At 41.1% G+C, this 124,741-nt stretch overlaps 2 protein-coding genes and 2 pseudogenes across 5 annotated transcripts; 2 read left to right on the top strand and 2 right to left on the bottom strand.

Moving 5' to 3' along the window:
* The first annotated feature begins 7,948 nt into the window (after positions 1-7,948).
* Positions 7,949-25,469, top strand: PLEKHB1 (pleckstrin homology domain containing B1). Of its 3 annotated transcripts, XM_065881787.1 has the most exons (9): positions 12,068-12,085; positions 14,470-14,545; positions 15,930-16,082; positions 16,695-16,797; positions 17,901-17,940; positions 20,575-20,679; positions 24,633-24,729; positions 24,968-24,970; positions 25,333-25,469. In XM_065881787.1, the coding sequence occupies exons 1-9, from the start codon at positions 12,068-12,070 to the stop codon at positions 25,467-25,469; spliced, it is 732 nt and encodes a 243-aa protein (XP_065737859.1). The 3 variants fall into 3 exon arrangements, with proteins under 3 accessions (XP_065737861.1, XP_065737859.1, XP_065737860.1); XM_065881789.1 differs by lacking the exons at positions 12,068-12,085; positions 20,575-20,679 and adding an exon at positions 7,949-7,960; XM_065881788.1 differs by lacking the exon at positions 20,575-20,679.
* Positions 25,470-46,870: 21,401 nt separating this feature from the next.
* On the bottom strand, positions 46,871-118,743 carry RAB6A (RAB6A, member RAS oncogene family). Of its 2 annotated transcripts, XM_065881420.1 has the most exons (8): positions 118,257-118,743; positions 82,869-82,927; positions 73,091-73,144; positions 71,583-71,688; positions 69,483-69,594; positions 66,591-66,683; positions 49,931-49,997; positions 46,871-48,922 (listed from the first exon to the last, which is right to left on the bottom strand). In XM_065881420.1, exons 1-8 carry the CDS (start codon positions 118,324-118,326, stop codon positions 48,920-48,922), a joined length of 564 nt encoding a protein of 187 aa, XP_065737492.1. In that variant the 5' UTR covers positions 118,327-118,743; the 3' UTR covers positions 46,871-48,919. The 2 variants fall into 2 exon arrangements, with proteins under 2 accessions (XP_065737492.1, XP_065737494.1); XM_065881422.1 differs by lacking the exons at positions 66,591-66,683; positions 69,483-69,594; positions 71,583-71,688 and having other exon boundaries at positions 48,858-48,922; positions 118,257-118,326.
* Positions 84,707-85,653, top strand: LOC136127607 (developmental pluripotency-associated protein 2 pseudogene; annotated as a pseudogene).
* On the bottom strand, positions 90,982-91,967 carry LOC136126774 (zeta-crystallin pseudogene; annotated as a pseudogene).
* Positions 118,744-124,741: the final 5,998 nt, after the last annotated feature.

Here is a 124,741-nt window from a genome sequence, read left to right as displayed (position 1 = left end):
CCTCTCCCGTTGTGGAGCACAGGCTCCAGACCTGCAGGCTCAGCAGCCATGGCTCACGGGCCCAGCCGCTCCGCGGCATGTGGGATCTTCCCAGACCGGGGCACGAACCCGTGTTCCCTGCATCAGCAGGCGGACTCTCAACCACTGTGCCACCAGGGAAGCCCTCAGGTTTTTTTTTAAGTAAAAAAAAAAAAAAAAAAAGTTCAGGGCCATGGCTTACAACAACATTTTGTGTGCCTGAGAGTGGGAGGGCAGATTTCTGGGCTGGTGCAAAATGAGGATGGAGGCGGCTGGGAGGAGTGGAGTGCAGAGAAGGATAAAACCAGTGCAAAATGGATAAGGCAGTGGTTGGATTTGGGTGGTAGAATATTAGGAGATTTTCTTCTTATCCTTCTCTGGATTTCCCAAATTTTCTGCAATGATTATATACGACTTTTGTAATGAGAGACGAGAACAAAAAACATAATGGCCAACACAGGCAGTCACTTCCCAACAGGCTTTCTCTCTTTCTCCCCATTGATAGGATGAATCATGACTTGTCCAAACCAGCCTCTGTCCCCTGCAGTTGGTTTAGTGGAGTCTGTGTGCCCCTCTTCTGACCAGTGAGATGAAAGGGGAGGTCTCCTGGTGGGAGGTTGGAAGCAGAATTTTAAGAAAGATTTCACTTCCTGTTAAAAAAGAAGAGTAAAGAGAGAGAGACAAGGGCAGGATGGGGTGGGGGGATTTTGTACGTTGTTGTGTAATGCTGTGATATTTGCATCTGCAGCAGCCGGCTTACAACTCTGAAGGAAGATGTTGCCAGGGAGGGTGGCTGAGGGGAGAGACAGCAAGGTCCTGAGTGACGGATTGAGCCACTGAGTCAAACCAGGGGCTGTGTAGCTGACTTCCTGTGAAACAAGATTATAAAACTTCTATGGCTTTAGTCACTTTCTGTTGGGAAGAATTAATTACAGCCAAAAACATCCTAATTGATACGAAATATCTTTTTAAGTCTATAAAGAGATATATCTGGATGGCCTTAAATGGAGGCTCATTTCACCCCCCAGACAGTCAGCTCAGCACGTCTCTATGAGCCCAGTGGTGTCAGCTGCTGGGTTCTAGGAGCTCCCCCTTTCTAACAAGTTTACTTCCTCGACATGGGAGCTTCCAATGTGACATAGACACATAGCTGTTCTCTTCCCCATATCCACTCTATTTAAGTTACTTTTTAAAAATCATTCATGGGGTTCCCTGGTGGTCCAGTGGTTAGGACTCTGTACTTTCACTGCTGAGGCTGTGGATTCAACCCCTGGTCGGGGAACTAAGATCCCACAAGCTGCGGGGTGTGGCCAAAAAAAAAAAAAAAAAAAAAGTCAAAAAACAAGTAAAAATCATTCGTGTCAGCAAAATATGTTCCTTCTCCATTTCAGCATTGCTGGAACAGTCCCTTTCTACTGGGCCACAGTGCAGTGGGTAATGAGAATTCCAAGGATTGCCTGTGCCTGACTTCTCTGCTTGTTAGCTTCCCCTATTTTACCCTCTTTTATAACTGCCCTGCTGAGTAGGGCTAGTGGTGTGTGTCCCATAACTTCTTTGCATGACAGGCAAAGAGGAAACTGTAAGATAGGGACAGTAAAGTAGCTATAAACTAGAATTGACCACTGTCAACATCAACTGATTGCAACTAGCTCTGTCCTCTCAACCAGACCCGCTCCTCAAGCTGCAGGGTAAAGCCCCAGCTGTGAGAGGCAGGAGACAAGGCCTCCAGCAGCACTATCTATTCATAGAGACCCCCCCAGTGGATCCACTTTCCATGGCCCTTCATCTACCAGGTCTCATCTCAAGAAATCACCAGTTCCTTTCACCTCCCAAGTGTGAGCTTTTAGGGACTTCCCTGGTGGTCCAGTAGTTAAGACGCTGCACTCCCAAAGCAGGGGGCCCAGGTTCGATCCTAGATCCCACATGCTGCAACAAAGAGCCCACATGTGGCAATGAAGATCCTGTGAGCCACAACTAAGACCTGGCACAACCAAATAAATAAATATTTAAAAAAGAATTAAAAAAAAGTGAGCTTTTAAAAACATAAATCACATGATGTTATTTCTTTTTTTTTATTATTAGAGAAGTGGTTTTGTTTTTTTTTTTTTAACCCCACATTTGTTTATTTATTTATTTTTGGCTGTGTTGGGTCTTCGTTTCTGTGCGAGGGCTTTCTCTAGTTGTGGCAAGCGGGGGCCACTCTTCATCGCCGGTGCACAGGCCTCACTACCGCGGCCTCTCTTGTTGCGGAGCACAGGCTCCAGATGCGCAGGCTCAGTGGTTGTGGCTCATGGGCCTAGTTGCTCCGCAGCATGTGGGATCTTCCCAGACCAGGGCTCAAACCCATGTCCCCTGCATTAGCAGGCAGATTCTCAACCACTGCGCCACCAGGGAAGCCCTCGTGATGTCATTTCTTTGTCGAAAACCCTCCACTGCTTTCCATCGCACTCTGTGTGTTCACCCCTATCTTCCTCTCTGTGCCTGCTCACACTGGTGGGTCCTAGCCTGTGAAGTCCAGGGCTTCCGTGGCCATGCCCCCTGGGTTTTACTGAAGCTTCCCACACCTCTCCCACAGGACCTGAGTCAGGGAGAAGCTCCAGAGAAGTGGGACTTCAGGGCTTCAGCCATTTGAGCCCACGCAGGGTCCTCCCAAATACCATGTTCTGAGAATGTCAAAGCCAGTCTCTAGTCAAAGCTGGCTGCTCTTTCAGGAGGAACCTTCAGCTGCCCTTCCCTACTCCCCATCTTAACCCATCTTCTCCCCATGAAGGACAATCACCACTGCTGGTGGCAATCATCTACTAGCCCCTGGAGTACCTTTACAGGTGCTACTCAAGTGGGGGACTGTCAACTAGAAGGGTTGCTCTAAAATGCAATCCCTGATGCTCCAGTGGTTAGGACTCGGCACTTTCACTGGTGGGGCCCAGTTTCAATCCCTGGTCAGGGCACTAAGATCCTGCAAGCTGTATGGTGCATCCAAAACATAATAATAATAATAATAAATAAAATGCCAGTCCAGAATGGAGGCCAGTTTATCTAATTCTTCACCTTGGCTAAAGCACTGTAAAGTCCTATACTGATCTGGGTGCCCGGCTTGGATGCAGAAACCAAGTATGGCCCCAAGGGGGCAGTAGCACACCTTCCCAACTGCAGGGGTTTGGCTACAACCAGGAACACCTCAAGATGCTTTTACCCCGCTGCAGCAGAAGAGCCAGATGGAGATTTGTGGGTGCCCTGGTGAAGGCAAATAACTTGATGTGCCTTTAAAATGACTTTCTTTAAATATGTGTTTAAATGCATTTAGTGGGGAGGAAAATAAACTACTTTTCTGTTAATAAATACAATATATGTAAATAAAAATAACTATAAATACATATATGTAAACATAAATATAAATATAAATATATTCCTTGTGGTCAGCAGCTAGGAGGGGGCTTGAAGGAGGCTGGTGTTGTTTCTTGATCTGGGTGCTAGTTACACAGGCATGTTTACTTTGTGATACTTCATCAAGCTGCACCATTATGATTTGTGTACTTTTCTGTAGGTATGTTATGTTTCAAGAAAAGTTAATAGGGCTTCCCTGGTGGCGCAGGGGTTGAGAGTCCGCCTGCCAATGCAGGGGACACGGGTTCATGCCCCAGTCTGGGAAGATCCCACATGCCGCGGAGCGGCTGGGCCCGTGAGCCATGGCCGCTGAGCCTGCGCGTCCGGAGCCTGTCCTCCGCAACGGGAAAGGCCACAACAGTGAGAGGCCCAAGTACCGAGAAAAGAAAAAAAAAGAATAAATTTAATCAGAGAAATAAGAAAATGCAGAAAGAAAGGAAAGCAGTCAAGCAGGACAAAATAATAATAGTTTAGCCATTAAACAAAGTCAAGGACATTTAGTTCTTCCTCAAGGGCTACAGATAATATTCTGAGCCATGTCCTTCGAGCTGTTTTGCAGATACTGAAACCCCCACCAGGTGGAAGATATCTGTATGCTGCCCACAAGCTCATAGACTCCCAGGCAGGTTAGAACCAGAAGATTGATGATGTTGACTCCCAATTACCTCACCACCAACCAATCAGAAGAATGCCCATGAGCTGCTCACACACTGCTCCTTGAACACTATAAGACTCCTCACTACCCCCTCCAGGGTGGGACACACAATTTTGAGGGTACTAGTCCACTGTGGCCCCCTTTGCCTGGCAAAGCAATAAAGCTATTCTTTTCTACTTCACCCAAAACTCTGTCTCCTTGTTTCTATTCGACACCAGTGAACAGACGTCAAGTTTAGGCAATATCTCCTCTGCTTTTATGCTTCATACTTTCTTTTGTCAATTCCTAAAAAAAAAGATGAAGTAAATTTGTTAGTATTCTAACTGGAATTAATTGAATGTATATAGTAATTTTGGAGAATTAACACTTCTATGAATTTATATCTTTCCATTCAAGAATGCAGCATAGGGCTTCCCTGGTGGTGCAGTAGTTGAGAGTCCACCTGCCGATGCAGGGGACACAGGTTTGTGCCCCGGTCCAGGAAGATCCCACATGCCGTGGAGCGGCTGGGCCCGTGAGCCATGGCCGCTGAGCCTGCGCGTCTGGAGCCTGTGCTCCGCAACAGGAGAGGCCACAACAGTGAGAGGCCCGCGTACCGCAAAAAAAAAAAAAAAAAAAAAAAAAAAATGCAGCATGTCTTTTCACTCATTCAAGTCTAGTTTTATACCTTTTAATAAGATTTGGTGGTTTCTCTTTATAGGTTCTATACTTCTCTTGTTAAGTGTTTTCTGAAGTATTCCATAGTTTTGGTTGCTACAAATGTAATTTTCCCTCCAATTTTCATTGTAAGTATTCATTCTAAGAGCTAAAAAAACAGATTGACACTTTTGCTTCGAAGTGCGATAGAGCAGCTTTTGGCAGTGAGTGCTTCTGCTGAGAACAACTACAAAAGCCAGATAAAATAGTTCTCCCTACCCACCGCTCTGCCCCCAGAAATATGTTCAGCATTGGCGAGCTGCGGAGCCAACCAGGCCTGGGGACGCCAGGTTCCAGAGGAGGGAATCGAAGGAGAGAGGAGCTAACAGTCTACAGTTGCTTTTTATACCTCGATATGAAGTTTTCTCAAAAAAAAAAAAAACACATTTGCACTTTTTGTTTATTTTATATACAGTCACCTTGCCCAATTCTTTTATTAATTCTAGCAGTTTTTACTAGAGTCTCTTAATGTTTACCAGGCATATACTGTTAACAATAAAGAGTTTTATCTCTTTTTTTCTTAAGTTCAAAACTGCTATTTTGTTTTCTTATCTCAATGCTCTTGCTAAACCTGGGTGGAATAACAGAATACTTGATTAATGGAAGGAGTTGCTAATGCCTTGGATGATGGAATTTTACTAAACTCTTTTGAACCCATTACTTGCCAGGCTCTATGTCTACTCTTGTGTTACTCCTCACAACTTCATGTGAAGCAGGCATTGTTGTCCCAATGTACACATGATAAAACACTCAGTCTCCTAGGGGGATGGCAGGGTGGGAGTGGCCCAGGAATGAGGAGCCCAGGGCAGGGCTCCCACTGCCTCTTTCTCTCCACCATCCTACACTGGATTGGAAAGGAGTTTTAAGCTCTCCTAAGGGAACCATCTCCTGAGGCAACAGAGCTAGTGTTACGTGTGAATCTGCAGGGATGGCAAATGATGGCTTTGTCCCTCCTTCATCTGTTCACTCATTCATTCATTCTCTCCAAGAATATTCATGGAGCACTGAGCACCTATTCTGTGCCAAGCTCTGCCTTGGGCACAGGGGACACAGAGACAGTGAGGCCAAGTAACCACAGGACGGGCCTTGCCCACAGCTGGGCAGCATTTTCTGGGCAGACGGAATAAGACGAGGCCTCCAGGGCCACAGAAGGAGAGGTTTAAGTAGAGAAAAGAAGGAGCCCTGGACAAGGTTGAGGGTATCAGGGTATCTGACACAGGGCTGTTGTATTCTTCCTGTCCCGCCTTGACCCTCTCATTCACAGTCTGCCCAGTTGCCAGATGCAGGCTTGGTTCTGGGCGGAAACTTGCTCAGTGTTCTCCACTCCCAGAGGGAGAGGGGGCTCTGTGTAGCCTAGATATTGTGGAGGGGCTTTGTCCTGACATGGAGCTGCACTGTTGGCAAACTTGGGAGCCGCTGCAGAGTTCTATGCGGGAGTACCTGACAATGTGAGACCACGTCTCACTCTCCTGGGCATCAATGGGAGTTGGTTCCATGTGCCATGACAGTATACGTGTTAACAGTTCTCTTGGTTTTAGGCAGAATTTTTTTGTACAAAGAGTCAAGGAACACACTATTAACAATTCAGCAATAGCTGTAATAAAATAAAAGGCCTTGTCAGTTTCACACTGCAATGAAAGAAGTGCCTGACACCCTGGAAATGCCTAACCACATGATTTAGTCCATCTTATGCTTAATAGCAAACCAGCTAGGAAAAGAAAAACTTCAATATTCATATCAAGATAAGCCAATCTCTTATAACATGAGAAAGATCCTGTCTCTGGAAGCAGAAACCAAATCCATCAAAAATACAAGTGGAAAAAGCAAAAGCAAACTTGATGCTATGTGGGCAACAAAAGAAAGACTCAGGGCCTTCATACAGAATTCCAGGGCATGTGTGAAGAGTCAGGTCAAGTCTCTGGAGGAATGTTGGCTAAAGATGAAAGACCTGACAGCTCCCCTTGGAGAAGAGAACACAGATAATGACTTGGACTTGGGAAGTGGAGACAATATTTATGACCAGACCAGAGGAGCCAGGAGGAAACTGACTGATGTTGAAAAGTCGAGTGTGCATTTAAACATCCAAGATGGAGGGAGAAATCAATTCTACATCAACGTTGCTAAAGAAGGAAACAAAAACCGACATGACTAATCATCTTAAAAGTATTCAGGCTGAGCAAATCTTGACTTTTGAAAAAGTGCATGTCAAAGTCTTCAGGGAAGAGGAAACGAAGTGACTGAACATTGTCAAGAGAAAGAAATGGAGTCTCTTGAGAAATTATCTGTCCAGGAAGATCATTACTTGGAACAAGAGGAGGAAAGTTCTGAAGCAAATGACAAGATGAGCATGCAAATGAAGAGCTGAAGACCTTCAGAGAGCAAATCAAAGACCTTTACGAAAAGCTGGAAAGCATCATTTGTTCTCAAAACCAAATTATGTCCCTTGAACCAAAAGGTCCTGATCACTGGACAAGAGCACAGGAGGCTGAAAGAAACCTCTTCATCTCAAGACAAAACATTGCAGATATGAGACAAACAACAATGGAAACACTGAGCTTCTAGAAGTGGTTCCTCATGCATGAGGAGATGATCCAGATGGAGAATTTTCCAGGGAGCATTTGCAAGCCCTCATCTCTGGGCATGGGGTGCTGTTTCTTCTGAGATAGGAGGGTCTCAACACCCTTCCCCTCAGACCCCCTCCTTGGCTGCCAGGCTTTCTTCCTCCATTCCCAAATCTGGTGTTTCCAATACATTCAAACAGGGAGTTCCTGACAAGAAGACATCTTCCTCCCTGTATTAGTCAAGGATCTCTAGAGAAACAGAACCAGTAGGCTATACATACACATATAAAGAGATTTATCTCAAGGAATTGGCTTATGAAGTTGTGAGGGCTGGCAAGCCTGAAACCTGTAGTGCGGGCCAGCAGACTGGAAACTCTCAGTCAGGGGCTGAGACTATAGTCCACAGACTATGTAGTTTTCTTCCTCAGGGAAATCTCCATTTTGCTCTTAAGGCCCTTTGACTAATTGGGTGATCATCAAGGCTAATCTCCTTTACTTAAAGTCAACTGATTGTAGAGATTAACCACATCTACAAAATACCTTCACAGTAACGCCTAGATTAGCATTTTGATTGAATAATGGGTATTATAGCCTAGACATAAAACAAATAAAGCTAACTGGCTCCCACGCCACAAGCCTGGATGAAGCCCTCAGGGATGGCTTTCCACTAAGAGATTGCTGTCCTTCTCATCTTCCCTCATGGGCGGGGTTTTTCTCTGGACTTTCCTGTCCATGAAATGGAAGTACGTTACCTTCCAGGTTCTTTGAGCCTGAAAGTAACCCTTCTTTCTACTCAAACCTCTGAAACACTGCAAGACCATTTCATTTTTTTTCTTCAAAGTTATTTGAAAATTATCTACATTTTTTAAGTTAAAAAAATTTTTACAACAATAAAGAACAATCCAACTGAAAAATGGAGAAGAAACATTTCTCCAAAGAAAATATACAAATGTATAATAAACACATGAAAAGATGCTCAACATCACTGATCACTAGGGAAATGCAAATGAATACCACAAGACAATACTTTTCACCTGCTAGGATGGCTGTAATCAAAAAGAGAGACAATAACAGGGGTTGATGAGGATGAGAAAAACTGGAATGCTCATGGATTGCTGGTGGGATTGTAAAATGGTGCAGCCACTTTGGAAAATAATTTGACAGTTCCTCAAAATGTGAAACAGTTACCATATCATGCAGCAATATCATACCCAAAAGGAATAAAAACATATGTCCACCCAAATACTTGTACACAAATATTCATAGCAGTATTGTTGACAACAGCTAAAAGGTAGAAACCGAAAATGTCTATTAACTAATGAATGGATAAATAAAACATGGTATAGAATGTTATTCATCAATAAAAAGAAATGAAGTACAGTCAACCCTCCATACCAGCAGGTTCTGCACCTGTGAATTCACAACTACAGATCAAAAATATATTTTAAAAAATTCCAGGACTTCCCTGGTGGTGCAGTGGTTGAGAGTCCGTCTGCCAATGCAGCGGATACGGGTTCGTGCCCCAGTCTGGGAAGATCTCACATGCTGCGGAGCGGCTAGGCCCGTGAGCCATGGCCGCTGAGCCTGCGCATCCGGAGCCTGTGCTCTGCAACGGGAGAGGCCACAACAGTGAGAGGTCCGGGTACCGCAAAAAAAAAAAAAATTCCAGTAAGTGCCAAAAAGCAAAATTCGAATTTGCCTAGGGAAGGCAAATTTACGTAGTTGTAAAAACACATTGTATTTGCAACTATTTACACAGTATTTATATTGTTTTAGGTATTATAAGTAATCTAGAGATATTTTAAAGTATAGGATGTGTGGGGCTTCCTTGGTGGCACAGTGGTTAAGAATCTGCCTGCCAATGCAGGGGACACGGGTTCAAGCCCTGGTCTGGGAAGACCTCACATGCCACAGAGCAACTAAGCCCGTGCGCCACAACTACTGAGCCTGCGCTCTAGAGCCCGTGAGCCACAACTAGCGAGCCCCCGTGCTGCAACTAATGAAGCCCACGCGTCTAGAGCCCGTGCTCTGCAACAAGAGAAGTCACCACAATGAGAAGCTCGCTCACCTCAACGAAGAGTAGCCCCCGCACCGCAGGTAGAGAAAGCCGGTGCGGAGCAACAAAGACCCAACACAGCCAAAAAAATAATAATAAAATAAAATAAATTTTAAAAAATAAAATAAAGTATAGGATGTGGATGTGTGTAGGTTATATGCAAATATTATGCCATTTTATATATGGGACTTGAGCACCTGAGGATTTTGGTGTGTGTGTTTTGGGGAGTCCTGGAACCAATTCCCCGCAGATACAGAGGGTCAGCTGTACTGATACCTGCTACAACATGGATGAAACTAGAAAACATTAAGTGAAAGAAGCAAATCATGAAAGGTTACATATGTAATGTTCAGAATAGGCAAATTCATACAAAGTAGTGGTCGGCAGGGGCTGGGGAAAAAGGGGATTGAGAGTGACTGCTAGAGGATATAGAGTTTTGTTTTGTTGTGTTTTTTTGCTGGGCTGCATGGCATGTGAGATCTTATTTCCCCAACCAGGGATCGAACCCGCACCCCCTGCAGTGGAAGCGCAGAGTCTTAACCACTGCACTGCCAGGGAAGTCCCAGGATACAGAGTTTTGTTGGGCTGCGCCCCACAGGCCTACAAGGCCTGTGCTTGCCCAGCTTCAAGACTGAAGAAAGAGCCCGAAGTCATCAACAGAGACATCGATGGTTTAATGGATGGGGGGGGCTTACACGTCTGAAGCAAGGTCCTGGAGTGACACCCCACTATGCGCAGCAGATGGCCGGCAGGATATGGTGGCAGTCTTCGCTCCAGAGGTAAGGGAAGATTACCAGTTATAGGGGAATTGTTGTCAGGTGGGCTCATTAGTTACCAGGGAAACCAGTATCACTGCCCCTTTGTTAAGAACAATTACCAGCTGGGGCCTGGGGCAAGTATGTAGGAAGGTCAGTCATTTGCGTAGGGTTTAGGTGAAGCAGGCACCGGTCCCGCAGGGGATTCACAGAGAGTAAGAGAACAGCCATCTTGAGTGGCCTGGCCATACAAGTTTCTTTTTGGGGTGATGAAAATGATCTGAAACTAGATAGCGGTGATGGTTGCACAACTTTGTGAATATATCAGAACAGTGAATTGTATACTTTAAAAGAGTGAATTTCATAGTATGTAAATTATATCTCACTAAAATTATTTTTAAACTTTTACATAAGAGGTTTTGCTCCAGTTGCATTTTGATATAAATTTCAGAATTTTTTGATAAATGGAGATAATATAAGTTATTCTCATTATATTATACTCTCTAGAAAATGTAAGTAGTAAATTTTAATTTGATAAGCCAGCCCACTATTCTCTAAACAATATATTAGCCATGAGCTGTTCATCCACCAGAGACATTTGAAATAGCAAAATATTTTTCTCTCTGCTAATGGCTCTATGTACCACAGTTACAACAGAAATGTAAAAGTTAACTTGTTGGCTTGTTGGTCTCAATACACTGTAGTTAATTAAACAGCCTCTCAAAGCCAGTACTGCTGAAGCTGTTTCCTGCTATGCTCTCAGCACTTCTCACTTGTCAATCCACACTCTTCCCACCCATCTGCACAGCTGTGAAGATTAAAAACAATCTCAGTAGTAATCATCATAGCTTCAGGGGTCTATGAAGCCCCAGGAATTATATGCAAAATGTGATGTGTGTGTATTTATTCCTGGGCAGCGTCTACAACATTTATCAGCTTCTCAAAGAGGGTCATTGACCAACATTTTAGAGATTTATGTCAGGTCATGCTGCGTTTAGATTCTGTAGTGGCATCTGTGGTTTTAGTTTGCCAAGCATCCTTTCCCCTTTCCCTTTTTCTCGTCATAGCGCCCCCATCGTTGGTTGGGGAGTGGGGAGACCTTTCCCTGAATTCCACACTGATGCTGGAAAATCTTCTCTTTCCATCTGTTACTAAATCCAGAGAATGTCATCTGGGAGCTGTCTGCACTGTTCCCCTGACCCATCCCTCTTTGAAGGAGCCACCAAGGGGAGCAGGGAGAGCAGGGAAGAGGGGCAGCACCCAGATTCCCTGAGGCCAGCTCCACCCTACCCTCCCTCCTTTCCATCTTTCTGCAGTAGCAGCGGCAACTGTAGTCTGGAGAAGGTAGGGGTGGGACATTCCAGACAGACACAAGGATGGAAAACAGCGTGGTTTAGGATAACTGATTCCTGGGGCTGCATGGAGGGGATGAGCTCAGAGGCAGATAGGATCAGCCCTGGCGGATCCCCCAGCAAGGCACGCACTGCATGGAGGTCCGAGGCACCGGGTTAGCTTGAGGTCAGGATTACAGAAAACCAGGAGCAAGACAGGGAAGCTGAAAGAGCCAAGCTGTGCATCCAGGACTGAGGTGATGGCAGGTCAAGCCCGGCTGGAGGAGGATTGAGCCCCGCCCCCAACCGAGGGAGGAGGGCTGGCTTCGCCCCCCCACCGGGAATCTGAGCGATGCTAGTCCAAGACCACCTCCGAATCACAGATGACTTGTTATCCAGTGAACTGAAGGTCAAATAGGGGATCAGTAGGTGGGCCTGGAACTGGAAAGAAAGGACGACTTTCTCTAGGATCTATGTGCCCCCTCTCTTTGACACCCCCTTCCGGTTTCCACTTGGTAGCACCTTCCTGATCCCCTTATCTCCAAGGCGCTTAGGGAAATGTATCCCTGCAGGAGCCTTCTGAGACATGCTGCTCTGGCCGCCCTGGAACCATGAGCCCTGCAGCTCCGGTAAGAAAGAGATCCCTGGGACAGGAGAAAGGGCCCAGGGCAGGGTGGGTTCCGTTCTCAAGGGATCTTTCAGGCCCTGACAAGCTCTATCCTTTGAATGACATCCTGGGTCTGCTCCTAGGTGGGGGTTTGTAGGGCTGAGCTATTCAAGGAAATGATCTTGGAGGAACAGACTGTGGTGGTAGATAGAGAAACAGTCTTCTTTCTCTAGTTGGGCCCCTTTCAATCCATTTTTGACTGTCCTAGAAATACCTTTCCAACCCATAAATTGAACCGCCTAACTCCTCACCTTGAAACCCGCAAGCCCAAGCTCCAGTCACTATGTCATAATGCCCAAGCTCCTGAGCCTGTCATCCAAGACTTTCATGTTATATCCTTGCAACCCCTGCAGCTTCATCACCTGCTGATCCCCATGCACTCCCCACCCCCACCCCTGCACTCTACTTTCCAAACACGCTGAAATACTGGACACTCATATTCATCCTTCAAGACCTCTTTCAGCCTCCACTGGGAAGCCTTCCTGAACCCCTTGGTCAAAGTCAGAGTCTTCTTTCCCATTGTCAAACCATACTCTGTGCTTTAATTGTGTGTTTATGTTGTCTCCTCCACCAGATGGGAAGCTGGGAAAAGAAGAGGAAGGGCCTTGTCGGATGCTTTTTTATGCCCTCCACTAACGCCCGGTGCCAGGCACAAACTAAGTATCAAGAAAACATGGCAAAGCTAGGAGCCTGGTTTCTCCTTGTAATTTACATTTTTCTAGAAAATTAGAGATCAAGATTCTTGGGAAAAAAGTATTTCATGATAAATGAATGAACAAAATAATGACTTAATAGCAAAATAAAATCGCAGGTGCGGCCTCTCACCTGTGCTCCGGTTGGGCACAGGGCTACCACCCACGAGAGGCTGTATATTGATTACCCATATCTAGGCCTGCAGACTACAAGTCCCAGAAGGCCTCCTGTCGCACATCTCTACACGCCCCGCCCCCTCCCCGGTGGCGGGGCGGGACCAGAGGGCGGGGCCCCGAGGCAGCTAGACCCCGGGCGCAGCCTGGGGAGTGAACAGCCCCGGGCGCTCTGGGGCGCACAAAGCGCAGGCGCAGCGGGTTGGGAGGCCGCAGCACCAAGTAGCGGCCGTTTTGGCAGCAGCGTCGCAACAGGTGTAGACAGGTGGGTGCATCAAGGGGGGGTTGGAGAGGGAGTTTGCACCTGGCCGTCTTATCTGACCTGTGTCTGAGCGTGAAGATGGGAGGGAGCAGTAAGAGAAGCAGGGACAAGCCCGGGCCTTCCAGCCCAGGTGTTCCAGCCAGCCCTTGCTGCGCAGCAACAGGTGTGAGCTAGTGGGGGGAGGGGCGAAGGCACTAGCTTAAAAGTAAGCCGCGCTCAAGAACAGAGGGCACCTGGATTCCAATCCAAGCTCCGTCATACACATGGACAAGTCACATGCTATAGCTTAGTTTGTCCATCTGTAAAATAGGAGGAAAGATCCTACCCATCTAGTAAAGTACTCAATAGAGTTGCAGTGGGGCCCAAACTTTGCTGTACACTGAATCACCTGGGTATCTTTGAAGACTATCAGTGCTTACCTCCTGCCCCCAGATATTCTGATTTAATTATTACTGGGTATGACCTGTGTATTGGGAGTTTTAAAAGCTCCTACTAGAATAATGGTTAGAAGCCAGGACTGTTGGGTGTGAATCCTGGCTCCACTGCTTAATAACCAAGCAAATCTGCGCAAGTGCCTGGACCTCTCCAGGCCCCAGTTTCCTGGGAATAACAAGGATTATTGTGGGGCTTCAACGAGATACTAGATGAAAGCACTTGAGAAGTATACCTGGCACATACTGCTCGATCAATCATAGTTGCTGTTGAACTATTATTTTATGCACTTTGTAAATGGCTCTGGTGGGGTTCAAATGTGAGGGAAGCTTCTCTCATCATGAAAGTCCCTCATTCATTGCCATGATTCTAATATTCTCTGCTGCCAGCGTTTGAAAATTCCAGGGTTTCTAACATTTTAAGAGTTCGTCACTTCAGTCTCTACCTGCCCGATGGACATGCTTTTACAGATCTGGAAGTGGAGGCCAGGGAGAAGGGACTTGGTCAAGGTTATGGGGCTGAGATTCTGACCAGGCTTCTGACCCCCAGCCCCACCCCAACGCAGTGGGTGGCTGCCCTGCTGACCCTACAAGCACAGTGCTCCGATTATGTGCCTGGAGCAGAGAATGGGAAGGAGACAGACAGGCTTGCCCTCTTCGTTTACTCACACTCCTTTACATGTTTCCTTGGTGGCTCCCCCAGGGACGACAGGGGTGGGGGCTTTTCTCTGAGGAGCTGCTGTGGAGCAGCCGATGAGGCCCGTGCGTCTTTTGGCTCCTCTGACAGGTTCCGACTGACTCTGCCCTGGAAAGTCCTTTTGAGGAAATGGCCCTGGTGAGGGGCGGCTGGCTGTGGAGACAGAGTGAGTGACCCTGGGCCAAGCCCTCATCTGTCCTGCACCTTGTCCAGGGGCAGGGATGAGGAAAGTGGCCTGTTGGACCTGCACAGTGAACCCTTCTCCCAAGAAATCATGCCCTTTTTATCCTCCCCTCCTTTGTCCATACTCTTGTCTCTGCCCGGAATGTCCTTCACATTCCTGACTGCTTGGTAAACTACTTATTCTTCAAAACCCAGCTCAGATGTCCCCTTCTGTGAGGAGCCTTCTCTGCCTTTTCTCTCCTCACCACCCCAGCCCCTGCTGTAGCACCAAGCTGGGTTAGTGGCCCCCTTCTTCGTTCCCAGTGCCTCATACATAACCCTGTTATAGCCCTGATAAATATATAACCATCTTTACCTGTGGGCCTCACCACTCCCCCAACTCATACTGGCTCCAGACTGTGAGCACCTCAACTGCAGGGACTGGGTTTAATTCTCTGTGTGTCCATAGCACGCATACCCAGGGCTGGCCACAGAACAAGGCGCAGAACAAAATGAAAAATGCCTCTGTGCTTTGGAATTTGTAAAGCTCTAGGAAGATCTCTTATGTCTTTACCCTTTTCTGTAAAGTTTTCCAGTCACAAAATGTCTAAAGCTAGGGCTCAGACCCACCTCTGACCAGAGTCATGATCTGAATCAGAGCTGTCCCGGGCTTAGGAGCTCCCCACACCCTATGACCCGTACTCACTTCGTTCAGTTCAGCAAACACTGAGTCCAGGTCCTGCTGGGTGCCGGGACAGGTGAGGTGAGCTATGGCCAATCCCTCTGCTCCCCATTTGGTGGAAGAGGCAGACACTACACAAATGACTGTCACCTGGGGCTTGGCCTTTTTTTTCAAGTATGCTCATAATTATAAGCAATCATTGTACCCCCCTCAGCAGAATGGATGCAATGGAAACTAAGGGTTTCCTTAAGGCAAGCACTTGACGACTAGTTGTTTTGTTAATTCTTGCATAAATCATATTCTGCATTCATACAAAAACAACTTAACGCTTTTTCTCTGACGAACTGTAGGTACAGAAACAAATGTTCAATTGGACATGAATTTAAATTTGTGGAGTTGCTCCATGTCTTGTGACACTTAAAAAAAAAAAAAAGATTTCCAGCTTCCCCCAAGGAAAGAATCTGATCATTCATTTACCCTTCAGCACATTTATGGAGCCCTGACTATGTGTTAGTCCCAGTGGGAGGCAATGGGTGAGCAAGACAGAGAGAGGCCCTGCCATCATTTCAGGGAGTAGACGGGCAAGGACGGGGTGGTTATAACACTGGGGGCCGGGGGTAAGGGGACTCTGGGAACCCACCCAGGGCTCCTGCCCCCCAGTAGGCTCTGTGATCAGCCTGCCTGGCGGGTCTGGAATATCGCACAGGCTCCATCCTCCGCCGCTGGAAGCGGAATTGGTTTGCCCTGTGGCTGGATGGAACCCTGGGCTACTACCAAGATGAGACTGCGCAGGATGAGGAGGACCGCGTGCTCATCCGCTTCAACGTCCGAGACATAAAGATAGGCCAAGAGTGCCACGGTAAGCAGAGCCCCTTTCTCTCTGGCACTGTGACTATGGCCACGGCCCCCACACTGTGTCCGTCTGAGAACACCTGCTCTTCTCAGGTGGAAGGCTCTTTGCGGCTTTCAGAGGCCTTCCATAGACATTGCTTCTGGGCCTCTATCACCTCCAATTCATGTGGGTGTGAATTAAGAAATCAGTTCCTTATTGAGTTCCTACTCTGTGCTGGACCTGGGCCCTATGCTGGGTTCACAGAGGTGAGTCAGACACAGTTCTTGCCCTCTCCCGTGCTAGGAATGGAAAAAGATGAAATGAAATAAGGAGGCTCAGAGAAATTAAGTGACTGGCCCAAAGTCACACAGCAAATCTCCTTGATCAAGGCTCAGGCCATAATTATACAGGGAAACTGGGAGATAGATATACCTAACTAGAGAAGCAGGCAATGTGGAAAGGTGGAAGGGTCTAAAGAGTTGAGCAGAATCCCAAGGAAAGTGTGTGAGATCAGATGATGTTGGCAGTGGCCAATAAAAAGGACTCAGAGAAGTCAATTCCTATTCTTGTTTCTGGTTTACTGGGGAAACCTGCGGCCTGTGCCCTGTGGAAACCCCGTATATGTGTGTCTGCCTTTAGATGTGCAGCCCCCAGAGGGCAGGAGCCGAGATGGCCTGCTGATCGTGAACCTACGAGAGGGCGGCCGCCTGCACCTGTGTGCAGAGACCCGGGATGATGCCATGTGAGTGGTTCCCAGGAGAGGATGGGGTGGGATCTTGGGGAATATGACCAGACGCCTCCTCCTCATTGGGTCTCTAGTTCCCTAAAGGTAGGAAAAGGGGACAAAGACCAGTGAGCATGGTAGTCTCAGTGGAGGCTGGGCAGAGTGGATTGGAATGGCTCATGGTGATTGGCATGGTATCCAGGAAACTGATATGGTTAGGGATGAATTCAGGACTGTTGGGGGAGGGGTGTGCATACCTACCTCAGGGGTGTGGTTCCTGGTCACTCAGAGTTGGGCATCCAGCAGCCTCTGAGGTGAGCCCTCGCTTGGGGGTGATACAAAGGAACAGACAGCCCCATGGCATCCTCAGAGGCCCTCCTTCTCACTCCCTTCCTAGAAGATGGCCTGGGGCAGGGGGTACTCTGATCTGAGGGATAGACCCTAACCTGCCTAACAGAGGCAGCCCGCGGGCCCCCCATGTGAGATGCAGATCCACACTGAGAGAGACTGGGCGTGTCTTCCTCACTCACATTCTTGCCCTTCCCACTCTCTGGCGGAGGGTCAGTTGGCCTTTGTGCTACAGGAGAGTGAAAGAGATGGGATGTGTGGGAGTAGGGGAGGCTGAGCTCGGGGTAGACAAAGCACAGAGCCGCCTTGTCCACCCCAGCCAGGTGCCATGGCAACCAACAAAGGCTCAATTGTCCGGTGTCCACTGGGTGTTCCCGGGGCTCTGGGGTCAGCGCATTGGGGAACTGAGTTTGTAGGTTTGGGATGTGGAGGTGGGCTGCAGCCAGAGAACCAGCCTAGGCATGTCAGAATCTGAACTCCTAAGGGACCACCCAAGCCCAGCTGTCTTTTGTCCAGATGGGGAAACCGGAATTTCTAGAGGGAAAGAGACTATGGACTAAGAATGCATTAGGAGGCTGCAGCTCAACTGAGGGCTTGTCTGTGTGACTGGAGCAGCAGAGGGGGTCACCTTTGTCTACCCAAGGGAGTCAAGAGGATCTCCCCCTTCACAAGAGACTAGGGCTAGAGGCTGGGTTGGGGAGGAAAGTCTAAAATGTGGGGCCCAATCTCCTTTCTCCTGAACTCCCTCATGGTCCGGTGGGTTTGCATTGCAGAGCATGGAAGACGGCACTGCTGGAGGCGAACTCCACCCCGGTGAGCCCCCTTCCCTCCCTGTCTCCTCCCCACCCCTACCTGCCATGGAATCATGGGTGACTCAGATTCGGTCTCTGCCAGCCAGCAGTTCTCAATTTCCATATATGTGAGTGACTGAGTCCCGAGTGGAAAAGGACAGAAGACATCCAACTGGTGCTTGGAGGAGGGAGAGACAGGCCTCCAAGAAGGCTTGTTGAAGGGGGTGGCATGTGAGCAGGGGGAAAGGAACTATCTTTTATCCAGCAAGTATTATGTGTCAGGTGTGATATAGTTACAATACCAGCTACTCCCCTCAACCGTCCTGTGAGGTTGGGATTATTGTTCTCTCTCTGCAGATGATAAGATTGAGTTTTATTCATCCACACAACGAATATTTACTGAGTTCCTACTATGTGCCAGGCACCGTGCCAAGGACCAGTGATCAGAGGGTAGCTAAGGAGATGTGGGCCCTGCCTTCCTGGACTCAGCCTAATGGGGAGCTAGACGTGAAGTCACAAATTACAGAGTTAGTGATTCCATTGCAGTGCATTCAATGTGCATCCACCTTGATGGCCTGATCCAGGTGGGAGTCCAGACAAGGCTTAAGATGAGACCTGAAGGATAACAAAAATCAACTGGGTGAAAGGGCTGGGGTGGGGTGAAGGGAAGAGCTTTCCAGGCAGAGGGAACTGCAGGTGCAAAGGCCCTGAGAGGGGTTATGATGCTGGCAGGTTGAAGAACAGAAGGAAGGCTGGGGTGGCTGGATCTCAGGGAGAGAGAGAGCCGTGGGGGAAGGAGGGTTAGCAAAGCCAGGCATTAAAAGCTCTGTTAAGGATAGTGGTTTCAGCTAAGAATACTGGGAAGTCACTGAAAGTTTTTAAGCAGAGGAACGGCATGAGCAGATCAGACCAGACTTGTAGTTTTAAAAAAAGATAGTCTGGCTGGTAGGTAGGGAATGGATTGTAGAGGGTAAGAGTGGTTGCCCAGAGACCTGTTAGAAGGCTGGGACAGTGTGCAGGTGACCACCTGTGGGTCTCGACTAAGGCCTTGCTGGTAGAGACAAGCTGATGAGGATAAGACACACTTAAGAGGTAGAATCAACAGAACTTAGTGATTGATGGAGGTATGGTTTTGAGGAGCTGCCCAAAGGCGTGGTTTTGAGGAGCTCGGGTGGCCAAGCTTGGCTTCAACCCCCATCTGCCTGACCCCAGATTCTGTGCCTGCTCCTTCTACCTGTGGCACAGTGGAGCTCCTTCTCATCTAGAAAAAAAAAGTCCGCTGGGAAGTAGCAGGGAAGATTGGGATGCATTTAGAAACGCCCTCAGGCATTCACCTGCTGAGGGCCAGGCATTGTGCTTGACCACCCGGCATTGGTTGTATCATTTAATCTTCAGTAAGAAGGGCTAGGGGTTGGTATTTTTAGTCCCATTTTATAGCTGGGGAGCTGAGGTTCAGAGGGGAATTGACTCGTCCAAAGTCTCATCGTCTTAAGTCAGTGGAAGAGCCTGCACTGGAACCTAGGTCAGTGAGACTTTGAGGGAAGGGCACTAACTGCAGTAGGAGCTACATGAGCAGAGGTGGGGAAGTGGTACGTGCAAGTGTGTATATGCACACATGTGTGTCTAAAGGCCAGGAGTCTGGCCTGGCTGGAGGGTAAGTTGTGGAGGGAAAGAAATAGGAGACATGACCTCTGAGGAGCCATGTCACAAACGGCCTTGAAGTCCAGGTGAAGGAACTGAACTTTATTCTGAGGGTTGTGGGGAGCAATAAAGGGCATTAAGCAGGGGGGCTGTGGTCAGGCTTTGGAGCAGACTCAGGCTTCTGGGTGGAGGCTGGGGCAGTGGTCAGCAGGGTGGAGGGACCTGGCTTTGAGCTCCAAACCCACTTATGCAGGGCAGACCACTCCCACCCTAGAGGGGCAGGAAGAAGGAGGTGAGGGCTGACCGTTCTGTACTCTGTGACTCTATGAAGCTGCCTTGTGTCTTCTCTGCCTATCCACCTTCCTGCTGCTCTGCTTCCTAAATCTCTCTACTCCACTCCACCTCCCCCTGCTCTACACACACACACGCACACACGTGCACACACACGCGCGCATCCCTCTGGTCCCTAGGCTTGCTCGAACTGGGTGTGTTTGTACCTCTGTGTCTTTGTACTAGTGTCTGCCCATCTCTTAGTGTTCATGCCTGTGTCTGTCTGTCCTGTGCCTAATAGGAGTGACCTGTGCTTTGTCCCTCCACATCCTGCAGGTTTATACCCCACTCTGGGTGGAGGCTCCAGGAGGAGCCCCTGACACAGGGACGGGGGCACAGTCAGGGGCAAGGCTGTGGGGCCAGTGCTGGGTGCAGGTGGGTGGGCAGGCAGATCAGAGCTGTACTGTCCTCCCTGGAGACTGGGAGCCTCAGCAGCCTGAAACAGGTGGGCTAATTCTGGAGAGACACTACTGATCCGTCTTCTCTGTGTAACTTCAGCAAAATCACCACCCCTTCTGAGCTTCCCACCATTACCATGGGCTGGGGAAGAAGAGGATACCCCCTTCCCTTGCCCAGCTGGCAGAGGGCTCTGCTAGGGCCTGTGAAGAGCTCCGAGTCTCTCCAGATGTAGAGGGCCTCTGACACCCGCCTCCCTCCCCTTCTTGGGTTTCTGTGGCTTAAGCAGGCCCCAGCTGGAGCCACCGTCCCTCCCAGGAGCCGCCGGGTTTGCCCCAAGGTCAGGTGTGTGACCCGCTCGTGGAGCCCCTGTAATGTTGAGAGGCGGATCTGGGTAAGTGCTGGCTCAGCCCTCCCGGCCTCCATTCTGGCACCAGGATGTGCCTCCAGTAGTGGGCCCAGTCACATCCCTTCCCTGCTCACAAACATTCCATGGCTCCCCATCATTCATAGGACACCAAGCACAGCCCTGCTTTCAAGGCCTTCGGAATCTGGCCTGGGCCAGACTTGCCCACCTCATCCCCCTCATCCCCTGTGCTCCAACTGCTCTGCTCAACCCCCTGCTCCCAGCTATGCCCGACCTTTTCTGTCTCTCCAGCCTTTGCGTGTGCTGCTCTGTCTGCGGTAAAGACCCTTAATTTCCTAACAAAATGATGCTTATCCTCTAAGATGCACCTCAAAGGCTGCCACCTCCTCAGGGAGGACTTCCCAGACCTCCACGCATCGTTGCTCCCTCCCACAACCCACTGCGTTAGTGCTTAGTCCTGTCTTCATTCTGCCTGATTTCTAGTTCCTTTATTTTTGTCTCTATTCTCCCAGGAGACCTGGAACTTCCTTCAAGGCAAGGATCAGGTTAGGTCAGCTCTGCCCCTGTGGAACCTGGCACAGTGCTGGGTATACAGCTGGTGCACAATGAGTGCTCAGCGATGGGGACAGTCTATTTTTTTTTTTTTTTTTTTTTTTTGCGGTACGCGGGCCTCTCACTGTTGTGGCCTCTCCCACTGCGGAGCACAGGCTCCCGACGCGCAGGCTTAGCGGCCATGGCTCACGGGCCCAGCCGCTCCGCGGCATGTGGGATCTTCCCGGACCGGGGCACGAACCCGTGTCCCCTGCATCGGCAGGCGGACTCTCAACCACTGCGCCACCAGGGAAGCCCGGGGACAGTCTATTTTGACCCTCCTGTTCCTGGTGCATGAGGGTGGGGTACAAGTAGGTCTCAAGCAGTAGTCACTGAATGGGCAAATGAGTGAATGAATAAAGAGAGGAAGGAAGGAGTAAAAAAACCTCTGTTATGGCCTCACTACTGCGTATTATAATTTAGTCCGTGTCTGTCTCCCTGCCACACACCCCCCTCCCCAGTGTTTCTGGAAAGCAGGATTTGGGGATGAATCCCCTCTCTGTCTCCAGCACTCAGCCTGACCTGGGGTGGGCACAGTAGGGGGCTTGGGTTAGAGTACCTGTGGTCAGCTGTGAACTCCTTTTCTAGCACAGTGGTGCTCAATGTGGCTGTGCATTAGAATCGCTTATGGACTTAAGAACAATTCAGATGTTCAGATCCTACTTCTGGATGCTCTAATTTTGTAGTTCTGGGTGGGGCCTTGGAAATCTATGGTTTAAAAAATTTCTCCTGACGATTCTGATGTGCAGAACCACTGAGCCCAGAAGTGCTAGGACCACCTAGATGCATAGACATGGTTCTGCTGGATTCTCACTGTGCCCTGGGAGTGGGCAGTGTAGGAAAGACTGTCCTCATTTACAGATGAGAAAACTAAAGCTCTGAGAGGTTACATAACATGACCGGGGTCACTTAATTCATCAGTGGCAGGGCTGGGATTCCCAGCCCAGCATTCTGAGGCATCCCCCATACCCAAACTAGGATAAAAGTTTGTTTAAAGTGGGGATGCCTAAAAATTGAATTTAAAAGCTATAAACTTGAGCTTTTCTGAGGTGAGGGGTCCATTTGCATATGACCTCCTGATTGACTGTCCCTGTCCCCACCCACAAAAGGGGCTTGGCCTGGAGAGGGAGAGGATCTAGATCAAATCCTTAGAGTCTGTGAGGTCTCTGGGGAATCCCCTGCCCCATTGCCAGGTGACCCACATGAGCTTGCCTCTGGGCCTCTTAGGCCTGGAGGGTAGAAACAGGTGCCCCACAGAGACATGAGATGGTGCTTTCTACTTTCTCCAGGGCCTGGACAGGCCCACTGGCTTACAGTGCAGGGCAGATGTAGGCTCTGGACCTCAACTTCCCTACCCGTAAAACTGGGGCTCTTGAGTGCTTAGATCTCTCTAGCCCCTTCTAGGCTTAGAGCTCAGATCTTGGCCACCCCTACCAGAAAGCCCTATTGGATCACCCTTGGGGAAGGAGCACAGTAAGGGAAGTCACTTGAGACTGAGCATTGTTTGTCTGAGCCTCTTGCATTGCTCTGGGTCTGGTCATTGTACCTAACTTGAAACTGGACTTAGAGTTGGGTGACCTTAGTTCCAGTCTGACCCTGTATTTGACTCACTTGAGATAAATTCAATACATTAGGCACCTACCATGTTCCAGTCAGGCCTGATTAGACCCAGTCCCTGCCCTTGTTGGGGGCAGGAGGTGTTTTCTTCCAGTCTGATGGAGGAGACACCTCACAGGGATACAACAATGACACCATAGAGTGGTTGGTGCTGTGATGATGGAAGTCTAAGGGCCATGGGTGCCCAGATGGGACCCTAACAGAACCTGAGGTTCAGGGAGAGTGATATGTGAGTTGAGTCTAAAAGACAGGTTAGGTAGTTGAATTTAAAAAGATGAGAAAGGAATCCCTTTCAAAGGGAAATGGCATGGATACTTGAAATCACAGGTGTGGTTGGAGGACTCCCCTTTACAGCCAGACTTCTTAAAAGAGATGTCATGACATGCTGATTCCATCCCTCCTCTCTCAACCATTCTTCAGTCCTCCATAGTCTGGCTTCTTCCTCCAACCACTCCTCTGAAAAGTGTTTTCAAGGTCGCCCACAATTTCCAATAAACCAATGGCTTATTCTCTTGGCACTGGGCAAGAGGATGGACAGAAGAGCATATTCAGAAGATAAAATCATGAGATCTGGTGGCTAATATGATGTGGAAGATGTGTGTGAAGACAGCAGTGCCAACCTGATGTCTTGGTTTGAGTGCATGGTGGTGGTGTTTAGAGGAAAGCATTCACAGAAGAGCAGGTTTGGGGGGATCGAAGGATGATGAAATTACTTTGAGATGGTTTAAGTTTGGACACCTGGACTTTTAAGGGACCACCTGGACCATTTAGGTGTTAAGCTCAGTTAGAGATATAAGGTGCAAGGGGGCTAAGAAGTCTGTTCCAAGTCTGTTCCCCATGGATAAAATGAGGGTCTTGGATTAAGAGCTTCCATTTAATTCAGCATATATTTATTAGTCCTTGCTATTCCCTAGGCCCTGCTGGCAACACAAATGAATCAAAGCCCTTGCCAATAGGCAGCTCACATTCAGGGTGCAGGCAGGAAAGGCCAGGAGGAAGGCTAGGAACAAGAGGCACAAGCATAGTCCACAGAGAACTCAGGAAGAAAGGATTCTTTCTGAGGCCAGAAGGGCTTCCTGGAGTGGGTGACTTTTGAATTAGGCTTTGAGGGGTTGGTAAAAATCTAATGGGGGAGGGGAGAGGGCGAACAGTCTATTCCTCCCTCCCAGAGAGAACACTGACCATTCTTCTCTGAGCCTCCATCCCCAGCTGTGTGGTAGAGTGAATAATGCCTGCTGTAAGGATGAGAGGAAATAACACATGTCAGCATCTCCCTTAGGACCTGGAACATGTTGGATGCTTAATAATACTTTAGTTACTTCCCACCTCTACCTTTCCTTTCCCTTCCTTCCTCCACAACCCCCTTTTATTTCCTGGCCAAAGCCCAGGCCCCCCTCTCCATAACCAGGAGAGTAGAGAAGTCCATTGGGTTTCTCCAAGTGTCATCACTGGAGAGCTGCTAGCAAATATTAGACTATCTATCAAAGGAAGTAGGGAGCCATGGAGAATTTTTGATCAGGGGAGTGCTAGGTAGGAAGCCAGCGCAGGAAAATGGCATCTCTGGGAGCTGGATGGAGGGGCTGAAGTATTAGAGGACAAGGGCCTTGTGGGGAGGTAGGGTCTTTCTTCAGGAGCTTGCTGGTATCTGGGGACCTATTTGTAAACTTGGTGTGGTGGCTCTGTGGGCCCAGAAGGGCCCGAACCAGGTGTGGGGGGGAGGGGACAAAAGCCGGGCCCAGCTCTCCGGCAGCTGACCAGGCAGGACTCCCCAGGTGCGCATCTACAGCCCATACCAGGACTACTATGGGGTGGTGCCCCCCAACGCTCACGAGGCCACATATGTCCGCAGCTACTATGGACCGACCTATGGTAAGTCTCCGGCCCACCCCTCCCCCTGCCTCAGTTCCCGCCCCTGGTCTATCAGTAGGGGCCAGGCCCCACCCTTTTAGTGACCATGGATTTTCCCAGGTGGGACCCTCCGCAAGGCCCCCTCCCCATCCCATGACTCAGAACGGTTCTTGAACCAGAGCCCCTCCCCACTCCAGAGCTGACCTGTTCTCTAGGCCGGCCCCTATTCGCTGGCTGCTCAGCAATACCCATTCTTGAGCTGGTAGCGACCCCTGGTGGCTAATTCGGGAAAGGCTACCTCCTCTCACTCCAGGGTCTGGCGGTTAAGGAAGGCCCATCCATCATCAGGTGCAGTCTGGAGTTTCTTAGAGACCCCGGGGTTTCCTCGCCAGTCCATCCTAGCCCCACGGTCCCAGAACGTCCGTAGCAGATCCAGGGCATAGAAGCCGTGGGAACAGAGCGCGTGTCCTTCCCGCATCAAGCCCTCAGTTTCTCCGACTGGGGAGCAGGAGAGTGGGCTCAGCACCTTATCTTGGTTTGGGCTGGAGTCTACCAGAAGGAGGCGGATGATCTCTTTGCTCCCTCCTCTTAAGTCCCTGGTCCTCACGGGCTCTCTCTCCGCAGGCCCCGGCGTGACGCACGTAGTGGTCCGGGAGGATCCTTGCTACAGCGCGGGCGCCCCCCTGGCCATGAGCATGCTTGCGGGAGCCGCCACAGGTGCAGCACTCGGCTCGCTCATGTGGTCGCCCTGCTGGTTCTGAGCCCTGGACCCTGCGCGTAGAGCAGAAGACCCCTTTCCTGCTTGGTCCCACCCTCCACCATCCAAACCCTGTCCCACTTGGCCCCTTAAGTTTCCATTAGCCCCTTCTGGGCTCGGATCGTTCCTCCCACTCCCCACCCTCACCCTGCATATCAGAAGAAGCTATCATCCCAGGCACAAACATAGCTCAAATTTCTTTTATCTACTGCTAGACACCCCAGAAATCCGTTATAGACACATGTGGGTATGTTTCCCCCAAACACGCCAGGACACAGAAAATGCAACTCATGGGTCTTCAAGTTGCCCAGGCACTGCAGACACAGGAATCAGGTTCTTTCCCCTGGCAGCTCCAAGCTTGGTGCGGCAGACTGGAGTAAACAAACACTTTACAAGGTGGAGTTATCAGTCTTTTGACAGTATGATGGCAAAAAGTGAGGAAGGTAGGCTAGGAGTAAAGTTGTTGGCAAGAGTGCAGAGCCGTGAACATAATGGCACATCCAAAGAATTGAATGGGAGTTCATTTGGGCTGGGGTGTGGGCAGGGGTCAGCTCATGATGGCCCTTCAGGCTAAGGAGGTTGCTGGCTAAGGGGGAGGTGTGAGCTTTTTGGAGGGAAGTTTCATGATTGCACCATAATGAATATATTGCCTGTTTTAATTCCCAAACCCAAAACACTCCCTGAGTTTAGCCTCATCCTTCCCAGCTACCAGATTTCTGGATCCTTTGTTCCTTCAGTGTTCAGAAAGCACCTGTTTTCCATGTCAAGGTGCCTGGGGCAGCAATTGAGCTGAACCTGGGGTCCTCTTCCTGGGGGGCAGGTGAGCTCTCTTTGTGACTCGCCCTAGGTTGGTGCCTCCATCAAGAAATGCATTTCTGTTCCCCAAAAGCTTGGCCCTCTATCCATAGCTGTAGCTATCAGCATCTCAGGCTTTGTCTCTTCCTTCACTCTCGGGGAGATGGCAGTGTTCACCTCTGGGACCTGGTCCACCTTTGTCTCCGTCCTGAAGGCCCCACATGTGCCTCCCTGCAGGTGGCCCAGCAGTCTCCCCATTTGGTCCCCTTCTAGTCTCCTCCCCATCCTGTCCCAATCACTAGTAGAAATGCTAACATCCCTGCCCAGTAGCCAGAGTAGCCTGCTAAAGTTCCCTGGTAGATAGGGGCTCCAGTTGCCCTACTGCAGAGACTAATAAAGGTGTGGTTGGCTCTAGCCCTGACTCTGGCTTTGTTTGTTCCCGCAGGGGGGCCCTGTTTCCCTGGAACACCTCTATGACTCAGCACCTACTAGTGCATTCTCTGGTATAGTGAGAAGAGTGTGGATTCTGAGGTCAGGTAGAATTGGTGGCAGCATGTTAGCTGTGCAGTTTCGGGCAAGTCACTTAACATTTCTGTATCTTGCTTTCCCCACCCATAAGCTGGCAGGTTGAAGCTGGCTGTTCCTGAGGGCTTGAGAGGAGAGGCTGCATCAGAATCTGTCATCTGAGCTGATGGATGATCCAGGTTATGCCCTGCCTGCTTTCTGAGAGCCCTGTGGTGTTGGGTGGGGTCTTTTCCAGTAGGTTCCCATCCTTCTAGAGTTGAATCAATGAGTTGGGCTTATAGAGACAAAGGTGGCCAGGGAAGGAAACAACCATCTTACTTCAGGCCTTTTGAGGCTGCAAGTAACAGGAACCCCCATGCTCAAACTGATTTAATCCCAAGAAGGGAAAATATTGGGCCACATACCTGAGAAGTCCAGAAACTGCTTGGTCCAGGGACTCAAATATTATCACTTAGACTTTGCTTTGTTTCCATCTTTACAGCCACTGGGCTGGCTCAGAGGTTGCAGTGATATTCAGCAGCTCTAGACTAATGCCCTCCTTGGTTCAAGTCTAGCCAAGAGAGCCTCTCTTCCTCCAACAGTATGAATACAAGTCCTGGCATGAACTTTTATTCAAACTGTTGCACATTAGCCTGAAGTGGGTCTTGTGGCCATCTCTGAATCTACTGTGATCTGGAAAAGATGGTCTAAAATAACAGAGCTTAGAGCAGGGGTGGGGTAGTGTCCCAAAAGAAATTAAGGGCACTGTTCCCAGAAGTAGGATGACTAGGTGAGAGCTGGGTGGCAAAAATATCAGGTATCCACCTCAGCCACATTCCCAGACACCAACTTAGAGGGATACATAATCAAAAAGCAATGAAGTTCGATAGGAACATGGTGCAGTGGGAGCTCTGAGGAAGAGGTATCCAACTGCGCCAAGGGGACTGAGGAAAGCTTTGGGACAGGAAGTGAAAATTTAGGGTGAGCCTTGAAGGATGAATAGGAGTTTGTCAAACAGAGAAAGGAGAAAGAACAGATGGAAGAAATGGCATGAACAAAGGCCTAAAAACATTTTGGTCTTGAGAGCACTGTGAAGTTCAGGAAACAGTCTGATGTCACAGCAAGTTGCATGGTAAGGAGTGGTAGTGGATGGACCAGTTTATAGAGAACCTCCCACAGCTGGGTTAAGGGCTCTTTTCTCTGGGCATCTATGGTCTTAGGGCTACATTTATCATGGTCCTGATGATACCATGGTTATTTCCACTCACCCCACCAAACAGGGCAAGAAAGATGCAAATGGATGCTCCAGGTGCAGTTTGCTTCAAAATCTCTCCACTGATGGTTGTAGCATGAATTTTTTATCTTCCAGCTGTTCACTAGACAATTATTAAATTATTCACACACATATTAAGACAAACATTAATTCTCACAGACAACACAGTTTAATCTGGAGGTGGCCTATGGACCGCATCTGGCCCACATATTGTTTTGTCTGGTCAGCACAGTGGTTTTTAAAAGTTTTTAATTAAAATGTGATATCACTAAATGGCTAAAGATAAAATAGATAGCATTAAGTACTGATGTGAAACAACTAGAAATCTCGTTTAAGGGTAAACTGGTACAACTGCTTTGGAAACTGATCAGTTAACTCACACATATGCATACCTCTTAACCCATCAATTCTACTCCTAGGTACCCTCAACAAAAATGGGTACATATGGTCACCCCAAAAATAATAGGTACAAGAGTGTAATAAAAGCAAAAGCTCAAACTCTAGAATAGGTGGATCCATTGATGTATTCCATTCACAAGATGGAATACTATTCAGTGAGAATTAATTATCCATTAAGTATATGCAAAATCATGAGTGAATCAAAAAAATTGCTGAGAGGACAAGGGGAGTGGGGGGAAGTGGGAAAATAGAGTTACACTATGACAAGTTTCCTTTTCCTTATGTGAAGTATACAATATTAACTTAAGTATATGCTGATAAGTCAAAGATGCACATTAGAATTCCTAGAGCAACCAGTGAAAATATAAAGAGGTTAAGCTAAAAAAGCCAGTAAAGGAGGGACTTTCCTAGCGGTCCAGTGTGTAAGACTCCAAGCTCCCAATGCAGGGGGCCTGGGTTCGATCCCTGGTCGGGGAACTAGATCCCACAGGCATGCTGCAATAAGAGTTCTCATGCCACAAGTTAAGAGTCCTCATGCCGCAACTAGAGTCCACATGCCACAACTAAGAGTCTGCAGGCCGCAAGTAAAAAGATCCCACATGCCACAACTAAGACCCGGCACAGCCAAATAAGTAAATATTTCTAAAAAAGTAAATAAATAAATAAGCCAATAAAGGAATTTAAAAACAGATGAAGCAAAGAAAACAAACACCAAAATGGCAGACCTATATCCAAACATACTAATTATTACATTAATGGTAAGTAGACAAAAAGCATAAATTAAGAGACAGAGATTGTCAGAATAAACAAACAAGCAAGACCCAACTATATAACTTTATACAAAAGATACACTTTAAAATGTGCAAGTAGGTTGAAAGTAGAAGAACAGAAAAAGATATGCCAGGGAATTCCCTGGCAGTCCAGTGGTTAGGACTCAGCACTTTCACTGCCAGGGCCTGGGTCTGATCCCTGGTTGGGGAATTAAGATCCTGCAAGTTGTGTGGCATGGCCGGGAAAAAAATAAAGAAAGAGAAAGAAAGAAAGAAAGAAAGAGAGAAAGAGAGAAAGAAAGGGAGAAAGGGAGAAAGAGAGAAAGAGAGAGAGAGAGAGAAAGAAAGAAAGAAAGAAAAAGAGAAAGAAAAGAAAGAAAGAAAGAAAAAGAAAAAGATACGCCACTGAAAGAGTAAGCATCAGGGACTTCCCTGGCACAGTGGTTAAGAATCCGCCTGCCAATGCAGGGGACACAAGTTCGAGCCCTGGTCCAGGAAGACCCCACATGCCACGGAGCAACTAAGCCCACGTGCCACAACTACTGAGCCTGTGCTCTAGAGCTCGCGAGCCACAACTACTGGGCCTGCGTGCTACAACTACTGAAGCCCACATGCCCAGAGCCCATGCTCCGCAACAAGAGAAGCCACCGCAATGAGAAGCCTGCGCTGCAACGAAGAGTGGCCCCCATTCACTGCAACTAGAGCAACGAAGACCCAATGGAGCCAAAAAAAACCTACAATGAGATATTACCTCACACCAGTCAGAATGGCTATCATCAAAAAATCCACAAACAGGTACTTCCCTGGTGGTCCAGTGGTTAAGACTCCATGCTTCTAATGCAGGTGGCATGGGTTTGAACTAGGATCCCACATGCTGTGAGGCTTAAAAAAATAAAAAAGATCCACAAACAGTAAATGCTGGAGAGGGTGTGGAAAGAAGGGAACCCTCCTACACTGTTGGTGGGAATGTAAATTGGTGCAGCCACTATGGAAAACAGTATGGACGTTCCTTAAGAAACTAAAACTAGAGCTACCACATAATCCTGCAATCCCACTCTTGGGCATATACCCGGAGAAAAACATGGTCCCAAAGAATACATGGATCCCAATGTTCATTGCAGTGCTGTTTACAATAGCCAAGACATGGAAGCAACCTAAATGTCCATTGATACAAGAATGGATAAAGAAGATATGGCACATATATACAATGGATGGGCTTCCCTGGTGGCGCAGTGGTTAAGAATCCGCCTGCCAATGCAGGGGACATGGGTTCGAGCCCTGGTCTGGGAAGATCCCACATGCCACAGAACAACTAAGCCCGTGCATCACAACTACTGAGCCTGTGCTCTAGAGCCTGTGAGCCACAACTGCTGAAGCCTGCGCTCCTAGAGCCTGTGCTCTGCAACAAGAGAAGCCACCACAATGAGAAGCTCACACACCACAACAAAGAGTAGGCCCCACTCGCAACTTGAGAAAGCCCACACACAGCAACAAAGACCCAATGCAGCCAAAAAATAAATATATAAAAGAAAAATAAAGAGGGGCATTTTATAAAGATAAAGAGTCAGTATATCAGGAAATTGACAGCAGTTCTGTGACAGAGATTTATACCTATAAATGCATACATTAAAAAAGAAGAAAGATCTCAGTAACCTACCTGGACACCTTAAGGAATTAGAAGAACAAACTAAACACAAAGCTGGTAGAAGGAAGGAAATAACAAAGATTAAAGCAGAGATAAGTGAAATAGAGAAAAGAAAAGAAAATAGAGAAATTCAATGAAACCAAAAGTTAGTTCTTTGAAAAGATCAATAAAATCGACAAACTTCAGCTAAGGGAAAAAAAAAGACTAAAAAAAAAGAGAAGACTAAAATGACTAAAATTGGAAATAAAAGTGAAGACATTACTACCAATTATACAGAAATAAAAAGGATTATAATAGAATACTATGAACAGTTGTATGCCAACAAATTGGATGACCAAGAGCAAATATTATACTCAATAGTGAAAGACTAAAAAGCTTTCCCCTAAGATCAGAAATGAGACAGCATGCCCAGTTTTGTCACTTCTACTGGAAGTTTTAGCCAGAGCAATTAGACAAGAAAAAGAAATAAAAGCCATCCAAATTGGAAAGGAAGAAGTAAAATCATCTCTATTCACAGATGACATGATCTTAAATGTAGAAAACCCTATATATTCCACACACACACAAAAATGTTAATAAACAAATTTAGCAAAGTTTCAGGATACAAAGTCAACACAAAAATCAGTTGCATTTTATACACTAGCACTAAACAATATGAAAAGGAAATTAAGGGGAAAAAATTCCACTTACAATAATATAAAGAAGAATAAAATATTTAGGAATAAACCTAACCAAGGAGGTGAAACACTTGCATGCTGAGACCTAAAACATTGCTGAGGGGACTTCCCTGGTGATCCAGTGGTTAAGACTCTGTGCTTCCAGTGCAGGGGGTGTGGGTTCAATCCCTAGTTAGGGAACTAAGATCCCACATGCTATGTGGCAAGGCCAATCAATCAACCAATCAATCATTGCTGAAAAGAATTAAGATATAAATAAATGCAAAGTTCTATGGTCTGAATGTTTGTATTCCCCAAATTTCATACATTAAAATCCCACAAGCGACTTCCCTGGTAGCGCAGTGGTTAAGACTCCGCGCTCCCAATGCAGGGGGCCCAGGTTCAATCCCTGGTCAGGGAACTAGATCCCACATGCATGCCACAACTAAGAGTTTGCATGCAACAACTAAGGAGCCCGCCTACTTCAACTAAGACCCAGTGCAACGAAATAAATAAATAAATAAAAGAAATAATCATTTAAAAAATAAATTAAAAAATAAAATCCCATGAGAAACTAACACAACATTGAAAATCAACTATACTTCAATTTAAAAAGTAAACTATAAAAATTGTTTAATAGTTAAAAAAATAAAGAAATCCTAATCCCCTAAAGGTGATGGTATTAATAGATGGGGCTTTGGGAGGTACTTAAATCATGAGGGCAGAACCCTTATGAATGGTATTAGTGCCTTGATAAAAGACGCTCCAGAGAGATCTCTAGCCCCTTCTGCCATGTGAAGATACTACAAGAAGTCTGTGACCCAAAAGAGGGCCCTCATCCAACAAACTATGCTGGCACCCTGATCTTGTCAGACTTCCAGTCTCCAGAACTGTGATCAATAAATTTCTGCTGTTTATAAGCTACCCAGTCTGTGATATCTTTTTATAGCAGCCTAAACAGACTAAGAGAAATTAATACTGAGATGCTGTCATAACAAATATCTAGAAATATGGAAGCAGCTTTGGAATTGGGTATGGGCAGAGGTTGGAAGAATTTGGAGGTACATGCTAGAAAAAGCCTATATTGTCATGAATGACTGTTAAGGGCAATTCTCATGAGGGCTCAGAAGGAGAAGAGGAGAGCTGTAAAGAGGGCCTCAATCGTTTTAGAGAATACTTAAGTGGTTGTGACCAGAATATTGGTAGAAATATGGATGGGAAAGACCATTCTAATGAGGTCTCAGTTGGAAATAAGGAATGTGTTACTGGAAACAGGAGAAAAGGCAATCCTTATTATGAAGTGGCAAAGAGCTTGGATGAACTGTGTTCGTGTCCTAGTTTTTTGTAAAAGATAGAACTTGTAAGTGATGAAATTGTTGTCTGGCTGAAGAAATTTCTAAAGCAAAATGTTGAAGGAACAGCCTGGCTTCTCTTGAATGCTTATGGTAAAATGTGTATTAAGAAACAAAATTCAACTGAGTAAATTTGAAAATCTAATTGGCTTGGGAATTCCTTGGTGGTCCAGTGGTTAGGACTTGGCACTTTCACTGCTAGGGCCCAAGTTTAATCCCTGGTCAGGGAACTAAGATCTGGCAAGCCACATGGCATGGCCAAAAAAAACCACACAAAAAACCAAAAAACGAATTGGCTTTATTCAACAACTCATAAATTGGGCAGCATCTCACCTAGCAGATAGAAAGAACCTCTGAGCTATACAAAATGGAAGGCTTTTTTACATACAGAAGAGGGTAGGAAAAGAAGTTTCTAGCAAAAAATGGATTGTTTCAGGCAAGGCGACTTCCTAGGGGGGACAGATAGGGTCTATTGGGTGGATTACCTTACTAGTGCTGGCCAGGTAATTCCAGATTGACTGGTTAAAGGTCATATTCCAGGGAGAGGCTGAAACTCCAATTAGGTTAGGTATTAAGTCTTGGTTTGCTGACACACGGCTTAGCACAAGTGACTCCATTTTGGGTCTGTTGTTTCTTTTTTAACAATCCATCCCTTTTGATCAGACTCTTAGCCTGAGAGATACGATCAAAATTTAAGGTATTATCATCATTCCTAGCTACCATTCTGTAGTCTTGTAGCTTTTATTGAGCCTTTGTGTATATTCACAGGTCTTTTTTTTTTTTTTTTTTTTTTGGCCACACCGCACAGCATTCAGGATCTTAGTTCCCCAACAAGGGATCGAACCCGTGCCCCCTGCAGTGGAAACAGAGTCTTAATCACTAGACCACTAGGGAAGTCACCAGGCTCAGTTTTTAGCCAGTCATTTTCTTCATTCTTTTTCTGGCATTCCAGTCTTAGGGAGATCATTTGCTTGGTTGTAGGTGGCTGCAAACATGCATTTAAAGCTTTTGAGAGAATACAGCACACCAGGAGGACTACTATAATTATTATGTTCAGGATAATTCCCAATCTTTGGAGCCATGGTCCCCAAGACCCAAACAAATCAAAATTTAAAAGTCAAAGAAAGATCACTTGAAGAAATCACTTTCTGAAGCCAAGAGGCTTGTTCAGTAATCTTATGTAGCTGAGTTTTAACTTCCCCAGAATTGTTAATCCAGGTGCAGCAAGTAGTGCTAACCATAGCACAAACACCTCCTTGTTCAGCTAAAAAATAATCAGTCTATCCTATTATCAAGGACAACTTCAGCCAGAGTTTGATTTTTGTTGGACAGCTATTGTTTTAGCAGCAGATTCTGCAATATGTTCATTGTTAAGGAGAGGTTCCTTATCATAGCCTTATTTGCATTTACTCTTACTTAGGAATTAGGGCTCTGCCAAAGGAAGCAAATCCTGAAACCGAGCGGGGGCCCTGTGGGGCTCCTGGGCATGGAAGCCTTTTTGTCTCCCATTTCTTGTAGGCAAGACTCTGGCTTCCATGACCTTCCCTGAGTTCCAAAGAGCAGATTTGGAACAGTTGCTAATCACGGGAAGAGCAGTCAGGAAACCACCTGAGGCAAGAATAAAGGGACCGGAGAAGCTCATCAAGATTAGGAGACCTTGACCACCTGAGACCCTGCACATACCCTAATCTTGTCAGCAACCCCACCCTTTTGAAACTTTGCATAAGAAAGAAGAATGCAAGACTGTTACTGCCTTGATCCTTACCGCATACCCCTGACCATAAGACTCGACTATAAGACCTCTCCCTATTCCCCAGGGAGGGGGGCACATTTCTTGAGGCGCTAGCCTGCTGTGTTCCCTTTTCGCCTGGCAAAGAATAAAGCCACCCTTTCTTTTTCCTCCAAAACTCTGTCTCCGTATCTCATTTTGGCATTGGTATACAGGGAGCCAATATTTTGACATCAATCCTGAATCATGAATGCCTCCTGGGAGGTCCTTTCTAACTTGAAGATATAAATTCAGGGGAGCTGGGACTTCCCTGGTGGTGTAGTGGTTAATAATCTGCCTGGCAAGGCAGGGGACACAGGTTCAAGCCCTGGTCCGGGAAGATCCCACATGCCGTGGAGCAACTAAGCCCATTTGCCACAACGACTGAGCCTATACTCTAGAGCTCGTGAGCCATATCTACTGAGCCCACGTGCCACAACTACTGAAGCCTGCGTGCCTAGAGCCTGTGTTCCACAAGAGAAGCCACCACAACGAGAAGCCTGCACACCGCAACAAAGAGTAGCCCCCGCTCGCTGCAACTAGAGAAAGCCTGCGTACAGCAATGAAGACCCAACACAGCCAAAAATAAATAAATAAATAAATAAATTTATATTAAAAAACCAAAAACAAACCAGGGCTTCCCTGGTGGCGCAGTGGTTGAGAGTCCGCCTGCCGATGCAGGGGACACGGGTTCGTGCCCCGGTCCGGGAAGATCCCACATACCGCGGAGCGGCTAGGCCCATAAGCCAGGGCCACTGGGCCTGCGCGTCCGGAGCCTGTGCTCCGCGGCGGGAGAGGCCACAGTGGTGAGAGGCCCACGTACCGCAAAAACAAACAAACAAACAATAAATTCAGGGGGGCTGACCAATGTGGCATCTCAGCTTGTGAACAGTTAAGGGCATAGTTAGATAATGTAAGAGGCACTTTCTGGTTATGCTCCAGCCATCTAGGCGTTCATAGGCCTAAGGAGAATGATAACTATCACAGATAAGGATAAAACCTGTCAGGGCACAAACCATTTCTGCTAAGGTGGCACTGTTAATGGACAGATTGGATTTTTTGATGATAAATTCAGCAGTTGGAAAGGTTACTCCCCTTAGCAATGGCCTGGGAGATATGGGTTATGGTGTTATCTTTCCAGGCCAATGCCAGAGTAAAGGAAAGAGAAAAGAAGAAAGGGTTTCATGTTAAAGTAGGAAGTCGTTCTGAGGTGGAAGCAGTCTACATCGATGTCAGCTACTTCTTTTCCCTGTCGACTTGACTTGGAGGTCTCCAGCATCTGCACAGGACCAGATGTCAGGTGGTGCCTTCTTTAGCTGTGAGATATGTACCCAAGGTTCAAGTCCCTGAAGTTTAACTGCTATCTGGATAGTGAGGAAGACCTAGTATAGTCCCTTCCAAGGAAATTTAAGGGCAGTCTGTTCTTAGTGATTCCTAATCAGAAGGGTGGGGAAAAATTAGAAACAGTAGTTTGGAGAATCATAGCCAGATATTTGAGGAAACTAAAACCTTAAAGACAATTAACAGGACTAGAATCGAGTATCTACAAAGATGCAAATATAATTTTTCTCTCTACAATTATCCCCATTTTTTACCAAACATAATCATAGTAAAACTAATTTGTTTGCAATAAACTTGTCTTGATTATTTACATAAATGCAACAAGAATATTAATTGACCATATAAGCTCTTTTTAAGCCTGCTTTGCTGAAACTTTTCATAAGGAATCTCAGATTGCACTCTTACAGCCTCTGAGAGGCCAGTAAGCCAAGCCAAGAACTCACCATCAGTTTGGGTGAATTTGTCTCTTCTCAACGTACCCACAAAGATCTTGAGGTTCCTGGGCCTGCCAAGAAATGACCTTCCTTATTCACCTCTTAAGGCTGCTGGGAACCCTGTAAGCAGAATACCAGGCCAATTTTCCCAAGGGGCTTTATTGGCTTTATAAAGTCAACAGTTTCCTTTTTTTTCTCTTTTTTCACCATGCCACACGGCTTGTGGGATCGTAGTACCTCAACCAGGGATTGAACCCATGCCCCCTGCAGTGGACCATGAGGGAATTCCCAAGTCAACAGTTTCTTAAAGCTGTCTGGTCATATTTGAGTCTATGCACATCTCTCTCAAATGTGACATTCCAGTCAAAGCCTTGGTAATATAGCTAATGTTTCCAACTGTGCCCCATTACAAGGAGAACAGATTCTTATTGCTTAACAACTATGTTTAGATTACCCATAAAAACTTCACGAGACATTAGACAAAATCAGCCATCATCCCAAGCTATTTTGTTGTTGTTGACAAATTTTATAACAGAGATAACATGAGCTCACTTAACTTTCAGTACATCTAGGTAGAATAAGAACATTATATTTAATGCTGATAACTCTAAAGTCATGCCTGTTTTAATTAAACCAACAAACTTAAACTAGCTTTCATTTACTAAAGATTAATCTTAGATCATATGAACCTGAAAAAACATTTAAATCTCTATTATATTTCTGAGATTTTTAGGAATACTTAATTCATAAGTGTTTAATTTTCTTTAAGCCAATCAAATAAGAGTTTTATGAACTAATTTTGGTAATACCACCCAGAGGTAGAAAATACATCAAACACACACCCACACACAGAGATATAGATATAGATATGGGGGGGGGACATAAAAATACAGATAGACACAAACAGAGACCTTATAGTTTTCATTTAAAACTTTTAGCTATGAGACAGGTTATGGTAATGCAAAACTCACTAGCTTATGGAATAAGTTAAGTTTACCTGCTCAGATGGCTAAAGCTTTTTCTACTAATATTTCTGGAGAAGACCTCTCCCCCCTCCCCCTTTTTTCCCCCCTTCTGTTAAGAAATAACTCCCTGAAGCTTGCATTTCAAGGAGAAGGTCTAGATAAAAAACAAGAGTTCCGGGCTTCCCTGGTGGCACAGTGATTGAGAGTCCGCCTGCCGATGCAGGGGACACGGGTTCGTGCCCCGGTCTGGAAAGATCCCACATGCCGCGGAGCGGCTGGGCCCGTAAGCCATGGCCGCTGAGCCTGTGCGTGTGCTCCGCAATGGGAGAGGCCACAACAGTGAGAGGCCTGTGTACCACAAAACAAAACAAAACAAAAAAAACAAAAAAAAACTGGAGAGGACCAGGTAGAACATTTACATATAAAAGGCATGGGGGAAAAAAATGCAAGCTCCTCCAGGAAGGACTTTTGTTCCCTAAGGCCAGAATTTTTACCATAGCTACAAGTCTTTTGAGATGAATAGGCAAGGTTAATTGTTAAAAAGGAAACAGTGAATTGTTTCTGGAGCCAAATTTTTGTTTTTGTAAAGATCTGTAAGATAAGGACAGTTGCTTTTCGTTTATTAAGGAATCGCAGTGCAACTTAAATGACATCATAAGTTGGTCCACCCACACAACCACATTAGCTTCAATTTGCTTTTTTATTTTTATTTTTTTTTGTTGGCCATGCTGCACGGCTTGTGGGATCTTAGTTCCCTGACCAGGGATCAAACTTGGGCCCTCGACAGTGAAAGTGCCCAGTCCTAACCACTGGACTACCAGGGAATTCTGTTTGCTTTTTTATATATCAGGAAGATTCCCAGCTTAGATGTAAATCAAAAGATTTCTATGTTCTGGATTAGAGCTCTGTGTCTTTGGAATGTTTTAGTAAATCCTTCCACAAGGCTTTAAAGTTTAAGGCTTTTCTTTCCCTCTATTTACATAGTTTTATTTTAGCTTAAGGGAGAAGGCCTAAAAAACTCTCTTAAATATCTTGTTAGTTTCTAGCTGGGACAAACAGTAAATATTTCTGGTAGTACTGAACAACCCCTCCTTGGATGTAAGCGGAATCAAAAAGGGTACAAAGGATACTACCTTCCCAAGATCCAGAGTCACTCCCAAAAAGTAGCCAAAAGAAGGAACTGACAACCTGTATGTCCGAGGCAGGCAGAAAGCCAGGCCAAGTTCTTAAGACTCAAGACAAGATAAGCAAGAAGGCAATAACTATCCCTGGGAGGGACTTCCCTGGCAGTTCAGTGGTTAGGACACAGTGCTTTCACTGCCATGGACCCGGGTTCAATCCCTGGTTGGGGAACTAAGATCTTGCAAGCTGTGTGGCACGGCCAAAAAAAACAAAAACAAAAACAAACCTATCCCTGGAAGAGAAAGAATCAATAACAAATGGGTCTGGATTTGGAAAGCAAGGGACAGTGTAAAATTTAATTCTCCTCTCTCAACCGGGCACCACAGACAGAGATTTGGGAGAGCTGATCTGGTAAGAATTCTCACTCTTTGCTGGCTTCTGCCAGTTTTCCCAGGAGCCACTCTGTAGGCTCTGGTATCTATCAGAATTTGGCAAGATTCTTCATTAATTTAATTTTAAATTTTTCGCTGTTTAAGAGATTAATGTAGAAGTTTATCAGAAAAGTCCCTCAGAGTCTCGTCAACTCAGGGAGGGGCCCATTTGGGGGCCCTCCTTCGAGGGTAGATATGGGGCCTTCAGCAAGGCTACTAGCTTGGCAGATTTTGTTTACAGTCTTGCTTTTTTTTTTTAAGGCTGCGCCGTGCATCATGCAGGATCTTAGTTCCCCAACCAGGGATCAAACCTGTGCCCTCTGCAGTGGAAGCAGTGTGGAGTTCTAGCCACTGGACCTCCAGGGAAGTCCCTTAAATGATCTTATTGAATTGGAACATTTGTAATAATGGACTTTGTAATTCTAGGTTGTTTTCAATAAGATTTTTGCTTTTTTTGTAGATATCTATGGCTTGCGGGACCATAGTTCTTAGACATAAACTAAGCAGTTGTGCTGGAAGGTGGTGTGCTCAACACTTTGGAATTTAAAGATCCCATTTTTATTAAATAATTAATTAGCTAAGATTTTGGGTCTCTTGGACCCAAACTAATACCTTTTTTTTTCTTTAATTTGGTTGTGCCGCGTCTTAGTTGTGGCTCATATGCTCCTTAGTTGTGGTATGTGAACTCTTAGTTGTGGCATGCATGTGGCATCTAGTTCCCTGACCAGGGATTGAACCCGGGCCCCCTGCATTGGGAGCATGGAGTCTTAACCACTGCAGCACCCGGGAAGTCCCCTAAACTAATACTTGAAAGGGATGTGCAGCTGAATTGGGAACTGTGTGATGTTTTACAGTGTACCTTGTTGGATGGAAATTTTCTTGAGGTTGGCAGGTGGCCTAGTGTCAATATAACCTGTTCCATAACCAGCTTATCCTAGCAAAGGAGTCTTTGGGTCGGTGGCAAGTGCTCTATTAGCTTTTAAATGCTCAACGCATGCCCACCAATTTTGTGGCTGCTTCCAAGATTTCCATTAGCAATAGCCTTTACCTACACAAAACACAATGGACCCAGTCCAGTTTAAGCCTGGATCCAGTCTGGTTTTTAAGTCAGACCCAGTGTGACTCTGGCCAGAAAGCACCAATAGTCCCTGATGTGGAATCTGGGAATACAACCAAATCCTGGGGTTTTCCACTCAAAATGGGGAACAGTGGAAAGCCAATTAGATTCGAAGCTCAATGGAAAGAGAGCAGAGCTCAGAACTGAGGTGAACTTACCCACAATCTTCAGAAATGGCGAGGAGACCTCAAAAGGGTTCGTGGGTATGCCTGTGTTTCTTTATGTCCCTAAAGCCATCAGAAGCGTCCTTCCTCAGTCCAACTGCTGCCACCACATCTGTTAAAAAACAAAATTCAGCTGAGTAAATTTGAAGATCTAATTGGTTTTATTCAATGATTCATGAATTGGGTAGCATCCCATCTAGCAGATAGAAAGGAACTCTGAGGAGCTGTATAAAATTGAAGGCTTTTACAGGCAGCAGGGAATGGGAAAAGGAAGTTTCTAGCAAAGAACAATGTTTTAGGCAAGGTGACCTTCCTATGGGGGACAGATGGGATCTATAGGGTGGGTTATCTCACTAGTGCTGACCAGGTAATTCATAGTCAAGTGGTTAAAGGTCACATTCCAGGGAGAGGCTGAAACTGCAATTAGGTTAGGTACTAAGTCTTGGTTTGTTGACATGGGGTTTAGCACAAGTGACTCCATTTTGGGTCTGTTGTTTCTTTTTTAACATGTGAGAAGAAAGAAATCATTTAAAGGTAGAATTCTTAATGAAAGGGAAAGCAGAAATTTAAAACTCGAAAAATTCTCAGCCTATCCATATTGAAAGAAATAAGAAAACTCATTTGAGAGAGAATGCAAAGTGTGTGGCAGGATCTGATAAGAAGATTGGTATGGATCTACCACTCCAACAGAAGCTGGGAGCTATTCAAGACAATGGGGAGATTGCTTGGTCATCTAAAAGAAGACAGGACCTATTATCCAAGACAATAGAAGAATGACCCCGAAGGCACTCCCATCACAGTCCCAAACTGAAAGGGCATGTGGGGCAGAACAATTTCAAAGGAGAAGCTTCTGCTGCCTGGCACCCTCTCACATCCCAGGCTCTGCTCCCCCCTCCCCAAATTCTGGTACCTGGCACCTCAGCTACCCCAGGTGTAGTGCAGGCCATGGCGATGGTCCTTTCAGAGGGCACAGGTAGTAAATCTTGTCAGTGTCCTCAGCACCAGATGTGGCTACCTCCACCCAGATTCCAAAGGATGGACTGTTTTGGAGCCTCTGATGTGCAAAACAGAGGGCCGCTTTTGGGTACAGTAGAGAGCTCCTGTTAGAGCAATGCCCAGCAGAGTTGTGGGGATGGGACTACCCTCAAACCCCCAAACTGGTAGAGCCACTGGCATGAGATTCCACCTCTCGAGCCACAGGCACGGGACTCCAACCCATGAGAGCTGGGGTGGGGCCACCCGTTAGTCCAAAGTGCAGGTCCCTGCCCCAGCGTGCCTTAAGGTTTTGGACTTGCGTGGGACCTCTTATCCCTTTTTTCTTCTCTATTTCTCCTTTTTGGAATAGGAACATCTATGCTACGCCTGTCCCACCATTGTATTTTGGAAGCACATAACTTGTTTGACTTCATGGATTCATAGCTGGAAACCAATTGCCATAAGCTGAATCTACCCGGAATCTCACCCATGTAAAAAATTAATAGGGACTTCCCTGGTGGTCCAGTGGTTAAGACTTCGCCTTCTTATGCGGGGGGGCGGGTAGGTTCCACCCCTGGTCAGGGAGCTAAGATCCCACATACCTCGTGGCCAAAAAAACCCCACATAAAACAGAAGCAATGTTGTAACAAATTCAATAAAGACTTAAAAAAAATTAATAAACGGAAGCTTCAATTAAATAGTCAGGAGACCAGAAGAGGGAGCTCTCAAACCATGCAATGACAGCAGAGCCCAACAAGCAGACAGACTAGTCTTCCTTCCCGGCAAGGACTCAGCCAATGAAAAGTCATGGGCTTTGTTCATAGTCCTCCCAACTTCCTTTTCCCCTCTATAAAAGCATTCTCCTTTCCTTGCCTTGCAGGGACTTGCCATGGTTGCAGACCCCAAACTGCAATTCTCCACTGATTCTGAATAAACCCCTATTTGCTGGAGAAATAACCTGGAGTCTATTTGTTTTAGGTCAACACCCATATCTAATTTAGATGAGAATTTGGACTTAGACTTTTGAGTTGACACTGGAACAGGTTTAAGACTTTTGGGGTTACTGGGATGGAATGAATGTATTTTTCATGTGAGAAGGACATGAATTTTGAGTGGGCAGGGGCAGAACGCATGGTCTGAATGTTTGTGTCCCCCCAAAATTTACATACTGAATCCTCCAAAAGATGATGGTGTTAGTAGGTAGGCTTTGGGAGGTGCTTAAATCATGAGGGTGAAGCCTTCATGAAAGGGATTAGTGCCTTTATAAAAGGGGCTCCAGAGAGATCCCTCAGCCCTTCCACCCTCTGAGGACACAGCAAGAAGGTGCTTGCAACAAACTGGGAAGAGGGCCCTCACCAGGTGACTGTGCTGGTGCCTTGATCTTGGACTTCCAAGTCTTCAGGACTGTGCAATAAATTTTCTGTTCTTTATAAGTTGCCCGGTCTGTGTTATATTGTTATAGCAGCCCGAACAGACTAATACAGAAAGACATCCTGTGTTTATGGATTGGAAGACTTAATATTAAGATGACAAACTACCCGAAGTGATCAGAACAAAGCAGCAAGACTCACACTTCCGACTTCAAAACTTAACACAAAGCTACAGTAATGAAAACAGTGTAGTAATGGCATAAGGACAGACACATAGACAGATGGAACAGAACAGATAATCCAGAAATAAATCCTCACGTATATGGTCAGTTGATTTTCAACAAGAGTGTTAAGACCATTCAATGAGGAAAGGACAGTCTTCAACAAATGTTGCTAGGAAAACAATATCCATATGCAAAAGAAGATGGACCCCTACCTTATGCCATTTACAAAAGTAACTCAAAATGGATCAAAGACCTAAGCTTAAGAGCTAAAACTATAAAACTGTTAGAATAACATGGCAAAAAATGTTCACGACATCGGATTTGGCAATGATTTCTCCAATATGACACCAAAAGCATAAGCAAAAAAGGAAAAAGATAATTGGACTTGATTAAAATTTAAAACTTTTGTGCATCAAAGGACACTCTTAGAGTGAAAAGAAAACCCACAGAATGGAGGAAATATTTGTAAACCCATGTATCTATCAAAGAATTAATAACTAGACTATATGAAGAACTCCTATAACAACAAAAAATAAACAATCCAATTTAAAAATGGTTAAAGGACTGAACAGACATATCTCCAAAGTTTCTCAGTAAAACAGCCTGCAAGGAACTTAACAAAATAGACATCCTCCAAAGAATGCCAAGTAAACAAGATGTTCAACACCATTAGTCATTAGGGAAATGTAAATCAAAACCACAATGAGATAGATACCACTACATGCCCATTAGGATGGCTATTATTAAAAAAATCAGAACATAAAAAGTATTGATGAGGATGTTGAGAAGTTAGAACCCTCATGCATTGCTGGTGATAATGTAAAATGGTGCAGATGCTGTGGAAAGCAGTTTAGCATTTCTTCAAAAAGTTATCACTTGATCCAGTAATTCTACTCCTAGGTTATACACTAATAAGTGAAAACAGGGACTCAGATGCTGGTACACTAATGTTCATAATAGCATTATTTAAAATAGCCAAAAGATAGAAACAACACAAGTGTCCATCAACAGATGAATGAATAAACAAAATATTGTATATACATACAATGGAATATTATTCAGCCACAAAAAGGAATCAAATCTGATACATGTTACAACATGGATGAACACTGAAAACATCATGCTGAGTGAAGGAAGTCAGACACAAAAGGACAAATATTGTATGACTCCAGTTATATGTGGTACCTAGAATAGGCAAATTCATAGAGACGGATAGCAGAATAGAGGTTAACTGGAACTGGAGAAAGGGAGAAAAGGAGGGTTGTTTAGTTTGCATTTCTTAGAATTTTATATAAATGAAAACATAAAATATATACTCTACTTTTTTTGTCCAACTTTTTTCACGAAGGATAATTTTCTGATATTCAGGTATGTTGTTGGTATCAACAGTTCATTCTGATTTATGGCATACTATTCCACAGTAAGTATGTACCATGATTTGTTTAGTCACCTTCTGATGGACATTTGGGTTATTTCAAGTTCTTGGCTAATACAAGTAAAACTGCTATGAACATTTGTGTGCAAGTCTTTGTATAGACACATGCTTTCATTTCTTGTGGGTAAATACTTAGGTGTGGAATGGCTACTATATATAAATGTATATTTAACTTTTAAAGAAACTTCCAAACTGTTTTTCCAAAATCTCATGTAGCTGTGTATGAGAATTCCTAGTTGCTCCTCATCTTTACCTACACTTCGTACGGCCAATCTTTTAAATTTTAGCCTTTCTGATATGTATGTAATAGTATTTCATTGTGGTTTTAATTTGCATTTCTATAATGACTAATGATATCAAGCAATTTCTATGTCTTTTCTATCAAGTTATGAGAGTTCTTCATATATTCTGAATACTTGTCCTTTATCAAGCATGCAATCTACAAATATTTTGTCTGTGGCTTGTTTTTTGTTCAGTTCTTTCCAGGCTGTCTTATTAAGAAACTCAGTTCCTCATTGGCTGGAGGCTGCCCTCAGCTCCTTGTTGCTGGGCCTCTCTACAGGCAGCTCAAACATGGCAGACTGCTGCATAAAAGCAAATGAGTCAGATTGTGTGAACAAGACAAAAGCCACAGTCTTTCATAATCTAACCTTCAAAGTGATGTAACTTCTGCTGTGTCCTATTTCTTAGATGAAAGTCACCAGGTGCAGCCTATATTCAAGGGGAAAGGAAAATGCAAATGTATGAGTACCAGGAGGCAGATACCATTTCAGAAACTGCATTCAGAAGATACACAGATGCCTGTCACAAATACTATCTTCAAAATTCTGTTTTCAGTACTTTAATTTTCCTGATTTTCATCTCCCTGGAATTTCTGAATGTTGCTATATATACTATTCTCCTCCTAATCTTTATTTTTGTTTCTTTGCTTTCTAATGAAAGAGTTCAATTGAACATTCTCACTAATTCAATGAATAGAATCCAGTCTACTACTTACCTGTGTTTTTTATTCCAACTATTATATTTTTCACTTAATATATTTGATTATTTTATGATTCTTGTTCCATACTGGTAGTATCTTACCTCTTCAATATTTATCATGCCATCTTTAAATTATTGGTTGTCTTTTCAAGTAGTTCTGCTTCAAATGGTATTCACTTTTTCTTTTGAGGCAGTTTTCAGGTATCCAACTGCTCTGACTTATGAGTCCAAATTCTCCTGGGGTATGGGTTATAATTCTGGGATGGTATACTGGGCAAGGGTCAAAGACCAGAATGTCAAGTTTTAAGATGGGGAAAGGACAAACCTTGGGACAGAGTTCTAGGTACCACAAGACAACATTTATTGTTCCCATTCAGTATCATCTCACCAAACTTTATTTCAGGGCCTTACCTTTAAACCCAGTTTAGGAAGAAGCAGCTCTTGCAGGAGGCAGTCTCCCTAGATCACAGTCCACTAACTGATGCTGTGAAAGGGTAAAGAGTGAGTGAAAGGCCTAAGGCAGGCAGGTTATTCCCCACCTAGTTTCATCAACTCCTCACTTCTCAGTGATTTTTTATATTTTTTCTGCGCTGCGCGGCTTGCAGCATCTCAGTTCCTCAACCAGGGATTGAACTTGGGGCAACGGCAGTAAAAGCACAGAATCCTAATCACTAAGCCACCAGGAAATTCCCTCTCAGGGATTTTATACTGCCCTGACATTACCGCTATGGATACCTGAGTCTGTAGTCTGGGCTGTGGCCTCCATTTCTATAGTACAAGGGAGAGCTGTGGTTTACCCTAAGGCCTGTTTCTACTACTCAACTCCATCTTTGCAGTGAGAAAGTATGGCTGAGGTCTAACATAACTTAATTTAAGAACAGGTAGCAGGCTGGATTTGGTGCGAGGGCAGTTTGCCACCCCTGTCCAAAGGCAAAGGTGGAGTTAGGAGTGAGGATGCATAAGCAGAACCTAAACTGCTTTTCTTAACACATCCTATTATTGCCTCCACCAGTGGCCCTTTCTTTTTTTTTTTTTTTTTGGCGGTACGCGGGTGTCTCACTGTTGTGACTTCTCCCATTGCGGAGCACAGGCTCCGGACGTGCAGGCTCAGCGGACATGGCTCACGGGCCCAGACACTCCGCAGCATGTGGGATCTTCCCGGACCGGGGCACGAACCCGTGTCCCCTGCATCGGCAGGCAGACGCTCAACCACTGCGCCACCAGGGAAGCCCGGCCCTATCTTTCAAGTTGCAGCCACTTTCCCTCACCCTCAACAGTTGAAAAGAGTCTTGTGACTCCGCAGGGGTTTCTCAGTTTTGTTGTTGTTTTGCTATTTTTCTGGATTCCACATTCCCTTAATAGTCCTAGGGAGGAAGTAGCATATGGTAATTCATCACTTTGGCAGGAACGGGAAACCAAGTCAATAAATATTTTCTTCTGTGTTTATTTATACATTTTTTGGGCAGCAAAACTGTGTTTATTAAAAAAAGAAGTGCACTATGAACACACTTCACTGCTTTGGTTGAAGAACCCCAGCTAAATAAAAGACCAATATTAAAAGCAGCATTAACTGGTTACTGCCTTAAATATACATTAAAAAGAATCAAATGCTACAGTGTAGGAACACAATCACCCCCATGTCAGAAATCACAACTTCTTCCAAATAAAGAATATGACCCATCGCCATATTGAATTGATATTTATTTCAGGACATGCCATGTCAAAATAAAACAAAAGAGTCAACCCTTGCCTTTAACAATAATATTGTATTATAAAAGCACTTTACAACTCCATCCCGTCTTTTGAGTACAAGTTACTGGGGTATGTGGGCTAATGATTATCTGAAAGTATTTCTCTATTCAGACCCATAATCCAAGTGCTCTCTGAATATTATAAGGTTGGACAATAAGTGGGAAGTGGAGGAGGAAGAGGGGAAGGAATAAGGTTCTCCCAGTTAAGGGTTTTGTTGCAATGAGGGGATGAGGAAGTATGAAGATATTTTTGTTGTCTTTTCATCCTTATACTGTGTTAAGTAATGCTTACAACATAAATTCAGCAGGCTTTTCCTGAGCTGTAACTCAGAAATTTTCTTCTTGCAAACAATGTATTTACAAATGTATTTATTAACTTACACAGCAATCTCACAATAACTAGTAAAGATTAAAATGGTGCACTCCTAGTATATCTGTTTGCAGTGTTTTAAGGGAAATACATATTGCCATTGTTATGAAGCTCTAAATAAAATATCTAAAAATTGAAAGTAGTTTTAAAAAAGGCAAGGAAATAAATATCACCAAAGAAAAAAGATTAATTGTAGCTTAAATATAAAATTAAATCACTAGTGAATTAAGCAAACTATACAGATCTAATAAAAAGCAAAACTGGATTGAGAGAACATAAAAAATGCTGAAAAATAAGGCATAAATCTGCATAATATTAAGTTTTATTATCATTCTCTCCTTTCCCTCTTCTATGTATGCTTTTTCAGATCTGCCTCTAGGGCTTATAAGAAAACTGTTTCCACTTTCAATTTGACCTCAATTGTCCTGGGCAAAGTATTTGCTATTCTCTTGAGGATTCTTTAGTTGGTAAGCTTTAGATATCATTGTTTCTACTAGTTAGTTTCGATCAAAGTGCCAAATTAAAATTCTTCCACTGGTTCTTCTTAAAGGAATTTGATTACTACAGTGCCTTGCCTGCACAGCATTTCAAAAAAAAGGAAGAAAGAAAGGAAGGAAGAAAGAAGGAAAGAAAGAAAAGGAAGACAGAAAAAGAAAACTCAAGAGAAATCTATTGCCTAAAAAAGTTTAGTTTTGTTTTTTAAACAAACAGAAGAACTCGATTTTGACAAATTTAAAATCCTGGAAGAAATAGCTCTTAGAAGAATTAAATATTTAAAACCTGTTCTGAAGCACTTTTACTTCTCTCCCGGAGTCTAACATGTGAAAGAATCATTTGTTTTGGTCAGAAATATATTTTATGTTCATTTACTTGTAAGTACTCAGTATGTTCATTAGGACTCATTCTGAAGACACACCAGAACCCTTTCCTTATTCCAGCACTGCCTACCATGATAGTTGAGTTTTGACCTCAATTAAGGTCTAACTAATTTATGTCAGTGGTTAAGAATAATTTTGGATATCTTGAGAGCAAGTGGTATTGCTAAAACTGAAGGATAATTCCAATGGGCTTGGTCTGACTACTGCTTTGCCCCCTCTTGTTTGTTTTGATGGAGGAAGGACTGGAATAGGAAATGGGGTAAAGAACAAGCAAGTAAAGCAGGGAGAGATCAAGTAGGTAGGCAAGTGGTGCTGTGAACAACTGCTCCTTAACCAAGCCACATACTGTTGAGATTTCCATTGTTTTGAAGTACATTCTCATAACATTAAAAAGGAAACAAAAATGTTAAGAAAATGTATCTAATTTTTAAAGTTACCACTGGAATATGCTGCAATTGTTTGGCTTTTTGTAAAATATAAATAATGAAGACACTGACTTTTTTGTGCTTGTGAAGCTAATAGATCATCTCCGAGACAGGCAGCAATGCTGAATTGCAATACGTTATTACTGAAGGGAAAAGGTTCAAGCCAATATTCACACTGCAGTCAATGAAAGAGTAAGGGGGCCAAAGCAGTGAGCTTCTGGAGGAAAGTTGAAGATGCCATGGGGGATTAGCAGGAACAGCCTCCTTCGCTGACTGGTTGCTCCTGAGGCTTTTCCAGTTTTATGTCAATCACTGAAACAAAAGCTAAGGAACTATAAATGGGAAAGTACAATTCCAATTCTGCTGAACATCGACAATTCTGCTAAGATCCCCTTCCATTCCTATTTGGCTTCAGAGACTACTCAGCCACTATTTTCTATATAGCTCGCTCACCATATAAGGTGCTCATATGGAATAAACTTGCTTATATCTCCTATATGCAGCAAGGTTCAGAATAAGGTTAATTCCTACTCATGGAAATCTATCCTAAGGAAATTATTCTACAGGAGTAAAAAATCATATAAAGATGATGTTCCTTAAAAAATTATCTATAATAAAAATCTGAAAATAGCCTATAAGAGAGTTCCACAACAGGGAGAGAATTTAATAAATAATGGGGCTTCAACTCTATAGAACACATTATGCTGCTAAAATAAAGGCTTAGAAAACATAAAACATTCAGAAGTGGGAAGAGCTGAATACAAAGTGCTATGAATTCTATGGCTTAATAAACTGTCTGCATATGGAAAAACACTAGAAGGTAAATATGAGACAAACAAGGAAAATATCAAAATTCTTTTAAATAACTAATATTACATGTGCTTCATTCTGTCCCATTTCTGAAAGAAGAGGCCACGATAAAGCTCCAAACTTAGTTATCTCCTGCCTATGCCAAGTAGACAGTTCAAATGATAGAAAAAGCAGGGGAAGGAAATATGATATATATTGTGGGGAAAAAGCCCAGAGCCAAGGGATGTCAAAATTAAGAAGCAGGAGGGTGGGATGTTAAGAGTTTCCTGCTCATTAAAAATCAAGCAAGCAAACAAACACAAACCTTCTCACTGATTAATCGTAGTGAGCAGCAGCCTGCAAAGAATGCAACTGGATAACTAGATCTCATTCGTTATAGAAAAACCTTTTGCTCCTAAACCATCAATTCTTGGCTGTAAAAGGCAATGGCATAATATTCCTAAGCCAACCAAGTGGGGCTCTAAAGACTTGTAATAACAATAAAATTTCCTGATGAAACAAAAAGGATACTGTCTTCTCTGCTTCTGTCCTGTGTGCTTTCCATTCCAGGTAGAGCTGCTGCAACACGTCGGAAGAGCTGTGGAAAAAGAGACGTGATAATTGGGAGGGAAAATTTAGCAAAAGGTATCAAGTAAAGGGATGACCACTGGATGGCTGAGTTAAAGGATATGGCTTCTGGGTTATTCCTTAGACCTTAGCACAATGAAAGCACATTAAAATGTCTATTTATTCTAAAAATGAATATCATGTGAAAACCAGCATGTCAAATACAAAGAGGATCCTTGCTTTCCAACGGGTGAGATTAGACATGAACAAATAGCTAAGAACTAAGGAGCAAAAATATCATTTGAGTCATAAAAACAAACTACTACAGGAACTCAGAGTAAGGACAGAATGTTCATTTAGTTAAACTGTATAGTGGCATTCCTATCTTTTATAATGAGTTAGGTTCTAAAGTTAGTGTACATATGGAGAAAGTCAATCTAGTCAAAATTGCCCTTGATAAATCCTTAGGAAATCACTATGTTAGAAACCACCATACCACACTCAATCCTGGTGAGATGTTCACTTTGAGAGGCATGTGGGAACAGAAACTGACTGAAGGAACAACAGATTCATACTCTCTACTTCATGTCCAATCCTAGCTATCCACTTACTGAGAAGAATGGCAGGTAAAACTGCAGATTATTTCAATCATTTCTTTTTGTTAGGCATGCAGTGTAAAATTCCTATAAATTAAAATGCATATATGATGTCAACTACCTTATACTAAGTACCTGCTTACTTGAGGCACTGTCTAAAGTTCTCTAGGGACACAAAAATGAACAAGATGTGCTTTGTAGATTCAAGGAGCTCACAGTTTGGCAAAGGAGATAGACTCAAACCATTCCTTGTGTTACAATGCAATGAGTGCTATGAACTAAGGAAGTAGAAAATGATATGGCAATACAGATGTAAGAAGGCCCTACTCAAGAGGCCGAGAAAAATCCTCAGGCAATGACATTTGAGTTGGGATTTAAAGGCAGTTTTAAAGATTTCACATGGTTGAAAAACATACCATACAAAGCACTCAGAGTTTAAGCACTCCATAAATGTTGCTTAATTAAAATGAGAAGAAACAGAAAGAAGGCCAAAGATGAAAGAATGGAACTATAAGTAATCTGTCTAGGGAAAGAAGTATAGAAAAGGAGCAAATCTTTATCTGTAGGCAATAAGTATGATGTAGTAGGATTAAGGAAGACCTGAATAAAAGTATAATTGTCTTGGTTCTGTAACGTTTAGTAGCATTTAGAGATGTGCCAAAGTTAGGCATTAGCCTCAATATTCAACCAAAATCAGCTTTAGACTTAAAATTGCAGAATGCTTACTTGAACATCAGAAACTGTGCACAATCAAAGATCATGTGGTTGTGTAAATTACCATCAATCAAATCAATGTAACATTAATTGTATAAAGGTGGGTCCATTTGGATTAATATATGAATACTCAGTTTCAAATACAGATCAGCACTCTAGGGCTTCCCTGGAGGCGCAGTGGTTGAGAGTCCGCCTGCCGATGCAGGGGGCATGGGTTCGTGCCCCAGTCCGGGAAGATCCCACATGCCGCGGAGCGGCTGGGCCTGTGAGCCATGGCCGCTGAGCCTGCGCATCCGGAGCCTGTGCTCCACACCGGGAGAGGCCACAACAGAGAGAGGCCCGCGTACCGCCAAAAAAAGAAAAAGAATAAATGGTGCAATAATTAATGTCTGTGAAAGCTGTTAATTTTATGAACAAAAATAACTTAAAATTTACAAAGGCAAAATGAACACAGAAATAGGCTAATATAGTGCATTAGATAACTTTAGGAAGAATATTATGCCCTTTCAAAACTAGCAAGTGTTTATAATTAATTAATGCATGCAAAGTTGGACAATAATTCTAATGTTTTTGAAGTTTTTATATAATAGTATTAGATAATGAATTAAAAGCAGAATGTCAACTTTGTCAGCTCAAAATTTTATGCATCAGGAAAAGTCTAACTCCCATTAAAAATCACTTTTCATCCAGAGATAAAGAATATAGAGTATGAAGGAAAAACACATTTTATAGACAGTAAGAAAGCCTGAAAAAAAATGTGTTCCCCCTCCAACATCAACTGAAAACAACCATCTATTTAGTACTGCAAACCAGCAATAAGTATAGTGACTACTGGAATAATCTAGCAGCTGACAATGTGGCACTAAACCAAATCTTGTATCCCAGAAATTCGTTCTATAATGGTGATATTCAGTTTTGGCCGCAATGATTTTCAAGAATGGTTAGGTAGTCCAGACCGACTGGAGCACAGAGTATTTAAAAGGATTAGAATGAAGCTATATATATATATATATATATATATATATATATATATATATATATATATATATATATATATATATAGAAAGCCAGACTAAGAAAGACCTGCAAAGAATATGGACTTCATCTGGCAAAGGAAGGCACTAAAAAAATCAGTGTGCATAAAGACTTCTTTCAATAATTCCAGTGTATTACTATGACTACAAAGACATACAAATCACATATTGAAAGCAAAAGATATTAAGATGAGATGGCTAAAACCTAAAAGGTGAAGTGTTTACATTCTGGGTAGGCCACTTATGTGACAGGTCATCTTTCTGTTTTTCAATTTTCTCATCTGTAAAATGGGCTTAAGATAATAGTACACTTAACTGACTAGATTACTGTGAAAATTAAGGGAAATCATTATGTAAAATGCTTAGGGCTGATCTTCTACAGAGAAACTCTTTCATATACAGTAGCTCTCTTCCTATCAGAATTGAGTATCAGTCACAATAACCCATGGTCCTGTGGGCTAAGGGAACAGAATGTTTTGAAATTCTGCAAGAATTGTAGGACTACAGCAGAGCACCAATAGGCATAAAATCCTGCTTTAAGAAACTATGTAAAACTGAAAGGAAAAATGTGGGGGGGTTGGGAGAGATCATCTGAAAATATTAAAGCAGAACTGAAATGTTCTTACTTAGGAAAATCCAGAAATCCTCCCCAAGATCTCATAGCTTGCTCGGACATGAAATATTTATTAAACTGCCTAATTGTTCAAGATACATAATCTTTCTGGCTTCTAAGAATATTTTATTATGGGCTAGCTTAGAAATTGAAAATTTTTTTTCATGGGGGAGGCATAGGGAAGGTCTGTTTACCTTCTGTGAAAATGGAATGAGGTTTACAAGTTTTGAGGCTTTTTAAAAAATTAAAGTAAGTTCTAGTTAGTGAAAAGTACATAACTAATGAGGTCTTTCAGGGAGGGTATTGTTAGAGTTACACCCATCTATCTATTCTCATAATATAACACAGGAATATCCTCCCCTGCTCCCAGCTCAATCTGTCTAGCTGATAGATCCTTCAGGATCCATTACCTGATAACTCTGAGAAAAACCTCCCTACCCCATTCCCAGATTTCTTCAATCCCATCATCTTCCAATCTAATTAAACACTTCTATATATTCCAAGAGCACCCTGCATTTCTTTTTTTTTAATATATTTATTTATTTGTTTGTTTATTTATTTATTTATGGCTGCATTGGGTCTTCGTTGCTGTGCGCGGGCTTTCTCTAGTTGCAGTGAGCAGGGGCTACTCTTCGTTGCGGTGCACGGGCTTCTCATCGCGGTGGCTTCTCTTGTAGCGGAGCACGGGCTCCAGGTGCGGGGGCTTCAGTAGTTGTGGCACGTGGGCTCAGTAGTTGTGGCTCACAGGCTCTAGAGCGCAGGCTCAGTAGTTGTGGCACACGGGCTTTGTTGCTCTGTGGCATGTGGGATCTTCCTGGATCAGGGCTCAAACCAATGTCGCCTGCACTGGCAGGCAGATTCTTAACCACTGCGCGACCAGGGAAGTCCCCTGCATTTCTTCTTTCAGAGCTTTTATTACACTGATTATAATGGCCTATTTACCTCCCAGTCTTTCCCCCTAGACTTTAACCACTGGAGGACAAGGCTCATATTTCATCTTTGTTATCCTAGTACCTGACATGCAGTAGATATTCTTGAAAATGTTAGTTGTAAGAATGGCTAATGCATGTGAAAACACATCAGAAAGCACACAGTGCAGTACAAATAGTTGATTAGTACCTTTATCCACTGGCTTCTTTGAGTTCACTTCCATCTGAATTCTCAGATAATTCTTAGTATTTTTTGGCCGCGATGTACAGTATATGGGACCTTAGTTCTCCAACAAGGGATCAAACCTTGCCCCCTACACTGGAAACATGGAGTCTTAACCACTGGACTGCTAGGGAAGTCCCTCAGATAATTCTTTAGGTATGACTATCCATAATACTATTTAGCAGATGATCACAGATTTGAGAACGCCTTTTTTTTTTTTTTTTTTGCGGTACGCGGGCCTCTTGCTGCTGTGGCCTCTCCCGCTGCGGAGCACAGGCTCCGGACGCGCAGGCCCAGCGGCCATGGCTCACGAGCCCTGCCGCTCCGCGGCACGTGGGATCCTCCCGGACCGGGGCACGAACCCGTGTCCCCTGCATCGGCAGGCGGACTCTCAACCACTGTGCCACCAGGGAAGCCCAAGCCTGTTTTTTTAAATCAAGTAAAAGAAAAATTAGCAACACTTATGCCCATTGACTCCTCCCGACCCCAGAAAACAGGAAACAAAAGAAATCAATGTACTCAGTTTCTTGTAGAAAAAGGAATTATAAAAGGAATTTTAAATTTACATGCAGAGTGACAGTGAAGGAAAACGCTGATAAACTTCAACTAGATGGAAAAACAAATGCCACTGAATCTCTCCAATCAAATATGAAAAAGGATTTTTTAAAAACAAAGATTCAATTAACACAAGCAAATATAATGGGAGGAAATGACAATTAAGAGGGACCAGAACAGGGACTTCCCTGTTGGCGCAGTGGTTAAGAATCCGCCTGCCAGTTCAGGCGGGTTCGATACCTGGTGGGGAAGATCCCACATGCCGAAGAGCAACTAAGCCCGTGCACCACAACTACTGAGCCTGTGCTCTAGAGCCTGTGAGCCAAAAAAAACTACTGAGCGCGTGTGCCACAACTACTGAAGCCCGCGCACCTAGAGCCCGTGCTCTGCAACAAGAGAAGCCACTACAGTGAGAAGCCCACGCACCACAAGAAGAGTAGCCCTGCTCACCACAACTAGAGAAAGCCTGCGCGCAGCAACGAAGACCCAATGCAGCCAAAAAATAAAATAAATACATAAATCAAAAAAAAAAAAAAAAAAGAGGGACCAGAACATTAACTGGTAGATCTGAGAAATATACACTTTTTTTTTTTTTTTTTTGCGCCACACTGCGCAGCTTGTGGGATCTTAGTTCCCCGACCAGGAATCTAACCTGTGCCTCCTGCAGTGGAAGTGCAGAGTCCTAACCACTGGACTGCCAGGGAATTCCCCAGAGAACTATACACTCAAAGAAAGCAACAAGCCTCCATTATCTACAAAATTAAATATATTCGACACGGATGAGTAAATAGGTTAACATGACCCCATAGGTCCCCCCACTCTTTTATTTTTTACCTTTGAGAATTAGAACTAAATACTTCAGGAAAGCTTTCTTGAAAGGTTATGTGTGAAGTCCTTCCTTCAAGACCAGTAGTTCTCAACACCTATAGTGCATTGGAATTACCAAGGAAACTTAAAAACAAGCAAAACACCAGATGCTTGGGTCCCACCCCCAAAGACAGATTCAACTAGTTCGGGTGGGGCTAGGTCCTTAGTACATTTCATTTAAAATTCTCCAGATGAAGGACTTCCCTGGTGGTCCAGTGGTTAAGATTCCACGCTTCCACTGCAGGGGGCACAGGTTTGATCCCTGGTCGGGGAACTAAGATCCCTCAAGACCCACGGTGTGGCCAAAAACAACAAAAACCCCCCAAATCTCCAGATGATTCTAATGTGCTGTGAGGGTGCTGTAAGGCCAATGCTGTAACAATAATCTGTAAGGAGTGTGAAGTAATCAATCAAATCAAGTAGGCAAGAAAAAAGGTAATACTGAGTGCTTAACTTTACATATTTTCTCATCATAATCCTTACAGTAACTTGTGAGGAAGGTATTAATATCTCCATTTTATAGAAATCTAAGGCTAAAGAGAGTATTTGCCATCCACCAAATGAATAGCAGAGCTGAGATTCTAAAGTTCATATTTTTCCTACTACCTTATGTTGCCTAGTATAAATGGAAGTTCTTTCTATATGGAAAGCACTGTGGAAAGGGCTGTGTGAAGAAACAGCTAACAATCTTGGGAAGAGGAATTTGCTTTGTGAAACACTATTATTATATACAAAAATCACAGACATAAAAATTTAATCAATGTATTTGAAAAATTTGGTGCTCCCTCAAAATATTTCAATTAAATTATTGGGTTGGCCAAAGGTTCGTTCGTTTTCTCTCGTAAGATGGCTCTGGTAGTGCTCAGCTGTCTTTAACTTCATTCGAAATAATTTTGTTAGATTTTATATGACAGCTGTCATATCAGCGTGCATTTAAAAAAAGACATCAAAATTGGTGAATTTTTGTGTAGCCATTTTAATATTGAAGATGGAAGGAAAAGAGCAATATTTTTGGCATATTATGCTTTATTATTTCAAGAAAAGTAAAAACGCAAAAAAAGATTTGTGCAGTGTATGGAGAAGGTGCTGTGACTGATCAAACATGTCAAAAGTGGTTTGCAAAGTTTCGTGATGGAGATTTCTCCCTGGACGATGCTCCATGGTCGGGTAGACCAGTTGAAGTTGATAGCGATCAAATCGAGACATTGAGAACAATCAATGTTACACCATGCAGGAGAGAGATGACACACTGAAAATATCCAATTAAAGCACTGAAAATCATCTGCACCAGCTTGGTTATGTTCATCGCTTATGTGTTTGGGTTACACATAAGTTAAGCAAAAAAAACCTTCTTGACCGTATTTCTGCATGCAATTCTCTATTGAAATGTAATGAAAACATTCCATTTTTAAAACAAATTGTGACGGGCGATGAAAAGTGGATACTGTACAATAATGTGGAAGGGAAGAGATCATGGGGCAAGTGAAATAAACCACCACCAACCACACCAAAGGCTGGTCTTCATCCAAAGAAGGTGATGTGTACATGGTGGGATTGGGGGTCCTCTATTATGAGCTCCTTCTGGAAAACCAAACGATTAATTCCAACGAGTACTGCTCCCAATTAGACCAACTGAAAGCAGCACTCGACGAAAAGTGTCCAGAATTAGTCAACAGAAAATGCACAATCTTCCATCAGGATAATGCAAGACCACATGTTTCTTTAATGACCAGGCAAAAACTCTTAAAGCTTGGCTGGGAAGTTCTGATTCATCTGCTGTATTTACCAGACATTGCACCTTCAGATTTCCATTTATTTTGGTCTTTCCAAAATTCTCTTAATGGAAAAAAAATTCTTGGAAGACTGTAAAAGGCACCGGGAACAGTTCTTTGCTCAAAAAGATAAAAAGTTTTAGGAAAACAGAATTATGAAGTTGCCTGAAAAATGGCAGAAGGTAGTGGAACAAAATGGTGAATACTTTGTTCAATAAAGTTCTTGGTGAAAATGAAAAATGTCTTTTATTTTTATTTAACAACCAAAGGCACTTTTGGCCAACCCAATAAAAGAATCAATTTCACTAACTTATACTAAACTTAGGACATCCCAAAATGGGCCAAGAAAATGCTTTACAAAAGCCAAGTTCTATCCTTACATAAATATATGTAAGACAGGAAGGAAAAAACTCTAGGGGTTTAAGTTGTTTTAAATAATTATTAAAGGAAAATCCATATTTTAAATGCCAATGATATGCTAAAAGAGGCTTCTGCTATATTAGAAATGACAGAGGACTAACTATGGGGCCAGTACAGTTGGTAATGTTTTTTTTAAAATCCTCTCACTTGGATTAACTGAATATCCACTTCCTATAGGCATTCTGGGGCATCCTTCTCAGGATGCTTACCAGAATATTTTCTTTTCCTGGAAAAATGGTATCAATTCCACTCTAACCTCCAGGTATATGGTATTTTACTTGTAATTTCTAGGGAGAAATATTTAAGTTGCAGTGACAGCTTACAGGAATTAGCTCTGGGGATGATGACAAGCTGAATATTGGCTCTCCATAGAAACTTTCAAGTTGAATATTTTGGGCTATGATTTTAGGTATTTAATTTAAAGGGGTAAAATGAAGATTTCAAAGTAAAATCATTGTTGCTACCGGTTCTTATCTTTATTATAAGATTAACTAAGTACTTTATAAGCAAGAGGATATTCCATTCTTCAAAGAGTAAGCTAAGTTAATCAGTTCCATCAACATACAGAAAATTTTCCATTATGAAAGTTGTCTTTGTACTGTAAGGGCAGGGAGTGTTTTATACACCACAATTCTCATATGACGAGTGCTCAGTATTTGTTAACTTTGATTTTTTGCTAGATCTCTATTTTAATTTTGGTAGCCTAGCATTTCTTAAATGAAAGGTTATTTTATTACTGTTTTTTTCTTTTTTTTTGCAATCAGCTCTTAATGGATCTTTTTGCTTTCCACCCTTACCCTTTTACAGCCTATTTTTCACAGAGCAGCCAGTGATTTCTTTTAAATCCTAAATCAGAACATGTCAAATCTCTGATTAAAACCTTCCAACAGCTTCCTATCTTACTCAGAATAAAAGCCTAGAGCCTAAATCCTTGCTACAGCCTACATGGACTTAGACCTCTGTCCCCTAGAACTATCCCTCTGTAAGCTTATTTCCTAACACTCGCCCCCCTCCCTCACTCCACTCTAACTGAACCAGCCTTACTATTCCTTAAACATGCCAAGTACCTTTGAACTTGTTGTTGCACTTGATGCTTGGAAAGTTCTTCCCTAGATACAGAAACAACTTACTTCCTCAATTCCTTTAGATCTCTGTTCAAATATCACCTTATCAGTCTTTTCCTGATTACCTTTTACAAAACATCAATATCTTAACCCTTTCACCAGTACTCTTTATCTCCCTGACCTTACTTTTACTTTTCTCCACAGCACTTATAACCTCATGAAGTATTATATTTTCATTTATGGCCTAACTTTCCATACTAGAATGTAAACTTCATAATGGTATGGACTTAGGATATTTTGCTCACCATTGTATATCCACTGCCTATAACGTAACAGAACTAGGCATGTAGGAGGTGATCAGCAAATATTTGATGAGTGAATTGACTTAATAAGAGCATGGTCAGGGACTTCCCTGGTAGTCCAGTGGGAAAGAATCTGTCTTACAATGCAAGGGAAGTGGGCTCGATCCCAGGTCAGGAAACTAAGATCCCATATACCGCGGGGCGACTAAAGCCTGTGTGCCACAAATACTGAGCACACGTGCCTCAACTAGAGCCTGCGTGCCTTAAACTACAGAGCCCACCCACCCTGGAGCCTGCGTGCCACAACTGGAAAGAGAAAATCTGCATGCCACAACTAGACAGAAGCCTGCGCGCCACAACAAAAGATCCTGCATGTCTCAACGAAGATCCCGCGTGCTGCAACTAAGACCCGACGCAGCCAAAAATAAATAAATAAATAATCTTTAAAAAATAAAATAAAAAAAGAGCATGGTCAATATAATAATTTCTCATTCAACCAGTTCATGTTCACCATGTATATGGCTTCCTGACATTTAGTGATATTAAAGTCCTACTGTGTTAGGGATATAAAGCACAAAAGGATAAATTAGGGGTATAGATAAACATTACATATTGTATGTAAAGTGCCTGGTAGGAAGACAACAAAGAAATGTCTTAAAGTTAATATTTATGACATAATATTTATACAATGCATAGTAGGTCATTTGTATTATATGGTAATTTCTCTTCTTCCTTGGAGTATCATCTTATCTATACAAATCAAATATACACCTCAAGGGTTTAGCTCTTTTGTTGTGGCTTTTTTAAAAAATAAATAATCTTTATTATTATTATTTTTAAATATTTATTTATTTGGTTGCATGGGCTCTTAGTTGTGGCAGGCAGGCTCCTTAGTTGTGGCTGGTCAGCTCCTTATTTGTGGCATGCAAGCTCCTTAGTTGAGGCATGTGAACTCTTAGTTGTGGCACACATGTGGGATCTAGTTCCCTGACCAGGGATCGAACCCAGGCCTCCTGCACTGGGAGCAGGGAGTCTTATCCACTGCGCCACCAGGGAAGTCCCTTTTGCGGCATTTTTAAACAAAGCCTTCCTTGATCATCCTAATTGTATATGATTTTATTCATTTCTGCAACAAATATACCTCCTGTGCCAGCATTCATTTTACATCTCAATAATTACTATGGATCTTACTATCTTGTAGCATTTGCTATGCATTTATCATGTACTATCTACCTTTCACTGCATAATTTTCATGAGAATGTAATTCTTCTCTTCAACTATAAGTTTTTTTGAGGTCAAGAACCATATTTTACATAACTTTATGCTCTCCAAAGAAACTACAGTGGTCTTACATATTGTAGGCACTTGATACGGGTGGAATAAGGTATGCGATAAAGTGTAAGATTAAGACCTGCTATGAGCCAAGAACTGTGGTTGACATGGGATTCAGTGGTGTAGGAAAGACACCATCCCTACCAATGCTTAAAATAAATATGTTTTCTCAGCAGGTATAAAATAATTTTCATTCACGCGCGTGCACATACACACACGACTCCATTGTGAATGGTACACAAGTTTTCACTGACTTGTTAGTGCTGATGCCCATCAGCTACCATTAATTTCTCACAAAGTCCTCCCTTCTCTTTCAAACGAATCTTTTTCTTCTGATAAGCACGGATGCTTTTAGAAGTTAAAGATCAAGGAGCATTTCAGTTCCTATTCAATTTTCCAGTACTGTAAAATTAGAGAATATAATAAGAAGGGTGATACTCACACACTAAATACTTCATTAAAAGAATGTACTAATTCTCAGATGAAAAATGAGTTGGAGCCTTAAATAATCACCTTATCATTACCATTCCCTTCAGCAATTTAAACACCAGACAACTTTCATAAAGAAAGCAATATTATTGCTTTTTTAAAGACAAATTTAGAAAAATAAAGGGTAAATTTTTCTTAGGCTGTCTTTTAATGAAATATTGAAAGGATAAAAATCATTATTTAAATATCCTATATACTACAAGTGATCATGTTAGATTATTATTATATATTCTAGTTCTAACCCTGATAGCTTTTATTTAAAAACTACAAAATATTCTTTAAGACAGAAACAAGATTTTAGGGTTAAATGCTTAAACCAGACTAAAGGAAAAAAAGTTTTAATCAAAGAACATCTTTAAATAATACAAAAAAGTAGCCATATTGGGTAGGAATAAATTTGTTTTATTTTAAGCCAAAGTTCTCAGGCATTAAGGTCCAATTAATTGAACCACGGTTAGACATTAAATGATGCATTAGTGAAATCTCTCCTAGAATTGTTTAAAAAGGAAAAAGAGCAATAGAGAAAGCCCATTTTAAGCTTTTATTATATATATTATAATCTAGTACATGAGGGAGTGGGGAGGAGGAATCCAATTAGCAGAAAATTAAAAAGACATCTCTGTACATGTAAAGTACAGCTAGATGGTACCTTCAGTACTGATATACATGTCTTATGTACAGAAAGACTTCTGTGTACCTCTTGGTGAATAGCATGATTTTGTCAAATAAAATAAGTATAATGCACAATCATCAAAAGTAACTGCATTTTGCAGACACATGGCTGAACAAACATACACAATGCTTACTTAACAGCTCATAAGACTGTGCTCTCAATGTTTTCCAAGAGTGTGACTGGACTGTAAATTTTACCTGGTAACTTTTTGAATACTAGCAACATTTCTGAATTATGACTGACCTACAACAAAAACTCAAAAGGGGGCTTCCCCGGTGGCACAGTGGTTAAGAGTCCGCCTGCTGATGCAGGGGACACGGGTTCATGCCCCGGTCCGGGAAGATCCCACATGCTGCGGAGCGGCTGGGCCCGTGAGCCATGGCCGCTGAGCTGCGTGTCTGGAGCCTGTGCTCTGCAATGGGAGAGGCCACAAGAGTGAGAGGCCCGCGTACTGCAAAAAAAAAAAAAAAAAAAACTCAAAAGGAATTTGAGATTATTTCTTCATAATCACTTCTGTTGATATGTGTTACTCACTGACCAAATAATTTAATTCAAAAACCTACTTACATTAACCTTAGATAAGCAATAACATACAGAATTCAGGAATTTTGTGTGGAATTGTGGCACAAACTGGTCTTCTATATTAAATAAAACTAAGTAGGTACATGCTAAATAGTCTCAGTTATTTCATTTATCAGATATTTAATTTTTACCCCATAATTTCAATACAGACTCCAGTGTTGGTAACAGCAGAGTAGCTTATACAGGACTAACACTCTTGCAGATAGCATTTACTAACCGTGGACAACAACTATTTGAAGGCTCTCAAGAGCAACAAAAACCAGGTACAAACTAGGAGGAATTCACACTAGAAGGGAACCCACACTCACTGGGTGAGGGTCACCTTTATACAGGTTTTCCCAAGAGCCAATCCTAGTTTGAACAATATGGGGTGGTTAGAACTCAAGCAGAAAACTAGAGTTTTACAGGTTTGAGGTGTCAACTGACTACCAGAGTGGCTGTATTAAGGAAGAAAATAACAAAAAGGAGGGAGCCAAGAGTAGGAGCCCTAATATCTACACATAAAATTCCTGCAAATCCTCAGTTACCTCTTTAATGGTACATATGTAGGAGAGATTCCAAGGAGCCCATCTGAAAGCAACAGCTAGAAGGCTGAAAGAAATGAGCAGAGATTTCAGCTACTGCCTGCTCCAGGTATACAGTTTAGAGTTTCAATCCCACCAAGACAGAAAAGCTTGATAAACATCTCAGGCTTTCTATAGATCCACGCAAACAATGCGTAACTTCAAGACTCCACAAGTCCATGGTGATCAGCCAGCAATATAACAACCTGCCATAATACAACCCAGAATTTAGCAGAGAAAAATAACAGAAACCAGAGTCTCTACGCATACACAATGCCAACCATACAACCAAGAATTACTAGATACACATAAAAAACCAAACCAAACCAAAACAAAAACCGCAGAAAAATCCAACCTAGAGGCAAGAGAAAAAGTAAATAGCCAATAGAAATACACTCGGAATTGACCCAGATGTTGGAATTAGCAGACAAGAATTTCAAAGCAATTACTATAAATATGTTCAAGAACTTGAAGGTAACAATGACCATAATGATTGAACAGATGGGGAATTCCGACAGAGAAATGGAAGTTTTAAGAAATAAATGAAAAAAATCTAGGAATGAATTACAATATCTGAAATAATAAATTTACTGGATGGACTTAACAGTTTAAATATGGCAGAAAAAGGATCAGTGAACTTGAAGACACATCAATAATAATTCCTAATCTGACAAAAAAAAAAAAGAGAGGGAAAAAGTATCAAAAACAATGAGCAAAAGCCTCAGTGACCAGGGGGCATGGGTAATATCAAGCCATCTAACAGATGTGCCACTGGTATTCCAGAAGAGAAAAGAAGAAAATGGGGCAGAAAAAATACTTTAAAACAACACATTAGGGCTTCCCTGGTGGCGCAGTGGTTGGGAGTCCGCCTGCCGATGCAGGGGACACGGGTTTGTGTCCTGGTCCGGGAAGATCCCACATGCCGTGGAGCGGCTGGGCTCGTGAGCCATGGCCGCTGGGCCTGCGCGTCCGGAGCCTGTGCTCCGCAGCGGGAGAGGCCACAGCAGTGAGAGGCCCGTGCACCACACACACACACACACACAAAAAAAAAACAACAAAAAAACACATTACAGGGACTTCCCTGGTGGCGCAGTAGTTAAGAATCTGCCTGTCAATGCAGGGGACAGGGGTTTGAGCCCTGGTCCAGGAAGATCGCACATGCCGTGGAGCAACTAAGCCTGTGCACCACAACTACTGAGCTTGCGCTTTAGAGCCGGCGACCCACAACTACTGAGCCTGCATGCCACAGCTACTGAAGCCTGTGAGCCTAAAGCCTGTGCTCTGCAACAAGAGAAGCCACCGTGATGAGACGTCCGCGCACCACAACGAAGAGTAGCCCCTGCCTGCCACAACTAGAGAAAGCCCATGTGCAACAAAGACCCAACACAGCCAAAAATAAATAAATAAATTTATTTAAAAAACACACAAAACCCCAAAAAACCACAACACATTACAAACAGAGAATGATATAAATTAGAGTTCCCTTCTCATTAAAATCAACAGAAGCCAGAAGACAATCGAAAGGCGTCTTTAAAGTACTGGAAGAAAAATATCTGTCAACCCCAAATTCAAAAACTAGCAAAATGTTCTTCAAAATTATTCTTCAAATGGCCTTTTGGAGTATGTGAAAGCAGAGAGAATTTATCACCAGGATACCCCTATAAGAAATAGTAAAGAAAGTTATTTTGGCTAAAGAAAAATACGGGGTGAAACTCAGATCTATAATTAGGAATGAAGAGCACTGGAAATGATAAATATATGGATAAAGAGAAAAGATTATCTTTTTTCTTCTCTTAATTACTGTTTAAAGGAAAAATTAAAATGTTTATTATGGAGGTTTATAATATATGTAAACATAAAATGTGACAATAACACAAAGGACAGTGTGCATAATTTCACATGAAATGGTATAATATTAACTCTAGTTTAACCCCTAAGCATCCACTAAAAAGGTTATGAAAAAATTTAGCTAAAGATCAAAAGAAGAATTAAAACACAATATAAAAATATCTGATTAAAACAAAAATGAAAGAGGGACAAGCAGAAAACAAAGAACAAATGGTAGACATAAGTCCTACTACATTAAATCTAAATAAACCAAACACTCCACTTAAAAGGCAGAGATCTTCAGAATGGAGGAAAAAAAAGGAAGTTCTAACCATGTGCCATCTACAAGAGACCCACTTTACAAAGAAAAAGATATACCAAATGAACAATAAGCAATTAGAGAGCTGGTGCGGCCATATTAAGATCAGATAAAGAAAAGGAATATTATTAGAGATAAAGAGCAGTATTTCTTAACATTAAAAAAGTCACCACATTAGGACAGTTAACAATGCTAATATGTATGCACCCAAAAACAGAACTTCAAAACACATGAAGTAAAAGCTGACAGAACTAGGGAATTCCCTGGTGTCCAGTGGTTAGGACTCCATGCTCTCACTGCCAAGGGCCTGGGTTCAATCCCTGGTCCGGGAACTAAAATCCCGCATGGCAAAGGAAAAAAAGAAGAAAGCTGACTGAACTATATACAAAACACATGATACAAATATTGTTGTTGTAGATTTTAATACCCCCTTCTCAGTAACTAACTGAACTACCCTCCAAAATTACTAAGGCTATCTAAGACTTGAACAAGGCTATCAACTGTGTTATCTAAGATTTGACCTCATTTATATTATTTATAGAATGCTGTATCTGACAACTGCAGAAAGACATTCTTTTCCAGTGCACATGGAACATTCACCAAGACAGGCCACATGTTAGGCCATAAAACAAGTCTGAATAAATTACAAATGATTGAAATGTTACAGAGTATATTCTCTGATCACAACAGAATTAAATTAGAAGCCATAACAATAAACAGTATACTAGAAGGAGGGAATTAGTGACAATTCAGTATTACTTACATATGTTTCAAGGCAAAGAGAGATGGGACGACCAAAAATGAAAACAATATAGAGAATTTTTCATAAAGCTCTACTTATTCAGTTTCAAGGATTTTACTTTACCCCTCTACTGGTAATGTAGAATTAAAAAAATAATTTATTGGGAGGTAAATCCTATAAATCTGGGACCACTACTCTATATGACACGTAGCCCTGAAGAATTAAGCAGGCAAATTTTTGGTTACCCCATCTTTTATTTTTTATTTTTTTGCGGTACGCGGGCCTCTCAGTGTTGTGGCCTCTCTCATTGCGGAGCAACAGGCTCCGGACGCGCAGGCCCAGTGGCCATGGCTCACGGGCCCAGCCGCTCCGCGGCATGCGCGATCTTCCTGAACCAGGGCACGAACCCGTGTCCCCTGCATCGGCAGGCAGACTCTCAACCACTGCGCCACCAGGGAAGCCCTACCCCATTTTTTAGAAAACAGTTTGACAATGTGAGATCTCCCCATATTTTCCTATCCCCAAAACACTCCTGTTATAAACTCTGTTAAAACACCAGCAGTTTATTAAAGACAAAGTAACAAGAATGTTATTTTTACAACAACAAGCAAAATACCATGCCCTGAAAGCAAATACCTGCTTTATCATAATCTTACTATCAAACACTAAAATAAGGAAAATTTACCTTGAAACAATGCAGTTGGGATGTAGTGAGTGTATGGTGAGTTTACAACCTAGCAATCATCTTATAATCATAATCTTATAATCAAAATGAAATACGTTGTCCTATGAACAATCTGAAAAGTTTGGCAAGTCTTTTCTTTTTCCCAAACTATGCCACATTTAGATTTTTCACTGTTCATTGTGATATGTCACTAATTCATGAGGCCTGCTATTGCCAAGTGGAAGAAAATCTTACACTAGAGAACAGAAAACTCACACAATTATTTTATAATATGCTTTTTCAATTTGATAACCTCAACTCACATATACTGAAAAGACACTTACCTGCTTACATTATATCCTGCTTTTGCACTAGTTTCAATAAACATAACATTCAGCTCTTTGGCTTTCCTCTCTCCTTCCTCAATTGACACTTGCCTGTAGAAAATAAAAAAGATAAACTCATCTTTTTGAAAGATAATGATATAAAGATTATAAACAAGGTTCTGAAAAAAACTTTTCTTGATATGGTGCTGGTTATACAGGCAAGACTAGTTTGAAAACTTATCAAGCTGCAATACACTTGAAATTTGTGCACTTAGGTCAGAAAGAGAAAGACAAACACCATACAACATCACTTATGTGTGGAATTAAAATATGACACAAATGAACTTTTATGAAACAGAAACAGACTCATAGACATAGAGAACAAACCTGTGGTTGCTGGGGGGAGGGAGGGATGAAGTGGGAGTTTGTTAGCAGATGCAAACTAGTATATAGAGAATGGATTAAACAAGGTCCTACTGTATGGCATAGGGAACTATATATATATATATATATATATATATATATATTTTTTTTTTTTTGCGGTACGCGGGCCTCTCACTGTTGTGGCCTCTCCCGTTGCAGAGCACAGGCTCCGGACGCGCAGGCTCAGCGGCCATGGCTCACGGGCCCAGCCGCTCCGCGGCATGTGGGATCTTCCCGGACCGGGGCACGAACCCGTGTCTCCTGCATCGGCAGGCGGACTCTCAACCACTGCGCCACCAGGGAAGCCCCCGAAAGATTTTCTTTTAATGCTTTTTAAAAAAATTTAAAACTTTTACTCATTTAAAAATTATTTTGTTGGGAATTCGGGATTAATAGATACACACTGCTGTGTGTAAAATAGAAAAACACCAAGGACCTACTGTGTAGCACAGGGAACTATATTCAATGTCTTGTGATGGCCTATAATGGAAAAGAATCTGAAAAAGGATAAATACATATATATATGTATAACTGAATCACTTTGCTATACACCTGAAACACTGCAAATCAACTACACTTCAATTAAAAAAAAAATCCTGCAACTATTACATTAAACTTTAAATAATGAAAATAGATGAACCCCCCCAATTATTTTAGTGGAACGAACAAAACTCTAATTTTTATTTTTTTAAATTAAAAAAAACCTTTCTTTTAAAGACTCTTAATTCTTTTAAATGTGAATAACTGAAGGGTGATAATCTGGCAAAAATTACTGAGAAATATGGTAATTCTAAAGCAATGGACAAATATTACCTTAAAGAAAAATTATTGTAAACATAATTTAGATGTTTCTAGCATTTGTATACTCAAATATTATGCAATAAAAGAACAGATGCTTGTAAGCATCCTTTTAGATGCCTCTGGCTATAAAGGGAAACAATTCAGATATACAATTTTTCTATTTAACAGTGAAGATATCTAGTGACTCTCCACTAGAAGAATATATACCTATATGATCTTCAAATTCTCATACTGAAGATAAATAAAATAGTCAAAATTTATGATAGCATCTCATGTCCAAAAAATGATTTTCATAAAGAAAAGTTGAAATCATACGCTGAATTTACTTTTAAATTAGGAAAGACTTTCTTGCCAATTCCAAATGAGGTACCATGGCAGAAATGGGCTTGATATTTCATAAGTCTTTGAACATATTGGGTTTCTTTGTAACATTTTAATTAATAGTAAAAGTTCATTACTGGAATTTCAGTATCCAACTAATGAATAAACAAATAATAAATAGTAAAAGCTTCGAATATTAAATAAATGGTCAAGACTATTTAAAGCAGAAAGAATATCCAGTAGATCACTTAGGAATGCTAAAGGCAGATATTCAAGCCACAGATTCTACAGTGAATGTTAATACATTTTGCATCCTGTGACTTGAATATGTCTTTGCTCATTTGACTAAGGTATCACAATCAAGCTATTCAGTTCAACCTCACAGTCTGGCTCAACCATACAATTAAAAAAAGAAAAGAAAAGAAAAAACTACACCACTGAATTATAATGAATATTTATAAGAAGACTACCAAAAGAGTGTGCATTTAATCATTACGAATACTTTTTTAAAGATAGGATTTGTAAAACATTTTGTTCTTTAACAGAACACTGCTCATATTTATGAGCCCTAAAAAATGCAAAATAGTTATCAGCTTCACGTGTAAACAATCTTACACAAGAGTTATTTACATAGGAGCTTACACAAACCCAAAAAATTTAGTTTCCTTTAAGGACTGAGTTTAATGTGTGTGTGTTTTTTTTTAAATAAATTTACTTATTTTATCTATTTATTTTTGGCTGCGTTGGGTCTTGCTGCATGCAGGCTTTCTCTAGTTGCAGTGAGCGAGGGTTTACTCTTGGTTGTGGTGTGCGGGCTTCTCACTACGGTGGCCTCTCTTGTTGCGGAGCACGGGCTCTAGGCATGTGGGCTTTAGCAGTTGCGGCACGCGGGGCTCTAGAGTACAGGCTCAGTAGTTGTGGCACATGGGCTTAGCTGCTCCGTGGCATGTGGGATCTCCCCAGACCAGGGCTCGAACCTGTGTCCCCTGCATTGGCAGGCAGATTCTTAACCACTGAGCCACCAGGGAAGCCCTAATGTGTGTTTTATTGTGTGTGTGTGGTGGGGGGAGGGCGGGTGGGCCGTGCTGCTCAGCTTGCAGGATCTCAGTTCCCCGACCAGGGACTGAACCTGGGTCCTCGGCAGTGAAAGCACAGAGTCCTAACCACTGGACCGCCAGGGAGTTCCCAGGACTGAGTTTAATGTTTACCTTTCTATTTCAGGTCCCCACACTAAAGAAAAGGGGCAGGGGTATAAAATTAAGGATTAAACATGTCTCCTTTTAAAGCAATTTTTCACTAACAAAAATAACAGGCTACTTAACAAAGAAATCAAACATTCCATACAAATATGAAATCATTCCATACCTCTTGTCAGCAAGATCTGTTTTATTTCCTACTAGCATGATGATAACATCACTTCCTCTTTCTGTTCTGACATCATCAATCCACTTTGTAGTTTGCTGGAATGAGTTAACATCTGGTATATAGGAGGGTGGATAGAGAGATTAGTGTTATTCCAAGTGCTCCAAGTGAAGGACCAAACAAAGAAAAAAGAGGAAAAAAAAAAAGTACTGGAAGTTGGAAGGGGGTTGGCACATTAGGACCCACTTTTAATGTGCCTGCAACATAACTCCATTTTATCTGAGTATAAATATCAATGATCTAAACAAATCACAACAGTAAAGTCCTTAAGGTACCTTTTATAATAGTTTAAAATTTTTGGACATGACCAAGTGAGTATAATGTACTATATGTAATTGAAAAAAAATTTTTTTTAATGTATGGACAGCTATGGCAGATAATATGGTGTCATGTTGCCACAATGCTTTTTTGATTACTTAAACATACCAAACATGACAAAGAAAGCATCTCCAAAAGTATGTCAGCCAGTAAGTCCCAACACATCCACAAAATTTGTAAAGCCTTTAAATAGCTTTCAACACCACTCTGTTTGCATTGCTTATTCAGTTTGTGATCACTTTAACTTGAAGCTTATTAGTTTAATGTACCAGAATCACTTATAACAAAATCCATCTTTTCTAGCCCTGGATTCTAAGTAGAGTACTTCAATACATCTTACAGCAGCTAAAGAAAACAACTTGCTAATATTTTAATGGCATGTGCACAAATTTCAAAGAAAAATACACCAGGTTTTACTTGATTTGGTTAAAGTAAGCACAAACATTTTAAAGCTGCAAAACTTGTGAATGCACAATAATGAACATACATTTTTAAAACAAGTAGCAACCCAAAGAAAAGCTTCAAGAAAAGAAAGACTGCATTTGGCACCTAACCAAAAAAAAAAAGTCTCTGAATGCAAACCTCTTATAATTCTGCCATTGCAATTATTGTTAAGTAGATATGATTTCTAGTTGAGCAAATATGCAAAAATGTATACTAATAATATTACTAGCTCAAATCGGTAGCTTGTTTATATAAGATGTTTTTAAATAAGTCCAAGATGTGGTACTATCCTGGTCTTCCTATAAATTATGGAGCACTATATGGAATGATGCTTAATATTGCCTAATATATCATAAACTGATTCACAAAGACAATTTTAATCAGATAGCATTTCCCTGTCAGTCACCAATGCTCCATTCAAAATTTACAGTCACTTAAAAAGCCAAAGGCACTATTAGTCAGTCTTGAAGGAAAAGAAAAAGGAAGACCATTACTTTTTTTAGTCTCCCATTTAAATTTTTTTCTTGGAGAGAAATGAAAGTATAATTCGTTAGCAACCAAGTAAATAAGTCAGAGAATCCAGATTTCATTCAAATGAAAATGATTAATAGAAAACTGCATATTATGTTTTCTCTGCCTTCCTCTATAGAGAGAGGATGGCTGGAAGGGGAAAGCAGAGAAAAGTTGGCTAGCGGAAGCTTTTAACAGTCTCAACAGAAGCCTTGAAGGATCTGGAGAACTTGGCAAGAGACTTAAATGCAGATTATTTTATTTTAGAGAAATCTGAGATCAAGTTAAATAAAAAAGGAGACATTCTTCCAACCATAATTATGGTGTAGGGATAATAGGATACTAAGAAAGCCTTGGAGAGGATTCATAATTAGATCTAAAGGAAAAATTACAGGGCAAAAAAACCTGGCACAGTAGAAATAAGGCATATTGGTACAAACACCAAAGCAAATACTCTGACCTAGCTGGCCCGTGATAAGGTTTGCTATGATAAAACTCATTTTTACATGCCAGTATAGAAAACAAGCACAAGACAAGAACACGCATGCAACTAAGCTAAAGGTTGAAAGATTAGAAATGCATAACCCCCCCCCACTCACTTGTGATATCATAAACAACAACTGCCACAGTGGAGTCACGAATGTAGCTAGGAATCAAGCTCCTGAACCGCTCTTGACCTGCTGTGTCCCATAATTGCAATCGTACCTAACAATAAAATCAGTCAAACAAGCAAGAAAAATAAGAAAGGTCAACCCGTTGCAAAATACCTACTTGTGATATCGTAAACTACTACGGCTGCAGCAGAATCACGGATGTAACTGGGAATGAGGCTACGGAAACGTTCCTGACCCGCAGTATCCCATAGCTGCAGCCTGATCTGTGGGATGGGAAAAAACAAAAAACAAAAAACAAAAAACAAAAAAAAAACCAAATTCATACTAAAAAGAAATAATATTTTTAAAGGGAGGAGGGTGGCAAGGAGGTAAAAAGGAAACTCATGCAAAAGGTTACAGGGATGTGAGGAATGAAAACTACACAAAACTCCTTTCCTTTTTCAAAAGGGAATAATATTTAAATTTGGCTTGCTCTGAAGGTACATAACTCAAAAAAAATGGCAATATGAAAGATTGCACAGAATCAGAAGTACAGCTTCCTTTTTTTCCCCCTCCCTGTAACCTCTCTTTGAATCCTATGCGTTCCGGAGAGCAAAAGTAGACTGCTGATGTTCAAATAGTGAACATAAAAGGGAAAAACAAAGGTAAATGTCAGTGATCATTGTCAACATCCCCTTTTCTGCAAGCCTCTCTGAAACTAAAATAAAATGTCTCTTTTCTCTATTGGATTCAGAACACTTTGAAATTGGATCTCTGATTACTGTGCTTATGCTTCTCCCACACATTTCTTCCTAGAACACTGTATATAATCTAGCAAAAAGGACAAATATCTTTTTGCAACCCTACGTAAAAATATCTTTACTTTCTTACTTTTTCACATCTACATTCCAGGAAGAAAAGCCTGAAAACAAGCATTAAGTTCTCTTACCATCATAAAGCAGTTTCTGTTTTCAAATTTTAAGAAATAGAATGCTATATGTTAAAACATAAAAGAGAACATACAAAAGAAAAAACTCACAAACTTATAAGAAATAGCATTAGAGATAACTTTTTTGGGTATAGATCCCAAAATAATGCATTTAAGAGAGTCACTGTTTAGGTGACAGAAATCTCTTCAAGGGATAGCAGGCTAGAATACAGGATTTATATTGCACTTAAAAGGAGTATTCCAAAAGATGGAAGACAAAAATCTAACAAGTAAATGCACATTACTTTTTTCTATTCATAGTCACTTTGGTACATATCATATTCTGACAAATAAAACCTTGAAGTTCACAAACTGTGATATTCAAATGAAATCTTTTTGAATGCCTCAAGAGTGGTATTCAAAAGGTCTTTAGCAGCTCTAATTCCTTCTTGAAAATATTCTTATCTCAATGCTATTTGTTATAATTTTCCAAATCAAGACAAAATTTTGTTTAACAAGTCTAGGGCCATCAGAGTTTTACAAATAACAGCTTTCTCTCCCCTTTGGATTCTACTTGGGGATAAAAAACTCAAAGTGCTAAGTACTACTCACTCTATAATAGTTTTTCTCAAGGCCTGTAAACTAACTTTGGCAACTTTGCTAAGTACTTCTTATGGTGACAAACATAGATTATAGTTTTGATCATAATTTTCTATCCTGAGTGTTGCAGAAAATCGCACACTGAAAACATTACTCACTGTTCGATCCTCTAAGTACATTGTTTTTGATAAAAAGTCAATACCAATTGTTGCCTGTAAAACAAAACAAAACAAAACAAAGAAGTTAAAAATAGTAATAGTTTAAATGGCAGTCAGCAGTTTAGGGTTCAAGTGGGAATTATGATTGTGGAAGAAATAATGAATAAACATATAAACATATCATAGTCAAATAAAAATGAACAAAATTTTCAGTGATAATGGCTTCTACCTACTGAGCACTTGCTGTGTATTAGAGATTCTTTTAAGCCCTTTACATGATCATCTCTAAGGCTAATACGTCTCTACAAGTAGCTAGTAGCATCATTATTTTTCTCATTTTATACATAACAATATTGGGGTTTGGAGAAGTTAAATAACTTGTCTAAAGACACAAAGCTTCTGCTGTGGAGTTGGGAATTAAAAGTCCAACTCTGGGCTTCCCTGGTGGCGCAGTGGTTTAGAGTCCGCCTGCTGATGCAGGGGATACGGGTTCGTGCCACGGTCTGGGAAGATCCCACATGCCACGGAGTGGCTGGGCCCACGAGCCATGGCCACTGAGCCTGTGCATCTGGAGCCTGTGCTCCGCAACGGGAGAGGCCACAACAGTGAGAGGCCTGCGTACCGCAAAAAAAAAAAAAAAGACCTGGCACAGCCAAATAAATAAATATTAAAAAAAAAACAACTTTCTTAAAAAAAAAAAAAAGATAGGTTTTATTTTTAAATTGTCATAAAATTTGACATTTTAACTATTTTAGGTGTATAATTTAATGGCATTAATTACATTCACAACTGTACAACTGTCAACACTATTTACAAAACTTTTTCACCACCCCAAACAGAAACTTTGTACCCATTAAGCAATACCAAATTACAATGTATGGATATATGACAATTTGTTTATCCATTCATCTATTGATGGACACTTCTGGCTACTATGAGTTCCTGTTTTCAATTCTTTTTGGTATATACCTAGGAGTAAAATTGCTGGGCCATATGGTAATTCTACTTAACTTTGTGAGGAAAGTTTCTGCAGCAGCTGTGCTATTTTAAAGTCCCACTAGTGATATATTCCTATTTTTCCCTTTTCTATATAAATAGCCATCCTAGTGGGTGTGAAGTGAAATGTTACTGTCGTTTTGATTTGCATTTTTCTAATGACTAATGATGCTAAACATCTTTTCATGCTTTCAGGTGCTTATTGGTCATTTGTATATCCTCTCTGGAGAAATGTCTATTCAGTCCTTTGCCTATCTTTAAATTGAGTTTGTCATTTTGTTATTGATTTGTAGGAGTTCTTTATATATTCTGGATATTAAATCTTTATCAGATATGTAACTTTCAAATATTTCCCCCTATTCTGTAGGTTGGGCCTGGTGCCTCTACTGAAAATCAATTGTCAAGAGATATATATATTTATTTATAGGTTCTCAATCCTATTCCATTGGTCTGTATGTCTACCCTTATGCCATTACCACAATGTTTTAATTACTGTAGCTTTGTAGGAAATTTTGAAATTGGGAAGTGTGAGTCCTCCAACTTTATTTTTCTTTTTCAATAATACCTTAGCTATTAATATCTTGGTGAATTAGGATCAGGTCTTTCATTTCTACAAAAATGGCAGTAGGAATTTTGATAGGGATTGCACTGAATTTGTAGGTTGCTTTGGGTGGTTGGTACTGACATCTTAACAATGTTAAGTTTTCTGATTTATTTACCTGGGATGTCTCTCCATTTAATTAGGTCTCCTTTATTTTTTTTGAGTAGTTTTGTTGATTTCCATTTCACACGGACTTGTATTTTAAAACAAACAACAACAACAGAAGAAGATGCTTCCTCCTTTATCCCAAACTATGTGACTAATACACAACCTAAGTACTAATTCTACCTTATGACATTCAATCTGAAAATTATATCTGCCATAGGGTGGGACAATGGGCTTATAAACTTGAATTACTATGCAAGAGCATCTAATTGACAAACCTCAGGAGTGTACAGGAGTGGCACAGCTGCATTTAAGAAATCTCACCAGTAGAACCTCATTTGCTCAGACAGTGTGGCAGAGGTAGTTAACTACCTACACAAATATCCATCTACCCCTTCCTCCTTACTAACACAATCAAACATTTACTTAAAACCATACTTTTCCCATGAAAAAAATTACATTTTCCAGTCTTCTTTGAACTTTAAATAAATGGGGTTAACTCAGTTGGGAGGTACGTTCTTGTTTTTCCCCCCTTTCCTCCGTCTTTCTTCCTGAACTGTGGCTACCAAGGCTGGAACTCCAGGAACCATTCAGTAACCATGAGGCAAATTTCAATATGGAAGTCATATATTAGATCAGGTTAAAAAGAAAGTTAGAAGGAGTCTTGGTCCTGGATGACCATGGAGCTGCCACACAAGTGCTGAAACACACTACCTTTAGACTTCTTTTACATGAAAAAAAATTCTCATGTCACTTATCAATGTTATTTTGTGTTTATAACAAACAGCCCAAAATAATTTTTAATGGCTATAAGTAGAAACAAGCATTTTCAGATCTCACAGTCAAGACATAAATGTTTTTACAATTAGTACTAAGTTAAACTTTATGATAAAATGTACAACAGTCCCCTCCTTGCACTGTACTATCCTAGTTTTGGGGCATCAGTTATACCACTGAACTCATAAAGATCAAGATTAACCTGGAAAACATCCTGTTGTTACTCTTCTTTTTAGTTAATTTTATTCCAAGCTGAGCTACTACAGCATAGAAGTCGATCAGCTGTAAGAATTAAGCCAACAGCAGGAAGAAAAGAAAGGAGGTGGCTGGGAAACTAATCGTTATCAGCTTTTCCAGCATCTTGAATGCTACTGATGAGGAACTAATTCAAATTTTCATAAAAGATGGATGAGACATTAGTGCTGCTTCTTGCTCATCTCCTTAAAAAAGTGCAAAAGGCAATAACTGCAGAAGAAACCAAAGAGAAAATTCTCCCATGTATCTTAATTTACAACTTCATATTATCTTAAATGTTAACTAATTCACTGGTTTTGAGGGGGTAGGGGTCTGCTTTGTAAAAAAAACAAATTAAACTGAGTACTTATAAAAGGAGCTCACAATTCAAGATTGAATAATGGTTTATCCAAATATACTGGAGCCAAGATAACTAACTTTTACTTGTTTAGCTATTTTATTTGGATGCTCTCCACTTAGAATGGTGCTTATTTACCCCAACAGCTATTTTATAAAAGATTCAGCTGTAAGCTACTATTCTGTCTGACTCCATAAATAGTGGTTTGTCACCTGTCCTGATGCCACAGAAGCCAGAGATCCATAAACATTATGATTTTCCACATGGGACATGATTTTTCCAATACAAAACTAACTAGGTAAGGAAAACACGTTTTCTTCTGTATGAAGCAATGATAATCAATTTCCTTCTGTGGTCCAAACACACATAAAGCTCTGTTGCCTGGTTGCTGCCTTCTCTAGCAAGAGAAAATAGAGAAATAATGAGTTGAAAGAGGCAATGACCAAAGGAAGAAAAGAGTGGGGAAGTTAAAAGAATTTAAAATTGAGTAACAGAGATAAATAAAAAGAATGAGGAAAGGAAAACGACCCCAGAAAGAAGATGCTGATACAGAACCCAGTTTAGAAGGGAATCCCACTTAAAAATGTTTACATATGTGGGAAAAAATATATGTATATACATTTTCCCCCTAGATACCTTTGTGCCATATTATATTTCTGTCGATTAGGACAGAAACTAGGTAGAGTCTGTGAATTTTAAAAATGAGTCATTAAAATGGACATAAAATTTTAGTTCTGCAAGGTGAACACGTTCTAGAGATCTGCTGCACAGCATTGTGCATATAGATGACAATACTGTATTGTATACACTTAAAAATCTAATAAGAAGGTAAAATCTCATGTAAGTGTTCTTACCACAATGAAAAAAAAGAACCTCACCCCCACCCCAAATAAAATGACAATACTTCTGGAAAAGAAAAAGTCATTAAAAATTAAACAAAAATAAAAAGACAAATCAAACACAGAATCAGCAAAACAGTCCATCTAGTTAAGGATTTTGTTTCTACTGATAATCTAGAATTCTGTATAGAATAATCTAGAGCTTTAACTTAAAGAGATTAAGGATATATTTATTCACCACCATCATCTTTCTGGACAAGTTCATTAGAGTGTCTAAAACCCACTGTTTGGACTTCTCTGGTGGTGCAGTGGTTAAGAATCCGCCTGCCAATGCAGGGGACACAGGTTGGATCCCTGGTCCGGGAAGTTCCCACATGCCACAGAGCAACTAAGCCCACAGCTTACTTGCACCACAACTACTGAACCTGCGAGCCACAACTACTAAGCCCACGTGCCACAACTACTGAAGCCTGCACGCCTAGAGCCCATGCTCCGCAACAACAGAAGCCACAGCAATAAGAAGCCCGTACACCACAACAAAGAGTAGCCCCAGCTCGCCACAACTAGAGAAAGCTTGCGCGCAGCAACGAAGACCCAATGCAGCCAAAAGTAAATAAAATTTTTAAAATAAATAAATAAAACTCACTGTTTTATCTATGCTGTCCTGAACTTAACTGTTGATTTGTAACAGCCTTTGGAATAAGAAATTCTCTAAATTCAAAGTAATCTCTAAGGTTACTCTGAGCAATATAATCTTCCTCAAATAAAAGAATTAAACTACTCCAACTGTGGGAATCTTTCTCGAGCTTATTTACATTAAGCTGAACTATATAAAATGGCCAATATTATACCATTTTTGAATGATAAAAATAGCAATGTAATATGGTTCAAACTGATACACTTGAAACTGTCAGAAAAATCTGTTGGTTTACAATTGGTAAAAGAAAAAGAAGTGAATGCTAGAGCAACTTAAGAGAAACGCTTCCAGACTCTCTAACTAGAAATAAGTTTCCCAGATAACTTAGATTTTTTGCTTTACTTTGAAATAATGACCAAAATATGGTCAATTAAGGACTCTTCTGGCCAACCAGTTTAGTCTTTTTCAAATGAAATTAATTCAGTGCAAAGGAATCATAAATAGGGCATGAATTATGAATTATATAAAATTTATTTTTGTGAAATAAAACTTCACTAAGTTTCAGATATATATTACATATGGCTCAATAATACATTTCTAGCTATGAGACTAGCTCTTCAATTATTCATTTCAGAAGTCTTTCTCTTGTGTGTATGGTGGAGGTAGAGGTAGGGAATCTTCAAATAATCCACTGAACAACTCTTCACCTGATAACTAAGTCTGCAGCTAACGACATATGGTCAATTCTTCATATATCAAGTTAATATTTGATATGCTGTCAAGCTGATTTCCCTAGGTAAGGATGTGGGGTGCTACATTATCCAAATTTTCCTGTTAGAGCTAAACTAAGATAATACCTCGGACTGTACCTAATTCTTAAAAAAACTTGTAGTTTACATTGTAAATCAGTATCTCCTATTAATGCCAAAGTACAATGATATTTTGGCTTCACTAGCAACAACTTCTTCACAAAGAATCAAAATCTTTCCCTATCTCAAATTCTATGCAACCTCACCCCATCAACATCACTGCCCTTATAAATGTCTGAATGAACAGCAGCAATAGTCTTACTGCATAAGTAGCAACAGCACTTTAGGTGTGCTGGAAATATCTCCTTAATTTCACAGAGAACTTGGGTAAAATGAAATACTTCAGAAATACTCAGAGAACTCCAACTACAGGCTCTAGCTCATAATTCTTTAGCCTAAGACTCTGACTCTAGTTCAAATTTTTTAGCGTATGGTATTTGGTTCCACTCCCAAAGATATGAGCTCAACACTCTCAGGAATTTTCTACATATGGCTCAATGACATCAATACTTTCTTCAGTCCCTAAGACTGGTATTTATAGTTTCTCTGCTGAAGAGAGAGAGAAGCATTGCTCAGAATCAAAATATGGTATGCAAGAGGTCATCTAGATGAAGCTATAAGCTGTAGAGTTGCAGGGACCTAGAAAATTGAGGATATCCAATATAAACGGGTCCAAAAAAACCCGAAGTACTCTTGCTAACTGTACTATTTTTTCATTTCTAAACTTGCTCTTTTTATAGTGTCTTAAGATGTGACTAAACCATTTCTGAAATATTCAAAAGAATATAATAAAATTTATACTATACATATTCATTGGCTTTTAAGAAGTGACTTTCCTCAAATGTCATGTTTATCTTTTAGTCATTCCTGTTTCATGATCGTTATGGGTTTTAATAAAAGGCTTAATTAGAAACAAATTCCTTTGGGGGTGAGATGGAAATGTTCTTAATCTTGATTGTAGTAGTAGCTTCATAGGTGTACATATCTGTCAAAATTTATCAAAATGTTAAGGAATTAATAATTCTTTACTACTATCGATTATAAGATCCCACTGAATATTTTAGATAAGTCTTTTGTCATGTGTGCCTTTTGCAAATCTATGGCTTGTCTTCTCATTCTCTTAACACTGTCTTTGGCAGAGCAGAAGTTTCTAATTTTAATGAAGTCCAGCTTATCAACTGCTTCTTTTATGGATCATGCCTTTGGTATTGTATCTAAAAAGTCACTGCCATATGCAAGATCATCTAGGTTCTCTCCAATGTTACCTTCTAGTAGCTTATTACAGAGTTTTACATTTAGGTCTGTGTTTAGGTCCATTCTGAGAATAACCTCTGTATCTACATTCATTTGCATGCGGATGACCAGCTGTCCCAGCACAATTTGTTGAAGAGACTATCTTTGCTCCATTGTACTGCCTTTGCTCCTTTGTCAAAGATCAATTAGAAAAACCTTTGTTTACATCTTAGTTCTACCATTTAGTAGTTGGATGGTTTTGGACAAATTGTACAAATTTGGACAAACTTTTTCCTAGAAAACAAATGCCCAAGTTTTTCAGTTTTCTTAGTGTTCAAACCAGAAGGCATATCCCTGAAATAAAATAAATATTTCAAATATGGGAAAATACATACTAAAAAAGGGACAGGATTCAGATTTTATATTTACCCTAAAAGCTTTCTGAAAAATAAAAAATGGTTTAATAATTGAGACAGAGGCAGTTAATTACTATGGAAATTAACCATTCCTTTAATCAGATCAACATTTGATATACTCCTAAGACAAATAATTGAAATCAAGTTTTTATACTAACTACACAGTAATACAGATGTAAAATACTTCAATTAAAAGGGATTTTTAAAAACTTTATTTTAATAAGAATATTTCAAAAAGTTGATACAGGGACTCTCCTGGTGGTCCAGTGGTTAGGACTCTGCGCTTCCACTGCAGGGGGCGTGAGTTTGACCCCTGGTTGGGGAACTAAGATCCCACAGGCTGTGCAGCAAAAAAGTTAATACAGAAAAAGATTTATAATGTGCTTAGGGCCTCAGTGAAAGTACCTGGTATGAAGATTACTAATTTATTCGTTTTAGCTTTTTCTTTGATTTTCGTTTCACAATTAAGCATTTTAAACTAAGATACATACACACATATAACTTAGATACATATGCAACTGAGAGCAGACATCCTTGTCTTGTTCTTAAAGAGAACGCATTCAGCCTTTAAACATTACGTCTGATGTTAGCTGTGGGTCTTTCATAGAGATACCCCTTATCACATTTAGAAAGTTCCCTTGTATTCCTAATTTGCCAAGTGTTTTTATCATGAAAGGCTACTGGATTTTGTCAAATGCTTTTTCTGTGTCTGTTGAAATAATCGTGTGATTTTGTCCACACTGCGTGGCTTTTTTTTTTCTTTTTGGCCGCACTGCGTGGCTTGTAGGATATTAGTTCCCCGACCAGGGATTGAACCCGGGCCCTCAGCAGTGAGAGTGTGGAGCCCTAACCACTGGACTGCCAGGGAATTCCCCTGATTTTGTCCTTTATTCTATTCATATAGCGTATTACATCACTTTCTGTATGTTAAACCAACCTTGCAATCTTGGTACTAACCTACCAATCCTACTTGGTAAATGGTATAGAACCTTTTTACAAGTTACCAGATTCAGTTCGGTAGTATTTTGCTGAGGACTATTGTGTTTATATTCATAAAGGATATTAGTCTGTAGTTTTATTTTTGATGTCTTTGCCTGGTTTGGGTATGAGAGTCATACTGACCTCATGGGATAAGTTGGGAAGTATTTCTTCTTCTTCTGTTTTTGGAAGTTTATGAAGTATTAGTGTTGTTCTTTAAATATTTCATAGAATTGACCAGTGAAGCCATCTAGTCCTGGGATTTTCTTTGTAAGAAGTTTTTTGATTGATAACTCTATCTACTTGTTATAGGTATATTTAAATTTTCTATTTCTTCTTGAGTTAGTTTCGGTAGTTTGTATCTTTCTTGGAATTTATCCACTTCATCTAGGTTATCTAATTTGTTGGCATATAACTATTCACAGTATTCTCTTATAATCCTGTTTATTTCTGTAAGGTCTTCTCCTTCACTCCTGATTTTAATAGTTTGAGCCTTCTTTTTTCTTGATTAGTCTACCTTTAGGTTTGTCAATTTTGCTGATCTTCTCTAAGAACCACTTTTGGTTTCACTGAATTTCTTGTTTTTCTGTTCTCTCTTCCATATATTTCTACTCTAATCTTTAACAGCTTCTGAATTAAGCACGTCTTTATTTTCTGTATTTTTGTTGTCCTGACACCTGGGGCCTTCCTTATACTGGAGGGACTGGCCATCCCAGGGTTTGCCAATTCCTAGAGAAGCAAAACTTGCCTATGGAGGGCCTTTAATATGAAAACCAACCAATCCAAACCCATACCCCAACCACCTCCTCTATCACACTCAGGGTCATTACTCCCCTGCCCTAATCACCCTAGGGCCAAGTAGCAGACAACTAGGAACAGCCCCTACAGCCCAGAGACCACTGAAATTACTCAAAGTAGGCAATCCTATATTTCCTTACCTGGTCTTACCCATCCTTCCCACAGAAATCACAATAAAGGCTAGTGCCTACATTTCCTGCCCATCCCCCCTTCACCTCCTGACCAATACCAGTACTTCTTCCATGTGCCCCCCTCATATGGCCTGGAGTGTCCCTTCCTCTTGAGATTTGTGTATAGTAAACTATCTTTACAATGGCAATCATCTCCTGATCTGTTGGCATCACCACACCTGAATAATAAAACCTACATTTTAAAGTAGTTTTTACTTCTGCTTGCTTTAGGTTTACTTTTCTTTTTCTAGCTTCTTAGGATAGAAGATTAAATTACTGATTTAATGTATCTATTCTTTTCCTTATAACACTGCTTTAGCTGTATCCCATAAGTTTTGATATGCTGTGGGTTTTTAAAAAAATTTATCTCGAAGTATTTTCTAATTTCCCTTGTGATTGTCTTTGACCCACTGGTTATTTATGAATGAGTTATTTAATTTTCCATATATGTGTGAACTTCCCAAATCTCCTTCTGTTAATGATTTCTAATTATAGTACTCACTTATTCTTGACTTCAAGTATAGATGAAAATGTCACAGAATCCTAGACTTGGAGGAAATCTCTCCAAGAGAATAGCTATAATCACTCTTACTTCTATCCCAGATGGTATTAGCAATAATCTTTCAATAGATTTTGGAAGAGAAGCTAAAGAAATCAAATGAAAAAGTTGAGGACTATGAGCATCATCAGTTATACTTTGTATTTATAGAGAATTTTACAGATTACAGAAAATGCTTTTATATCCATGTCTGAATGTAAATAAATGAATTTTTAAAAGGACCTGTAACACATAAGAGACAACTAGTAGGTTGGCATAAACAAAATACCTGATAGGTGTTGTCAAAACTGTCATACATGAATCTGGTAATCAGTGATGTCTTTCCAACTGAAATGAAAAGGAAAAAAAAGATTGATTCAGTTAACACATTAAATTGGGTTCTCAAGCAATTTTTTTACAGAGAACTGCGATTCAATTCATTGGGAGATATCTGCAATGGTTCAACTAACAATAATTTACAAACATACAGGCCTATGTGACAAATAAAAAGAGAATACTTACATAACCACTAAAAAAAAACAGAAAAAAACCATACAGGCCTGAGTTTGTTGAAATGTCTTTCTTTAATAACAGATAATCTCGGGACTTTCCTGGTGGTCCAGTGGGTAAGACTCCGCGCTCCCAATGCAGGGGGCCTGGGTTTGATCCCTGGTTGGGGAACTAGATCCCACATGCATGCCGCAACTAAGAAGCCCACAGGCCGCAACTAATAAGCCCACATGCTGCAACTAAACTTGCTGCAACGAAGATCCCATGTGCCGCAACTAAGACTCAGCCCAGCCAAAACAACTAAATAAGTTCTTCTTCCCCACCCCCTTCCTTTTCCTCTCCTCCTCCTTATAAAAAAAAAAAACCAAACAAACAAACAAAAGATAATCTCTCAAACTGAGAGCACAGGTAAAAGAATATTTATTTAGTTAAGAGGTGAGGAAAATGAAGAGAAAAGATGGAGGAAAACAATCAGTTATGCTGACATCTCTAATTCACAAAAGGCAAGCAGATATTTACTTGAGCCCTAACAAAAGGAACTAGGATTACACTGGAACGAAATTATAGTTAACTTCCTAGACAGTAACCTGGGGAATATAAGGGTCAGGGCAACTTCATTCAGTGAATCAAAGCTTAATCTCGGGAAGCATAAAAACTAAATATGAAGAGTTCTAGGAGGGGTATGAGGGCTGCAAGAACTTGACTGTTTAAGAGTAAGAATGAAATGACATGGAAAATTGTTTTGAAATTCATTTCAGGATCAGATCTCTATTCTTTGGCAGGGCAATCCCAAAGATTCATAATACTACTTTGTATTGGTATTTTTAAGTTAATCCACATGAAAGTGCCACTAGGTAAAAAATAGTGGTATACTGCCAATATCCTTACCAATGGGCACAGTGTTCAAGGGCAAGAACCATATCTAATTTTCCTATATCTCCAGTAGCTTGGCATAGATTCAATAAATACTAAATGATACAAGAAATTATATCAATTAGAAAAGAACTGAGCAAATAAATATCTCAAATGCTCTCCCAAATGTAAATACTTTGGGGAGGAAAAAAAACAATAACTAGTCACTCATATTTTTGTATGAATTTAAGTAACTTTTGATTTCAACTTTTGATTTTTAGAGACCTGATCCCGGCCTCTTAAAATGTTCTCCATCCATGTGCTATATGAAAACCTGAGGAAAAAACTGAGCCAAAGAAGGAAGAATCCCATAAAATCACCTACTCCCAAACATCTTATTTTAAAGAATCTAAAATAGCAGGTTGAACAGCTAAAGCTAGTTTCCCTAGACCCTGGTCAAAAGCAAACTGATGTTTGGGAAGAAGTCTCTTTTTGGAGCAATGAGTAGACCTACACATTTCTTCATTAGTAAATAGTACATACAGTTTTTACTTTGTTTTGAAAAATGTCCCCTTTTTATATAAAAGAGCAAAATGCATGTTATAAAGCGGGCAACACAGAAAAGACCAAGAACAAAGTGAAAATTACATATATCCTACCACCTATACATAACTAACATTAAAACTTTGGTATAGAGGTTAAGAGGATTAAATTGCAGATATCCTTAACATTGCCGGCTCTGCCTTTCTCTGAGAGTTCCTTGGAATGGCACACCCAAATTGTGAGAAGAATTTCTTTGAAGAGGTCTTAGGTGAAGAAAATATGGTTCTTACATTGATGCCAGTTAATGAGGAAATTGTTGAAGACCATCTAACGGAACCAAGTGTTTCTTCAACTTCAGAAGTCAAAGTGGAGTCACTGAGTCCAGATGATCAAGTTCATCCTCCTCAAACAGATGAACAGTTCAAAGCTTGCCCCAAATCTAGTTGTAGTAAACCTATTTATCCCTTGCCAACCATATTGCCTCCAACAACGTGAGTCGGGACACTTTGCGGAAATGGTGCCAACAACTTAATTTGAGTACCGATGGTCAGAAAAGAGAGGTTTATCTGAGACTCCAGAAATATGCTTATCCTGAAAAAGATCAGTATATTCCTGAATCATCACGGGAGGCCAGATTGCAGTCATGTCCAGGGAAACACAAGACGGTGACCAAGACAGCAAGTGTTCAGAAAAGGAAGATGAGTGAGAATGAGGAAAGGACTAACATGGTTGAAGTGATAACTTCAGCTCAGGCAGCCATGTTGGCAGCATGGTCAAGAATTGCTGCAAGAGCTGTTCAACCTAAGGCTGTAAATTCACGTCCCCTGCCTACCTCTGTTGAGTCCTTTCTGCCGCAAGCTTCCGGTGTCCGGTGGTGTGTGGTCCATGGCAGACCACTCCTGGCAGACACAGAAGGTTGGGTTCGCCTGCAGTTCCATGCAGGTCAGACCTGGGTGCCTAACACTCCCAGGGGGATGATCTCTCTCTTCATGTTACCTGCCTGCACTTTCCCATCCCCAGACCTAGAAGATAATATGTTATGTCCTGAATGTGCTAAGAGGAATTAGAAAATTATGAAAAGATTAATTGCAATGGGGAAGAGGAAGAAACCTGGTTTGGACATACCAACATCATTGCTTTTAGATGGGCCATGTCTTAATACAAAATAAATGGTTAGTGGAGGGGAAGGGGTGGGGTGTGGATGAAATGTGTGAAGGGGGGTAATTGTATGGTAATGATGGTACCTAGACTTGTATCAGTTTTGTAGTGTATACAAATATCAAATTACTATGTTGTACACCTGTAACATAACATTATATACCAATTTTACCTCAATATAAAAAAATGTTTGTTAGAATACACCAGTGAAGCCATCTAGTCCTGGACTTTTGTTTGTTGGGAAGTCTTTGATTATGATTCAAACTCCTTACTAGTAATCATGAAAAAAAAAAAAGAGATAAATGATGGAGAGCCCACAGTTAAAGTGACTTGCATCCCAATGATTGCTATGCTCTGTCCTCGCCATCCTCAATGTTGACTGATGCCTTAAGTACAGATGGGAATGTCTGGATTCTATACTGAGGTTTACCAAAAAATGACTGTTACTGCTGCTTCAAGTACTAGCTATATAGAACGTAATTTGGTTTTATTTTAGTTAATAGATTTTTGTTTTTTTAGCAGTTTTAAGCTTTCAGAAAAATTGAGCAGAAAGTACAGAATTCTCAAATACCACCCCTCCTCCCCACCCCATTTCCTCTACTATCAACATCCTGCACCCGAGAGGCACAGTTGTTGAACCTACATCGACCAATCATTGTCACCCAAAGCCCATAGTTTATATTAGGGTTCATTCTTTGTGTTGTACACTCTATGGGTTTTGACCAATGTATAATGACATACTCATCATTTTAGTGTCATACAAAATAGTTTCACTGCGCTATAAAAATGTTCTGTGCTCCACCTATTTAATACTTTCTCCCCCCAGCTCCAGACCACTGATCTTCCTGTCGGCATAGCTTTGCCTCTTTACAGAATGTCATACATTTGGAATCATACAGTAGCCTTTTCAGATTGACTTCTTTCACAACAGGAAATGTATATAAAATTCTTTCATGTTTTTTCATGGCTGGATTGCCCACATTTAATGCTGAATACTCCATTGTTTGGGTGTACCATAATTTATCCATTCACATATTGAAGGCCACCTTGGTTGCTTCTAAGTTTTGGCAATTATGAATAAAGCTTCTATAAACAAAACAAAACAAAAAAACCCACAAAACTTTGGTATATGTTTTTCCAAAATATTTTTTATATATAAGAATACCTATGTACTTAAAGGCAAAACCCTAGAACCAATCATAGTAAAGTCAGGAACAATACACATACTACATTATTTAACACTGGACAGAATCTATTAAAAAGTAAATCTAAAAATCTGAAGAGATAAAAGGCAAAATAGTGGTGGGGGAAACAGTGGTGGAGAAAAGCAAAGGAGCTTCATTATAAATAAAATATATAGTGAAGAAATGCAAAATAGCTTGTTTGTTGAAACGGTTTTTTTCTTTTTCTTTTTTTTTTTTTTGCGGTACACGGGCCTCTCACTGTTGTGGCCTTTCCCATTGCGGAGCACAGGCTCCGGATGCGCAGGCTCAGCGGCCATGGCTCATGGGCCCAGCCGCTCCACAGCATGTGGGATCTTCCCAGACTGGGGCACGAACCCGTGTCCCCTGCATCAGCAGGCGGACTCTCAACCACTGCACCACCAGGGAAGCCCTGTTGAAACGGTTTTTATTCAAAAGATTAAATTTTCATTATTAAACATTTTAAATATGATTCCTCAATATGGGATCCTTGTAAATTTATTGTTGTTTACCCCAAAACCTTCTGTAAAATGGTATGTAAACTTATAATGATTTGCTTAATGCTTGTTTTCCCTGATCATAAGCTCTATAATTGTCCTGTTTAGTCCACATCATCAGAGTTTGACACTGCTTGTCACATCACACTAAGCAAACAACACCTTTGCTGAACTGATACTCAACTCTTTTTCAGACGATAAAAAGTAGGTATCTAGGGTTATTCAAAAAAAAAAAATCTTTTTTTTTTTTTTTTTGGCTGTGTTGGGTCTTCGTTGCTGTGTGCAGGCTTTCCCTAGTTGCAGCAAGCACGGGCTACTTTTTGTTGCGGTGCACGGGCTTCTCATTGCAGTGGCTTCTCTTGCTGTGGATCACAGGCTCTAGGCACGTGGGCTTCAGCAGTTGTAGCACGCAGGCTCAGTAGTTGTGGCACGCGGGCACTAGAGTGGGTGGGCTTCAACAGTTGTGGCACATGGGCTCAGTAGTTGTGGCGCACAGGCTTAGTTGCTCTGTGGCCTGTGGGATCTTCCCGGACCAGGGATTGAATCTGTGTCCCCTGCATTGGCTGGTGGATTCTTAACCACTGCACCACGAGGGAAGTCCCTCAGTGTAGTTTTGATTTGCATTTCTCTAATAATTAGCGATGTTGAGCATCTTTTCATGTACCTCTTGGCCATCTGTATGTCTTAATTGGAGAAATGTCTATTTAGGTCTTATGCCTTTTTTTTTTTTTTTTGCGGTACGCGGGCCTCTCACTGTTGTGGCCTCTCCCGCCGTGGAACACAGGCTCCGGACACGCAGGCTCAGCAGCCATGGCTCACGGGCCCAGCCGCTCTGCGTCATGTGGGATCCTCCCGGACCTGGGCACGAACCCGTGTCCCCTGCATTGGCAGGTGGACTCTCAACCACTGCACCACCAGGGAAGCCCTTATGCCCATTTTTTGATTGGATTGTTTTTTTGATATTTAGCCATATGAGCTGTTTGTAAATTTTGGAGATTAATCCCTTGTCAGTCAGGATGCATTGTTTGCAAATATGTTCTTCCATTCTCTGGGTTGCCTTTTTGTTTTGTTTATAGTTTGCTGTGCAAAAGCTTTTGAGTTTAATTAGGTCCTATTTGTTTGTTTTTATTTCCATTACTCTAGGAGATGGATCGAAAAAGATATTGCTGCAATTTATGTCAAACAGTGTTCTGCCTATATTTTCCTCTAAGAATTTTATAGTATCTGGTCTTTCACTTAGGTCTTTAATCCATTTTGAGTTTATTATGGTGTTAAAAAAGTTTTAATTTCATTTTTTTTTTACCTGTAGCTGTCCAGTTTTCCCAGCACCATTCACTGAAGAGACTGTCTTTTCTCCATTGTATAGTCTTGCCTCCTTTGTCATAGATTAATTGACCACAGGTTCATGGGTTTATTTCTGGGCTTTCTATACTGTTCCATTGATCTACAGTTGTATTTTTGTGCAAGTACCATACTGTTTTGAGGACTGTAGCTTTGTAGTATAGTCTGAAGTCAGGAGCCTGATTCCTCCAGTTCCGTTTTTCTTTCTCAAGATTGCTTTGGCTATTCAGTGTCTTTTGTGTTGCCATACGAATTTTAAGATTTTTTTGTTCTAGTTCTGTGAAAAATGCCATTGGTACTTTGATAGGGATTGCAATGAATCTGTAGATTGCCTTGGGTGGTACTGTCATTTTGACAATACTGATTCTTCCAATCCAAGAACATGGTATATCTCTCCAACCGTTTGTGTTGTCTTTGATTTCTTTCATCAGCATTTTATAGTTTTCGGAGTGCAGGTCTTTTTCCTCCTTAGGTAGGTTTATTCCTAGGTATTTTATTCTCTTTGATGTAATGGTAAATGGGATTTTTTCCTTTAATTTCTCTTTCTGATCTTTCGTTGTTAGTGTATAGAAATGCAATAGATTTCTATGAATTTATTTTGTATCCTGCAACTTTACCAAATTCACTGATGAGCTCTAGTAGTTTCCTAGTAGCATCTTTAGCATCTATAGTATCATGTCATCTGCAAAAAGTGACAGTTTTACTTCTTTTCCAATTTGGATTCCCTTTATTTTTTCTTCTCTGACTGCTGTGGCTGGGACTTCCAAAACTATGTTGAATAAAAGTGGCAGAGAGTGGACATCCTTGTCTTGTTCCTGATCTTAGAGGAAATGCTTTCAGCTTTTCACCGTTGAGAATGATGTCAGTTGTAGATCTGTCATACATGGCCTTTATTATGTTGAGGTATGTTCTCTCTATACCCACTTTCTGGAGATTTTTATCATAAATCGGTGTGGAATTTTGTCAAAAGTCTTTTCTGCATCTATTGAGATGATCATATGGCTTATATTCTTCAATTTGTTGATGTGGTGAATCACACTGATTGATTTGCGGATACTGAAAAATCCTTGCATCCCTAGGATAAATCACACTTGATCATGGTTATGATCCTTTTAATACATTGTTGGATTTCTTTTGCTAGTATTTTGTTGAGGATTTTTGCATCTCTCTCTGTTCATCAGTGATACTGGTGATGGTTGCACAACTCTGTGAATATACTAAAAACTACTGAATTGTACACTTTAAATGAGTGAATTGTATATGATTATTTAAAAAATTTTTTAATTTCCTCTAGAATTTATTGCAGTTACCATGTTATAACAAAAGCAGATCATTCTTAATGTGTTAATTTTGTTTATAAATTTAAATAAAAATATATGATCCTCATCATATAAACAGATAATTCTAAATCTACTTTGAAGTTTAATCAATCAATAAGTATCTATTTGGAAATTGTACCTAGTATCATATTATACCAAAGATAAGGCTGCTGTCCTCAGAATATATGGATCATTGGTAATCAATCTTTAAACTAGTGAATGTCATTAATACATTGGGAAATACTGGAAAACTAACAAATTTATCTAGACATTGTTTATCTTGCTCTTCTGAGAGACTTATAGATCTAGATGAGACTAGTTTGGAAATGGGGTCTCGTTTAGTCCAGAAAATCTTCAAAGTCCAATATAGTTCTCGGCTAATCAGAGACTAAAGAACCTTTATAAGAAGTAGGCTTGGAAATCAACCAGTCTTATTTTGAATTAGCATGTTTGAGTCAAAGTATGGACTTAATGATCAAGTATCAGGAATTTCTGTAATATACTCCAATGCCAAGTGACCACTAACATTCTATTTCCTACTATAATAATTCCTTGATGAGAGGTAGAAGGCAATATTCTTTATTGCCAGCTATAAAATAAATTGCACTCCAATGTCTATGAGCTCTAAAGATAAATCTTTTTCTTTTTCTTTTTTTTTTTTTGTGGTATGCGGGCCTCTCACTGTTGTGGTCTCTCGCGTTGCGGAGCACAGGCTCCGGACGCACAGGCTCAGCGGCCATGGCTCACGGGCCCAGCCGCTCCGCAGCATGTGGGATCTTCCCAGACCGGGGCACGAACCCGTGTCCCCTGCATCGGCAGGCGGACTCTCAACCGCTGCGCCACCAGGGAAGCCCTTATAAATCTTTTTTTAAATATAAGAAACTCACTGAATCAAATGAATACTAATTAAAGCAAATGTAGTATACATAAAACTGAGGTAAGAGACCTCTAACTCCATAGGAAATCTATGAAATGATTAATCATTTTAAGAGAAGAATTATTTTTCCAGTAGCCCCACTGCTTTGAATATCATCTTCATGGGCCACCTTCTCCAATGGAATCTGAGGACCTAATACTGGTCTCAACCAACCAATTTCCATTCCGGCTTTAAGGGCTGCTGCAAACTGCTGAAATTCCTCCTTGGTGGATATATAGAGAGCAACTCCTATTATGCTAGATTCCTTTGCCATGATGTCTCCCGTGGGTTTATTTCAACAGGACCTCTGCTGCCAACAACTATTACTCATCCTCCATGTGACAAAGATTCAAATCATTGCTAAGATTTACATTAGCTAACATTTCAATAATCACATCAACTCCTTTTCACCAAAAGATTTCTTAATTTTATCAATATAATCAGTTTCTTTGTGATTAAACACTTCGTGGGCCCCATTTTGCAAAACAGTGTTTTGTCCTTCCTCAGTACCAGCTGTGCCCAAAACTTTTAAGCCATAAGCTCTAGCAGTCTGGCATGCTGCTATCCCAACTCCTCCACTAGCTCCATGAACCAGAACACTTTCTCCAGCTTTCACATAGGCACTGTGGAGCAGAGCTCAATAAGCAGTAAAATACGGAATACTGATGGCAGCTCCTTGTTTAAAGTCCAGTTTTTCCGGCAGTGTGTAAACAGGGTAATTGGCTGCCAGAGCATACTCCGCGTAGCCCCCAGAGATCATGCTGGTAGTGAAAACTCTGTCACCTTTCTTGAAAGCAGATACACTTTCTCCAATAGCTTCTGTTATCTCAGCCACATCTAATCCAGGAGTATAAGGTGGAAGTGGTTTTCTACTATAGGTACCAGAGTGAATTTGTGTGTCCATTGGGTTTACACTACACGCTTGGACTTTGATTAGAACCTGATGGTCTTTTGGAATCGATATAGCAACATCCGACTGGAGTTTCATCACTTCTGGTCCACAAATTAAAAAACTCTAATAGCTCTCATCAACCTCTGTTCAGTCACCATGGTGATCTAGATACGAGTCCTAGAGTGGGAAATCAAAATCTGCGAGAGCTCCCTCAGATTCCATGGAAAAAAGGGCTGTTTGATGTATGATTTCATCTCAATAAAGCTGTTATTAAAAATCTATCATGGATTTCCCTGGTGACTCAGTGGTTATGAATCCTCCTGCCAATGAAAGGGACGCCTAGAGCCCATGCTCCACAACAACAGAAGCCACTGCAATGAGAAGCCTGCGCACCACAATGAAGAGTAACCCCCGCTCACCACAAGTAGAGAAAGCCCGCGCACATCAACGAAGACCCAACACAGCCATAAATAAATAAATAAATAGATAGATAAATAAAATCCATTGTGGTGATTACTGTACAATGTGAAATACTTAATGCCACTGAACTGTACACACAGAAATAAGTTAAAATGGTAAATTTTACTATGTATAATAATTTTATCTTTTTTTTTTCGGTATGCGGGCCTCTCACTGTTGTGGCCTCTCCCGTTGCGGAGCACAGGCTCCAGACGCGCAGGCTCAGCAGCCATGGCTCAGGGGCCCAGCCGCTCCGCGGCATGTGGGATCCTCCCGGACGGGGGCACAAACCCGTGTCTCCTGCATCGGCAGGCAGACTCTCAACCACTGCGCCACCAGGGAAGCCCTGTATAATAATTTTAATACTGGAGCACCAAAGATAACTTAAAAAGGGGCTGATTATTAAAGATTAGAGGAACTAATTATTGGGCTTCTAGAAGACCAAGGTATACTAATTTAAGAGATAACTTCTGTAAGTGGTAAAGTAATTCCTCACATAATATACTCTTCAAGAATACTTAGGATTCAAAGATTATAAGACTAATGTTTGCATAAAAGGAGAAGTCTCAATTATTCTACAACCTACATAAATGAACATTTATGAACTGCTTCATAATTTGGTCAGTTATATTGGTCAGATAATACTGAAACAGACAATAAGATATTTATATATTCTAATTTTTCCCCACAAAAATAAGCCATTATAAAAGATTAATGTGCTATGATAATAACAGTACCTTAAATCAGATGCTATGGTTTTAGTTAGAAGTTAAGCATAAAAACACAACAAGCAAACACACAAAAACAACACTATCTGTAGTCCATCATGGTAATGAAGACACCTGAAAAAGGTACCTAGGGACCATAGCAAAAAAGCTCAGCTGCAAGCAAAACTCACTGCAATATCACAGCCAAGATGTCTCATCTAGGTGATGCAATTCTACAGCAAAACAGAAAATCAATTAAACCAAGCTAACACTACTCCAATGTAGCGAACCTAGTCAACAACACTGAAGCTCCATAAAGCTAATAGCCTTTCTCTAAAGACCTAAATTGAGTAAAGATTTCATTTTTCCTAAAGCTTAAAAAAAAGGAAGAAATGGAATATTACTCAGCCATAAAAAGAAATGAAATTGAGTTATTTGTAGTGAGGTGGATGGACCTAGATTCTGTCATACAGAGTGAAGTAAGTCAGAAAGAGAAAAACAAATACCATATGCTAACACATATATATGGAATCTAAAAAAAAAAAAAAGGTTCTGAGGAACCTAGGGGTAGGACAGAAATAAAGAAGCAGACGTAGAGAATGGACTTGATGACACCTGGAGGGGGAAGGGTAAGCTGGGAGAAGTGAGAGTGACATGGACATATATACACTACCAAATGTAAAACAGATAGCTAGTGGGAAGCAGCCACATAGCACAGGAGATCAGCCCGGTGCTTTGTGACTACCTAGAGGAGTGGGAAACGGAGGATGGAAGGGAGATGCAAGAGGGAGAAGATATGGGGATATATGTATATGTAGAACTGATTCACTTTGTTATAAAGCAGAAACTAACACACCATTGTAAAGCAATCATACTCCAATAAAGACGATTAAAAAAAAAAAGAAGAGAACTACAACTACACTTGTACAATTACATTCAAAAATGGGGAGAATGAATTTGGTTGTATAAAATATTTGCTGAATAAGTAATTTCACATCTATGGCTCAAAAGCTGTTTTTTAATAAATATGCTTTATTTCTTTATAATAATATTTATGTTAAAGGCATCAGACCTATGATATGAGTTTCCAGGATGATGAAATGGAGACATCCAAAGTAAAAACAAAAAATATTTGACTACACAAAACGTGAAGACAGAAAAGATATTCACATAAAGGTAATGACCCACTGGCTACGCTTATCAAAGATGAATAAAACATAAACAAATATATTAATGCTTGGATGGCTACTATTTCTCACTTCATACCAAAACCTCCAAGTGCTAGGAAACAAGGAGGTTGGAGGATGAGAATGAAAAACAAATGTAAGTAAGGCCTTGAACACAAAGGAGTTTACAACCACTGAAAGAGGATGAACGAGAGAATAAAGCACTGTGCAAACAAAGTGTCCATCCTCTATACTGCCAGAGGTATGTTTCAACAATTTATAAACATTCCAAGGCTCCCCAGTCTCCATAAGCTAAAGATCCTTAGCAGGCATTCAAACTTGAGCTGAGCCTTTCTAGTCTCATCTCCTAACCTTGCCAAACACAAATACCATCTGACAATGATGGAAAGCTATTGGTTATTCTTCAAGCATAACAGGTTCCTTGGAGCCTGAGATTTTGCTCATGTAAACCAGTTTTGTGGAACTTTTCTTTCCTGGTTACATTATGAACTTATAGATTCAGTATCAGATGTGGTTCTGCCTGGAGGAGAGAAAAACTAAATTACCTCTCAAAACTACTTTCAGCCAAGCTCCCTGGTGGCCTAGTGGTTAGGATTCCAGGCTTTCACTGCCATGGCCCAGGTTCAATCCCTGTTCAGGGAACTGAGATTCCCGCAAGGCATGCAGGGTGACAAAAAAATAAAATAAAATACTTTCAGCCTAAGATTGTATTTCTAGAAGTATTTTAGATAGCAGCAGGGCTTTTATTTTATTCCTACAACAAAGTTAACATTCATCTATGAATGTATCTTAAGGATAAAGTGACGAGTTGGACTAATTAAAAATGATACATGCATCCCAATGTTCATTGCAGCACTAGTCAAGACATGGAAGCAACCTAAATGTCCATCAACAGATGAATGGATAAAGAAGATGTGGTATATATACACAATGGAATACTACTCAGTCATCAAAAAGAATGAAATAATGCCATTTACAGCAACATGGATGGACCTATCATACTAAGTAAGTGAAGTAAGTCAGAAAGAGAAAGACAAATACCAAATGATATCACTTATATGTTGAATCTAAAATATGATACAAATGAACTTATTTACAAAACAGAAACAGACTCACAGACTTAGAAGACAAGCTTATGGTTATCAAAGGGGAACAGGGGCTGGGGGAGGGATAAATTAGGAGTTTGGGATTAGCAGATACAAATTACTATATATAAAATAAACAAAAAGGTCCTAGGGACTTCCCTGGTGGCACAGTGGTTAAGAATCCGCCTACCAATGCAGGGGACATGGTCCAGGAAGATCCCACACGCCGCGAAGCAACTAAGCCCATGCACCACAAATACTGAGCCTGTGTTCTAGAGCCCACAAGCCACAACTACTGAGCCTGCAAGCCACAACTACTCAAGCCTGCACGCCTAGAGCCCCTGCTCCGCAACGAGAAGCCCACACACAGCAATAAAGAGCAGCCCCCGCTCACCCCAACTAGAGTAAGCCCGCGTGCAGCAACAAACACCCAATGCAATCGTAAAGAAATAAGTAAGTAGCTCCTATTGTATAGCACAGGGAACTATATTCAATATCCTGTAATAAACCATATGGAAAAGAATATATATACATATATACATGCATACATATATATAACTGAATCATTTTGCTATACACCAGAAACTAACACAAATCAACTATACTTCAATAAAAAAAATGTTTTTAAAAAGATGACTTGGAAATAATCTGTACCCTCAAAGAACAGTTCAGTGGGAAGTTCAAAATAAGTACTAGCATAAGACTAGCTTTTCCAGCATTAACTTTACTCAAAAACTTTTTAAGTCTAAGTGTAGAAAAGCATGATCCAATTCTTACAGGGAAAAATAAGGAAAAAATGGCAATATAAGGAACTTAACTCATATTATCTTGTTTGTGCATTTATTTACTAGTTTACCTCTCCCAACTTACAAATGATAAGCTGTAGAATAGGAACCTCATCTATCTTGTTCATGGCTACACTCAATGTTGGTCCCTGTCTAGCACTAAATGAAATAATCAATGAAAGAAACCATCAAGTAGACAGTATTCACTAAGGTTGTCCAGAGTCTGCATTCTTGGAAAAATGAAAGTAGATATAGCTCACAAGGGCACACTTATGATAAAACTCAGTGAACTGAGGTTTTAGAACCAGAAGGCCAAATTTACTAATTAATGTAAGAAATAATTTTGTAACGATGGGAATATTCAGGTCAATATAACTAGCAATTTTTCTCATTCAAGCTGTACACTTAAGATTCGTATGCTTTTCTATATGTTACACTTCAATAAAAAGTTTTCCTTGTAAAAATAAAATCTAAATAATCACTGTCTGAAATAATAACATCTTATGGGGTTTTACACACACACACACACTTGAAGTACACATAGTAAGTCAAGTCAGAAGGAAGAATGGTAAGAATTAGACTGCCAAGGTCCCTGCACTGCCCAGAAGGGTAAAGGAATCAATTACCTGTAAACTTTTGTAAGTCATGGCTGCATGCCACAACTTCTGGGCTAATCACAAAAAGAAAAAGAAAAGAAAATTGTATAACTTCCCAATTAATAAAGAATATGGAATACTTTTTTAAAAGACTGCAAATTCAAATAACACAAGAAGAGAAAAAGAAACACTCAGGACAAAAAGAAAGCACATTGAGAAGATGGTAGATTTATTTTAAATCCAAATATATAATTATATTAAATGTAAATGTACTAATGTTCCAATTTTAAAAACAATTATCAGACTGGACAAACACAAAACTTAACTAGATGACTACTAAGCCACATCTGAAACATAAGAATACAAAAATGTTGAAAGTAAAAAGATAGAGGGACTTCCCTGGTGGCGCAGTGGTTAAGAATCTGCCTGCCAATGCAGGAGACACGGGTAGGTCAGGGAACAAAGATCCCCATATGCCGGGCAGGGCAGCCAAAATAAATAAATTAATTAAAAAGGATAGAAAAATATAAATACTATGAAAACATTAGCCAAAAGAAAGATGGTATACCTATACTAACATCAAAGTAAACTTTGGGCTTCCCTGGTGGCGCAGTGGTTGAGAGTCCGCCTGCCGATGCAGGGGATATGGGTTCGTGCCCGGGTCCGGGAAGATCCCACATGCCGCGGAGCGGCTAGGCCCGTGAGCCATGGCCGCTAAGCCTGCGTGTCCGGAGCCTGTGCTCCGCAAAGTAAACTTTACGGCAAAAAGCATTACTAGAAATAGTGGAACACTTGATGACGAGAAAAGGTTGAAGTCACCAAGAACACAATAACAATTCCAGGGACTTCCCTGGACGTCCAGTGGCTAAGAATCTGCGCTTCCACTGCAGGGGGCACGGGTTCGATCCCTGGTTGGGGAACTAAGATCCTGCATGCCATGCGGTGTGGCCAGAAAAAAAGTCTCAAAAACCTATAAGTTAAAAATGGAAAAACTACAAGGATACATATACAGAGCCACAATCACCATGGGAAATTTTAAAATACCTCTCTCAATAACAAAATAGACAAAAATTTGATAAAAACACATAATATTTGAACCACTTGATTAACAAAACTGATCTAGTGATCATATATTGAATTCTGCACCTAACAAATTCATTCCTTTCAGGCACAAAGGGAATATTTATTAAAACTGACATAACATATGGACCATAAAGTCTCAAAAAAATTAAAAACAGTGAAAATATATTCTCTGAACACAGTACGATTAAAGTAGAAATCAAAAATATAAAGAAAACTAGAAAGTCCCCAAGTGTTTTGAAATAATATACTTCTAATAACCAATGAATCAAAGGAGAAATCAAAATAGAAATTAGAAAGCATTTTGTACTCAATGACAAAAATACTGCAGAGCAAATCTCCAAAACACTACTATAATAGTACTTAAAGGGAAATTTATACAATTACACACACACACACACACACACACACACTTATATGAGCATATATTAGGGGGAAAAAAAAAACTAAACATGAGCTATATATCCCTCTCTCAAGAAGTTGGAAAAGACCAGCAAAATAAACCAAAGAAACTATAAGAAAGGAAATAAAGAGCAGAAATAAAACAGAAAACACACAATTGAGAGTCAACAAGGCCTGTTTAAGTTCTTTGAACAAAAAACTATTAAATTTATAAACCTCCAGGAAGTCTTACCAAGAAGAAATGAAAGGTACAGATAACCAGTATTAGAAATTAATGAAGCATGATTACAGATCCTGCAGACATAAAAACATGTGTAATATGCACTAATAAATTTGAAACAGTAGATGAAATGTACAAAGTCCTAGAAAAATAAGAAAGAAAAAAGAAAATCTTAAAGAAATTGAAGCTCTATTTAAAAAACCTTCCCAAAAGAAAAAAAAAAAAAAAAAAAAACCTTCCCCAGGGTTGCAAAAGGCCAGAATTGCCAAGCCACTCTTAAATAAAAAGAATAAGGTGGGAGGGGCTTCCCTGGTGGCGCAGTGGTTGAGAGTCCGCCTGCCAATGCAGGGGGCACAGGTTCGTGCCCCAATCTGGGAGGATCCCACATGCCACGGAGCAGCTGGGCCTGTGAGCCATGGCCGCTGAGCCTGCGCGTCCGGAGCCTGTGCTCCGCGACGCAAGAGGACACAACAGTGAGAGGCCCACATACCACAAAAAAACCCCAAAACAAACAAACAAAAAACCCCAATAAGGTGGGAGGATTTGCACTCTGGTAAATCAGTAATTTTTATATTAAGTTATAGTAAGTTTTGTATTGTTGCAAGGGTAGACTAAGCAATTAGCAGAATAGAAATTCCAGAACCAGGTCAATGAATTTATAGACAGTTGGTCATTGTAAAACCGATATGGCAGAGCACTGAGGAAAAGAAATGTTTTTAAATACATGATGCTCGGATAATTACATATCCATACTGAAAAAAATTAAACCTGACATCTATTTCATAGTACACATAAAGATAAATTTCAGTTGGATTATAAACCTAAATGTGAAAGACAAAGCAAAACACAAAAAAAACAAAACAAAATTTCTAAAATATAATAGGGGAGACTATCTTCATTATTCAGGCTATGGAAAAACTTCTTAAAATGGGACATAAAAATCAGATTTTTATAGACTGATACATATATATACATTAAAACTAACATTTTCTGTTCATTAAAAATTGTCATTAAGAGTGAAAAAAGCAAGCAATCATAGGTTGGTCTGTTCAAAAAAAAATACACCTTTTGTTTTTCTTCATGGAGAATAAAGGACACATGCTTTGAAGGAGGACGAAGCAACAGTTTAAGACTATCATAGTGTCTGTGTTACCGATTAAAAGTCTTTCTCTGAACTGTGAGTGTAGTTTCTTTAATATGCACCTTAACTTTTCTACAGCAAAATTTAAGCAAATAAGTTTTGACTTTGGAAAAACATTTCTCAATAATACAATAATGAAGTAATCAAAACTAAAAACCCAAGAAAGAAAAACAAAGCTCGAAAATACCCTCCTTTCAACTCTAGTAAAACACATTTTCCAGCATACCAATTTTTTTTTTTTTTTTGCGGTACGCGGGCCTCTCACTGTTGTGGCCTCTCCCGCTGCAGAGCACAAGCTCCGGACGCGCAGGTTCAGCGGCCACGGCTCACAGGCCCAGCCGCTCCGCGGCATGTGGGATCTTCCTGGACCGGGACATGAACCCGTGTCCCCTGCATCAGCAGGCAGACTCTCAACCACTGCGCCACCAAGGAAGCCCCAGCACACCAATTTTTTTTAAATTACAATAAATAAAGTCTTTGCTCTCATGGGGTTTAAAACTGGCAATACATATACCTTACAAGTATATAACATTTAGGTATAGAGGATAAATTCTCTAATATTTTAGTTCAAGATAGTTTTTGTTTCGTTTTGTTTTAAAGACAGAATCTCCAGGGACTTCCCTGGTAGTCCAGTGAGTAAGACTTTGCACTCCCAATGCAGGGGGCCGGGGTTCGATCCCTAGTTGGGGAACTAGATCCTGCATGCATGCCCCAAAGTCCACATGCCGCAACAACAAAAAAAAGATCCCGCAGGCCGCAACTAAGACCCACAGCATACATGCATGCATGCATGAATGAATTAAAAAAAAAAAAAAAAAAAAAAAAAAGACAGAATCTCCAAATAGTAGATCAGGATCTCAATGTCTCTCTCATCTGGTCAGCATTCAAGTTGTCGTATCTTCCTTGTATTGAGGGTAACCCAAAACTCCAGAGAAAGAGTATAGTCCACTTATAGTCCACTTAGGTGGCTCTTTTACATTGTCCAAAGACATATTTTAGCACCCTTTCATATATTACTACCCATTTATGATCAATAGCTTCTGGAAGCTATTTAGTTTCTAGAAATTAAAATAGCTCCTTTTCATAGAAAGATTAGACATATCTAATTTTAAAACAGCATTCCTTCTGTATTTGCATTTCTTCTGTATTCATTCAAACCTCTTCAGCTAAGCTTATTTCTCCAAAATAGTTTTCAAAATCCCTAATAGTACATTCTTTATATCCTCCTATATAAAGGCAATTTAAATGACCATTTCAATCAAAGCCTAACTAATCTTATCCTGAACATTGTGGCTATTCATTTTTCTTCCAACAATATTTTAACATTTGTCCTTAATACTCCTGTGCCACCATACACACAAAACTTCATACAGCATTATGTTCTAATACTTTTCTTCCTATCCCACTCCCAACCCATGCCATATAATTTATTCTGTATTATATAAATTTATTCAGTCAGTCATCAAGAAGTTCTGATAAAAGGAAGCATATATTGAGGCAAGGAAGACCAACTAAAACTAACAAGAATATTTAATTATCAACAAATATGGTTCTATACAACACAAAATAGAAATCTGTTAAGTATTGTAGGTATACTCCTGGTTCTGAGTATGCCTAGCTCTTCCAAGAAATCACTTCTCTGTTTAAAAAAGGAAATATCTCCAGGTGATTTCATAACCCACTCTTAATATTTCTACAACCTTTTCAGTCAGGAAATTCTTCCATATATATGACTTAAATTCACTATGTTTCATAGCACAGGGAGATCAGCTCAGTGCTTTGTGTCCATCTAGAGGGGTGGGATAGGGAGGGAGATACAAGAGGGAGGAGATATGGGGATATATGTATACGTATAGCGGATTTACTTTGTTATACAGCAGAAACTAACACACCATTGTAAAGCAATTATACTCCAATAAAGATGTTTAAAAAAATTCACTATGTTTCAGCTTAAGCCTCTCTTATTGTTCAGATCTTAGAATTGCAAATTAACAAGCTATTATCTTTTCTGTAAGATATTACAAATCCAAAGACTTTTTTCAGTTGTACTTTTGCCTTCTTGATGTGACTGGACAATTCTTATTTGAATGTCACATTTTAATTCCATGATTAAACAAACCTATGATTTTCCTTGTGTATAAGCAACATGTGAAGTGATTCTTATTACTTCTTATTAAGTGTCAGCCAGTAACACAATCATCGACAAAGCAAATTTTATCAAAGCCATTGAATTTTTAAACTGTCTTTTTTGTAATTTATTTATTTTTGGCTGCATAGGGTCTTTGTTGCTGCACACAGCTTTTCTCTAGTTTTGGCGAGCAGGGGCTACTCTTCGCTGTGGTGTGCGGGTTTCTCATTGCGGTGGCTTCTCTTGTTGCAGAGCATGGGCTCTAGGAGCGTGGGCTTCTGTAGTTGTGGCACATGGGCTCAGTTGTTGTGGCTCACGGGCTCTAGAGCGCAGGCTCAGTAGTTGTGGCGCACAGGTTTAGTTGCTCCACGGCATGTGGGATCTTCCTGGACCAGGGATCGAACCTGTGCCCCTGCATTGGCAGGTGGATCCTTAACCACTGAGCCAACAGGGAAGTCCTCAAAGCCACTGAATTTTAAAACTAATTTATCTTACTCTCTACTTAACTGTAAGTTTTATGTATTAAGAATTTTGTCATATAAATTACAAAAGTCCAATACAGCAAAATACCTGAGAAACACTTAATCTTATCTAACATTTAGTTCATGTACCTCAACTTTCCAGAGATGATTACAGTTTTTTCACTCTTATGGTTTTGGGAACGCCAAAGTATCCTGTACTTTCTGCACACCTTCTACCTATACAAAATTTATCAAGGAAAGGTTGTATAGTTTAGTGTTTTAGTAGTGGAGCTCTAGAACCAGGCTGTTGAGCTGAAACCCAAGTTTGGCCAGTTACTAACTGTATATACTACTGAGACAAGTTATTTAACCTATCTGTGCCTGAATTTCCTCATGGTAAAATAAGAATAACAGTAGTACCTATCTTATAGGAATATTTCAACGTTTTTTCATTGAAATATATTTGATTTCAATGTTGTGTTAGTTTCTGGTATACAGCAAAGTGACTGTTTTATATATATATATATATATATATTTTTGTTGTTGTTGTTCTTTCCATTCTTTTCCATTCATTCCATTCTTTTCCATTATAGCTTATTACAAGATACTGAATATAGTTCCCTGTGCTATACCATAGGACCTTGTTGTTTATCTATTTTATATATAGTAGTTTGTATCTGCTATTCCCAAACTCCTAAATGATCCCTCCCCACCTTTCCCCTTTGGTAACCATAAGTTTGTTTTCTATGTCAACTTTTTATTTTACAGAAAAGTTACAAACCTCCCTCTAATCGGTGACATTCCCTGTCTTTCCTGTTTTTACAACCTTGGCACTTGTAAAGAAAACTGGTCAGTTATTTTGTGTAATGTCCCTCAATTTAGATTTGTCTAATGTTTTCTCATTAGAATGAGGTCATACATTTTTGACAAGACCACCACAGAACTGATGTGCCCTTCTCAGTGCATCATAAAAGAAATACATGATGTCATATTAATGTCTTATTCCTAGTGATGTTAACCTTGATCACTTGATTATGGCAATCTCCACAGAGTTTCTTTACCATAAGTTACTGTTTTTCCCCTTGTAAATAATAAATATCTTGAGGAATATACTTTGAGATTATTCAAATATCCTGTGTCTTCGCAAAATTTTGCCCTCTAATTTTAGCATTCATCAAATGGATCTCGCCTGCAGCAATCAGCACTGTGGTATTCCAACGGTGATTTTCTATTTCCCTCATTCTATTTACTATAAGAGCAGTCCTTTCTTATCTATTTATTTATTTAAATAAGTATTCATAAATACCTTAATTATGTGGGTTATAATCCAATATCACCATTATTTATTTTGTTGCTCAAAAATTTCCAACTTTCCCTATTGGGCGCTCTTTCACATTGGCTCCTGTGCCCTTTCAACATGTCCCCATCCTTTCATAAACACTTCCTTATTTTCTGGCACCAGAATACTCTCCAGCTTATTTTGTATTTTCCCTGCCCCAGCCCTGAAATCAACCACTTCTCCAAAGATCTCACGGAGTTGGTTTTAAGGGTTAAACTAGCTAAGACTGTAAAGTACTTACAACAGGGTCTGATCTGTACTAAGTAATCAAATGTCAATTGATATCTAGTATTGATAGTTTGACAGGAAATACACATTAACCATTACAGCTGTCAGGAGGTGCTATATTTCTATGTTTGGTTGCAAAGTGATATTAAGCACTGTATTAGTCTGCTAGAGCTGCTGTAACAAAGTACCACAAACTGGTTTAAACAACAGAAATTTATTGTCTCACAGTTATGGAGGCTACAAATCCAAAATCAACGTGTTGGCAGAGTTAGTTCCTTCTGAGGGCTGTGAAAAGAATCTGTTCCAAGCCTCTTCCCTAGCTTCTGGTGGTTTGCTGGCAGTCCTTGGCAACCCTTGGTGTACAGAAGCATCACCCTGATCTCTGCCTTCACCTTCAGACGGCATTCTCTCTGTGTATATCTGTGTCCAAATTTCCCCTTTTTTTAAGGATACGAGTCATACTGTATAGTGGCCCATCCTACCCCAGGAGGACCTCACCTTAACCAGTTGCATCTGAGGTACTAGAGGTTAAACTTCAACATACGAATTTGGGAAGAACACACTTCAAGCCATAACCAGGCACAAATGAAAAAATTCTGAAAAATAAAAATAAACCATCACAGTATTTAGAATAATATCAATCAGACTGAGGTTGAAATAACTATTTAGATTGTTTTCACATAGAAGACTAATTATTGCAGTATCAGAGATTTTGAAAACAAATGTACAATATTTTGGAGAGGAAAGTTCAACTAAAGAATTTTGAAAGAACAAAAGGAATGCTTTATTTAAAACTAAATGTCCCAATGCAGCCAAAAATAAATAAATAATTTTTTTTAAAAAAGGGGGGGCTTCTCTGGTGGTGCAGTGGTTAAGAATCCACCTGCCAATGCAGGGGACACGGGTTCGATCCCTGGTCTGGGAAGATCCCACATGCCACGGAACAACTAACTAAGCCCATGCGCCACAACTACTGAGCCTGTGCTCTAGAGCCTGTGAGCCACAACTACTGAGCCCTCGTGCCACAACTACTGAAGCCCACGTGTGTAGAGCCCATGCTCTGCAACAAGAGAAGCCACCGCAATGAGAAGGCCACGCACCGCAATGAAGAGCAGCCCCCGCTCGCCGCAACTAGAGAAAGCCTGTGAGCAGCGATGAAGACCCAACACAGCCAAAAATAAATAAATAAATAAATAAAATTTTAAATAAATAAATAAATAAAACTAAACTTGCTCGGTCTTTCTGTGAAGAGGAACTACTTTCAATTTCTGAAAGCTCTGAGAGCATTAAATAGGTAGGAATATATGAGAGGGTGCTGACAGTAAGTCCCTGGGTGGAGCCTACAAAGGACCATCTATGCAGGCCATATATATATATATATATATATATATATATATTTTTTTTTTTTTTGCGGTACGCGGGCCTCTCACTGCTGTGGCCTCTCCCGTTGCGGAGCACAGGCTCCGGACACGCAGGCTCAGCAGCCATGGCTCAAGGGCCCAGCCGCTCTGCAGCATGTGGGATCTTCCCAGATCGGGGCACGAACCCGTGTCCCCTGCATCAGCAGGCGGACTCCCAACCACTGTGCCACTAGGGAAGCCCTATGTAGGCCATATTATATGGGTAGATTCTTCTCATTTTACCTAGAGAGGTTAAAATGAACGCTTTAAGAGCTCATAATGTATAAGGTGGCGGAGCAAAGACCACAGTTCAGTATCCCTAACTCCTGCCCCATAACTTTTCCCCCATATCACATTAACTATAGAAGTTTCACAGGCCAAAGGAAAGAAACATTCCATATTAAACAACTTGATTAACAAACATAAAAGGTTTGCAAATTAGTAACTTCAATAGCCATCTAGTTTTGTCCTATTTACTTAATGTCAATATGTAGTGCTTCTGTCACCTGCTTAAAGAAGAAAGACCTGTTTACTCAGATTCCTAATGACTGGACAGATTCAATATTTTATGGTTGCCTGTATGAAGGACATTATGCTAGACACCAAGAACAGAGATTTAAAAGATCTAAGAATGGATTTTATGCAGCCTTAAGTACTACAGATCTAAATATCTTTAGTCCAGAGGTGGCCTAAAATCTGTCTAAATTCATGAGTCATCACATTCTTTATTTCCCTATTATAATCAACTTAACTCACCTTGATTATGTAGATAATTTAAAGTACACATGCACAGATTTCTGAAAGGGATATTCTTCAGTTTTAAGAGGATGGTTAAATACAGATAAAGGGTTAATTAGCCACATGAGACTACTGAAATTAAAGTGAAATAAAATTTTGAAATCAGTTCTCAGTCACTGTAGCCACCACCATATTAAACAGCACAAATATGGGACAGTTCCTCCATCACAGAAAGCTCAATTTGATAGCAAAGATTTAGACATCCTAAAATGTTAAGTCTCAAACCACGTAATGCAAAGTATCCCAAAAATAAAGGCCTCTGTGGGCAACTATATCCATGAATGTCAAGAATATACCAATAAGAAAGTTCTCATCTTTTAGCAATCATACAAAAATATTTGCGTTGATAGGATATACGGGATTTTCTTCAACTCACTCTGGTATGTGGGGGCGGGGGGGGATAATTGTTGAAGCTGAGTACGAGTTTATGGGGGTTCATGACACTATTCTCTGTACCTTTTTATATGTTTAAATTTTCCCATAATAAAGGGGTTAAATAATACTTTAAGAACCCAAAAACATATTTGGTTAAATCACAAACTCACTCTTCAAATATGCCATTTACAACGACTGACTTCTTGACTCTCCAAAACTCTACTGAGACCACTTTTTAAAAATTAGCAATTAGTTCTTCATAAATCCAATAGCCTTTTCCGAGTTATCATTTTCCTCATCTTGAGCCACTGACTCTTCAGATTCAAACCAGATACTTGGCATATCAAACCTTTCTCCTACGTTAGGTTTTTTTGTCTTATTCTGTTTTTCTTTTAATTATCCTCTTTTATGCGTATTTTTGAGGTAGCAAGCTACCTCAAAGCCTTTCTGAAACTAAGTATGGTAAAAATCAGAAATTATTCACTTATTTGAAAATATTTAGTGAACTCCCGCTATATGCCAAGCACTATGCAATGGTGCTTAGAATACAGCAATGAACAATAAATTCATGAACGCTACCTCTGTGGAACTTACAGAACAAATGGAAAACAGAAATTTTAACAGACAAATAATTACAACTGTATTAAAGGCAGCAAGGAGAAGGACAGTGTTGACAGTCTATAAAGAATGGGAAACTAAACTACTCTGAGGAAGTCAGCAAAGGCTTGAAGAAGTTTCTTGAAGCTAAAGGATAAGATGGAGTTAATCTGACAAAGGGGAAGAGGGAATATATAACAAGATGGAGATTGGTTAAGACTTATAACTTAAAAAAGGTCAGTATGGGGCTTCCCTGGTGGCGCAGTGGTTGAGAGTCTGCCTGCCAATGCAGGGGACACGAGTTCGTGCCCCGGTCCGGGAAGATCCCACATGCCGCTGAGCGGCTAGGCCCGTGAGCCATGGCCGCTGAGCCTGCGCGGTCCGGAGCCTGTGCTCCGCAACGGGAGAGGCCACAACAGTGAAAAGCCCGCGTACAGCAAAAAAAAAAAAAAAAAAAAAAAAAAAAGGTCAGTATGGCTGAAACAGAGAGAGATGGTGGGAGATATGCTCAAGAATGGACGGATGGGGAGGAGCCAAAAAATTCAGTGTGAGCAATGTAGATCATTTGGAAAGATCTTATTCTAAGAGTGATTTAAACAAAAGCAAAAAAAAAAACCCCAAAAAACTACAAAGGTGGGGATTTTTTTGAGTTTTTACAATTTTTAAAAAATTTTATTGTGATAAACTATACCATAAGATTTACCATTTTAACCATTTTTTTTTTTTTGCGGTACGCGGACCTCTCGCTGTTGTGGCCTCTCCCTCTCCCGCAGGCTCAGAGGCCATGGCTCACGGGCCCAGCCGCTACGCGGCATGTGGGATCTTCCCGGACCAGGGCACGAACTCGTGTCCCCTGCATCGGCAGGCGGACTCTCAACCACTGCGCCACCAGGGAAGCCCCATTTTAACCATTTTTAAGTGTACTATTCTGTGGCATTAAGCACAGTCAAGATGTTTTTGTTTTTAGTAAGAAGTTACTCTGATTTACATTTTTATAAAGTTCACTCTGATATCAATGTGGAGGATGGATTGGAGGGGAGGTCCAAGAACAGAGGTTGGAAGGTACAAATATAAAGATTTAAATCTACTTTACTGCTCCCTGCTAGACCATAAACAAGAAGAGAACAGAGATTATACCTGATCTGTTAAAAACTACATCTCCCGGGACCTAGCTCTATGCTTGGCACACAGTGGACATCTGTTAAAAAGATAAATGACCTGTAAGAGTCTATGATTCTTAGAACAGAAAATTTAAAATGCAAAGATGTGTTTTCTGTACAGCATGTAACACCTTAATGATGACTTTTTTTAACTTAAAAAAAAAACCCAAAAACCTGTCTAACAGTAATAGGTAAAGATGAGTTCTAGCAATAAGGTTAGAGATAGGAAGGTAGAATCCAGACTCTGAAAGGGTCTAACTAGGGCAGAAGAGCTTGGACTTCATCTCAAAGAGAAGTCTATGCGGGGTGTCTGGGCAAGGTTTTATGCAATCTCACAATGGCAGGTTGAGATAACAGTAATGCTTATTATCAGTTAACTTAAAAAATCATACAGTATTTGTCCTTTTGTGATTGGCTTATCTCACTTAGCATAACGTCCAAGGTTCATTCATGTTAAAGCATGTGTCAGAATTTTCTTCCTTTTTAAGGCTGAATAAGTTTTCACTGTACGTATACACAGAACCATGTTTTGTCTACCCATTCATCCACGGATGAACACTTGGATTGCTTCTACCTTTTGGCTACTGTGAATAATGCTGCTATAAACATGGATATAAATGAGTTGGTTTTAATTTTATAAAATGTACTTTTAAAAAAGAAGAGGAGGGACTTCCCTGATGGTGCAGTGGTTAAGAATCCACCTGCCAATGCAGGGGACAAGGGTTCGAGCCCTGGTCCAGGAAGATCCCACGTGCCATGGAGCAACTCAGCCCATGCACTACAACTACTGAGCCTGTGCTCTAGAGCCCGCAAGCCACAACTACTGAGCCCGCGTGCCACAACTACTGAAGCCCACGCACCTAGAGCCCGTGCTTTGCAACAGGAGAAGCCCCTGCAATGAGAAGCATGTGCACCACAACGATGAGTAGCTCCCGCTCACTGCAACTAGAGAACGCCCTCATGCAGCAACGGAGACCCAGTGCTGACAAAAATAAATAAATTTATTTTAAAAAAAGAGAAAAATAAAGAACAGAAACTGAAAACCCTAAGCAATTCTAAATGTCGAAATGTGTTGATTCTCAGAAAATCAGTTAGAAGCTAGAAAGCAAATGCAAAGTGGTACCTGACCTGATAGATTCTATAAAGATCAATTTTAAACTGACAATGGGGAAAGCTGAGAAACAATCTGATTTGTGCCAGAGAACCCCCCCAAAGTAGGCACCAAGTATATCTAGAAATAAGGATAAAGGTGGTGCTAAAAATGAAAGGAACGGATGAAAATCTGTTTAAAAGGGAGACTGACACCCTCACATCCCCCCCTCTATTCCACACAGCCAGGTTCCTCTCCCACTTCATCAGAAGATTATAGATTATGCTATGAGAAAGGAAAATAGAGGGTTTCTGGAATGGTGAATACAAGATTCAAGCGAAGTCTGAAGTACAAACTGCATTAAAAACAAAGTAGGGCTTCCCTGGTGGTGCAGTGGTTGAGAGTCCGCCTGCCGATGCAGGGGACACAGGTTCGTGCCCCGGTCCGGGAGGATCCCACATGCCACGGAGCGCCTGGGCCCGTGAGCCACGGCCGCTGAGCCTGTGCTCCGCAGTGGGAGAAGCCACAACGGTGAGAGGCCCGCGTACCGCAAAAAAAAAAAAAAAAAAAAAAAAAAAACAAAGTAAATTAAATGCATATACTCTAATGTTATCTTCAAACCCTGTCTCCATTCAGCTCCAAGAAAGCTGGCAACCAATATTATCCTCTCCAGCAGGACACTGGACAACTCTTCTTTAAGAAATGTGACTGGTGGGACTTCCCTGGTGGTGCAGTGGTTAAGAATCCACCTGCCAATGCAGGGGACATGGGTTCAAGCCCTGGTCTGGGAAGATCCTACATGCCACGGAGCAACTAAGCCCCTGCGCCACAACTCCTGAGCCTGAGCTCTAGAGCCTGCAAGCTACAACTACTGAAGCCTGCGTGCTACAACTACTGAAGCCCATGCGCCTAGAGCCCGTGCTCTGCAACAAGAGAAGCCACTGCAATGAGAAACCTGTGCAACGCAACGAAGAGTAGCCCCTGCTCCCCGCAACTAGAGAAAGCCTGCTTGCAGCAATGAAGACCCAAAGCAGCCAAAAATTAAAATTAATTAATTTAAAAAAAAAAGAAATGTGACTGGCAAAAAGACTTAAAAGAGCTAACATCAGAGACTTCTTCCCCCAAAAAGAACTCAGCCAGACTGTCCTACAGAGAAGCCCAATAAACCCACAAAAGAGCTTAAAATCAAATTTTTAGTGCTCAACTCTTAAACAAAAGGAGACAGTCAAGAATACTAGTTCTTTAAAAAAAAAAAAAAAGAATACTAGTTCTTTGAGGACCACATCAAACAAGAAATAGAGAAACTATAATAAACATAAGTGAAAAGCAATTTACAAAAAACTGAGTATTGAAAAGAAAGCCATATATCTCTTTAATATCCTCAAAATGACAAGAGATACAGCAGAAATTATCACAATGTTGAAAATCAACTATACTTCAATTAAAAAAAATTTTTAACGAGAAGATACTAGAATCAAAAAGATGTTATAGACAGAAACGATCAGAAAACAAAGAACTCTTTGAAATTAAAACGATAGCAGAAATAAAATGTAATAGGGTAAAAGAAAGTTGAGAAAATTTTTTAAGAATTAAAACAGAAACAAATAAATGAAAAAGGGGCAAGATAAGATACAACTAGAGGATCAATCCAGGAGGTCTAATAAGAATTCCAGAGAGAACTGAAAATGGAGAGGTGAATATCATACTAGTAAAGTCAAGAAAATTTCCTGAAAATAAACAACTTAAGTTTCCAGTTTGAAAATATTTATACCTATTACTCAGCACATAAAATGAAAATAAACACATCATTATGAAAGATCAAAATACCAAGAGTCATAAATGGCAATACTAGACTCTACAAGGCAATATATGTCTTCAAATTTCTGAAGGAAGAATACATCCAACCCAAATTTCTAAACTCCACCAAACTTCAGTGTAAAGGTTGTACAAACACATTTTCAGACATACAAGGTCTCAAAAAACTTCCTCCCATGTTCCCTTTATTAGGAAGCTACTTACTGGTGGATACATTCAACGTAATGAGTAAAACAAAGAAGAAAAAAGTAATCTGAGAAACAAGGGATCCATCCAACACAAGAGAGAAGGAAACCCTCAAAATGAAAGTAAAGGAGATCACACATTGACAGTTGTACATCAATTCTGGAGGGTAACTATTATACAATAGTTACCCTCAAGGTCAGAAGGTTCTGGGAGAGATGTCCCAGGCAAACCTGATGCATTCAAATAACTGAGATCTACACTACTGGTAAAGAGTTTGGGGATAATTAAGATAAAAGCAAGTCAAATAGTGACACAAAGGAAAACAAAAAAAATATATGGAATATAGTACAATAAATCAGTATATTACACAGCTCAGCTGTGAATACCATTACCTAATAACAATAATGTGAAGATTAAATACTGATCTAACCAAAATGTATAATATCTATATTTAGAGGATGGGGAAAACAACACTGCTAGGTTAGTACTGCATTATCAGAAATGAAAAGAATTTAGAAAGGTTAAATAAACTGTCCAAGATCACACTGTAAACACGGGGTTCAAGATTAAAACCAAAGTATAACTGTCTCTAGAGCTGTCTTTATCACTATATATTGCCTCCCTAAGAAGAAAAAACTTAACTACAATAGTAAGGGAATAGATTTGAGAATTTCAGAACAGGGAAGTTTAATACTAAAAATTACAAAACATGTTCTCCTAGAGATCTCTTAGAATGAAGTAACTTAAGAGTGGTCCAGGGCTTCCCTGGTGGCGCAGCGGTTGAGAGTCCGCCTGCCGAGGCAGGGGACACGGGTTCGTGCCCCGGTCCGGGAAGATCCCACATGCCGCAGAGCGGCTGGGCCCGTGAGCCATGGCCGCTGAGCCTGCGCGTCCTGGAGCCTGTGCTCCGCAACGGGAGAGGCCACACTACAGTGAGAGGCCTGCATATCCCAAAAAACAAAACAAAAAAGAGTGGTCCAGTTTAACTGTCACAGACAAGAACAGCCTAAGAGATCTAACAACTAAATCAAATGTAGTATCCTAGATGGGATCCTGGAACAGAAAAAAGACATTAGGAAAAAAACTAAAGAAATCGAAATAAAATATGGACTTTGGTTAATAATAATGTATCAATAATGGTACATTAGTTGTGAAAAATGTACACATGAGCTGTTAATTACAGAGGAAACTGGTGTAGAGTATACAGGAATTCCGTATTATCTCTGCACTTTTTCTGTATATCTAAAACTATTCTAAATGAAAAAAATTGTATTTAGAAACAAAACAACAGAATGGGAAAGTGCTCTAAGTACTAATGTGAAAACATCTCTAGGAATTATTGTTAAGTGAAAAAAAGCAAGATGCAGAATAAAATCTGATACCTCGTACGTAAGGAAGAATAAAAATTGTATTCATATTTGCTTGTGTCTGCATAAAGAAAACCCAGAATATACATAATAGTATATATATATAATTACTAATAGAGGAGGGGGTGGGGAACGAGGTCACAGGAACAGGGGTAGCAGTAAGTTTTCTGAAAGTATATCTTTTTACATAATTTTGATTTGTGAACTATGTGATTGTGTTAACTGTTAAAAATAAAGTTAGAGGGGAAAAAAATAGCAGTCCAGTTTAAAGCCCTAAGAGAAATGGATTGGGTGACTTCTTCAAGTCTCCTCCAACTTTGGAATGCTCTAATTCAAGAATTTCAACTAGAAGATCCTTAAACTTTTAGTCAGTCATATTTATAATGTATCAATACCTTCCCTGAAACTCCATGCTCCCCTGTCACTTCTCTGTATCTTTTAACTGTACTTTTCAAAGCAGCTGCACTCATTGCACTATATTGTATTAGGTATTATATGTTTCTTCCATGATGAAATGTATATTTCTTAAGAGTAGGCTCTATCAAACTGTTGATAATTGACAGAGGAGCAGTTTTCAGTAAACATGTGCCAGGCACTCTTCTAAATGCTTTACATTTATTAACTAATTTAATCTTCACAATAACGCTATATGATAGGTCCTATTATCTTTATTTTATAGATAAGGAAGTTAAAGCATAAAGAAGTTAATAATCTGCCCAAGGTCAGTGAGCAGGGCTAAAATATAAAACCCAGACTCTGTGCTCGTAATCACTAGCTGTACTGATTAGTTTTAAGACTTCAAAACAAGATATGGAGGAAACTCCTTTTGACTGTTCTAAATGCAATATGGCGACTTCCCTGGTGGTCCAGTGGTTAAGAATCCACCTTCCAATGCCGGGGACGTGGGTTCGAACCCCGGTTGGGGAACTAAGATCCCAGAGGCAACTAAGCCCATGCACCACAATGAAGAGCCCAAGCACCGCAACTAACCCAACGCAGCCAAAAATAATAAATAAATGTTAAAAAAATAAATAAATGCAATATGAAGCTACAAGATACAAATGGCTTAATATCATCTAGAAACTAGCAGATCTCAAAATGCAGCCCACCAACTCCCAGGATCCCCAGGACCCTTTGGCTGGGCCACTACTCTCCTGAGGGTCAAAACCACTTTCATAATATCAAGATGTTATTTGGCTTTTTTCACTTTTGTTCTCTCATGAGTGTATAGTGGAGTTTCCAGAGTCTATGTGATGTGTGATATCACAAGAGACTGAATGCAGAAGCAGCTGTGAGAAGCAGATGACTTTTAATACATCAGACATTACAGAGATTTGCAAATATGTAAAACAATGCCACTCCCTCACTAAATTGTTTGAAAAATAGTTCTCTTTCACTAAAATTATGTCAACATGTAATGGATTTAACACTACTCTTTTTAAATGAATTAAATATTAAACAATTTTCTCAGTTAAGTTTTAACACAGTAAATAGTGATATAAACCACATAAACAGCTCTTTAGAAGCCTCAACAATTTGTAAGAGCATCTTGAGAGGCTCTTGAGAAGAAAAAGTTTAAGATCACTGATCTAGCCAATCTAAACTGTTCAGTGTTCCTAGTCTCTGACATTAAGACACTTTTTCCCAACACAGCATGTTATAATTCAAAAGAACTGATGTAAAAAAGGTAATAAAAAGTGAAAAAATAAGTAGTACCAGGCCAGGTATGTGTTTCTTTTTGAAATTACATTTCCTAATTTGTACTCATAACATTTGTTTGTTAAGTATTACCTTCTACTCTAAACCATTCCTAAAATTGCCTCTGTATTTCAAGACAATAGCCAAAGGTGGTAACAAAAGAGGTTGCTCAAAGAAACTTCAGGTTCAAGCTGTGTATTTCAACATTTCTTTATTAAACCATGTATACTACTAAAATATAAAGAAACTGTTAAGAATTCACACGAAGATTACCAAGACTGATATCATTAATTCAATATGATGCTTCATATACTGAAACACTTCATCTTCATTATAGAATACAGAACCTTATTTTTTTGGGCTGTGTCATGCAGCATGCAGGATCTTATTTCCCTGACCAGGGATCGAACCGGTACCCACTGCAGTGGAGCCGTGGAGTCATAACCACTGGACCGCCAGGGAGGTCCCAGAACCTTGTTTTTGAAAAGCTAAATAAAAAAGTCTACCTAACTTCAAATCTGTTCCATGAACATGTCTTTAATAATCATTTGACATACTTTTAGGTGTTATACTAACAGCAAATAATTTAACAATAACTTTAACAAAACTAATTTTGTTCAACTCAAAAAAAAAAGTATAAAATTCTGGTCAGTTGTTTTTTTGGGTTTTTTTAGTTACACCGTAAAGGTTATATATAAATTATTGGAATCCCTGCTCTCGAGCATCTGGAGTATCCCTATATACAATCAAATAATATAAGTATAAAATGTTATTGTTGGGAATTCCCTGGCAGTCCAGTGGTTAGTACTCAGCGCTTTCACTGCCGGGGCCCAGGTTCAATCCCTAGTGGGGGAACTGAGATCCCAAAAGCTGCATGTGGGGCCAATAAAAAGAATTATTGTTAAACTATTAAATGTGCAAGGAAAAAATGTAGACTTCACCGTAACAAAGATGACTACTAGCTTTGGTTACTATTAGATTCAACCATCATTCATTCTGAGTATCCACTACAAGCCTGGCACTATTCTAGGCACTGGGGATACAATGAACAAAAAAATTAATAATTTTTAATCTTCATGGGACCTGCATTCTGCTGTGGGAAACAGACAAAAATAAACACAAGTAAGAATTAGAAATGTGGTCAAGGCCATTAAGGAAACAAACAAGGCTTTGCCACAGATTAGTCTTTGGAAGCTGAATTGTAGAATTCTAAAACCTAAAAATAAAAAATTCATTAAGAGTTAAATCAAGATGACATGAACTGGGCTTCCCTGGTGGCACAGTGGTTAAGAATCCACCTGCCAATGCAGGGCACACGGGTTCAAGCCCTGGTCCGGGAAGATCCCACATGCCAAAGGGCAACAAAGCCCATGCACCACAACTACTGAGCCTGTGCTCTACAGCCCATGAGCCACAACTACTGAAGCCCGCGTGCCTAGAGCCGGTGCTCCGCATCAAGAGAAGACACTGCAATGAGAAGCCTGCGCACCGCAATGAAGAGTAGCCCCTGCTCGCCGCAACTAGAGAAAGCCCACGCACAGCAACAAAGACCCAACTCAGCTAAAAATAAATTAATTAATTTAAAAAAAGAAAAAAAGATGATACTGACTCTACAGACCTTTGCTAATGCATAAGAAAACTACAGACACTGCCTGTGAAAACAGAGATCCGTCTTTCCAAAGCTACTGGATGGTATTACTTAGCAATGTAGTAGCCTCAAAAGATAATTAAGCTCACAGTTCCAGAGTTAAAAAGCATGTAAACACAATACTAAAAAAAACTGAGGAGCCTAAGGAGACGGGACAACCAAATGTAGTGTGGTATCCTGAATTGAATGCTGAAACAGAAAAAGATAAAACTTACGGAAATCTGGATAAACTATAGACTTTAGTTAATAATGTATCCATATTGTTTCATTAATGGTAACCAATGTACCTTACTAATATGTTAATAATATGGGATATTGGGTGGGGCTATATGGGAAACCTCTGCATGATCTTCTTAATTTTTCTGTAAATCTAAAACTGTTCTAAAAAATCAAGTCTACTTAAAAAAAAATCTAAGATGGCTTCAGGAATTATGGTGGAAGGAAGAGGAGTTAGTAAAGACTTGAAGAAACTAAGAAATGAGAAGCCATAAAACTCTGCAATGTGAATTAGAATATAAATACCCAAGAAATTCAAAGGAAACCTGCAGATACTTAGATTATGATTTCTATTCATACTAAAAACTTCCTAGGACAGAGATTAATGGATTTTTCATGCAAACTAAATAGCTCTGCATCACAATGTAAGGCAGGCATTAACATCCCTGAGTGCACAATAAGTACTTTAGATCCTACTTATCAATAATGACCAATAGGCTGTATTTTATGTATGTCACTGTCCTGAAACTGTCATAAAATACCTGGACAGGGATCAATCTCATAGGTGTTACTAAGTCACTTGAAGAAACAAGTTTATATCTGTATAGCAAAAAAAAAGCAAAGAGGAGACTTGGTAAGGGGGCAGGGAGAAAAGATTATGTATGAAAGGAGAAAAACAATTTATCAAGTCTAACTGGAAGCAATTTTGCAACTATTATTAACCTACTTTAACGCCACACAAATTAGTATAAATAGTTCAGAGCAGTAATAAGAGCTCTGAATTTATATCAGTTATCTTCTTTCCAATCAAAAGAAATAAATGTCTTCTATAGCCTAACCTAAAACACCTATCATGTAACTCAATGTCTGATGACTAATTGAGTCATCTATTTGATGACTATTTGATGACATTGAGGAACTAATCTCTCAATGTCTCAATTTTAAAGATAGGAAAAGTGTGAGAAAAATAATGGAGGATGATAATCTCTAAACTACAGAGTGTGAAGTTTGCATAATACAGCATAAAATCGGAATTACCACAAGAATAATTTTTAGAGACAACCATCAGAAAATTAGAACCTTATACCCAACACAAAGTACAATGACAGCAGGAGCCTGACCAAGTAAACGAGATAATAATTTCACTCATCAGATACTATGGAATATTAACCATAAAAGAATCATTTAGCCAAAATGGTATTACATATTCGAATCGAATTTAGATAACTGGATGATGAATCTATCCCTTCTCTACTCTGTTACTCCCTATCCCCAAAGGAAACCCTACAAAACAAAGATGTTCGTTATTCTAAAGCCTTCTCTCCCTAAGGAATCCTGAATATATAATCGGAAAATACTCAAGAAGAAATGGAATTAACATTTCTCCAGTAATTCCTGTTTGCACCGCCGTGAGGAGAATCAGACACTGCGCTTCGTGTTGAAGCAGAAAAAGGAGAGGTGAGATGTGAAAAATTCCAAGTAAAACGATCATGACATAGCATCTGGCAGAGATTGGAAAAGCATGAACACAGCCAAAAGAATCGCCAGGGATGAAAGTCAAGAGAAGAAAACGAGGTTTTCCAACAGGCCACAGCCTAACCCAAGGGGCAAAAACCGCTACTGCCGCCGCCACTCCCTCACTCCCCAACCATTCCATCAAGTCGCCTCCAATTCAGATATGTATCCTCTATAACCCAGACCCATTCCCCACCTAGGTGAAAACAATCCAAGAATTTCCTAGGACTCCCCACACCCCTTCCATAAGATCCGCGCTTCTCGGGGCCAAGCCTCTGGGGAAAACAACGCCCAGATCCCACCCTCCCGGCGCAAGGTTGAAGAGGGCCGGTTCCCCGGAGTGGGGCTTCCCAGGTAGGCCTCATCGAGCTGAGCAACTGGGATCAGAGCAAGGAACAAGGGTGGGGCTCAAGGAAGGGAGCTGGCGTCGGTGAGACGACGGAGACCGGAGGAAGAAAGGGATGGACAGGAGGCTGGGGCTGGGCGGGGTGAGGAGTGGGGAGGGCAGATCCACGGGAGAGGGCCGGGCGGCGGGGAAAGGAGCGGGCGGAGTGGGGGGCGGAAGGGTCAGAATCCGATGGATGGATCATGGCGAAGAGGAATGCGTGGCTAACAGGGGTCGGCAAACAGGCTCAAGGGCTAGGGGGTGGAAGGAAGCGCGACCGCGAGGCCCGCAGGGAGCCTCCGCGGACGGAAGGGCCGCACTGGGGGCGGTGCGGGGAAGCCACTGCCAGCTGCCAGGAGTGGGGGAGCCGCGCACTCACCGCTCTGCTCCCCCAGGAACACCAGCTTGAATTTCCTCAGCGGATTCCCGAAGTCTCCGCCCGCGGACATGATGGAGCCGGAGGAGCTGCCGCCGCCTCTGCCCAGAGACCTCCCAGACCGACGCCGCTCCAACCGGTTCACGGGGAGGCTAGAGGAAGGGTCGGCGCCGAGCTCTCTCGGCCCCTGCAGGGCCCGGCAGCGGAGCAAGTCTGGAGAACAAGGCTCCTCTCACAGACAGGCAGCCGTCGCCGCCGCCTCTCCTCGGAGTCGCCTAGCACCGAGCGAGGCCCGCGGCTGGGAAAGGAAGAAGGGCGGTGTCGGAAGCAGCCAGGGGTGTGCTCGGGGGTCCCGAGGCTAGAGCTGTTCCCCTCTCAGCACCGGGCACCGAGACTGAGGCGAGGGTGGCGGAGCCGGAGCCGCAGACGCGTCTGGGACCTCTCACACGCAGCGTTCCAGCTCCACAGCTGCCGCCACCGCAGCCCAACCTGCTGAGTGCGCGAGCCTGTGGCGCGGCGCGGCGCGGGGCGAGCCCGGGCGCGAGCCTGCCGCCCAGCCAGACACGGCGTGCGTGCGTGCGTGCGTGCGCGCGCGTGCGCGCCACAGCCAGCGCCTTCCTGGTTTAGCCTGCCTTCCCGGCTCCGCCCAGGCAGAGGAGACGTGGGGAGGTTAGGTTTCCCCTCGCGTCGGGAGAAGCCGGGAGATGGTGGGGTGGAGCCTGGGGGAGATGACGGGGTAGAATAAGGAGCACTTATGTCACTTACGGGCTGAGCCAATCGGAAGAGGTTAAGGGCGGGCAGAGATGTCGAGTGAGGTGGCAGCGCCAGAGCGCGCGCGCTGCCCTCCTGCGGTGGAAAGCGTCTCACCGTGGCGGCCATGCGAAGTGTGACGCGTCGCAACCTGAGGGGAGGGGAGGGCGTTGGGGCGGAGACGGGGCCAGAATGGAGGCGGAATTGACCCCAAGTGTGGGTGAAGTCGGAAAGCCCTAAGGTGTACAGAAGGTTCCTCTTTCCTGAGCCCTCGGCTCTGCCTCACAGTCCTCAGATACGCCCTTCACCTCTGCACCCACCTTCTCCATCTTCTTTCTTATAATTCCTCAGACGATACCCTACTAGGTACTGTTGCTCCCAGGAGTTTCGTAACAGAAGCAGGGCCTCCACATTTTTGTATACAAGAAAGCTGAAGGTCACAGGAAGGAAATGATTTACAAAATCCGCAGAGCCATAAAGTGGAACCCAGGTTTTGTCTTTTCCCCCAATTGAACCTCCACAACCTCCTCGTTGATAAGCCCATCCACTTCCCTAGCTTGACCTGCTTTGGTCTTCTCTTAACAACATTTGTTCCTCAGATATGGACAGTTCTAAGTGACCCCCACCTTCTACTGTGATAGAAAAGGAGTTAGACGTCAGGTAAACTAAACCCTTCATTTCACAGGTGGTGAAACTTAGGCCCAGGTAGGAAAATGGGGCTGCAAAAAGGTCACACAACAAATTAGAGGTAGAGCATGGCCCTGATGTGGGGAAGTGGACATTGAAAGATCACCTGGGGACTTCCCTGGTGGTGTAGTGGTTAAGAATCTGCCTGCCAATGCAGGGGACACGGGTTCGAGCCCTGGTCTGGGAAGATCCCACATGCCGCGGAGCAAGTAAGCCCATGTGCCACAACTACTGAGCCTGTGCTCTAGAGCCTGTGAGCCACAACTACTGAAGCCCATGTGCCATAACTACTGAAGCCTGTGCACCTGGAGCCTGTGCTCCACAACAAAGAGAAGCCACCAAAATGAGAAGCCCGCGCACTGCAACGAAGAGTATCCCCTGCTCGCCACAATTAGAGAAAGCCCACATGCAGCAACGAAGACCCAATGCAGCCAAAAATAAATAAATAAATATATTTTAAAATAAAATAAAAAGATCACCTTTCTACAGATGTAGAAAACAAACATGGTTTATGGGAGGGGAGGATTAAATTGTTAGATTGAAATTGGCATATACAGACTACTATGTATAAAATAGATAACTAATAAGGACCTACTGTATAGCACAGGGAACTCTACTCAATACTCTGTAATGACCTATATGAGAAAAGAATCTTAAAAAGTGGATATATGTATAACTGATTCACTTTGCTGTACAGCAGAAACTAACACAACATTGTAACTCAACTATACTCCAATAAAAACTAATTTTAAAAAAAGATCACCCATTCCTTCTAAAGCAGGGCTTCTGAATCTGCTGTGGGTGAGCCTCCCTTAAACCAGACATCTGCAGCATGTGTATCTTTCTGTGGAGAGAATCCATAGCTTTCATCAGATTTTCAACCCAGTTCATGACCCAAAAAATGAAGGTTAATGTCACACTCAAGAGGAGCTCAGGAATACATGACAACTAGGTGTAATGTGGATATAACTAACATAACTAAACTGGTAAGTTTAAAGGTGAATGGGATCCTGGAACAGAAAAAGGACATTAGGCAAAAACTAAGGAAATCTGAATAAATATGGACTTTAGTTAATTACAATGTATCAATATTGCTACATTAATTGTAACAAATGTATTGTACTAATGTAAGATATTAATAGGGGAAACTGGGGATGGGGAGAAGTATATGTGGACTTTCTGTACTGTCTGCTCAATTTTTCTGTAAATCTAAAACTTTTAAAAAATAAGATCTATTAATAAAAGATAAATAAAGGTTAAGAATTATCAAATTAGAGAATTTGTAACCCACACCTTACCATACTTTAGCCACAACTCACCATACGATAGGACAGCATTCAAAAAAGTAATCCTTGGCCTTGAAAAGGATGCTTTTAAAAACTGGTATCAAAAATAGTTCCAGGGCTTCCCTGGTGGCGCAGTGGTTGAGAGTCCGCCTGCCGATGCAGGGGACACGGGTTCGTGCCCCGGTCCGGGAAGATCCCACATGCCGCGGAGCGGCTGGGCCCGTGAGCCATGGCCGCTGAGCCTGAGCGTCCGGAGCCTGTGCTCCGCAACGGGAGAGGCCACAACAGTGAGAGGCCCGTTTACCGCAAAAAAAAAAAAAAAAAAATAGTTCCAAGTTAATAATAAAAAATAAGTCCTTAAAATTGTGTATAGAGCCTTACCATTCACAAAACACACTTATGTACATTTTCTCATTATTTGAGGGTTATTGTTTACTTAGCTGTAGAAATGGCAGGATCAAACAAGTGCCTTCTCAAACCCAAGGATGAATTGCTGAATGAACTAGAATAAATTAGGGAGGAAAAGAGATTCTTAAATTTTCATTTATTCTGGCCTATCAAGACCACAGCTATACCCCCAAATCTACTTCTCTATTAAAATTTACTAACTTCTAGTTCCTCTCAGCCAAGCAGCAGAAAGACTTTAGATCATGCATCTAAAATGAAACAGTAGAAACCTGAGTTGTGACATGGATGTTTGATTTTTTCTTTTTTAATACTTGATTTTAAAAGTAGCTTGTCAGGTCTGTTAAGGCTCGCCCCACCAGTAACCCAAAACCCTAGTACACACAAAAAGCAGCCAATACCAAGGCAATATTTAAGAAGAAAAGCTCTGCAAACAAAAATGAGTGGCTATTTTTTCTTTCTGATGGGTACCAGGTTTTCATTATGTTTCCTGAAATAGCCTTTAAAGTAACATCTGAGGATTGGAACTATAATTACTTTGTACTTCTTCCAGAACTTTATGAACCAATTCTTCCCTGCTGCTTCGGTCTCTGTAATCACCTAGGTAGGTGAGGCTATTCCTATCATTTTGAAGAGCGATATGATATAATCCACCTCTTACCTCAGACGTTTTTAATGTTTTAACTTAGCATTTTGCGTTGACACATATAATGCCTTATTCTCCTCTGAAGCCAAAATCATATTTATCAAGTGCTCTGTGTAAGTCATATGTTTTATCTTTAGAGATCTTATGGTCTAAAAGTTACATATGTGCTATGGGGTTCATCAAACGGAGAAATTACTTGGGAGAAGGAGGAATTAAAGAGGCCTTTTTCAAGGGTGCTTTCACCAGCACTTTAACTTGAATGATTTCTCTTAATCTTGAACACGTGCACCTCCCTCCCTCGTCCCCATTCCTACTCATTCTTTAGGTATCATCTTTTAGAAGTCCTCAGAAACACCTCTCTGTCTGCTCGAATTCCAACAGAGTGTAAGTACTCCTGCCTGTCCTCCCATTGTACCCTATTCTTCCCCATCACTTAATTGTTTTTGTTAATTGTCAGTCTTCCCCACCTGACTATAAGCTTCATGAGGTCAAAACTCATGTCTTGTATTCCCAGCACTTGCAGAGTGCTTGCTCCACAGCAAGCATGCAACAGATATTTGCTGAATAAATGAAATAAATGAGAGAGATTATTTTTAGTTTTCTTCAAAAGGTGAATGGGATTTGGACATGTGGAGATGGAAGGGCAAGAGCGTTTTGGAGAAAGAGAACATCACTTAAAATCATGTGATGTAAATTGATACTGCATTCCTTTACGACACTTATGAAAAAGATGCCCAGATCAGATCTCATAACCAAAAACTGGGGACAATGGGAGAGGACAGCTTTGGCAGCTCCAAAGGGAAAGTACCTAGAGCTGTTTTTCTGATCAGTTTAAAAGGGATTGTTGGGGCTTCCCTGGTGGCGCAGTGGTTAAGAGTCCGCCTGCCGATGAAGGGGACACGGGTTCGTGCCCCGGTCTGGGAAGATCCCACATGCCACGGAGCGGCTGGGCCCGTGAGCCATGGCCGCTGAGCCTGCGCGTCAGGAGCCTGTGCTCCGCAATGGGAGAGGCCACAAAAGTGAGAGGCCTGCATACCTCAAAAAAAGAAAAAAAAAGGGGATTGTTAATTTGAAGCCCATGAGTATGAGCAGGAATCTAGCACACAGAAATTGTAATATAATTACAGCTTGACTTTCTGCCCCAGAGACAAAAAACTTCTTGAGGGAGGACTGAGATTTCATCTTACTCCCTGATGACAGACAGTATTTGTTGCCTATCCAACAACAAACACACGCACACACACATTTCCACAATATATATTGGAAATGACAGATACTTTTCCAGCTTCCCTTCAGCTAAGCTATAGGCACCTAACTTGATCTGAGCCAGTGGGATACAAAGGAAATGTGCCAGAGACTTCTGAGATAAATTTTCTTCCTTGAGGAGAACAGATAGATGAGGAAAAACTGCCATTTTTCTGCCATTGGATATGGTTATATAAGGACATGATATCTAGGGCAAAGACATCTTGTGAACATTAATATATAATCCTGAAGAAAAAAGCCAACCACTGATGATGGCTAAGCAAAAACTAAAAGGCATCATTGGGCCACTGCACCAACCTTGGAACTGGACTTCCCCTGGATTTTTTTTAGCAAAATAATAAATGTCTTTATATGTATTAATGTCTTCATAATATGTCTTTGTCATTGTTACTTGCAGCTGAAAGCATCTGACATTCTCATCTTTAGATCCCTTAAAACACCTCACATAACTCCTTGAACATTAGGTACTCAATACTGTGTGTATGTGCTTGTGTGTGTGTGTGTGTGTGTGTGTGTATGTATACATACATGTGTGTATGTGTGTATATATATATATATATAAAACAGTAGTGGTTACCAAACTATAATGTCTTTTTCTGTTTACTACCCCCTAAAAAGGATTTATTACTCTTGGAGAGGCAGGAAATCAATAAAAGGAGAAAAACTGCCCAGGTAAAAGGACTGAAATCATATTGCTCATATTTGAAACAAATAATAGCTCTGGCAGGAATTCAAATTCCATCAAATGTGAAGCCCTTCTAACCTACTCCACAAGTTATTAGAATCATTGCTACTAAAAATAATAGTGGGTCAATATACAAAGCATAAAAATGACAAATGCCCAATAATTCAAGGTGACCAGTTAAATAAGCACAATTAACACAAGGTATGTTTAAGCAAGTCTCATTTCAAAAGGACTACAATTAAAAAAAAAAAAAAAAAGACATAGGAGGCCTCATGTCAAAACCTGTTTTCCAAATACCTTGACCTTCAAGGATGTGCCATGGTAGAAGTATAAACGTTATTCAGTCAAGGTGGAGGAGAAGGCAGTTAGAACTTCAATGGAATTGTTCTACCTATGATTATGGCCAATTTATAAGCTATGTTACAAGATATTTTTGCTGCAGAGTGATCTACAAAATCTATTTTTGATAATTCCATTTTGTTTCATTCATGTGAATCATGGTCCTTATGAATAATGTGATTTCTCAGAGCCTTAGATGTGAGGTGTTACTTCTAGGCTTTGAAATTGCAGTGCGAGAAGAGGTTGCTTCTTTTTTTATCTTTTTTTTTTTTTTTTTTTTTCAGTACGCGGGCCTCTCACTGTTGTGGCCTCTCCCGTTGCGGAGCACAGGCTCCAGACACGCAGGCTCAGTGGCCATGGCTCACGGGCCTAGCCGCTCCGCAGCATGCGGGATCTTCCCGGAACGGGGCACGAACCCGTGTCC

Source organism: Phocoena phocoena, chromosome 8, assembly GCF_963924675.1.
Source record: "Phocoena phocoena chromosome 8, mPhoPho1.1, whole genome shotgun sequence".
NCBI lineage: Eukaryota > Metazoa > Chordata > Mammalia > Artiodactyla > Phocoenidae > Phocoena > Phocoena phocoena.
The sequence above is the reverse complement of the archived record's forward strand: the minus strand, read 5'-3'. Positions and strand labels throughout refer to the sequence as shown.

What these genes read in the sequence shown, in the direction of transcription:
- RAB6A (XM_065881420.1), bottom strand. Translation starts at nt 118,326, where the DNA reads ATGTCCGCGGGCGGAGACTTCGGGAATCCGCTGAGGAAATTCAAGCTG. An exon ending in GTTTTGACAACACCTATCAG is followed by an intron (nt 73,145 to 82,868) that starts GTATTTTGTTTA and finishes TTTGTTTTACAG; the next exon opens with GCAACAATTGGTATTGACTT. An exon ending in GCAGGATATAATGTAAGCAG is followed by an intron (nt 49,998 to 66,590) that starts GTAAGTGTCTTT and finishes CTTTTTCCACAG; the next exon opens with CTCTTCCGACGTGTTGCAGC.
- PLEKHB1 (XM_065881787.1), top strand. An exon ending in CGGCTGGCTGTGGAGACAGA is followed by an intron (nt 14,546 to 15,929) that starts GTGAGTGACCCT and finishes AATATCGCACAG; the next exon opens with GCTCCATCCTCCGCCGCTGG. An exon ending in ATGTTGAGAGGCGGATCTGG is followed by an intron (nt 20,680 to 24,632) that starts GTAAGTGCTGGC and finishes AGGACTCCCCAG; the next exon opens with GTGCGCATCTACAGCCCATA.